Raw genomic sequence first — 125,647 nt, forward strand, 5'->3', positions numbered from 1 at the left:
TGCTTCAACGCCTCGTCAGGGGTAGTAAGCGCTATATAAATGTAATTTCAATATAGACTAATACACAAGAGTTCTGTATCAGTACATAAAGCAATAGCAACAGAATTCATTTAAAGTAATGAGCCTAACAAACCTTTGTATGGGTTCAGGGCACTACCTCTCAATTTAAAGCCTGAACTAGCTTCCTCTCTCCTGTTGAACTGTGGAGTCCGACGTGAGCTTGATGGCGACAGATTTACAGTGCTAAGGAGATTAATGGTGTGCTGGTAGCAACAGTTCACTTCTGGGAAACACCTCGACGCATCACCAACGAAAGGACTGTCAAAACCTCTACGGGGAAAATGTGATCATGTGAACAAGAAAAAAAAATAACTGGCGACATAGCTCTTAATAAATATATATATTTGAGTAAAAAAGATATACTATTGAAACAGTAATTTTGAAAAGCAAGTAGCTAAATTATGAGCCTAGGAAGATTTAAAAACAGGTATTAAGAATCTCAGCTCGCGCATGGTTTGTAATGCTGCAGAGCAACCGAAGTGGTTTCAAAATTGTGAAGTTCCTAGCAGAATGCGTTTTTGATTTCTCGTTCTATTATGTCGTGCAGTGGCAAACGTCCTTTCAGTGTTTGTAAAAGTCTTCCTCTTGGATGAGCCAACCTTGTGCAGACTGAGCATGGGAGGAGACTGCTCCAGTGCTCCTCACTTTCACAGCAGCTACAACGCCCAATCCAGTTCAGGAAAGATACCATTTTTTAAGGTTTACTTGTAATGTCAAATGAAGCTTCCAGCAGAACTGAAACACACTCTTATACCACTACACTTCTTGCCTCCAATTCCACATGTTCATAGTAAAGGTTTGATACAAAAAAATGGAAGCCGTGCCGCCATGACCCCCACAGTCGTCGGAAGAAAAAAAAAAAAGTGGTCAGTATAAATAATTTACATAACTATCTACGGGACTTAAAGCAAGTGTGCTGTGCTGCTCCTTCTAATGGGCATTTTAAAAGCTCCACTTGTGCAGCCCTGCTGGATGTTTGCACAGGACCTTCTCAGGACCACTGGCGCTCCTTTACTGAGATGTAGCTACCCACTCTCACAACTAATGGTCCCATCTGTGAACTCCATTATTGCAGATAACCACTGTGCTATCACGTCACAATGTCCTTAATGAGAAGAGGCATGGCAAAGGGGATGTACCCCTGTGGGCTGTTCATGGACTGGATCACGACAGCATCACGAAGACAGCGATCCACAGCATTTTCAGCTGTTTTAACGAATATGAGAGACATAGATGTGACGGAATAATGATTTTAAAACACAAATTGTAACGCAGTAATCACAGACCGTTGTCACTGTTAGGCTGTAACAGCTGCCACTACATGCAGATATTTGAGAAGCTATTTATATAGCATCTTTTGTTTTTTTCCTAGTTACTTGTAATTTTCATGGACACCTTTTGAGGCGGTTTCCAAGTGCACAGCAAGTCCAACGCGTCACCATCAGTTGTGTCCCTCATTATTGCAAATTAGGTGAATGAAAAGTCAAAGACACACAAATTCCTGAAATTATTCGAAATGCCGATTCCTTGACACACGTCTTCCTGGGAGCCACACTTTGTGAACTACTCCCTCCAAGAAACTGAATAGAAGGGAGGTCAATTTGTGGGATGAAAGGTATCCCTCAAAGATGGAAGACCCCTCAGTTGGGTTGAAGACGAGCTGCTCTTCCACGACCATCACCAGCTTGAGACACCTTCACAAGGGCTTCTTCTTCAGTCCAAACACTGCGATGAAGAGGATAATCTCGATGAAGGCAGGAAGGACACTGAAGGAGAGATCAGAATGCAACATTAGCCTCATGTAGAATCTTGCCTGTAGCCCATATATTTTCACATGAACACCCATCATACAAGCAAAGGTGGCAGCACTAACTTCATATTTATATAACAGAATAGCAGGCCCAAACGCTGATAGACGAAGAGGGCAGGTAATAGGCAAAGCTGCACCTGTCCAAAAAGTTCATCCTATTTTCCAAACCAACATTTTATAACTCTTCACAAAGTCTTAACCACTCCCCCCGCCAACCAACCCCTGGGTCTCAAACGATCTAACCTCTATTTTTTAAATTACCCTTCAGGGGTTCCAAAACAGAAATCCTACATGCACGTTTTTACGGCCATTAAACACCAGACAAATCAACCTGTGGAATTAGCCTTCAGAATGTTGTAGTTCAACAACTGTGCCCTAAACATATATCACATCACTTGATGGGTGATAACTCCTGATTCTACGCACTCAAGAATGAACTAAAACAATGAAAACGAGCATTACGACGATGACACTTGTGAGATGGTTACAAAGATTATCTATAATACCGAAACAGGATTGGATCCATTCTATTGTTACGCATTGATCTTACTAATACTAAGCCAAAGACCTATTATCAGAATACAAGTGCCTATTATGCGCTGACAAACATACTTGTACATATTGCTAAGTATTGACCTTACACCCCCTAGACCAAATACCAGAATATATGCAGCTAAATGGTGCTCACAAAAGAACTTCCTTATTAGTACAACAATCCTATATTTAAATCCAGAGTAAAACATAGGCAATATGTCACGTCACAACTTTTCACACTTGACAAGAAAAGGAAGCCCTGAGGAAGTAAAAGTGAGATAATGCGTGACGAAACACGTTAGCTAAAGTTGGATAGAATGATATGATTGAACAGTTTATGCTTTAAGAATTAAATAAAGATGATCACACTACTAAACTAACTAATTACACTTGGTTTTCGGTATCTGGTGTCTTTCCCACATTAATTTGCTTGTGCTGACACTCCTTGTGACTCTGGCACCCCTTGAAATGATTTGCGAATGCTCTACGACTAAAACACTTGTCCTGTCCTCAAGCGCATTCATATAATTACTACGGAACAGTCTTACTGCAGCGTCCTGTGAATTCCGCTTTTAGTCACGACCCTCAAGTAAGTATTGCTGTGACGCTCCAAGCTCTTCGCTGCCCAAACATGCGGGGAAATTCGGATGCGTGCTTTCCTCCTCACAGTTCAGATGAAGTGCGCCACAGAGCGGGCTCAACACCTGAACGATAACGATTGCCAAATAAGCTAGAGCGCGCACAGAGTCTTTTCTCCTGCAGGCCCTCTTAAACCGCCATCTTGGAAATGACGGGGGGGACGCGTTAATTTCCTTTGCCTAGACTTTTGTTTAAGAGCAATTATGCTCACTGAAAATCTCGTTTTCCCCGGATCTTTGGTAATCCTGACAGCCCCTCCTAAGAAAGGAGCAGGAAGTGTCTCCAATATACGGGTTCCCCAGGCCCACATAAAGCTGGACGTGGCATCATACAAAGTGACTGAGGTGATTTTACCCCTTTTTGGAACACCAGGGTAGATATAAAATGAGATTTAGAATAAAGTCACATTCAAATCACAGGTTTTGCCTCAAGAATCTGAATTTTTTCACAGCTATGCAGAGGTGCAGGTACTACGCCAGAAGGAACATGCCTCATTGTGGTGTGAAAAGCATTGATAACTATTACAGCAGGCCAAAACCCTCAGCCTCTCCCTAATGGAAAAGGACTCTCAGCAGCGGATTTATAATGTGAGGTACATTGCCTCGGGATTTGCAGACTAACACTGCCAGAGGTCATCAAACAGGCCTGTATGATTCCCTCCACCTCTCAGAGTGGGACAGTCATTTAGAACTCCAGCAGCATCTTGGAAATGTCTGGGAACAGGGTTGCTCCAATGATGGCTTCAGTTAATCAGTGCTGCCAAGAATGTAATCTGCTACAGATGTGCCACTCTGCACAACTAAAGGGGGTTTCCCTTTGGCCTCCTTCAGATCACAAATGGGGATACATTTGGCCATCCATCAAAAACAAACAAAACATGATGCTTTGAAACTCGCGTGACCTTCTTTGAATGATATAATCGTCAGCACTAACCTGCCATTGATAATTCACAGTATAGTGGCATGTGGGTCAACTACTGTGGTACAGTACTTTGTAGCTCCCAACTTTAAATCTTCATAATTAAAATATACTATGTCCAGAAGATCAAACAGAAAGCAAATCATTGAAAGCAGGCCCCTCACTGATTTTAACCTGGCACATTTAGAGCACGTACCTAAGCCAGCTTGAATATATTTTGAATTCATTATGAGGAGGAGTGAAAAGGTGCGCCTAGTGCGCAAGTATGTTTTTCTGGATTGTGTGTGCAAGACTCAAAGAATATTATCTCCTAGGTGGGGTTTTCTCTTTCCTCTTTCTAATTTCACATCTTGAGATACGTTGCCTCATGAAAACAAATGTAACTTTCTATTCTTTAGCTTTGCAAATCAATGCACAAAATGATATCCTCAAGCTGGATACTGATGCTTTTACCTATCCAGTCCTTCATACTCAACACGTTAGCGCAGTCTTGGTGCACGTGGGCGAACATGTATAATTTGATTGGCTGGCAAGCAATCATTTGACCCTGGTCACTGTGAGAAAGTGGCTCTGTATATACTGTTCCCAAATAGGTACAGTGTGTACAGAGTCCACAGTCCCCAGAGGTTTGGCAGAGGCTAAAGTTAGATTTTACCTTACTCTCTAAAGTGGTAGCTTGGTCGAGCAGTAAGGCAGTGTCAGAGGACAGTATAAAGCATTTGTTGCACACTCTCAGTCAGCAAATGGTCTCACACACTCAATAACTGAAGTCTAGGCCAATGGTTTATATAAAAAATAAATGTTTGTTTTATTTTAGAACCAACAATAGGTATTAAAATATACTTTCTCAGAATGAGATGCTTTAGTTAAATACTTTGCAATAGGCCATTGACTTGTGCAGGTAATGGTTACAGTTTGTTGCAATAGGCAATACAATTTTAAACACAATAATACATTGGGCTCAATGGGAATTTTAAGTTATATGGAACTGATTACTTTCAAGATTACTTTTCTAACTCCAGGACTGGATCCTAGATTCAGTCCAGGGACAGTTCTTGGAAACAAGTGAGTAAATTTGTTTTAGTTACTGTTGTGATTTTTAAGCAATATTTTGCTATTTTAAAAGTTGACAGAAGCTTTTTCTGATCAAATTACCAATGTTATCCTATGGAAGGAAATTCACTTAGCAGGTAAGTGGGGTTATGGTTACTTTTTCTAGGTCAGTGTTGGATACCAGATCCAGCACTAGTGTACCACCTGTAAGCAGTTGAGAAACTGCGTTTAAGTTATACAGGCGATTTTTAAGGAATATTTATAAATTTGCAAAATCGACACTTTGAAGAAATTTCATAGAAAAACAGTCAATGGTTCCCTATGGAAGAAAATTCAAGTTACAGGTAAAGTATGTTCTCGTTACTTTTGTAATCCAGTGCTGGGCTCCTAGGCTCAGTACTGGAACATCTATCTAAAACAGGTAAGTAATTGCGTTTTCACAGTTGATACAATTTTTAAAGAATATTTGAAGTTTGCAAAAATCGACACTTAGAAGAAATTTCACAGAAAAACAGTCAATGATTTCCTATGGAAGAAAATTGGGTTACTGGTAAGTACGGTTATGAATATTTTTCAGGGTCAGTGCTGGGCACCAAGATCCAGCACTGGGATCTCTCCTAATAGCAGGTGAGTATTTTCGTTTTCGTTACCAGTCAATGTTAGCCTATGGAGGAAAATTGGGTTATCGGCTTTTGGGTAAGTACTCGACTGGCAGAGTTAAGGTTCTGGGCACAGACTCAGGGGTCTCCCAGTGTCAGGTAGGTACAGTTGTTACACCCTCAGCGGCACAGGGACAGCCGGTTGCAGAGTGAGTTAGGCCCAATGTTATCCTATGGGAGGCAGAGGGGCCTTGGTTGGTGGCTGCTGACTAGCAGGCCACGCGGCTGTGGGAGCTGGGCTCCTGGTCACTTGCTCAGGGCAAATGGGGAAGTAGATAGGTGTAGAGGTTACACTGCCAGGGCCACTCGGGCGGCTGGGTGCAGGGTGCTTTTGAGCCTTCGGGCGCTCAATGGGTTTCAATGGGAAAGCTCCGGGTCGAACAAAGGCTGCAAGCTCGGGGACGAAGATTCTTCAGGTGTCACCACCACTTCGAGAGGTAAGTTGGGTAGTTGGAGGATAGGTAAGTACCCAGGAGTTGGCACAGGGGGCCGCAGGGCACCGGGGTGCCTTTTGATGTGGGGAAATCTTACCCTTTGTTGATCGCGGTTGGGGGGGGCACCTGGTTCTGAGGCTGCAGGCGTCGTCTGGAGCGTCGAGGTGAGTCCTCGGGGCTGGATTCGGGGTCACAGTCGCCGGGGGGACGTCCTCGGGGTCTTTGTTCACTCCGGCACAGGCCAGGCTTGGCGGGTGCAGAGTGCGCAGGGTACGCGGTTGCGGGCTGATGCCAGGGGTTAGCAATTTGCTTTGAGCAGAGCCACTGCTCGTGGGAGTCCCAGTCTTGGTAGACTCTCAAGGTGGTCAGGTCCTCCGGGGTTTTTGAAGTTGCTGACCACTGAAGGCACCGGAGTTCCACAAGAGCAGGTTCAAGGATCAACAGGCTGGTAGGGCTGGGGCCAAGTCAGTTGATGTTGTCCTTTTGTTAGCAGCTGCGCGGCGGGTCTTCTGGTTTCTTGATCTTCTTGCTTGTTGTTGAATCGGCATCTGAGGAAGGAAGGTTCAGGGTGCCCCGAAATACTAAATTTAGGGGCGTTACAGGTAGGTAAGGAGCAGGGACCACTTGGTCCCTGCCCTGGGGTGGGTACACCCCCTATCCTGCCACTCTCCTGTGGGAGGGGGCAGTGGCCTAGTCCTGATTGGGCAGGGCTTCCCACCTTCAATATGGCGAGAGCCCGGGGACATGCTTCGCTTCACCTCACCTCACCTCCCCCACCTGAGGGGTTGGGTTGGCAGAGGCTGGCACACCCCCTGTCCTTCCTTGGGGTTTCCGGCCAGTCTTCCCGCCAGGGAGGGGGTTGAGAACCGGTAGGGGCCAGTTGCTGGGTACAGCAAGTGGCCTGGAGAAGCTCACAAAGGCGGAATGCCTTTGAAGCTTCCCCTGCCCATCCTGGGGGAGGAGACTCTGCATCTCACCCAGGATGTGCATTGTTGCAGGCCCAGGATAGCAGATGGCTCTCTACCCAGGGGTCCAGCAACCTGTCTGCTGTGTGGCAGCCTAGGCAGCCCCTCAGACAAGACATGGATTGTAGGTTAGGTTCAGGGGGCATCTCTAAGATGCCCTCTGTCATGCATCTTACAATAAATCCCACACTGGCATCAGTGTGGGTTTACTGTGCTGGGAAGTTTGATACCAAACTTCTGTCTTCAGTGCAGCCATCATGGTGCTGTGGAGTTCGTGTTGACGACCTCCCAGCACCATATACTCTTAATGACAGCACTGCACTTACAGTTCCCAGGAATGGACCTGGGTACTGTAGGGGCACAGGGCTCATGCACCCGTGTCCACACCTCTGGCATAGGGCACCCAGCTAGAGGGGTGACTGAGGTATGCCAGGGCAGTGTGTTGTGGGCATGGCACACAGGGATGTGTGCCATGTCGACTCTTTGTTTTGTTCTGCACCCAGACACTCAGCCTGCAAAGGCAGTGTGTGTGTGTAAGGGTACAGGGCCTCTAAGGGTGGCACAATAAGTGCTGCTACCCTTAGGGGTCTTCTTTGGTCACCAGGCCCTGGGCACCTAGGGTACCATTTACCAGGGGCTGGCAGGTGACCAGAGATGCCAATTGGGTTTTGGCTGTTAGGAAGTTTTTAGGGAAAGAACACAGGCCCTGGGCACCTGATTGGCAGGAGCCCAGGGCACAACAAGGAAAAGTGCATCAGTTATCAGGCAAAAAAAGGGGGGGGGGGGTTACTGCAACAGAAACCCACTTTCTTACAGTCACTCACATGATTGCAATTTAAACTATTTGCTTTAAAAAAACACCAATGGAAATTCAGAAAAATCATCAAAAAGTTTCAATCTATTAGTTGGTTTAGTTGCCTAACAATTGGTTAAGAAACTTGTATTCTGGGGTATAAAATACCAGCATTTTTTTGATTGGGATAACTAGGTTTGCTCCAATTGTTTGGAAAGCGATCACGTGGCCGGTGTCATCAGCCTCAGATCAGTACAACTGCATGCACCCTAGGCATCCAATTAGAAGTATCAATTGAAGGGCGACTTTGGTTTGGTCTTGTAAGGCTCTATCACAGCTAGAACCACTACATGTCAAACCGTAAATAAGTTACCAACATTTGCCTTTGTCTAACTCTCATCTACACAACTCAGTCCCTTTCAATTGTGCATCTCAAATACATAATCTCCGACATTCACAGCTAGCACTGCAACTCACTCTTATGAAGGGCCACTCTTTAGTACATCTAGCCATAGACAAAACGGATGGAATAACCTCAACAGATATCCACATCTCTTCTGCCAACAAGACCCTCTGAATGATAGTGTCTTGGTTTTGAAGACCTGCAGAGCCTCACTGTTTGCACTCTTTATGAACAGTGAGAAATGACAATGCTCATTATGCATACAACTGCCTGGCATCTGTTTCAAGGAGGTACTTCAAACCATGAACGGTGGCTGATCCATAACCAGGCATTGTGACAGTCCGAAACAGAAAAAAGTCCCATACATGTTGGACATTTGTGTTGAACAACGTAGAAAAAATAAACTGCAGATTGTAGCCCAACATGAAGGCAGTCAGAAAGGAATGTGTGATGTTATTTAGGACAGAGGAAAGGTGTGTTCCTGGAAAATGCAATTAGACCTTACAAGCACATTCTCCTAAGGCGAGGTTAAAAAAATGTCCCTTTCTAGTGTGTGAAAGAAAAATCTCTCTGAGACCACTTACATATAAAACATGTTTATTAGGTCAAAATAAAGTGACATCGCTTTTCACTGAGACACAGCTTTGTCTCACCAAGAAATTGAGAATTTAATGCTAGCTCCTCTCCAAGTTTCCCCAGTATTTATACACTGTCTTCACAGAGGCTGTCTGAATAGCATAAATGTGATAGAAACTTTGGGTAATGCTGCAGCAGAGATCTCAAACCCTGAGCTGGCTTTATTGCAACTCCTCGATTATAAGTGCCAGGCACTGAAAATACGTGACTGCTCAGAGGATACGTTGTACAGGTATTTTGCATGGGAGAGATCCAAGGGTTACTGCAGACACAAAGATACGGATCACGGACATGAATCCACAACTCTGAAAGAGTCAGTGTGCAGCCTTGCCAGCAAGAGCAGGCTTGCAGGCATGTGAAGCACATTCCCCCATATGCAACCCTCCCAATCTAGGTTTTCCAGCGCTAGCAATGCTCTCTGGTTCAGAGCTAGAACTGTAGCCCTGCCACACAGAAAATGAGTGTGGTCATGGCAGTCGGGTGGATGGCTGGGAGTAGGTTAAGTGGAACCAGGCTCTAATTTGGACACTCTGCCTTTCTAGACAATGCATTGCCACATTTCCAGGCTCCATCAGATGACGTTCTGTCACCTTCTCTAAACACTAATTTGAAACGTTTACAAGAGGTACCCCCAAGACTGGGTGTTTGCCCCTAACTTGCAAGCCAGTATCACCCAGTATTTGTGAACGTGCTGACTCTCTCCGCTTATAAGCAATCCTTGATAAGTAATGAGGCAAATTGCGGCTTGGATTCCATTACACCTCTTCCACCAGAAGAGGATGTATAATTTTGCAAGTGTCATTCATATACAGAACGTTGCTCTGAGGCTGGGTTCCACAAAGAGCTCCTGCTTTCGGGGGGACAGAATGAGAGCAGGGTCTTTACCCAGTAAGATGAGGACAATGAGTCCAATAGTCTGTCAGCTGCTTCATGCAGAAGCGATCCCTTCATGGAGGGCACAGCTCACCCACCAATTCCAAGAAGTGAATTAAGCAACCACATATAACAAAACCCTGCACTCACAGGTAGATATTAGTGTTATACTACAAATATATGTTAGCATATGCCTGTAATTAAGGAAATCTCATCCTGTTTTTAACTCCCCATGCTGTCTTTCTGCTCAGCATTTGCCTGGAATTCGTGAAAGACAGCATGGGGAGCCTCTCACAAGAAGCACCATTTTCAGTATTTTCTGCATTTAACCCCTTCCCTGCTCATGACGGAACCACTCCGTCATGAGCCACGGTCGCGCTGTGCTCATGACGGAGTGGTTCCGTCATGCCACGGGCGTTGGCTGCCGCTCCGCCCACGCGGGGCGTTTTCCCCGCCTGTGCGGGCGTCCAACGTAAGTGGGCGGCGCCGTGACGGAACCACTCCGTCATGAGCACAGCTCGCCCGTGACTCATGACGGCGTGGTTCCGTCATGAGCATGGCGGCGCCGCGCTCACCCCAAAACCCCCCAGCGCCGCGGTGGAATTCGCGCCGCGGCGAAGGGGTTAAAAATAAATACAGACAGGAAACACATTGTTTTCTGTTTGTATTTATCTGTAAAAATCAGTAAGCACTGAAAACTGGGAGCCTCAGTCATGACTAATTTCTATTAATTTACAACAACTTTTGTGTATGCACTCTCGTTCATTTCGTACCAACTAACTTATCTACCTAGAAGCAACAGTCAACCTATGCTCTCAGAACCCAGCTTCCCTTCTAATCACCCACCGTCTGACGGTATCCTTGCCTTTAAACGTCTACAGTGCTCCATAGCCTTTTGGCTAGGTTTATGCAAACAACTAAAGCCTGGCTGAAGGACAATGCATGGATTGCGTATCAGCCATTTTGGCGTTTAAACAGAGCGGAAATCCGGGTTGTTCGTACTTGACTGGAAAAGCTTTAATTGGATCAGGACCGAACCATTTTGGTTGCAGCTCTGGAAAATGGACTGGGTTTGCCTCATGACCTACATTAGGCATTTCCACTTTAAACTAGTGAATATTTGATTAGCATCCCTTAACTTTTATCAATTCTAATTTTAAATATTTATCCAGGAATTACAAATGTCCAAATGTTTCCAGCTTTAAAACATGTTGCTTTACTTCTGGTACAGGAATATTAAATTGAGGACACCATTTTATGTAGACCCGTCTGTTTGCAATAACATTTCGGAATTTGTTTTTATATCCATTGAAATCACTACTAGAGCCATACGATTAGTGCACATTTACATGCATCTTAAAAGAACAGCCATCTTGTTATTTTGTGTTGCATATTGCACATTTAGCCTGGCTCTCCAAGGAAGCATAGCCTCAGTCTGAAGTTGGCACAACGAAGCGAGAACTTCAGATTTTGTGCAGTCAGCCTTTTACCATAGCTTGTTGTAACTTTATTTCAAGGTCTTCTCACATTCCTCCCAAAAGAAGAGCAGGACACCTGCTCATTAGTGTCTGTCTGGCGTTTCTGTTTTATCACATGTCCCGTCCTCCATTTATTGCATTGGGACACATTTTACAAAGTGTGAAAATGTATGGAATTTAGCATTACATGCTCCAACAGGTCAGATGGCTGAGCGCCGATCCGCTGAAATAGCGAATTACACGTAGAATATTTTTATGCTTGCCAGCTATTTTTGCATTACCCATTTGTTAAGGTTTCCACAGGTTTTTCAGAGTATCCGTTTTCTTTTACAAAAACAACTGACCAGCTCGTCTATTTTCTGCTCTGAAAAGCTAGGCTGTTGCTCAGATGCACCCCTCAGCATGAAGCCCAATCTACCGAAATTGTACATTATCTATTATAACCTATGGGTACAGAGGGTGTGAGCCTTGAAAGCATCAACGTTACTATAATCACTGGTGACTGGTCGTTTGAGAGACAACTGGACATAGGGCAGGGGTTTTCTATGTAGTTGGTGCCCAGGAAGTAGTCAAAATAGGAAAAATTCAATGTAACAGTAGATTAGTATGAATAGTGAGAACCCCATCATGTTTGTTGAAAGGTTATGATAGGCCAGAAGTGCTGTTGGTGGCACAGTGTGTTGGAAGATACTATAGTTACACTACGCAGACAAAACCCCAAAAAATATTCTATAGCTAGCGTACTGCCTTTGTCGTATTGATTTGCTAGAGAAGAAAACTGAACAAATGGGTGGGGTTGTGGTGCTAAACTTCTTATACAGTGTCTAATTTTTCATCATATTGTTTCTATTTTATGAGTGAGTACATTGGCCAGTGCAGATGTCTGGGAATTGCCTGAAAGGTGCCCAGGCCTTGATGAAGTACAGCATGTTAGTTTGGGTCATATCATTAACAATCCCCTGGGTCTGAACAGTGCTAGTGATGCACTCTACCTGCAGAAGCCAAAGATGTACCAGTAGGTGAAGCACTCCCACTTCTCGAAGACGAAGAATGATAGACAGACTGAGGCACTGGAGTGAGCCACCAGAGCTGGTCAGTACAATTAGGGAAAAACAGCAAATAATGCATGAAGTCGCAAAGACCGCACAACAGTCATCAATAGGCTTCAAAAGTATTTAAATAAAAATAATAAAAAAGGCATCTGATGCTGTAAATACACCAATAGGTGTCATACAGCCACTCACATTCACAACAATACGGAATCACAGAAAAAGTTCTAGCCAAAATCCTCAGTACTCTGCTACAAGCTGGGCTATGTCTTGCTGCAACTGCTGTTTGCTAAAACGTCGGCTGGCTGTCTGCGGCTGCGCTGCCATTGCCTGCATGCTGCCATTGCCTGCACACTGCCACTGCACGCGTGTCACTGCATTGACTGACTGCTGCAGCTGACCAGGAGTAGCTGCAACGTGACTACCTGGTGGATACTCTGTGACCCCCGTGTTTGTTCCTTACTGGACAGCTTGCATAGACTCCTCAGGGACCTATTCCCACTCTCTTCATGAATCCGGAGCACTGCAACATAGATATGCTGTTCATATATTATAAACAAGCAGTTGCAATGTAATAGGGCTCACATTTGCGAGAGTTTAAGCTATTGTATTGTAAATGACAGTGCCTTTTATTTATCTGTTTTGATAATTAACACAAAAATAAAAGCCATTGTCATTTAACCCCTTCAGTGCCCCGCCCTTTCCCCGCCCTGTGCCGGGCGTTACATTAGCGGGCGGGGTTCATGACGAGATAGTCTCGTCATGGGCACAGCGCAACCGTGCTCCATGACGAGACTATCTCGTCATGGGCACTGAAGAGGTTAAATGCCAATAGCTCTAACTCTTATACATGCAAAACCTATTGCATTTCAAAGAAGTGGCAGCCATTGTACCGGGCTGCTTGGAATGTGGGAGTGCACATGGCGTGCTGAGTGTTGCAGGAAAGCATGTCGTAGTAGGTGAAACTCATTAAAGAACTAAATGACAGACTAAATAAGACGTACCGTGTAACAAACAAAGTAAAAGGGCTAGTCCTCATGGGAGATTACAAATGAAGACAAGGCGGTAGAAAATAGGGACTAACAAGCCTATTAACAAATCAGAAGCCAGCATTTAGTAAGGACAATGACACAAGCCAATGACAAATATGGGCGGAGAGTGGGCGGGGCTTCAAGGATTTTCTCGAATACAGCATGCCTCGCAACGCAGCGCATGAGCTGCCCATGCTCAACCTAAAAAGCATTTGAGGAATATTTGTTCATAGGAGGAAAACAGCACCCTGAATTAGTCAATCAAAAATTGATTATTTTCTGAAAAACAAACAGGTTTATCAAGAATACATTTTAAACTACATTTCATTATTTTAGGTACAAAGGCAGGTTGAAATGTGCAAGGTCTTAGAAAGAAAATGTAACTTGATAGACTTCCAATGTAAGACAGTCCAGTACCTCCAGAAGCGTACTCTACCCATAATGCCTTGTGCTGGCACTTTGCCTCACTCATTAAGTTCTGTTTGAAAAGTCAAGAATATCTATCTTTTCATTGTCCAGTGCTAAAGAGCTGGGGAAGTGGGTGGACTGTTTATGACTTCAATGAAGATTCCTATGATGCAGAACTAGTACAACAAGTAAGTAATCATTTTTTCTGCATTGTGGGATTTGAATAGAGTAGCAATCTTTAATGATCCACCAGCTGCTGTTGAGCAAAAGGAAAGAACAACATTTTGTAATAAATAATCCTTAGGATTGCTTTTCCATAGACAAGGTGTTTTTTTGGTTTACTATTACCTTTGATGCCGTTTGACAAAATAAAGATTTTAAGAAATCAACTTCACCTCAGCTCCTTCCTGGAAAGTTTCAGGGTGATCCGTCAAACGGGGGATGAGAGAAAAACAAAAAAAGATGAGGAGTGCCAAAAGCAAAATTCCCCATGAAATTTCCATAGAATTTTTGTCAGGTGAGCTTTAACAAAACCTGTTCAACTCGTTCCGTGCTCATGACGGAACCACGCCGTCATGAGCCACGGTTGCCGTGTGCTCATGACGGAGTGGTTCAGTCACGCTGCGGCCGTTGGCGGCCGTGCCGCCCACGCGGCGCTAATTCCCCGCCTGTGCGGGCGATTAGCGCCATGGGCGGAGTCATGACGGAACCACTCCGTCATGAGCACAGCCCAACCGTGGCTCATGACGGAGTGGCTCCGTCATGAGCACCGCGCCACCGCGCTGCCCCCCCGCACCCTCCAGCGCTGTGGCGGAATTTCCGCCGCAGCGAAGGGGTTAACAGAACTTCACCACATTTGGCAGGAAGTAAGTTCTTGGTCCATATTGCTTTTTGTGATTTGGTGTAAATTTGCGCTTTTGAGAAATTAAGGCAGAATTTTTTTTCTATTTATATATTTTTTAATATTTATATATGTGGACCACTCGCAAGAGTCCTTCAAACACAATTTTAAAAAACAGAGCATTCGGATTGGCCCAGGGAGATTTTTTCCCACTTGGGGCAGTTCACTCCTGTGGGTGTCAGACTCCAGCGGGCGAGGGAAAAAGAAAAATGAGAAAAATGTTGCTAGCAGCCATTACAGGACTTGGGGGAACTAGTACCCTGTCCTGAAGTTTGAAAATAAAAATAATATAAGGGGTCAAGCTAGGGATACCCTGCCACACTAGGCCCTGCTGCGGGGGGGAGGAGGGAAGGGGGCGAGGTAAAGGGAGGTCCAGAGGAACACCCACCGAGGCCAAAATAATGATAATAAAAATAAATAGCAAAAGACACAGGTGATGGACGGAATGCAGAGCAAATCAAACATTCTCCTCCAATCAAGAGATCTGGGTTAAATCCATTGTTCTTTTACTCACCATGCCACCCCAATTTAGACCCAGCCATATGCAAATCAGTCTTGACCCTGTGCCTCATGGGAACAGTGCAGCCTGAACTGCCAAGCCAGGTCTTCCCTGGACTGGAAACAAGCTGGGTCCAAACTGGGGTGGCATGGTGAGCAAAAAAACTATGGATGTAACCCAGATCTATTGACTGGGGTTGAATGTTTGACTTGCTCTGTATTCCGTCCATGCCTGAAGATGCGTTGCCACTGGGTCAAAGACTCAGGTTGCTCCCGCTCTGAGATTTTCCAAAGCAGCAATTCCATTTCCGCAGGACGTCGCAGAGAAGGTGCCTGGCCTCGTGGAGCCAGATTTGGCTACAGCCGGTCACCTTACCCTGCTGGAGGAATTCGAGCTCTGAAAAAGTGACTAAGTAAGAACGTAGAGATCTTTACTGGGCAAAGGGGCAAAAAGTATCTGGGTGGCAAGAAACCTATGGGTGCAAATTTAGAATTTCTCGTGGTCGGAGCTTTTGCTACCAAAAGTCATCAGATTCACCGGGAACTCGTCTGATGGCTATTCAGACTCAGTCAGGAAGTAAAACATCTTACAGAGTTGAACCTGATTTCTGTATCAGACCTGCACTCCATCGTGGTCAGACTTAAATCGCCTCTAGGTCAAAGTCAAGTTCAACTAGATGGCTGCGGTTGGTGCTTAACGCTATTTTGCATTATTTTTACTAAAACGTAAAAAAATGATATGCCTGGTTCTCCTCATTTGATGTTTTGTTGTCATCTTATTAAATACATTATTCTCTATTTTTATAAACTGGAGTGGCATTTCTATTGTGTTGTGTTAGCAAACGTTTAACTGTTTTGGTACTCGAAATGCTTTACACATTTTCCCTAAGTTAAGCCTGCCTGCTCTGTGCCATTGCTACCTGGGAATAAGCTCAGGTTTAAACTAGTGAAACCTTTACTGGACCTAACCAGAAAGTGACATTATTACTTGTGGTGGGCTCCCATCCACCCCAACTAATAATCCACTTTCTCACTGTATGCATATAAGGTAAACAGTCTTTTACGCGATCTCCTTGCTACGTGAAGAGGTTTTTAGAGTTCCCTGACCTATACCAGATTCTGCTTGAGTATCAAGAGCAATGCAATAATGTTTAGTCAAGGTGTTAATCAATTTCCAAGCTGCTACTCTACAAATTTCTGCAAATGTTTTTGGATGGGATCTCAAATGTTTTTTTTCCATCCTATATAAAGTTGGCGATGGTGATCAGCTTACATTAGGAGTGCCTACACAGGAGGGAGTTGGTGAAAACAAAAACACACACCACTGATAGGGAGCATGATGGGGTGTGTGAAGCAGAGTAGTGGGAACCTACTGCAACTCACAGTGATTCCTCACAACATCGTTTCCTCAACATCAAAGTTGATTTCAAAGACCAAAGTAAATGTTTGAGGGTGTCGCTGGCACGGTCGACGTCAAGAGTTGATGGAACTGAGACAGGGATCAACAATGTTTAGAGGTAAACAAAAACAGCTTCACAGCAGTGGGATTCATAACCAAACCATTGAAGTGACAGGAGCCCAAGATCAGTGTATTTGATCTCAATGTTCTTAACAATAAAAAGACCTGTTTTGAAGCAAAAACATGAGGTATAAAACCTCACACGTGCTCTCAGTTACTTCTTATAGGAGCCAGAAAACCCAAAACCATAAAAACAAGGAGATAATTAAATCTAATCAGCTTTTCATTAACTATGATCATATTAGACAAGAATACCTCTAAAAAACCTGAAGCTAGGTGGTTAGTCTTACGTATCGCTATTTAAAAAGGTTTAAGATTAGGAAAATATAATTTATTATTTCTATACAGAACCAACTTAAACTACACAAACCATATACATTTAAAGGTTATACTTATAACTATATATATATATATATATATATATATATATATATCCACGAAGTTACTCCTTCTGAAGTTCGAGCCCCCGTTGGAGGGGTGGCGCGGACCGGCGGAGACAACCGGCATTACTATCGACAAGAATGGAGTCACATATAGGAGGGGCCGCACTTTTAAAGACTTGCTGATTCATAGTGACTTAACAACAGGTACAGTCCCGAGAGGCATTAACATTCAAGGCTTCTTCCCCTGCGGACACTGTAAGGCTTGTGCCAATAGTCGCATGGTGAAGGAATTCTGGAACACCAGTACCAGCACAATGATTAGCATTAACCAATTTTTAACATGCAACAGTACTTTTGTCATTTATGTTCTAGAATGCCCATGTAAGTTAAGGTACGTGGGAAGTACAACACATATGGTGAAAAAACGAATTCTGGAACATATGAGAGCGATCACTAACAAAGATAAACAATATCCTATCGCTCGACATTTTGAAAGTTTCCATTTCTCAGATTGCAAAAAACTATCCTATTATGGGATAGAACAAATCTTACCTAACAAACGAGGCGGGAATCGTACCCTACGTCTCAGGCAAAGGGAATCAAGACACATCATTGGGATGTGTACCAGATTTCCAAATGGACACAATATAGATGAAGAAATAGCGATCCATTTACAATCTGAATGAATGATGTGCCGAAAGTATCAAACTATGTACTATTCTTCTTTTTCTTTTTCCTTTAGAGCGCCCTACATGTTTAACTATGTGTTTTACTTGGCATATCTACATAACCGTACTTACGATGCATATACTATAATGATAACCTTTTTGGATATTACTACAGGTTATTCCAGAGAAATGCACTATGCAATATGTTGACATGTTTCTCGTTGCTGAACTTATGTGTACATAACCTTGTAATTTTAATGAAAAACGGAAGCTAAGTGTTAATATGTTACTCAGCTTTCCGTCTGCCTTCTCTCACTTCGCTTCTTTTCTCTTTTTTCTTGTTCTTCTCCCTGCAGGAGGAAAGGAAGGGACCATCATGCTTATGGGCCCAAGGGGGTCCCTACCCTTTTCTTCGTTTCTACTTCCAGGCACTGGGCCTTTGACAACTATCAAGTATTTTACTAGAAGTTGAGGTTCCGAGTACATAACAATGAACTTTTTGTATGAGGTACCAATTAGACATGATAGAGATTTAACCTCCAATATAACCTCTTGCCACTTAGAAAACCAAGATGCACTCTTTTCTCTCTCTCTGATATGATTCCGTTTTCCTATATTATTAAATTTTGGTTTACACGGATGGGTGTTTATAGGAAGATAGATTGAACAGGGGAACTCAACATGCCACTTACATACTCCTGACAACATGTGTTTGAGGTACCTTAGATAGGTGTCATGACCCCTGCCACCACAAGGCGATTCTTTTAGATGGACTAAACCGTACATTATACCAAGGAGCAACAGGTGCTGTCACATTTATGCCACTATAGGGCGAGTTTCTGTTTTTTACTGTCGGTATTATCTGACGAGGAAAACCCTAATTGCATGCACTAAGCCTTTTATATCTTTTTTAGTATACACATATACTTACGTTTATGACTAAGCGGGGTATAGTCTGTGGTATGCCACTATTAGGCGAACAAAGCATTTCTCAGTGTCTATAGGATATATTTGTATCGGTACAAATGTTTGTGATTGGACGGCTCCCCTATTTACTAGGGTTGTTTTTTTACTTTACACGTCCTAGGGAAATGCTTGCACAGGCTGTGATAACCAGGTTTAGTTGCAGGCAGTCTCTGGCCACTATTAGGCGAACATGACGTGGTGTAAATGTCCACGAGGCGGCATAAAGTTTTATTTTTACAAAACGAAAGAAACCATGTCAAAAAAACGGCTCCCTAGTACCGTAATGGATTTTACCCAGCACCTAGAAATCCCGCTATCAAGAAGACACATAGCGTAGAGAAAACTGACACACAGCTATATGAGGAATACGGTATATTCGACAACGAATTAAACAGGTTTTTGTTTTCGGATTCCAAAAAAAGATATATAAAGAATATAAATTTGAGGCGGATTAGAATTACCAAGTTACGTAATTTTATTACCATTAAGGATGACCGTTTCCACTGTGTAAGTCACGATATGTTAGTACTACAATGTATTCAATGTTTATTATCCATACTTACCAGCACTACAAACATAGTACAACATGGCGCTGTGTGTAACGTACTTTTGTTGATACTTGTGGTGATGAGTGAGGATTACGAAGTCCTCTTTCCATGACAACTGAATCTTTACGAAATATTATGTATTGTGGCATTTGTGTTGAGCACGCTGTGTGAACAAGCCCGTTCGCGGGTGAAACGCGTTGCAGCAGGTTTATGACGTGAATAAACCTACCTGTGTCCAAGTGACCGTCCGTTTCCCTGGTGATTATTTATTGACTCCGAGAGCGCGTTTGGGACTCCATTCTTGTCGATATATGAGTTTTAGTAAGTTTAGGGGGGCATAAAGAACAAGTTACTTACCTTCGGTAACGATGTATCTGTAAGAAACATTAGTTAGTTAGATTCCTCACCCTAGAATATCCCCAGGCGTCAGGCTGGATCCGGAAAGATTTTTGTAGCAATACCCCTTGTGCGTCGCTAGGCGTCATCTGCGGCACCGCGTCCGTCGTCAGCGCCGTGCGCCGGAATGACGTCGGAGTACTTAGACGCCGCCCTCGCGCGCTGACGTCAGTTCTTATACATAGCTTTCCACGCCAGGGACGCTGAGCCATGCAAGAGACCGACACTGGTGCCAAAAAATCTAGGGCCCTTAAAGGGAGAACCTTAACCCTAGATGTCGGTTCGCAGAACGGGGAGGCTGGGTGGGTCGGTGAGGAATCTAACTAACCAATGTTTCTTACAGATACATCGTTACCAAAGGTAAGTAACTTGTTCATCTGAAAGAAACACGTTAGTTAGATTCCTCACCTTAGAATAGATACCCCAGCAATACCAACCCCGGAGGTGGGCCTGCGAACCAAGATCACACCAGAAAGTCCTGGAGAACAGAACGGCCAAAGTGGCCATCTCTCCGGACTTGGCTGTTCAGGCAATAGTGCTTGGCGAACGTGTGCAGTGAAGCCCACGTCGCCGCCTGACAGATGTCCTGCAAGGGAACTCCTCGTCCCAGGGCAGTTGTCGCCGCTGTGGCCCGGGTGGAATGGGCTTGCAGCCCAAGAGGAGGGACCGTTTTCGCCAAAGAATAGCAGAGTTTAATACACAACACGACCCATCGCGAGATGGTCCGCTTGTGCACAGCTTTACCCTTCTTTGCACCTACATATCCAACAAAAAGTTGGTCGTCCACGCGGAACTGTTTTGTGCGGTCCAAATAAAATAACAGCGCACGTTTTCGGTCCAGATGGTGGAGCCTCTTCATCTTTGGAAGGATGCGGAGGCAGAAAGAAGGTGGGCAGCGTGACAGATTGCCCGATGTGAAAGGGAGTCACGACTTTAGGAAGGAAAGAAGGACGGGTCCGAAGGACAACCTTATCCGGATGAACCGAAAGGAAGGGAGGCTTAGCTGACAGAGCCTGGAGCTCACTCACCCGCCTAGCGGAGGTGATAGCCACCAGGAAGGCAGTTTTCAGAGTCAGTAGACGAAGTGGACAGTTGTGAAGGGGCTCAAAGGGAGCGCACATCAGAAAAGTAAGAGCAAGGTTCAAGTCCCACTGAGGCATTACGAATGGAACAGGAGGGAACATATGAGTAATGCCCTTGAGAAAACGGGAGACAACAGGGGACTTGAAAAGAGAAGGCTGATCAGGAAGCCTTAAGAAAGCAGAGATTGCAGCAAGATAACCTTTCAAGGTGCCCAGAGCAGAGCCCTGCTGGGCCAGAGAAAGAAGAAAGAGGAGAACCTCAGAAAGAGGGGTAGAAAGGGGATCCACAGCCTTTGCTGTGCACCATACCACAAATTTGTTCCACCGGCAGGCATATACCGTCTTTGTGGAGGGACGCCTGGCTGCCAGAATGACATCACAGACTTCAGGAGGCAAGTCAAATGGCATCAACTGCCGCCGCTCAATCTCCACGCATGGAGGTGGAGGCTGGACAGGTTCGGGTGGAGGACCGTCCCCTGCTGCTGCGACAGAAGGTCCTCCTGAAGAGGCAGTCGTATCGGGGGAATCGATGGACATACTGAGTAGCTCGGGATACCAGTACCTTCGTGCCCAATCCGGAGCCACCAAGATGACTTGGGCCCGGTCGCGCCTGATCTTCTTCAGCACTCTGGGCAGAAGTGGTATAGGCGGAAAGGCATACAACAGACCGCAACTCCACTCGCGACGAAAAGCGTCTCCGAACGAGTGCCGCCTTGGAAATTCCAACGCGCAGAACTGCTGACATTGCGCGTTCTCTTCTGTGGAGAATAGATCTAACCAAGGCTCTCCCCACTGCAGAAAGAGACCTTGCGCCACGTCCGAGTTCAGACGCCATTCGTGATCCATCATGCACCGGCGGCTGAGTTCGTCTGCTCTGGCGTTCAGAGAGCCCGCCAGATGTTGAACCACCAGGGTGATGCCCTGATGTTCCAGCCATGTCCAGAGACGCAGAGCCCTGACAAAGGGTCAACGACCCCACCCCGCCCTGTTTGTTGCAATACCACATGGCGGTGGTGTTGTCCGTGAACACCTGCACGACACTTCCCCGGACAGAGGGAAGGAAGGCTTTCAGTGCAAGGCGGATCGCCCTCAGCTCCAATAGGTTGATATGGAGCCGAGTCTCCGCCGGAGACCAGAGTCCTCTGATCTCCACCTCTCCCATTATGGCCCCCCCCCATCCCAGGAGGGACGCATCCGTCACTACGACATGCTCCGGTTGGGGTAGGGAGAGGGATCTGCCGCTGACCCAATCGAGATTCGTGAGCCACCACTGCTGGTTCGCAGTGCCCTCCGAGATCATAACATGGTCGGACAGGTTGCCTCGATGCTGGGCCCACAAACTTCAGGTCCCACTGCAGAGCCCGCATCCGCCACCTGGCGTGAGGTACCAACAGGATGCAGGAGGCCATCAGCCCCAGAACCAACCTGACCGAAACCCAGGACAGAGGCCGGAAGATGGAAATCAGGGCCTGAATGTCCCGGACCCGCTGTTCCGGCGGATAAACCCGGACCTGCGCCGAATCGAGAACCGCTCCAATGAAAAGGAGCTTCTGGGAGGGACTCAGGTGCAACTTCGACACATTGATGGAGAACCCCAGCGAGTGCAGGAGGTCGGCCGTAGTCTGGAGGTGGGAGACGACTTGCTGGGGCGAGCCCGCCTTCAACAGCCAGTCGTCGAGATAGAGGAACACTGGAACCCCTGATCTGCGCAGATGAGCTGCGACCACCGGCATCACTTTCGTGAACACCCGAGAGGCACTGGTGAGGCCGAAGGAGAGCGCGGTGAACTGAAAGTGCTCCTGACCCACCGTGAACCGCAGGTAACGCCGGTGGGCCGGCAGGACGGGGATATGGAAATAAGCGTCCTGCAAGTCCAACGCTACCATCCAGTCTCCAGGGTCTGGGGCAGCCAGAACCTGAGCTAAAGTGAGCATCTTGAAACGGTCCTTCCGGAGGAAGGCGTTGACGCTCCTGAGGTCCAAGATCGGGCGTAGGCCCCCTTTGCCCTTCTTGGGAACCAGAAAGTAGTGGGAATAACAACCACGACCTACTTCTGGACCAGGAACGCGCTCGACGGCCTCTTGGGCCAAGAGGGCCGAAACTTCCTCTCGTAGAAGATGCAAATGATCCCCCGACATACAGTGGTTCAGCGGTGGCATGGCTGGAGGGGTTGTCTCGAAGGGGAGGGAGTAGCCCCTTCGGACGATTTGCAGCACCCACCTGTCCGACGTGATGGAACGCCAGTGGAGCAGGTGATGGTGAACTCTGCCGCCCACTGGCGTTGAATGGGCCTGAAATCTTGGACTAGGAGGGCTTTGAGGCGGATGCTGCCGGGGTAGATGTGGACTGACCGGCACGTTGACCTCCAGTACCGCCTCGGTGGAATCCACGTCCGCGAGTCGAGTCGATAGACCAAAAAGAGTCAAAAAAGTTAGTCAAAAAATTACTAGGGGTAAGCTCTTCCCGGATCGGCGCTTACTGGCGCGGAAAAAAGAAGAACTGACGTCAGCGCGCGATGGTGTCGTCTAAGTACTCCGACGACGTCATTCCGTAGCACGACGCAGACGCTGGACGCGGAGCCGCAGACGACGCCTAGCGACGCGCAAGGGGTATTGCTACAAAAATCTTTCCGGATCCAGCCTGACGCCTGGGGATATTCTAAGGTGAGGAGAATCTAACTAACGTGTTTCTTTCAGATTTATAACTACAACACACACACATATATATATTTTTCAATTCATAAATTCATTTAAGTTGCTAATATATATTTTATTTAATGAAAGGATTATTTATTACAATATTTTATTAATATCAACCTAACTACAAAGCTTCCAGCCTTCTTCCCTCGGCTCTACAGTTAGCTACTCTATTCAAGTGTTTAGGAAGAGCAATGAAGATCCTACGATGGAAAAGAAAAGGTGCTTGCTAGTAAGTAATCCAAGTACTGCATTGTAGCAATCATCATTGAAGTCAAACAAAAACTTCCACTCTTGACAGACTGATCCACAGTGCTGTTTTCAACCTATGGACAAATGGATTCTTCACACTGTGTGTTATATTATACAAACAAAATATCCATGGTACAGTGTTCCAGATCCATGCAAACAGCAGGAGATGATTCAAGCGTTTATGACTATCAATGAAGATTATATGATGCAGAAGCAACAAGTTACTTACCTGTAAGCATCTCTTTCAAAGCGTGTTTTGCTGTAGATTCACATGCTCTGCATACTGCTGCCATCTAGTGTTGGGCTTGAACGCTTGCAAGTTTGTTATTCTTCAAGGAAAGGCTTTCAAGTTGCAGGATGCGCTGCAAGTCCATCCTTAAGAGTCAATGCCTACGGGCACCGGCATGATAATTTTACGCACAGCAGGCAGGAGTAAGTATGGACTGGCAAGTGAATGTATTATGGTGCACACGCGCATTATGAAAAGAAGTTAATTAATAAGGAAGAGATATGCATTTTCAGTTTGTACAATGTGTTGCTATACATATACATGCCCTGCTTAGACTGTAAAGCAGTACTCCTTACTAATGGTGGCTAGCATGTAGATGATGCGGACAAAGCCCTTAGGGCTGTTTGGCCATCACCTGTTGGTGGGCTAAGATATCCACACAGTAAGGCTTAGTGAAAGTGCGTGGAGTTAACCAAGTGGCTGCTTTACATATGTCAGCTAGTGGGGCATTGCCAAGGAGGGCCACTGGTGCTGCTTTCTTGTGTGTATAGTGCGCCCTGGGGTAAAATGGAGGGCTCTTGGTGAGATTTGGTGGAACTGATTGTGAACCCTGGGCTATTGAGCAGGAAGATGGTAGCCGGGGTATGTGTTAGGCACTGGTGCTTGCCTGTGTTCTTGATCAGCCAATCATTGAGGTCCGTCACCAAAGCGAGGCACTCTGTGAAAAAATCTTCCTCGAGAGGGTTGTGATGTTCTTTGCAGAGGGTGTTAGTGGGAGCAGGAGTGTGGTGGGATGTTGGGAGGGGTTGGAAAAATATCTAGGCAGTAGCCATGGCAAACCACTGCCAGTATCCACTGGTTTCATGAGATTTCCTCTCAATGAGACAGGAAATGCTGGAGTTTACCCCAATAGGTGATGTATGATTGGGGGTTGGGTGGGGAGGAAGGGTTAAATCAGGTCAATGCTTGGAGGTGGGGTCCCCTTTGCGGGAGCTGCCTTTACCTCTGTATTTATTTGCCCCTGTAGGCACCTCTTGCGTACTCCCTTCCTGCAGGTGGAAAGGCGGTCTCTAACATGATGGGGTTGGATCTGGGGAGGCAGCCTTGGAGCATCATCTAGGCTGCTGCCTCCGAAAGGAGCCTCTGCTAAGTCGATGGGTGCCTTCCAGGCCCCAGGTGCCAATGTCTGTGTGTTTCTTTATTTTTTCCAGCATCTCATCAAGCTGGTTTCCAAATAGATGTTCTATATCAAAGGGTAAATCGAGGAGATGCTGTTGAACCACCAGTCTGAAGCCTGAAATACAGAGACAAGTGTGGTGCCTAATGAGGGGAGTAGTGTTCACTCTTTGGGAGGCAGTGTCCACAGCATCAAGGGCACAATGGACGGTGGCACTGGATTAGGCTTGCCCACTTAGACTATTTCCACCACTCTCTTCCTAAATTATTCTGAAAGATGCTCGACTATCTTCTGCATATCCCTCCACTGTGCCCTGAAACAGCGGGAGAGGAGCCCTATGAAGTTAGCTATCCCTCCAATGGGTAATGGCCACTACCTTTTTGCCTGCAACATCAAGCTTTGTTCTCTCTTTATTGGTCATGTGAGCACTGTCTGTGGCCTGAGTGGAAGCCCGCTTTTGCACAGTGTAGATGAGCAAGGGGTCAGATGGGTCATCACACCTAGTGTAGTGAGGTTAATTGGGAGAGGGTTTACTTTTGTTTAGACCCTTTGCATTATCACTCCTGCTTTCAGTGATGCTTTGAATGTGCCAGGGGCCCGTTTTATAATGCCTTTTAGCAAGGGCAAGAACTGGACTGCCTGCTCATGCTTGGACAACATCTCCACAAGTAAAAAGTCTTCTACATGAAGGACGTGCATTCCCACCTTGTGAAAGGTGGGCACCCTTTGCCTCACATCCTGGCATGCGGTGGTGTCGTCTGGGTAAGATGCCCTAACAAGGTAGTGACCCAGCTCTGTGTCTCCTGGGGGACAGGCTATATAATTGCCGGTAGGACCTGGCTCAAAAAGTGCCACATAAGGATCGGTAGGGCAAATGGGGACGCTTGGGCTATACAAGTAATGTGGGGATCCTTCTGGTGATGGTGGAGGCGGCAGTGGGGGTAGTGAAATTGGTTTTGGAGGTGGTGGACGAGATGGCGGTGGTTGAGGAGGTGGTAGAGGGAGAAGAGGCAGAGATGGACCATGGGGGAGGGCTGGTGCCTTGATCTCTGTTTCTTGAGCCTGGAAGCATGAACAGATCTGCTGCAGGCTCCTCTCAAAGGTAAGCAGTCTCAATGGATTTCGGCAGAGGTGGCCTTGCCAACATCTTCTCAGTCAGGGGATGAATGAGTCTTTCTGCCTTGCGTCAAGCTCCTACTTCAACCGTTGGAGGATTGGCTCCTCAAAGTCATAGTTAACGGAGCTAGTCGTTGATAGAGCCTTCAACATCGATAGTGCCCTGTGAGTCGAACATGGCTTGGATGCGGACATTAATTGAGCCTTTGGATTTGAGGCATGCACAGGATCTTGGGGCACGACTGCCACGGAGGGGTGATGCCCTTGGGCAAGCACTTTGTTGCCTCCGAGGCCTTTGTTTGGTGCCGAGTGGAGCCCAAAAGTGGCGGAGGCCCTAGAGGCTGTGATACTTTAGGCACAGGGGCCTGCCACCCCCAGGAGCTGCGCCCTACCTCTGTGAGGCCTTTTAAGCGATGCAGACCATACATGTGACCCTTTGTGGCGGTTTGTGTGCATTTCACAAGCAATGCCTTTGCGTATAAGGTCCGGCTACCTGTGTGACTATTTTGTTACTGCCCAAGTGAATAATCTGTGACTAGAGTTTTATGACCTCAAACATACATGTCAATGGTGTGCAATTTTCCAACAAGCCGCACTGACTCCCCACCATCAAACCAGACAATCTCATGTGCCACTGACCTGCAAAAGGCAAAGATCCACCAGTAAATACTGCAATCCCATTGCTCAAACAGGAAGAAAAGCAGTGATACAGAAGCGCTGGCATGGGCTGCAATGGCTGCAGAATGGGAGGATGTGTTAGGGACAAACAACAAGAACAAGAGAACGGCCATGCTATCTGGGTTCCTATAAGCACCCCCTCATCTTCCAAGATATGTACTGCACACATACCATAGAAAAGCATGTGCCTGCAGCAAGAACATTTGAGCCAACCCAGCAACTGTACAAGGAAAAGGGCCCTGATTTGACATCTGCTAAGGCAGTAAAGGAACAAATACACCTGGTGGCAGCAACAACATAGTACTCTGCAGGCATATTAGGTTCTAAAAGCTTCAGAAAAATGGCTTTAATCTTAGTCCCCCATAGTGGAGAAATGAGACAGATGGCATCAACAGGCAAGTCCGCCTGGCATTAATGTTGGGGAAATTCAGTGCTACTGAAAAGTTCTCAGACGTCATAAAAGGACTATTGCATTGCATCTTCCCTTTAGTTAAATAATTACAGACAGATTAGATGTGTTTTTCAGTGATCAAGGATATTAAGGCAGGGGAATGAAGGTAATAATTCTGGAACTGTTCCGCAGAGGGGTACTGAAAGAGTTAGATTATCAACCAAGCATGGGAATCAGGCTGCTAAGGTAGAGGAGGGCCAAACAGGGGGGAACGAGTTGTGGTTAACTGAGCACAGAGTATGTTACCTTTGGTCCAGTTCTCCAAAATATAATCAAAATGGGTACAAGTATGAAATTAATACTCGCTTGTAGAGGGTACGGAGAGCCTCTATATGGTTCATGCAGGAGAGAAAGTGATAACAAAGAGACGTGCTTTATAAACACTGGATAATGAGCCAGTGGAGGTGCAGCTTAGCATTAACCTATGGTACATATGTCCAGAGCATTGGCGTAGTACAAGAGATGAAGACTTATAGTTTATTCAAGGGTAACAGGGTCTTGGGATTTTCATAATGAATGCTCTCAGATGTGTGAAGAATGTAAGTGAACTATAACTAGCAGAATAGGGATGAGGAAGCAATTAGGCCTCGGCAAACTTTTAATTACACTAGAGTAATTGAAACAATTTTGGTAATTTCGAGGTACTCGTGTTGCAAAATGATGCGATTACGCCCATTTGCATAATTTGGGGCAAAGAGAACAGAGCACTAGCAGTGGCTGCTATTCCATTTATCACTATTTTGTTAGTGCAAAATGCATCCTCTGGTTCATTTTGGACATGGAGTTGCATTTTGTGCTAAGAAAATAGAGCAAATGCAGGGTTATGCTCCTCAAGTAATCTTGCATTTTTTTTTGCTTTAATTCCACATACCTATGCTACAACAAATTAGACAAGTTACACCCACCCCTTGTACTAAAGTACACATCACTGGTCAGGCATTAAAGCCAGTGGTGTGCCCAGTAAAGGCCTTAAAGGGAAGTGTACCCAGTACAGTTTAGAAGACAAATCTACAGATGGATGCAGACAGATTAGTGACAATTCAGACACCAGCAAACGGTATCACAACTTCTATAAGAAGAGTCTCAATAAAACAAATATGTACATTGGAAGACACAGCTTATAAAGGTTCACAAGGAAGAGGTGTGGCGCCGCAACCAGGGCGACTGACGCCGGAATCTGGGGATTTGATTTTATGATTTGATTTTATGATTTTATATAGCGCTGAAATCACCCCGAGGGGTATCTCTGCGCTTGCAACAGAAGTCTAGCTAGACATTAGAAAAGATGTGTCTTCAACAGCTTCCTAAATTGGAGGAGGGACATTTCCATACGAAGATGTTGGGGAAGACTGTTCCAGAACATAGGAGCCAGATAGGAAAAGGCCCTCCCACCAGCACGGGCTTTATTTATTCTAGGAACAAGAAGAAACTTTTTTGATCCTGATCTAAGTGAGCAAGAGGGAATATATGCTTTCAATTTCTTGGCAAGATAGAGAGGGCTAAGCTCATTTAGAGCCTTAAAAATCATGCAGCCTGTTTTAAACTGCACTCTTTTTTTGATAGGCAGCCAATGCAGTTCATGCAGCAAAGGCAGAGAGGGGGTCCTAGCAGGTGAGTCTGTTACCAAACGGGCAGCCGCATTTTGAATAGCCTGCAATTTATCCAATGAAGCTACATGAGCAGAAAGGAGAAGAGCATTGCAATAGTCAATCTTGCTCATGAGCAGCGCCTGAATTAAAGTCTTTCTGGTGAAAAGAGGGAGCAACGGAAACACTCTTCTGAGTAGACTTAAAATGTGGTAACAGGAACCAACAATGGTGTTAACATGGGTCTGAAGAGTGAGTTTCTTATCGAGCTTGATGCCCAAGTTTTTAACTACCTCTTTAGGAGCAGGAGCTTTACCCAACTCCTCCGGCCACCAGCTAGGCGACCAACAGATGTCAGCACCCCCGAACAACAAGATCTCAGATTTCTCAGAGTTTAACTGGAGATAGTTAGTTTTCATCCAGGAGGCAATAGCCATCATGCCCTGAGAAAAGATGGTTTGAATGTCTGGTCTAGCTTTGTCGAAGGTGAGGAGGAGTTGGGTGTCATCTGCGTAAGAAATGGGATTAAACCCCAAGTCCCTCATCAGTTTAGCCAGAGGTGTCACATAGATGTTAAACAGAGTAGGGCTCAGACATGAGCCCTGAGGGACACCCCTGGTAACCTGTGAGGGAGCAGAGGTAAAAGAGCCCAATGATACTGCCTGAGTACGATTAGACAAGAAGTCTGACAGCCAGCTTAATACAGATCCATTAATGCCCAGCTCTTGCAATCTGTACAGAAGAACTTGGTGGGAGATGGTATCGAATGCTGCTGAAAGGTCAAGCAGCACCAAGAGTGCCGCCTGACCTTGATCCACAGCCATTCTAATATTGTCTGTTACCTCCACCAAGGCAGTCTCCGTACTATGTTTGGCACGAAAGCCTGACTGAGAAACAACAAGAGCACTAGAAGACTCAAGATAGGCAGATAAGTGCTTATTAATATGTTTCTCAGCGATCTTACTCTGTAATGGGAGCAACGATATAGGACGGTAATTCGACAGTTCCTCAGGAGAGATGTTAGGGTTTTTACGAATGGGGATAATTTGGGCGTGTTCCATCTTTGCCGAAGTCTGGCAGATTGTAAAGAATTATTAATAATGGAACATAATGGTGGCGCCAACTGAGCCGCAAATTTAGAAGAAATTTTAGCTGGAATGATATCCAGGGGGGACCCAGATCTGGTACATTCCAGAAGTGTTTGTACTTCAGTGATGGTAATAACAGGGAATGTAGTCAAATGAGGTCCTACACTAGTGGGGTGGAGTATAGTAACAGCAGAGACAGGAACAGAGGTATTGAGGAGGGTGATATTTTGATAAATCTTTTCAACTTTTTGTACAAAGAAAGAAGAGATATTATCGCATAATGTCTGAGAAGAACTGTCACTAGTTTGACAAGATTTGGGGTTCGTGAAATCGCGCACAATTTGAAACAGCAATCTAGAATTGTTACCTGCATGTTCCAAAGTCTCTGCAATATGCGTTTTGCGGGCCAATTTCACATTATTATGATAAATTATCATAGCTGCTTTATAAGTAGTTTTGGCTTGCTCACTATGTGAGCGTCGCCAAACACGCTCCAATTTTTTACAAGCACTCTTCTCCTCTCGTAAAGCAGACGTGTACCAGCCAGTGGCAGAGCTTTTGGGTGAAAATCTAAGAGGTTTGAACGGAACTACTTTGTTAAGTAAATTATTAACTCTCAAATCAAAAAAATCAAGTTGCTGATTTACATCCCCTAGCATACTATCCCAATCCCACCCGACAAAAAGCGGGGAGAGATGCTGAGATGTTAATTTGTGCCAGGGTCTGTACTGTCGGGTAGTAAAGTTATTATTTGCCGCCAGGGCATGGTCAGTAGGGCCCAACAATTGAAAGTTTACCATAACGTGGTCAGACCAAGTAAGCGGATAAGTCTCACCACATTTAATATCTGGGGAATTAGCGAGAATAAGGTCCAAAGTATGACCTGCAATATGAGTGGGGGCAGTGTTAATAATAACTAAGCCTCCTGCTGCTAGATCTTGCAAGCATAGCCTTGCATCTTGATTGGAAGCATCTTCGCTATGAATGTTAAAGTCTCCAAGCAGGAGAAATTTGCGCGAAGCGATTAGATAGGGAGAGATGAACTCGAGCAATTGACTTGTAAAATTAGATGTTACCCCAGGCGGCCTATAAACTAATGCGCCTTTCCAACTGCAACAAGCGGAGAGGTCCAATCTAAAAACAATACATTCAAATGCTTCAGTCCCTATCTGGTCAAGAATGGTAGCAGTCAATTCCTCTTTATAAATGAAGGCTATTCCCCCACCCATTTTACCTATTCTATCCCGCCTAAGAATCCGATAGCCCTCCGGTATCGCTAGGGTGATAGCCGGAGTGGAGCTAGGTTTGAGCCAGGTCTCAGTTATGAAGCCAATGTCCGGCTTCTGGTCGGATCCCGGTTCGATCCCCGGCGGCAGATTAGCTCAGCACCATGTGACTCTGGGCAATAGCTTACTTAATCTTTCCGACGGCCCCCAGCGCCTAGAGACCCTTGCGGGTGATTGTTCGCGCTTTACAAATGTGGATTATTATTAACAGATGGTAGTGCAAGAATCAGAATTTCAGTGCCTGGCCATTCCCAGAAAAATCACAGATGCATGGAGAGTCCCTGTGAGTGACGCAAGGATTTTCTTTGCTGTGGTGATGGAAGAGAATGCTTGGAACAGAATCCCAGCAGAAGGTTAAAGGTCGATACTATAGGCTGAGACTGCCAACAGTGAGCAAGAAATGTACGGAATGAATTGGTACAGCAAACTTTATAGGTATCTGTTTTAATGCATCTAAAAAAGGATACAGATGAGGCCTTGCGTGTTGTTAAACATGGATACACCCGACAGGAAGCCTATGAGCTCTACTACAAACAATCCCAGAGTGATGGAGAGGGCGACAACCAACCTGTGAAAGAAGTACATCAAGAATTACAAAACATATTCAGGCTTGATGGTAATGCCTACTGAAGGTAATATACACTAATGCACAGTTTCAGAGCACAAAACAAACAACTATGACTATTCACTACTTAACAGACAAAGCAAGCAGAAACTAATCCCAAATATTAATGCCTGTCAAAAAATAGAGTGATTCTCTGTTCATCTATGAAGAACCCACAGTGGCATCACCTGAGGTTTGACCAGGAATCTAAGGCATTCAACTGCCCCTTTTGTGTCTTCCAAAGAGTGAGAATTATGCCAATAAGCGTGTCTCCGCATTCAGCTTGTGTATCAATGAGTTAATTGCACGGATAGCCACTGAAAATGATCGATCAATATCAATTAGCAACATTCAGTGAGCCCTTTTGTGGGCTTGGAGTCCTTACGAAAACTAAGGTCATACCAACATAAATACTCATGTGGACAGACAATGCAGTAGTTTGGCAAAACAATAGTGAAGTGAGTAACAGTAAATCCATCACTCCTGTGGATAATTTATGGTATTTGGGAAGTACCTTATCTTAGTCCAAGCTTGGGGCTGCACTCCTGATGTGGAAGATGGTCCATTGTAGCGATTACATACACAGTTAGGACAGAGAAAGTTAGGTTTAGCCAGATGCTCATAACTCTCTCCTCTCACCTGGGGCATTGACCTGACTGGCTAAGGTTGGTATGGCACAACTTTGGCAGATTAGATTGGGTTTAGGCATGTCTTGGATGTTTACATCTACATTTAGGGGCTCGTTGAATATATAGGTTGCCTGCGATGCCCCATTGTCCCCAGTAATCTAGTCAAAGGCCACTAGGGCCTTATGCACACACAGAGTATGACTGATTCTCCACATAAGTGTTTATGTTGGTATGACCTTGATTGATCATTTTCAGTGGCGATCTACCAAGCATTATCTACTTCCACTTGGGGTGCTTGGCCTTTGACTACGAATCCACATTCTCTTCAGCCTTTGTTGCATGTTCTCTCTTCAGTGTAAGAAGGCATCAATTTGATGTCACTATCCGCCCATCTAAAAGGAGTGGGAGAAGAGGCTTAGGACCATAGAGATGCTCTACCGGTGTGTCCTGGCTAGAATAAGGAAAAGCCACCCTGATCTTGTGAGTAGGGACAAAGGCCTTCTGACTGTGATGCAAGTGAAGGACAATTTGAGGATTTGAGGAGAAAGACTGGCCAAGAGTTCCATCAATATGGAGCCCGACTGGCCTGGGCCAAATCTGCAAAGCAAGGTCTGAATCGGCCTCAAACAAGGGTTAAAGATATGTCAGAAATACAGGAGGACTGCCCCTGCTGCAGAGTGTGCAGTGCCCCCATGACCTGCCAACCTACACATGCAGTACAGTTGTGTAGAGAACATCTGGGAACAGGACCAAGTTCTGGCCAAGGTGTGTGGTCTGAGGAAAATCACAAAATACTTCTGCCCCTCTGACATTCAGAGAACATATATCACTCAGTTGCGAACCCAAGAGGAAATTTAGACCTCACCCTTATGTCCTAAATGCTTGTGGTGTTGTGTTGGTTAATGCTGGTTGTGTTGAGCTAGGAATCTTTTTAACTACAACTTATGGTCCCAGGGTTATTATCTTTAGAAGATCCAAGTTACACCCTAATGTACTATGACCATGTGTGTCTGGTGGGTGCGAACCAGCAAAGCAGATGCCCCTACCATCTGAAAACTGAGATCACAAATCTGGGCAAATAGCAGAGTAGCGAATGCACGGATTCCATTTCCTGGAAGCCCCAAGCACACTGAACCCTGCTAGATACCACTGAGTCACAACTGTTAACTGTTTCTGTGAACTGGGTTTGGTATCCCATTACCATGTCACATCACTAGAGTTCATGGGCAGATAACCTGGTCACCCCAGTGATTACAGGCTCTCCAGTTGCCCCTTGAGTTACAGCATTGGTTAAGACCCACTGACTTGCATTACACAAACCCTGAACTGCGGTTAAACTAGCAAAAATGGCAGACAGGTAATAGCATGCATTGTAACCCTATCTGGCACCAGTACTCTACAAACTAGAGCATAGTAAACATACTTTGTAGTAAATCTGGCAAACTCCAATGGAATCTGAAGTTAGTTTCCGATACCTAGGGTTGCATTACCTATAAACTCATTATCATCAAAGTATAGTGCCTTAACACGTATGCACTATAAACATATGTGGGGGTTTAACCATCCCTAGGAGGTGCAATTTTTCTTTAGTATGCCTTATTTTAACTGACCCATCCCTCATGTGGAACTTTTATTAAGAGACATCTGGGATTGTGAAACAATGATTTATTGTGTATGATTACTGTGTAACATTGTGCATGAGTTCCAAACTTGCTATCTATCACCTCCTAGAGTAATTACCTCCTGCACAACCACCTTCCTGTTGTGATTCAGGTATACAAAGGAAGCCCAGGCTAACCAATTAGAGATCACTAGTATTCTAAGCCTGAAGACATGTGGAAAACTACAATACTTAACATGAACATATGTCCCTGAGAAACCCCACACACTTACCGATGATCAGGCACCATGTGGGAATTTTGTGTTCCACATGAATTCATTTCTCCCCTGAGATCTTAAAACCAAACACAGGGCCACCCGTAGGGAGCTATAAGGGATATGTTTAGGTAGATGCTCTTCTTCTCTAGCTGTCTTATTCACAGGGTGCCAAGAAATAAAAGAGGACATTCTGAAGCTTACTCTGTGTCTCGGCTGCTAAACTCCTCCGGGGTGTAGCTCACAGGCAGACAGGCCAGGACATTGTTATTCTGAAAGACAATAGAGATGACTGAGAACAGTAGAGGGTAAGACAGTTGTACGCAGACAGAAAACGGTGCGTAGAAGGATGCACACACGAGGCACTCGGATTCACTTCAGATTTCATATAATCCGGTGTCAATCTATTTCAAGTCTTGGTTGTTTGTGGGATCTGCCATACTGTACATGACCCCATTTAGATTATCCCTTATACTGTATCAGTCTATTTTCTGTCCCAACTTTAGTTGTGCTCCCAGATGTCTCCCAATGAAGGTTACAGGGACTTCCTTCTTTTCCACATTCAGTACTTTTACTTTCATAACATAGAGCTGGAGAGAAGGGGACCTAGGGGACTGTCACTTCCCTATATGTTTGGGATTTGCATGGTGATAAAGACAAGAGGCTTTGATGGACAAAACGCTGCCCTTGGAGCAGGGGTACAGACCAGGGCACTCTTTATGATGGTGGCTTAACCATTCAAGGCTGAACCAAAGACTCCGGCTATGGAGTAAATGCAAACTGACAGTTTTAGTAGCAAGGGTTACCCCTTTCCTCCAAACACAAAACGTATCTGGCACTCTAAAGAAGACAAAATCTCCAACACCCAGGCTCAGAGGCCTGTGCACCTACAACAATATATTCTAGATCCGCTTTTAGGTTTACTGACCCTTCCTTAACACCTCTGCCTACTCAGTTGTTTCTTTCTGTACCCTTTGTTATTTTTATGTTCCTTCTCTAGACACTATAGCTATTTAGCTCTCCCATCGCTTGTCAGTAGCCCTCAGTATGCAATACTGCCCATCCCATTTTCTGTTTTGCAAGTCCAGACCAAGTCCTAGGCACTCCTATAATCTTCTCTAGGGTTCCACTCTCGGTCTTTCATCACACAAAGCGTTCTTCGAAGAAAGTTCCTCTGATGGTTTCGTCCCTCTTTACAGGACTCCTAATAGGAATCCAGCTTCCAAACTCAACTTTAATGAACTAATGAAATACTAATTCTAGTGTGTGACCAGATGCTTCAAAGCATCTTGGCGCTAACCAGTAGGGTAATTATTGACCAACAATGAACAATGTTTAAAAAGAAAAGTCTTCAGGTCCTTTTTGAACCGAGATTTGGACTACGATTTACTAAGCTCCAAGGGCAGGCTTTTCCATAGCTTAGCTACCAAATATGAGAAGGCGAGTCTTCCATTTCTGTCTCGCTTTAGTCTTGGAAAAGCCAGGAGCAGCTTTGGCCTATACTAACTGAATCTCTGCTGAAGAAGGAACAGGCGCATTTCTTGTGTTCAGCTCTAAAAGTGATCAGCAAAGATTTGAAAATGATCTCTTTTTCCATCGGCAGACAGTGCTTGAAACCCTGTTTAATAGAGGGTTTTTTTCAGGACACTTAAAATTAGCCTAGCAGCAGCATTTTGAATTATCTGGAGTTTGCAGTGAGATTTAGCGGATACGCCTAAAAAAAAAAAAGAGAGTTATAATCATCTAACCAGGAGGTCACCAAGGCTTGTTTGATTAGTTTCCTGGTGTTCACCGGTAACAAATTCTGAAACTTAAATACAGGTTACCATCCAACTTTAATCCTCCACCATCAGCCTCTAAGGCACCTGATCACACCTTACCCTAATTTATTTTGCCACTTTAGGACCCTTTCAATAAGTTTGTGTCCTTTCATTCCACCATGAGCACCCACTAAAGAGAATTCCCACACTTGAGTGCTCTCTTCCTTTCTGTACATCTCGCTGGCTTTTATTCCTGCTGACCAAACCGTATTGAAGGCACAGAGGTAAAGGGTAAGAAGAGAATCTGACCAGTTCAAAGAATAAGACTGAAGGAACACCCACTTAGCCTGTGTATGTCACACACAAAGGCTTACTCAGCTATATTCGTGCTCTCACTCTCAGACTCACCAGCAGCATTTGCTCGTATGAGCACCCTGCTCCTCACACACAGAGATCTTTAAGCATCTCTCTCTGTGCACTTCACACTCGCTCTTTAGTAGGCTCCTGGAACATTTGGCATCTGTCTTCTGCGTGTGCCAAAAAACTTCAGCAAAGTCTAGTGTTAGGCTGAGTTTCTTCCTCAGCACAGACCAAACTTCATCTTCAGAACAGCTTCCAGTACTAGAACTCTCTTTACTCACTCTACTTTGTGTACTATACTTACCAGTACTACAAACTGCCTTCCTGCTTCGCTGTCATGCACCCTCCACCGTCATGCCTTATCAATCTGCTAATTATTTTGAGACTGTGTGAGAAAGTGCATGGTTAGCCCCCTACTTTTGCCTGGAAATTGATATGGTTTTGATTGTAGTGCACAGAGTCCCTGTCAACCAGCTCCCCTGTGCAGTGCATCTTCCTTAAAACTGTTCCACAATTGGCCCTTCAGGCCCCCTGTAAGTCCTTAGTAAATGGTACGTGGGTATCTAGGGCACTGGGACTGAAGATGGCCCCCTAGAGACCCCTAACTTACGCCATGCAGACTGTCACTGCAGCATGCAAGCCCTCGTGCAGACAAAACGACAATGTCAACATGGGACACTGCCTGTATGCCATGCAAACTACCACTGCCCAAGGTATAGATAAGTCAACGCTCTAGCAGGCATTACAGTCCTAAGGCAGGGTGCACTATATAACAGGTGTAGGCATATCTACATGATCAGATATGTCCCTTCAATATTTAAGTCTATTCTTAGATATTGTAAGTGCCAGGAATGTCACAGAGAGTACATGGGCTAGAAACTCGAGTTACACAGCATCATGATGGCTTCTCTAAACACAGAATTGTTTAATACCAAACTACTCCTCTCAATAATCCCACACTGATGCCAGTGTGGGATATATTGAAACATGTACTCGGAGGGCACCTCAGAGGTGCCCCCTAAAAACTTACCAAACCAGGTGTGGTCACAGACTGGCTTCAGGCAGCCTGCCACCACCAGACATGTTTCTGCCACCTATGTAATGCGACCTCCAGCCTCGGCTGCTGGCAGCAGATGGCAGTCCCCGGTTTAGACCCCGACTTTGGGTGGGAAAACTGTCGGGAAAAGCTAGGAAGACTAGGTGGTGTGCCCACCTCTACCAACTCCACCTCAAAGGTGTAGGAGGTGAGGTGAAGCACATCTTTCAGTACCCGACATCTCGAAGATGGGGGTAACTCCTCCAATCAGGGCTAGGACTATGCCCCCCCACAGGAGGGTGGCATAATTGAGGGTGTAGACACCCCAGGTAAGGTTCCCATTGGCCCTGTAACTCTCTTAAAATGCCCCGAAATGTAGTATTTAGGTGGCTTCGCCAGACACTGAAAATAGTTCCTGCCCACCTAAGAAGAAGGACGAAGAAGACCTCACGTAGAGAGTACTGTCAACGCCCACTGACTTGGCCCCAGCCTTACCAGCCTGTCTGCAGCCCTCGAAGATCATGCAAAGAAACTATGCCTGTCCTGTAGTCAGTGACCTCCACAAACCCTGGAAGGACTGCCTGCCTTTGAAGAAGACCAGCACTTCGGAGGACAGCGGTTCTGTCCACAAGAAAGCACCTCAAAGAACTCTGGTGCCCTACGGATCCGCGATCTAGACCAGACGGCTCTGGCCTTGTGTCCAGGTGGCCCACTGATCCGGAAAAGGTTCCCCAGCGATGCAGAGTCCAAGTCCAGTATTGGCTAACCTCTCCTGGACTCCACGACGATGCCTGCAGTGTGAATCCGAAGGCTTCCCCAACCGGCTCCGGTAAGAGAAACCAGACGCCAAAGGACACCCCTGCACCCGAAGCCCCAGAACCTTGAGGAGCTCGACTGACTGTGTCCCTACGACCTACAGCATCACAACTTACCTCTGCTGTCACTGGTTTCCTTCACGCACTCTCCAGTTTGCTGCCTGCAGCTTGTTTTCCAAACTGAGTTTCTCTATTGAATTGCATTGGGGCCCTACAACGTGTTTGCACCCTGCACCCAGCCGTCCCTGTACTGCTGGTGGTATGTTTGGTGCTGCCTTGTGCCCCCCATGCTTGTTTTACCCTCCAAATCTGGATTCCTGCAACTGATCTACTTACCTGCAAGCAGTGTGTCTTCAAGCACCCCCAGTCGCCATTGGGTAACATTGGGCCTGATATTCAACTTTGACCTCTGCACCGGCCGCCCCTATGTCGCTAGTGGTGAGGTGTTTGTGCTTACCTGAACCTTGCCCTCTGCTAACCCTGCAACTCCAAGACTGGATTTGTAAGTTGGTTTCTTACCTGTAAAATTTCACTGTTGTTTTTCTCCATAGATCAACATCACAAAGACTGAAACGTGCACTGTGTCCACTTTTGAAACTGAAAAGAATTTCTATTTAGAAACGTACTTACCTTTTTGTGAAGATCTTGGTCTTAAAATAAATCTTGAGCAAAGTTTATTTTTATCAAATTGGTTTAGATCTCCTTTTTGAGTCTTGTTTTATTGTACAGAAATTATTTTTTTACAAGGATGCCATGAAATGTATTTGTACCCATGAAAATTAATTAGTCTGCTGTGCTGTTGCTGGTTATATCATCAGGGCTGTACATAGAAGGAAATCCCTTGCACATCTAGACCATCTAGTCTATGAAGTTGATTGAAGAATGCCCCTTGATTGAATAGAAAAAATTAATAAGTGGGACAACAAGGTGATTTGTACAAATGAAGTTTTAACAGCCATATTATGTATCATATAAAATTGATAGTAAGTTTTAATTGTATGTACTTTTATGGATAAAAAAATATTTGAATAAAGTTTTATGATGAGTCGTGTGTCATTTATTGGTCATTGTGTGCACAACAAATGTCTTACATTCCTCTGTGTTCGGCCTAAGGCGGCTCACCCACACTACAACAAATAGAGCACTTAGGGTTTGCATTGAGCCCTGTACACTTCTACGGGAATCTCTGTACTCTGTGCACGGTATAACCCCCTAGTGGTATACCATATTCAGAGCCAGCTTCCTACAGACTGTCATTCAATGTCTCCCTCCTGCCTCATCAACCCTCTACGCAGGGATGGATTTTTCACTTATAAAACTTGAAGAAAATTCTAACAATCCTCCACTATCTTCTACATATACAAAAATGCTCTTCAAGATTGCATTTGTTGAAAACAAAATCCTTCATACAGTAGACGTCATAACAAACCTCCCAAGTATTATATATCGTGTAATTAATACATACTATTTTAAAACCTTCACAGCCTCCATAAAAGTGCTTGGATGGAAGAATGTGTGTCTTTATTTCTACTACCCCTATTACTTGATCTTTTCCAACACCTGTATTTCATTCTACTTTTACCTCTGCAACCTATGTATAACATTGAAATGATCTTTACTTTTTCTCCTCTTAACGTAGTCCAGAATTTACATTGTCTAAACGTCCAAGTCTCACCATAATGTACCTTAAGATAATGATATTTAATTTGCTTAAAACTTACTGGTTTCTTAATCGTATCTTAAAGAAACGTATATTTAATTTTCATAAACCTCAACCATGCCCTAATGCACAACTGAATTATGGATAATTATTTACAAAGCTCAAATTATTCTAACCCATTCTTAAAATGAAATAGTTATAACAATAAAATATTAACTTTATAGATTAACCCATTTTTTATCTAATTACATTCAGAATGAATAGCTTTATTCAAATCCTTATGCTAACTACAAGTCATTTAAATCATTTAATTCAAATAGCATTAAATGACATTGTAATAATTTAACTTGTACGCTAATTGTACCCTAATTCTAAAATCTAAATTAAATTGATCAAACTTTAATTCTAACCACCATGGTCTATTTCATTAAAGTATTTATTTTAACATAATTCACATAAATTTTAATACCACAACTAAACCTGTCAAACGTATAGGTTTATTTGAAAGTAAATCTATTTGAACCACTAATCGTATTCCAATTCTTTCCCTCAACTATTTCAGTTAAATTATCTTTCAGCTAACTACAGTATTGAACCTAAGCCTCAATTAAACACATTATAGAAAATATAATCCTTTACTAATTAGACAATTGAAATTAAACGTACTTTAGAATTGTTTTCCTGATGCTTTTGGCACAGAGATGGCATAGATCAGTAGATGCAGACAAAGTAAATAAGGGTTGCGTTGAAGTAATTTCAGGGCATTGGGTGTCAGGAGAAATAAAGATGTCAGAGTAAAGCTATGAAATGCATGACTGCCTCCTAAAACAGTGTGAGTAGCTTGCCACAATCTATTCCACATGGACTATAAGCAGGGGCAAGACACGAAACATGAAGATAATTTCCAGTACACACATCTTAGTCCTCTGCAGAATGACAAATATTTATTATAATGTTTTATTTAATTCTTCCAAGCACAGCCCACAGAGTTCTAAGTTTATTGACGGCTTAGCAAGCTACGTCACAAACCACTTTCTATTCAATCACACATATTTAATAAAACCACAATATATGATGAAAGATAGGAGGATATCAAAATAGGGAAAATTAAAATGCTAAAGAATTTAGAACAAGCTATTTTCTTGTGCTCGATATAATCTTGAGTCATGAGCATTTTGTCAAACTTGGGCAATATTGCAGTCTTTATATAACAGAGACTCTTTCCATGACCTTCCCAACTGAAGTAAACAAGCATTGGCATAGCCAATATAAGGTCCCAAAGGCGAGACCTAAGTGTTCCACATGCAACACTTGATGTTGTTGCACCAAGGATATTGTGCTGGATAACTAAACCCTTATAAGGTCCCAAAGGCTAGACCTATTGGCTACGCCAATGCTTGATTTTCCTGTACGCTGCATGCAGTTCACTCACATTCATTCATTTGCTCATATTACCATAGAGCATGCAGTTCTATTTGGGGTGCAAAGTGGCCCCTTGGACCCTGGTGCTATTGCACCTGCTGCACTATTGACAGCTTTGCTCCAGGGCAGACAACCATTGAACCCCTCACTGTGAAGTCACCTTGGGAATGCTCCACTGCTGTCAGTCGGGACCGCGTGCCCTGCAGGTGCTCTCTGCAGCTCTCATTACCACAGAGGATGCTACCACGCTTGTCTGTAGTAAGGGGCTCGTGCAGGGAGGAGGGCATGCAGGACAGCCCACGCTTTGTTTGCTGGCTGTGCAGTTCGGACCTCCATGTCAAAGATAATGCAGCTATCAGAGCTGAGGGGGGGGGAAGGCTATGTGAGCAGAAACATTGCTGCTAATCTGCCGGAGAGAGACGAGGCAAACCAGCACCGCTCTCGAGCCACACGGAGAGGGGAGCTGAATGCAACTTGACCATGTGCCTGAAAGTCACCGCCGCGAGAACATCAGAGTGTGGATAAAGCGAGCATGTACCCTTAGGGTGGCTTGTGAGGCTGGACCTACGACAGTGCAGCAGTGTAAGTGTCTGCCCCTCCTTCCTAGCCCGTGCAGTCAGGAAGGCTTTGCCTATGTGCTGAGGGAAATTCAGTTTTCTACTAAGTTTCAACAGATATTTTGCATATATCGCAATGGATGGAAACTAGGGGTCTGTTTTAAGGGACGAGGAGCGCGAGGTGATGTGCAATCTGTTTTGGGGTGTCGTTTTTTTGTTCATGTAAATACAGGGACTCAGAGAAAGTGGCAAGGCGTGTATTTTAACATGAACTATACCGGGAGCAAGTCTGTGTGTAAGAATCCTTTACGTTTTGTTTTCAGTATGCTGCGAATGCTACAAGTGAGGTGGAGGGGTTTGCACTGCTCCGCCGTCTTCCTCAGTACACAACTCTCGACTCCTTTTGCAGAGGCTGAAAAACAAACAACAAGCAAAGATAGATAAAAATAAAACTAGCGGGAGCAGCGGCACGCGGCCCATGTGCGCGCGCTGTAATGTTGCCTGCGAGCGATGCGCTTAATGAGCCATGACGACGGAGCGTCCCGCGAGTGGCGCGAGCACCAGGCCATATGTTTTGACTTATCGGGCTCGTGTCTGGGCACGATAATTCAAAACATATGGCGCCCGTGTGGGTAACCGCAAGCAATAGACCACACACGCACGAGCATGTGGTGAGCTTTTGAAAGCCCCTTACTAAAAGTCTCGCCAGAGCAGCGCATGCAGGCTGCTACAGGCTCACCCTGAAAAGGGCTGAGGTTAGTTCAGAAAACAGTGCCTGTGGATTATCTAAACTCATCTGCAGCACTTTCAAAATACATAAGACACAAAGGTGAATTAAAGAATGTGGCCAAGCTATCCATGCGTAGTCAGCAACCCACTCTCACAAGTATGATTAAAATTCTAGAGTCACCTGAACACAATCACCTGTGCTCAGTCCACAACCTGTGGCGAAGCACCAGGTTGACTCCTTACCCGAGACCAGAAGATGGTAATAACGATTACCAAGTGGGCGATGAGTGTAAGGAAGCGGGAAGGCACCAGGCTGTTGATAGCAGGCATTGTCCTGTTAAGTGTTGATCCAATGGTCCCTCAAGATGGAAGTTGACAAACAGATATAATTGGTGGTGGCACATATAGTGAGTATTAGAGCAGGATGACACGTTGATGGTGAAACAGTGCCTACAGAGAGAAAGACAAAGGAAAGTGACATCAGCGCTCAAACTAAGATCTACTATAAGGAGACAGGTCAACAATAAGGCCTAGTCTTTGTGGCTACTCTACGCAACAACAATGTTTCTGCATTTTGCTCAAGCCTCTTGTGGACATGCCTTTCACACTAGGTTAGTGTTATTAGTCACAAATGCTGCTTATGTGCTCAACACTGCAACTTCATTGACAAGCTCAGCCCAAGTCTTTGCTGTTCCGTAAGGAGAATGTAACAGCTGCCTCTGGACAGCACATGACTTAAGGATTCTGTGCACTTCACCACTGCTAACCAGTGCTAAAGGGCATATGCTCTGTACTCTAAACATGGTAACATTAGCTTATCCACCATGGGCATATTTGATTTATATATAAGTACCTAGTAAAGTGCACTGTATGTGCCCATAGCCTGTAAATTAAATGCTACTAATGTATATAATGTTACTTGATCCACACAGTATGCTCAGATTCTTCTAGAATTAGGGGATAAGGCTGTGAAACATAAATGTGTGTTACTATGGGCTATTTATATTTGTGTTTATGCAGAAGAGCTGGAAGAGAGAAAACAAGAAGCACACAGCCATCTCAGGTACAACTGCAAATGACATATCAACTTTAAAGTTGCCCATTGCCTAACCATAATTCCAGAAGAACTTCTGCAGCAACCAGGAAAGGACCACCATTCAGCAAAACCAAGGGCTGAGGAGAGGATGCATTACCATTTCTGAATCTTCCTCGATAACAGAATCGAACAATAAATCCAGCCCCTCCAAGAATAATTTTGAACACTAAAAGCAGATGTGTTCCTTTTTCAGGAAAAGTGTCCTGGAGGAAAAAATGATGAAATAGGTAGGAAAAAAAGGTTCATGCGAAAGACATATTCAACAAAAAACCTACCAACTGGCCAGGCTGGCCCTCGATTCTCTCTCAATTTGTGCAGTGGACAAGGTTCCTTATACCTGTAGCAAATCGCTATGAAGCTCTAACTAGTTGTCCATATGTGGAATGACTGCCTGATGACACCAAGGTGCTTCCTCTCACTGACAATCTCATGGGCAACAGGGTGCCGACAAAGGGTTACATTTATATTCTACAGGATGATATTACACATTGTCACTTTTCTCTTCTAAGTTGGAACATTGGTAGACTTAAGGATAAGATTACTAACCGGGCTTGGATCAATTTAATTAAAAAATATGATTTTATTGCCCTACAGGAAACCTAGAACACAACCCTCCCTTCTTGTGTAGGCTTTGCTCGTTATTCCTATCCTGCTATTTCTTGCTTTCTTGGCAGGGCAAATGGCAGTCTCTGTGTATGGGTTCGAAGGAAACTGAACGTTCAAGTGTCAATATTAGACATTGAAAGTTCTGCCTTTCAAGCACTGCTCATCTGCACAATACCTGATGCACTTTATGTTTTATTGTAAATTCTTTACATACTTTTCCTACTTTTTTTTAAAGTCCATTCTAAAGTATTTAGGATGCCGAAAGTGCAGGGAGGCAGTACTTTACTTAAAACTCTTGGCAACTCTGATGTTTGTTTTAGACTAGATGTTCGCCGTGGGATATCCTGCGCAGGTATTTATTTGCAGACTAGATCTATTTCCGCACCATCTAACTTTGTAGAATTTACCATGTTGCCTGTATTACTGTTGGATTTACAGTATGTATTTCGTTCTTGAAAATGTGCTTGTGGATCGCAGTTTGTTGACCATAGACAGCAAGCACTTTATTTTATAAACTGTTTTTATGATATTACAGTTACTGTTTTTAAGTTGTTCGATGCATGTAATGCACTGTATTTCTCATATGATTTTTTCCCAAAAATTGAATAAAGATTAAATGATGATGACCTTCCAATCTTAGGTGAAGAGACCTTCTAATCCATAATCTGTTAGCCACTAAATAAACTGTTTCTGTCCATTTGAAAACAGAACTAATTCAATTTTTCAGAAAAATATTTCCTTAAAAACATTTTTTTAGGAAAAGAAGGGGGTGGTGGAGAACAGCTACACCCACTTAAGAAAACCATCACCATTTTGGTCACTAACACACTGAACACTTGTGGAGATAGCAATTTTCGAGGAAACAGTCATTTACAATCTGGAACAGAAATTCAGATACATACATCCCAATTTATCCAAGAAGGAATTACAAACAATAAATATGTTGAGAAATTTAAGAGATATCTTAATCAAGTCAGACAATAAATGAAGAGTCATCATACCCCATGGCACACTACTTTAAGTAGGAAATGCAACACCAGCTCAATAACTAACATCATTATTGTATGGTCCATTCTAATCCCACGAGGGAAGGTGTCAAAAATAAGGGAAAGAGTAAAAAAAAAAAAAGATAATTCCTGACTGAAGGAATTGAAGGAGGATAGCAGATCCAACGAGAGCTGCAGTAGTGGGGTAATCAAGAACCCCGAATACCAGTATTGTGCACACAACAAACATTTCAAAAAGATTCAGAGAATCCCATAGTGACCAGTATTAATTCCATACTGTAGTCCCTAGCAAACTTTGTTATGATATTTTTTTCTGGTCACCGCACCTGGGATCGACGCGTCAGATAGGGGGCGTAACCACTGGCAATAAATATGGCGCTGGGACGGCCGCGCAGCGGTCTGCAGAAAGAGCTTTTGCTTGGCCTCTGGGTCTAACTCGCACTCTCTCTCAGGGACTGTTTTAGCTTTCAACAAAAATATGCACTGAACTGTTGGGATTTTTTACGCTGCTGTTCTTAATAATTGCTTTAGCTGCTGTTCATTTTTAAACAAGTATTACCAATTTTGCACAGGTTATGTTATTGGCATTATTTTGCACATTGCTTGTGGCACGTTAGGAAATCTTACCGGGAAGGCGCCCTTGTGCACTTCTCCCTGCTTCAAATCACCGACCATCAACCCAGGCGGACCCGGCTGTAGGCAGGTTCGCACCGCACCTGGGATCGACGCGTCAGATAGGGGGCGTAACCACTGGCAATAAATATGGCGCTGGGACGGCCGCGCAGCGGGCGCGCCGCCGGCGTGCCAAAGGCAAGCCCGTCTGCGCCCGTCCGCGCTCGATCCGCGCCCAGCGCCAGGACCCCTGCCCTTCGCCATTTGATTCGATTTAGCAGAGAGGAATTATTAGACCTGAATAACTCCACATGCAGGCCCCATGATTGGGATGTAACCCAGAGGGTCTCTGGGATGACATCATGCCCCAAATGCGCTGTCCAGCCTTGGAACGATGTTTGGGAGGATGGACGGCAGCCTCCCGCCAACAGGCGGGAGGACGGAGAATATACGACTGAGAGCATAGTAGTCCCCCTACCTGTGACGAGGCTTCATTCTCCGCAGTCGCTCAGTTGTGTTCTGGTGAATGTTCGGTCACTCCATAAGCACAGCTACCAAATACACGATTTGATAGAAAGTGGCATATATGACCTAGTGTTTCTAACTGAAACGTGGACAGACGAAACGTCTGGGCCAGATTGGAACATTGCCCTACCAAGTGGGTATGCCGTCTCTTCCCAGGATAGACGGGATAAGAAAGGGGGGGGAATAGCGGTTGTACATGCATCACATCTTAAAATTCGGGTGGAAACCTACCTAGATCTTGCCGCCGAAGCTATGTATTTTACTATTTACCTGGCTAACATGTACAACTTCCATGGCATTCTAGTCTATCGTCCCCCAGGCCCCAAGTCCTCTTTTCCGGCTATGCTCATGCATTTTTTAGAGTCCCGGATGGACCATCACCCTTTTATGATCCTGGGCGATTTCAATTATCATTTAGAACGCACGAATCAACCAGAGGTGGACACACTACTCGAGAGCCTAGCAGCGCTGGACTTTAACCAAGTAGTAGCCAGCCCCACGCATAGTGGGGGACATACATTAGATGGCATATTCATTAATAATATAGCTCTGAAGGAGGTCAACATCATGGCACTACCCTGGTCCGACCACAAGGCAGTGAATTTCACTGTCATGACTGGGATATCAGTTATTCCTTCAGGCCATAGAGAAGTAAAACGCCTGATCCGACCATGGTCTCAGGTTACCGCGGAGAAACTACTCCCCATACTGGCCGGGTCACGCCCTGTCTACACCAATGATATCTCCGTGGCGTCAAAGCGCTTTAACGATTGGTTGGAAGCTGCGATAGACAGGGTAGTCCCTCAGAAGCTGCTTGGATCCAGGAGAACTAAACCAAGCTCACCTTGGTATAGCATTGAGCTCAAGACCTTGAAGGCAATTTGCAGAAGGGCGGAGCGGTCCTGGAGAAAGGATTATAGTGCGGAGGGAAAATCACAGTATAATGCTTCCCTCGCAGCCTATAAGCAGGCAATAGTGGCAGCCAAGAGCGCCCATTTCTCAGCCAAAATTATGGATGCTGGCAACTCGGCCAAGGAGCTGTCTAGGACCATAACAGTTCTGGCTAAACCGCCGCAGGAAAATAATTATCGTCCGGATCAAGAAACTTGCCAAAAGCTGGCAGCATATTTCCAAGAAAAAGTCCAGGTCATCTACGATGAGTTTAGTAGTAGGCCTTCCAGCACTGGGGGGAAAGAGCTAGCGCCAGAAGCAGATTCCTGGACAACACGGGTCTCAGGGAGTTTACCCCAATCACGGCGGATGAAACTAAGAGGTTGATTATCTCAACAAACTCCGGATCTCCCTTAGATCCCTGCCCTCCATCAGTTTTTCACCTGGCCGTTGATGTAATAGCAGAAGAGCTGACCCAGGTAATTAATACAGCACTGCAATCCGGATGCTATCCCTCTTGCTGGAAGAGGGCTATAATTAAACCTTTATTAAAAAAAGTCACGTTAGACCCCCTTGTTTTAAAAAATTATCGACCAATTGCCGCTCTGCCTATGGGGGCCAAGATTCTGGAGAAAATTTTGAACCGTGCCCTTACGACACATTTGGCGGCCCACGACTTACTGGACTCTTCTCAGCATGGCTTTCGTGCCCAGTACTCTACAGAGTCAGCACTCCTAATGGCAACTGAAAAAGTGCGGGCTATGGTAGACGGGGGAGGTCGTGCAGTCTTGGAGATGTTAGATCTCTCGGCTGCCTTCGACACCGTCAATCATAAGGTGTTGCTTCGAAGGCTTCAGGAGTTTGGCGTACAGGGGAGGGCATTGGCCCTACTAGCCTCCTTTTTGGAGGGTAGAGACCATAGCCTGTCCTGGGATGGTCTACAGTCGGACCCTTTCCACCTACCATGCGGGGTGCCACAGGGCTCCTCTTTATCACCAACACTCTTTAACATCTATGTAGCCCCTCTAGCCAAGCTCATCAAGGCACATGGCTTTACTATAATCTCCTACGCTGATGACTCACAGCTTATAGTCTCTGCTGGGCAAGAAACAAATGACTCAGCTACTAAGTTTCATAGCTGTATGTCAGAAATTATGAAATGGATGCGAGAGAATTTTCTCAAAATCAACACAGAGAAAACCGAGATAATTGAATTTGGCCCGGGAAAGCCCGCATGGAATAGCTCCTGGTGGCCGGCCGAGGCAGGCGAATGTCCCACCCCTGTACGCAAGGTTAGAAATCTGGGAGTGGTGTTCGATGACCAGCTCAATTTCTCGGCACATGTTAGCAATCTCGCCTCTTCCTGCTCGTATTTAATTAGGATACTGCGGAAGATTTTCCCTTTCATCAACCCTGACCTCCGCAAGAATGTGGTGGTGGCCTTAGTGCTGTCCAAAATGGACTACTGCAATGCACTTCTCCTGGGACTGAATAAGTCCCTGCTGAAGAGACTGCAGGTTCTGCAGAATGCAGCAGCCAGACTTCTGCTGGATGTACCTAGAGACCAGTCTGTTGCTGAGGGAATCAAGGCATTGCACTGGCTCCCTGTCCAGCAGCGGATAGAGTTCAAGGTGCTATGCCTAGTTCATAAGGCAGTGTTTGGGGGGGGAGCTAAGGAAGTGGAGAAGCTCTTTACTCCTTACCGCCCGGGTCGGACACTTAGATCTTCTACCCAAAGTCTGCTTAAACTTAACCGTGTGAAAAAAGCTAGATGGGGAGGTAGAGCATTTTCGTATCAGGCGGTTAGCTGATGGAATGATCTCCCAGGCTTTGTTAAACGTACTGACAGTCATCAAGTTTTTAGAAAATTGATAAAAAACATGCCTTTTTGAGGTGATCCACTCTTAGTGGAAGTAGTCTCTTTCTATGGACCAGCGCCAAGATGCCTCGGCATTTGTTCGCGCTATACAAGTGACTATCCTATCCTATCCTTTTCATTTTAAAGTCCTGTAATACATTAAGGATAGTAAGGACATGAGCAAGAGTATAGAGGGACACCCACACAACAACAGGGAGGAAATCTTGGTGATAATGAATGTGCAGACACTATACACTAATATTCAACTGATCTCTTTTTAAAATTGCCAAATCTTTGTTTCACTTTTGACAACGATTATTGTATTTGAGTAATGGGCCTTCACTTCAGAGATGGCTAGTTTATTTATGGCACAATATGTTGGGGGGGGAGGGGCAATACCGCAACAATCTCTTCAAGAACAGTATTGTGATCAAAAGATAAATATATATTTTTATATATGTGGGTATGGAAAGTAATACAAGAACATCTGTATGACTTTAACAACTGGCTGAACTCGTGGACCATAGATGTTCAATCAGTACTTAATTACGACAGAAATGAAATACGTTATATTGATCTCTACATTGTTCAGACGTGGGTCCCTCAGATATTATTATACACAAAGGAAACAGATATAAACCGTTATTTCTTAAGACTGAGGTTTTCACCTTTGGCGTATGAACAGTTTCAACACAGGAAAAATTGTAGGAGTAAAGAGGATTACTTTACAAACTCTTAGAACCTAATGGAAAAGCTACAGAAAATAGACTGCTACAGAGACCCCATAAATATAGATTGGCTTACACCATGGGAAATGTTTTCAAGATGTGAAAAATTAACCAATCTTTGCACTCCACACAAACCACAATCTGAAGGAAGACTTATTTCAATCAAAATTTAAGGAGAGACGCAGGGATAACACCATATTCATCACATGCAATCAGCCAGCAGTAAATGCTATTGTAGGTGTTGAAAGTGAGGGAGATGTGATCAAAGTATATCAGAAACAGAATTTGAGTATCAATGCATTAAAATTACATACAAAACGTTTTCAAACTTTAAACACAAAAGCTTTGTTTATGTGGTCCTCTGCCAATGCATCTTGGCATATCTAGTGCAGACTAATCAAGAAGTCGAGAAGCTCACAATGCAGCACAAATCTACCATACAAAGTAACAGCATGACAGCCACTCTAGACAGTCATTTTCTGTATAAGGCACACTCACAAGAAGAATTGAGATGGAGCGTGCTGGAAACTGCACGGGTAAATGAGAAGAGATTGAACGCTTCTCAGTCACCTTCTCTTAGATAGAATTCCTCCTAGTCTCATTGACTCAATCATCACTGCCAATACACTACTTGTTGGCTGCAATAGGCATCTTCATCTGCAACCCTACCATCCTCAACAGTGCCTAATCCCCAGGAGCTATACTGGACAAAAAATGCCCGTGACTGTGATTAATTCCAGCATTAAATCCATCATTCTTTTGTATACTTTAGTTGACTGCACGTAGGGTGCAGTTGTGCAGACAGAAGCTAATTCGAGGGACGTAGGTGAATAATTTCTTTCAGATCAAAAATACTGAGCAACAGATCAGAATGAGGGGAAATGTTAGATGGGCCTTCTCCTGTTTCCTTCTACAGTCTACTGAGTTTTGACGGTGGTCGCCATGGGGTTTGCAGGTTCCCTTTGGATGCATCAGACTTGCCCTCATCTAGGTCAGGCATCTCCTGCCTCGTCTGTGTAAGCCTAATCCTCCAATGTGTTACCAGGTAAAAAATCTAAATAATCCTGTTTAAGGCTTTATTAATGGGCCACCTTAGAAGGTTTCTTTGCCTTAGAATTAGAATGCCCCCCCCCCCAACCCCAAGGGAGGAGCCTTGGTGTTAGGAGGCAAAAGAGCAGGGGGTGTCAGACACTGGTAAAAGTGAGAAGGTGGTCTACTGTTAAGTCCCGTGCTGGACGCAACACAGGCTCCACGTAAATTCACACTGCTTGGGCAGGGGATGGACGTGCTGGGCGTGTGTTTTTCTAGGAGGTGTGCCCAGAGTGAATGTGTAATAGGCAGTGTGAGAGTACCTGGACTCACCACTTGTGTTGTGTCTGAGGTCATGGGCCACATCTCCTGGATTCCCAGTTGCGATTAGCCAGGCTAGTGTTCTCAATTTGCTGGCTCTTGGTGGTAGGAGCGCCGCAGCCACTCTGGATCGGCAGAGCTGTCACGACATGTGTGACGCATCATTCAGTGATGGAAGGTGGCGACTATTTGGGGGACGTCTTCTGTAACCATGAAACTTGGTTTCATTTCCTGTACCCAGACAGGCAAGGATTTCCTGCTGCCAACTTTGTTATTCTGGTTCCTGAATTTCTGTTTTGGTTCCAGTTTTCTTTCTCCTATCTTTGCTGTTTGTCAAAACGTATTCCTTCTCGGAGGGCTGGACAGGCCTATTACCCACCGGAATTCTGTTTTCCTGCATACCGCCTATGCTATGTTTCCATCTACAAGTTGCTGGTTCCGTTTTTCAATCCGCAGCAGACGCCAGGATCAGTGTGACTGTTTCTCTTGTACATTGTGTTCATATATACCCATTTTTTACTCCACCGTTTTTTTGGTTAGGATCTTGCCTCGCAGGACATATTTTGAGGATTCCTGACCACGACCTCCTTTGGTCATCGTTTTTCATCCTATGCTGGGTTGCCTTTTTTTCCCCCCATTGACTGCCTATTTATTTTACCCCAAAGGCGAGGCATACATTTCTTCTTCTCAATGTTTCCTATGAAAGTAATAGGTAGCATGGCAGGACCTACTCCTAAGGATTACTGAGAGCCTTTTTGCTGTTTGATGTTCTGTACCTATTGGATGCCTTTTTTAGTGGCTGCAAGCTAACGCATTGGGTGAGCAGTGTACATGTGTAATCGTTTCGTTTTTTAATGAATCAGACTATATTTGTTTTGTATGTCTTACGCTACTAGTCCCTATTCAAGTTATTTTTCTTTTTTCTTAAAGGAGACATTGTGGAAGCAACTTCCCTGAAATAAAGGATACCAGCCAGGGACAAATAGCTATCATGGGCACCTACCCTTCAGTGAGGTACTTTTCAGCTTACAGAATCCTTTCCTTGTTTCCCCATTTTCCCCCTTTTCCCCAGTGGTTTACCACCCATGACTATTCCCCAGTCAGCGCGGAGGGTTAACCACTCTGTGAGAGGGAGGACTATCTCCATTCCCACGTTACCTGGTCTTCAGGTGAGTCGGAACTACAACAGGAAACCCACAAAATGTATGGATCAAGCAGGGCTCCCGACAACACCAACATAGGGAGTGGAGGAGCTGGCCCTAAACTCCAAGACCACGCACTTGTGTTATCTGCTATTCAGGCTGAACTCCTAAATCTAAGACAGAAAAACCAGACACTGAAAGGTGAAATACATACAGATAAAATTAAAGGAGATCCCTGGGGGCGCCCACCAGGTGTTGGTCCAAAAACACATGTACCCGTCTTGCAACCGGCCACATTACAGTTTGATAAAACTCAGACTGGAAGTGGAAATCCGCCTGTTAATCTGACAGTGGTTATCCTGATACCCATCCCTCTAGCTGCCCCAGACGGTTTCAGGGGCGGCAGCAGCAAATATGCCATTTTTATTAATCAATGCCACCTTCATTTCCTCTGTAAACCCTTGGCCTTTACCGATGACGCTGTTAAAGTTGCCTTTATAATCTCATAGCTGGCCGCCACAGCTGCTAACTGGTCTATACCACTGATAGAGAACGACGACTCAATCATGTACAACTTAGTAGCATTCAAGGCTAGATGTGACGCCTGTTTGCCAACCACACAATTATGCAGGCTAGTGATACCGAACTCCTTAACTTAAGGCAGGGAAAACTGGATTTGCTGACATATATTCAATTTTAATCATATAGTGACCGAGATGCTTTGACCTCAGGAGAAAAGAATCTCCTTGTTTTATCAGGGTCTCAGTAAAGAACTATTGGATATCTTGTCTCAAGTGGTGGATCCCCCTGAAGACTGTGCTGACTTTAGCAACCTGGTGGTGAAGCTAGATTACCTGTTGAATGAGCGATTGGTGAAAAGAACAAAAATCGAGCTCTCCTTGTGTTTATATGTACAGTTGGGACAAGAGAGAGGAAGCCAAAGCCAGTTGGTCCCAAGAACCTATGCAAATAGGAGGTATAAGAGGCTCATTAACCAAGGAAGAAAAATACGTTTTTTTAACTTATGTTTATAGTGCAGCAAAGCAGCCCATTATGCCCGCGAATGTTACGCCAAACCCAAGGGTCTTCCTATGATGAAAACCGTGACTTTTGCAGAGTATGGAGGCCTTCCATTAAACAGGGTAAAGTAGAACCATGACAGAAAGACACCTACGATTCAGCAGATAGTGTTAAGGGTCCCCGTCACTTCACCATCACAGTGGCTATGGTTATCACCAACACCAATTGAACCGTTCTCTCCATTTTGTTAGACTCGGGGGCAACAGTAATTTCATGGATATTAAATAAGCCAGGGCACATGGTATTCCATGTTTACAAAAGAAAGAACCTGAATCTTTTCGGGCGATAGAAAGCACAGAGCTGTCATCAGGGTTGATTACTATGCAGACAGAGCACCTTACATTATCTGTGACAACGGTCATTCTGGATTAATCAGTTTTGATTTGATAAGACGCACCTACGTTTGGTGCTATCCTGGGGGTAAAATGGTTACAACTGCATAATTCTGGGATAGGTTGGGGTAAACGTACTCTCACTCTGGAATCTAAACACTGTTTGCAACAATGTTTTCAGGAAGAGCTAGAGTGGGCTTTACGGCTTGTTTGCGCCTCCTGCGTTGCATCTGAAAACATTAGGACTCCTTCTCCATATCTGCAGTATACTGATGTATTTGATAAAGCTAAGGCCACCGTGCTACTCCCTGACCGCAGTTTAGATTGCCGAATCGATCTCGTGTCAGGGGCCACGCTTCCGTGTAGCAGGATTTATGCCCTTTCAGAACTTGAAACCCAACACCTGAGGGAATATTTGGATGGAATGTTGCCTTATGGGTTCATCAGACATTCCTCTTCTCCTGTGTCACTGCCTCTTTTTTTTGTGCCAAAAAAAGAGGTGGATCTCTACACATGAATCAATTATAGGGCCTTAAAAAAAGTTAACTATCAAGAACAAATACCCATTTCCCTAGATACCCGTTTTGCAGGACCATTTATGGCATGCTACAGTATTTACCAAGTTGGATCTTTGCAGAACTTATCACCTTATCTGAGTCCGTGAACGGGATGAAGGGAAGACAACGTTCTGCACCAAGTTTGGATTATATGAATACTGTCATTCCATTTGGGCTGTGTAGCACACCTGCGGCATTTCAGTTTTTTATCAATGAAGTGCTCAGGGAGTTTCTAGACATCAGTGTTATCGTCGATATTGATGATATACTGATATTCTCTAAGACACCGCAGGAACATAAGCACCATGTCAGACAGGCACTACAAAAACGACGAGGCAATCACTTGTATGTAAAGATTCACAAGTGCATGTTCCAGGTTCTCCAGGTAGACTTTCTAGGATTTGTCATTCCTTCCACAGGAATCCATATGAACAAAAAGAAGACAAAGCCATAACCTTCTGACCTACTCCTACATAAGTGAAGGTTGTAAAGGCCCTATTGGGTTTTGCCAACTTGTATCAGCAGATTATTACCCACTTCTCAGATATCATAACCCCCATCACTAGACTCCTAAAGAAAGATGTTGCATTCCAATGGTCAACAGGTGCCCAGAAGGCCTTGGACTTATTGATTAACAAATTCACAACAACTCCAGTTCTGATGCACCTCGATCCTGCAGTAGAGGCAGAGGTTTCCCCAATATGTTGTGGGGGGTTGCTTTGTCCCAACGTGATGGCAAAACTGGTCTCATGCATCCAATCACTTTCTTCACAAAAAAGCTCTTACCTGCTGAGCAGAACTACGCCGTAACCGAAAGAGAGCTTTTAGCCATCAAGCTTGCATTCCAGGAATGAAGGCATTGTCTATGGGGAGCTAGGCATCCATTTACCATTCACTCAGACCGTAAAAATCTTGAAATCTTTTACTCAGTACGACAGAGGACGTGGGTGTTATTCGTCAACGAATACGATGTTATCACTTACTGGCCCGCCGCTCAGCAAGTAAAAGCTGATGCTATTTCCTGCATTCATGTCTCCCACTTGCACCATACCCCTACATTAGATGCTATACCCATTATTTCCAGAGATTGGGTTGTGGGTTGTAGTTCCAATGACGAGTTCCTACTTTTTTCAAGAGCTCGTATATCACCTTCCAAGTAGTTCCATAATCAACAAATAAGAGACCTCTTGAAAGGATATAAATTAAACAATATTTGTTGATATAGGGGCTCATCAAATTTTTTTATCCTTCAAACCCAATTTTGTATAATTATAGTGAGGGAAATATACAGATATGGTATATCAACGGACTGCACTATTTCAGCATCATATAGAGGCTCCAGCCTCAGCAGTAAAGTATATCTGAGGGGTAGCCTATAACCTACTTCTCAACTGAGTGAACCTAATAGAACCAGTTCAGGGAGCCCAATGTAATAATGATCCAGAAATATGTGGATTGGGACTGGTTCGGGGGGGGGGGTGGTTGGGGAGCAGAGGGGGGGGGGGTTGAAGTCCCTAAAGCCTTTGTCTATTAAATTACCTAATGCTCTTATCCCTACATTACTGGATTACTGGGGGGGGGGGGGGGGGGGGGAGGGGGGTGCATTTTCAAATTCGAGGAGCCTAATCAAGATGGATTGACCTCCTGGTGTCACCCCTGGGACCTTGTGTCCCCCCCCCAATTCTCTGCCATCCTCCAGGCTACCCGTCAATTCCCTCTCTGGGTAATCCCAAGCATCGAGGAGCTCCTTCCATAAACCCACAATGCGATGTCTTCTCAGTCCCCGAGACCCCTCTCTAAGCAGGGCCCTCCCCTCTACTCCAGCCCAATGCGTCACCTTTCACCCAGGTCCCTATCAAGGCTCCAGTGTTGGATGTCCGAACTCTTGCTATTTGTCACTTCGCTAGTGCCAGTCAGGTCAATGGATCTGGTTCCAACTTTTCATTTGGGTGGCTGTGGGTAAGGCCCTAACAGGCACTTCTCCATTGTTGTGGCAAAGGTGCTTCCCAATGTATTACACAGGGTGGTCATGATCCCGTCCCCATAGAGTCGTACACCATGCATTACCACGTCATATGTATGGAATCAGCATCCAGGTGGTGACACCTAGGGCAGTCGTGTGGGTGTCCGTCTTAAGCTATATGTATTATGTGGGGTGTTGTGTATGTAATGTGTAAATAATTAAATTATGTACATTTCAATCTCGTATTTCTGTAGACCTTTTTTGGATACACCAAGATTTTATTCCAGTCAGAGTCTGAGATGTCACTACTCCAAATTCCCTACCCACTTCAGACGCGGTTTCGTCAATGACTTCTGGGTCATCTCCAAAAGAAATCCGTAAAACCACTTCACCATATGTCTTGCCATGCCCAAGGAGAGCAGCATGTTTAATACTGTATGTGTTGTGAGTTGTTTCTGGTTTCCCCACCAAAGATCCTGGTAGGTATGGATCAAAGCTTTGTAGGTGAGGAACTGACTAGTCAATAGACATGTGCTGGATACCAGGTCTTCAAAGGAAATTAAGGCGTTTTGTAATTGGCAATCTCCAACAGTTAATAGTCCAGTCACTGTCCAGCCGAAAAAATTGTCATGGGGGTCACCATCTGGGAGGCCTACCAGTGGCAGCTCTGGAGCATACGGGGAGGTCCCCACCATCTTAGCTACACAGCGCCTTCAGCAGTATAACGCATTTGTCAGCAGTAACGGCGGATGTGGGATTCCAAAAGCTAGACACCGGTTAAGCAGTCTGCCCAGTAACACCCCCATGAGTGTGGATAATCCCACCGGGCCCAGTTCCTCCTGTCTCAACCTCTCCAGCTACTGCATAATCCACTGTAGCCGAGGAGCCAGGGAATATAGTTCGAAGTCCGGTGCTCCCAATCCACCCTCAGTCATCGGGTGCTGCAATGTTCCTAGGAACACCCTCTGCCTACCCCTATCAGCTATCGCAGCAACCAATCAAGCTTGCGGAACCAACTAGTCAGTACTGTCACCGGCAGATTAACAGAGAAATAAATCAGACGTGGCAGCATGACCATTTGGAAGAGTGAAATTCGGGCCTTGATGGGTAATCTTAAGTAGCACCAGAAGGGAACGCTGGAGCGGAGGGATCGGAGTGCCTTCCCCAGGTTAACGTCATGCAAGTCCTCCAAAGACTGAAATATCTGTATTCCCAGATACCGAAATTTAACTAGTGCTCAGTTAATTTCTGCAGCAGGGAGCTCCCGTGGTCAAGAAGTCCCCGGGGACACGAGAAACAAATACGTTTTGTTCTTATTGAATTTCAGTCCCGAAAGGTGCTCAAATTCCCGACAGGAGGTTAAATGCCCTGGATGATCCCACCGTGGCAACTGCCAAATAAAGCAGCAGACATCTGCATACAGGGAGATGATATGTTCTCGACTTCCAATGGTCAATACCACTCCCCTCTGTCGAAACAGCTCTGCTAAGGGGGCAATTGCCAGCGCGAGCAGGGACAGCGGGCATCCCTGCCGAGGGCCACGAAAGACCCAGTATCATGAAGCCACCGTCCTGCCAGCCCGAACCCACGCCGTGGGCATCTCATGCAAGTACCTCACCCACCCGCATCTTTTGCATGAGTTCAAACAGGAAGTCCCATCGAACCATGACAAAGGCCGTTTCCCGGCCCACCGACAATAAGGCTGCTTTCGAGATATTTTTTATCTCTGGTGATAAGGCACAGAATATAGTCTTCAGAGATTGAGGGACGCATTCAGAGCCAGAATTAACCCATTTTGGTCATCCTGTATAAGGTACGACATGTGCACAGTCAGCCTAAGAGCCAAGATTTTGCGAAGGAGTAAAAAATGCATGTTAAGCAAGGAGAGGGGGCGAAGGTCTTTGGTGAGGTCACCTTGCATTAGTAGCTTGGGAAAGGGAATCACCAATGCGTCTCTCGTAGACTCCGGCAGCCTCCCCAATCAAAAAGGACTCAGCGTAGAGAAGGTCCAAACGAGGAGCCAGTTTCAGGAATGCATTGAGTAAAACTCTACAGGAAGGCCATCTGGACCTGGAGTTTTTCCTGTGGCCATGCTCTGTATGCCCCTTATCTCTTGAATCGTCACTGGACTTCCTAGTGCCTCCCTAGCTTGTCTATCCAGTTCCAGCAGCCGCATTGTTCTTAAAAAAACAGTTTGTGTTCCGGCAGAGACAGGTGATTGGGGAAGAGTATAAGCCCCTGCAATAATCTTGGAATAAGTCAGTAATAGGCCCTAGCGCATATATGGGTTACCCTGCATGCGTTCTGATGTGCGTTAACTGGCCCCTAGTGTCTCACCCAAATTCCGTTTTTCTGTATACTGCCTACGTGGTGTTTCCCTCCACAAGTTGCTGGTTCTTTTTTTCAAACATCAGCAGACACCATGACGAGTAAGACTGTTCCTCTTGTACCTTGTGCTCATATATACCCATTTTTTGTTACACCGGTTCAGTTCACTGTGCCCCAGATTTCTGAGTATTTTGGATAGGGACTTGCCTCTCTGGACATATTTTGAGGATTCCCGACCACTCCCTCCTTTGGTCAGTAGTTTTTCATCCTACACTGGGCTGCTTCTTTCCCTATTGACTGCCTATTTATTTTACCCCCAAGGGTGGGGCATTAATTTCTGTTTCTCAACGTTTCCTATGAAAGTAATAGGAAACATGATTGGACCCGCTCCTAGGGATTACTGGGAGGCTTTTTGCTGTTAGATGTTCTGTAGCTATTGGGTGCTTTTTGAGTGGCTACAAGCTAACGCATTGGGTGGGTATTGAGCATGTGTATTAATTTAGTTATTGGATGTTGTATGCTACTAATCCCCATTTATCTTGTTTTCCTTTTGTCTTAAATGAGACAATGCAGAAGCACCTTCCCTGAATAACAGCTAGGGATGAAAATCCATCCTGGCAACTACCTGAGCTAGCGACTTCTCGGCTTACAGAATCCTTTCCTTGTTTTCCATTTTCACCAGCAGTTTACCATCCATAACTGTTCTACAGTCAGCATGAAGGGTTAACCAGTCAATGAGAGGACGGACTATCTCCATTTCCGTGGCACCTGGTCTTCAAGTGAGAGGGACCTATGACATCTTCACCTGCTGGACTTACAGGCCCAAGAAAAAGGATGCGGATTTACACTTTTTAAATTGATTGGTCACGAATTGACCTGTGCCTCTTGGACACCTATTGAGCTCCTTCTGGGGTGAGGTCAATGGTGCTGTTAGCCTTCATTTTTTTAACTCTTCACAACAGGGAAATGAATGCAGACTAAATTCACGTCCCAGTCGCATTTCAACACCCACAATATATACTCGGCATTCGCTAGTGCAAACCTGAAGGTGTGATGGGGGTGTGGGTGGAGGATTCTTAGTGAATGCAAAACAGGCTTGTGTGGAAACAATATTCATATAATTAATTATAGCCCCAGGTTCCAAGTAACCCAGTTCTAGCTATAGAGCTGGGAATCAATTGATGCAGCAAAGGGCGTAATTGGAGCAGTAAGAGGAGAAACCAGAGTGCCTGGTCAATCTGTGTGGGCAAATCCAGGAGGTCTGGGACAAACATGAAAAATCAAAGCAAGAGGTGTTTTAAGCTCGAGAGGCAATGGAGCAGCAAGTGGACTGACTGCTCAGAGCGTACGTCTCTGGGCGAAATGATGCTTGCAACCCGAGGTGATTGGGAGGTGGTGTAAATCAGAAAAATCATGAAGCACTTAAAGCCAACAAAGGCTGAGGGACAACAAATGTGGAAGAAGCAATATCAACAACATAAATCCGTGGATCGCCGATCCTCAAATATGCAAGCATGAACAATTAAAAACACTTTTAGAATTAATTATAACAGTAAAAGGGCTACTTATCATGGCTGCTCCGAGCAGCAAGAAAGAGGAGTGCTTAAGTTGTCAACATGGTTTAAGTTATACAAGACTGTTGTTAGTGGTTGAGCTACTATCTTGGGAGCTGGCGCTTTTTTCCCCTCTAAGGATTATGAGTTATAAAAGTTCTTTTGTGTTTAATATTCAAAATATGTCCACTAATTACATAAAACAAGAAGGAGAATGCATAATCTGGGTAGCAAGTGCTATATAAATGCAAACCTTTTTCCCTCCTCCCACGACTATCCTTCTATTGGAAACGGGTAGCGTGGTGCAGAGCGGGTGGGCCAAACTCCGGAGGATATGTGCAAAGCATCCACGCAGTACACACAGGCGACACACAAGGCACACTCCAAAAAGAGATGCTACACAAGATTGTTTAAGAATAACTTTTGTATTGTAGAAACACAAGATAGTAATCGCAGTAATCTCTACACTGCGCCAACTGGCGCCAAGTCAATATTTACAGGGGGGACTATATACATGGCAGGGCCAATCGGGCCGCTGCCAGAACCATTGTGACGTACAAGACAATAAAGATATGTCCATCAGCCTCACTCCTGCAATAAAACATTAGGGCGTAACATTAGGCCGGAACAGCTGCAATGGAAACACTCCCTTAGGCGTAAAAGCACATTATGCATTTCATCTGCATACATGAAACACGAGGCATTAGTCATCAAACTAGCACTGCAACCCTTCGGGAAAAACAGCAGGTAATGTTATGGGTCTAAAGACATTATCAGTCGGCAGAAATCTCTAGGCAGAACACCATCAGCATAGGTCCATGAGGCCTAAGTACATTATGCATAACCTTTGCCACCTTGCAAATAGAGTAAAAGCATTATACCGTGACAGGGCTCGAAGAATGTACTCGACCGCTCGCAAATGCGAGTGATTTTCTTGAAGGGCGAGACAGTTTTCAGGCCTACTTGACCGGCCTGGCGAGTGCTATCTGCCACTGCAGTAGCAGGTGAAGGCTCTAGGGGGCAGCACGCACCACCTAGCATAGTGGTGATGGTGTGGTGCACGGTGAAGGCTCTAGGGGGCAGCAGGGTATGACGGCAATCAAGTGCACGCACCACCTAACATAGTGGTGGTGGTGTGGTGCGTTGCCTATCGTTTTTGTGGGTCCCAGGGCCGTCAATCATGTAGCGCGCGAAAGCGCTACCAATGACGGCCCTAGACATCATTTTGGCCTGCCCCTGCGCTGTGCTGCTTAAAGTGCAGCAGTGACGCAGCACTTCACCACGCGCTCTCTTCAGTGGAGTCAGGAGTGCAGGGCGATTTGGCTTGCAGTCTAGGAGAGGTGAGTCGCAGTTTTTTCCATTATGTATATATTGTATGTCAGTTTTTGTTCTTGTTTGATGCTGGGACAGGCTCCACTCGCTCAGACTACTCAGCTGACAGACAGTGGAATCCATCCGTAAATTATAAAGTTGTGGGCAATATTGTGAGGCACCAGAGTTGGAACCAATAATTGTGCAGGCTAGGCTTACATTAAATATTCATCTCCCTCGACCCGATAATAACTTAAGAATAGACCAAGAACCCCCTTCTGTTTAACCCCCTTTCGGAACATCATGCTAAAGGGCTGCATTTTGACTGACTTTTTAATTATTATTTGTTCTTCTTGAAAGCGTCCGGTCCTTTTTTGTGGTTTCTCATTAGTGCTGCATTTGGCCCGTGCGTTTTTAGTATTTCCCTAATCTTTTCTCGATGCTTGGGCTGCACAGTAATTACGGCAAAGCACTTTCTCCAGCAGCAGGGGCCTGCAATTGTTTACAGTGAGTGCGCCCATATAGAAACTGTTTAAAAACAGGTTTGTGACGCTTTTCCAGGATGAAGAGAGCATGTAAGGAGAGTCTGATTTTGGTGTTTATGAGGTGTAGGGTTCCATGTATACTTGCACTTAAACGTCCATACTTCTGTCAGTGCAAGAGCCTTTACAAATAAAGTTAAGAGCTGTAAGTAAGGTTTGCAATAAGTAATGAAAGTTGCGTGAATGTATCCTTTCATGTGCCACCTAACACAGAATAACATTCATTCTGCGCCTATACCCCTCCGTCGTGCAATTTTGAAGCGGCCCAATTACTGGAGGCGTACTTTTTTACAACTTCAAGTGACAGCAAGGTAGAATTCATTACCACTCACTGGCCGTAGCTAATTCTGAGACCTTAAAGAGAGCACCTTTCACTTGAATCTGGACAGGAGAACGGGTTATCTGAAGATACAAAGGAAATTAAATTAAATGTCTTCCCAGAGCTTATAATAATCCTGCTTATACAAGTTGCATTAGAACATAGTGTCAGCATAGTACATTCGCCACACAGTTTCTCGTTGCTCAAGTGGGTGTAATTTGTGAATATTTGTATGTTTCCCTCACCTTCATTGCTTGATTTTGCTCGCAAGAAAGTGTCACTCATCACCTTTAAGGTGCGGATTGTGCAGATTGTGTGACCGCTAATTACGACACCCCAGTTTCCCCCCAAAAAGTATGTTTAGGCCCAGAGTTATGCTTTGGGAGGGGGAAGTGAGCTTCACTATCGTAGATGTTGCTTCCGTAAAAAGATGGCGCAATTGCAGGGAACAGCCTCAGCTGCGCTGCTAGAATCCACAGGGCAGACCCCAATGTCACATTAAAACTAGACTATTGATTTTGTCAGTGCCTATGCCAAGAGTACTTTTTGGAATGTTTAAGGTTGTTTCCAGATCAGAGAGACCTGGTAGCTTTTATTTTTGCTGCGTGCTGGTTATTAGGGAGCAGGATTTTCTAACATGTAACAGTAAGTGCGCCTGACCGGAGACGTTTTAACTGCTATTTGCGTGCCTGCCTGGCTTAAGCAGTGTTGCAGCTGGCCCGCTGGTGAGCCCATGTGTCTGTGGTGGGTAAGCTGACCATGCCTCCTTTTCTTTTGTTAGTCTTGTTGTTGTTGCATTGCTGTGATGTAAGTCCACCTTGATAGTAAGTTTATTTGTGGAGCGGAAATCCTGTCTTGGGAATTTGGAACAACTGGTGTGTCCTAGTAGTCCAGTGCCAAAATAAAAGCTGTCCCATATGAAAGCAAACTGTTAAAATGGCACAAGCGCACCTGCATCACTGAGGAGCAAATGCAGTATTTGCGCAAGTAAATTTGGCAGTCTGAGAGTGAGTTTCGTTGTGAGGGCTGGGAAATTTCCATAACACTACTAACTGAGAGGAGTGAGCTTGCATAAAGCAACTCTATTATGAGTAGCAGATGTTCAGAAATTAGTTTTTGATCGTTTTGCTGACATAAAGGGCTGCAAATGCACAATTTGGCCCCATTATTTTACTGTTTTTCTTGCAGAGACCCCCGGGTGGTTTGAGTTTGCTCACTTGCATTGCCCACTGGCCAACAAATATACTGTAACCTGCCCCCCTAAAGAAGCATAGTCTCGCCTCTGGGACCTTATAAGTATTTATGCAGCACAATATCCTTGGTGCAACATCATCAACTTTTGCATTGGTAAAACACTTATAAGGTCCCAAAGGCGAGACCTATTGCCTATGCCAATGCTTAGACCATCTTAAAATTGTACTGAGAAATTTTGCCTTGCTTAGGGTTTGCACACCCGCTTCGTATCTATTCATCAAGAAGGGTAGCAATATTTATTAGAAAAAATGTCAAGCGTCACTCCTGTCTCGGGGATCCTGACTGTAAGTTACTCATTCTCAGTGGGTAAGGGAGCCAGTGCTGTTGGTGTGTTTTTTGATGCGAGCGCTAAGACATAAGTTTAAGCTGAGTGGATTTCTTTTCAGTTCTGACTTTTGTTAAAGCGTTAGGCAAGACCTTTTAATTTTACTGAAATGACAGGTATAACCCTGCCCCCATCAGCAATACATATTAGAACCAGCACTTCTCAAGAGCAGACCAGTTAGTCCCGATAGTGAGTTATTTCAGTTGAAAGCACTGGTTGTGTTGCACATCGTTCAGTACCATTGACTATTATGGCTTAGAGCGCATTCCAAATTGGGGTGCTTTTACAGACCTGATCATGCAGTATTAAGTAATTGGAGCCATGATCTTTAATTAATTATGGAAAGCTTCATATTAAGCCTTTAGTAGTTTGTACACAGACTTCATGTTACTTTAAATTAGTTACAGTTATTGTTTTTGACTCTAGCTCAGAGCGGACAGAAGCAGTGCTGGCTATCTAGTGAGGACAAGGCAGACAACAGGCAGAGAGTGCAGCTGCAATGGCAGACATCAGGTTGTGGTTGGGAAAAACCACTGTAGCTAAAACGCCACTGAATAATGCAGAAGAGAGTTCAGCAGTTGGGAAAAGGAAGTCATTAGAAGAAATCCACCAAAAGCAAAGGGAGTATGATCAAACAAAAAGACAGAGTTGTACAACAGAAATGGCTTGAAGATTTCAAGTGGGCAGTGATTGAAGAAAAGGAAAGTAATGGAGCTGTCCTAGTCGAGACCAGTTTTAAAAAATCTCAAGTTTTGTATTGTGGAGTTTGCAGAAAATGTCCTCATCTCGCAGATACTAAGTCTTCCCTATATGTTGGTGTGAAAGAAAAATTCAAAAGGGAGACGTTGGAATGGCACAACAAGCGCAAATCACATGAAAAATGCATATTACATGAAGCTGCAATTCAAAACCCACAGGAGACCTGCATAGCCAAATTGATCACAAAAATGCATGAAAAAAATATCGGGCACTTGAACATTTTATTTAATACAGCCTATTATCTTGCAAAAGAAGGTGAGGCTTTTATTACGTTTCCAAAACTCTGCACACTGCAGAAAAAGAACAATCCTGACTGGAATTTCGAAAATTATACGAATGATCATGCATGCCGTAACTTTGTAATAGCAATTTCCGAGACCCTAAAAATGACAATTCGATCCCAGATAGAAAATGCTAGGTTCCTCAGTGTTCTGTCAAATGGGTCAACTGACAAAGGAATTCAAGAACAGGAACTGATTTATGTACGATTCGTTTGTGAAGGCACCCTTGTTACCCATCTGTGTGACATTGTCAGCATGAAAAACTCCACTGCATCCGGAGTGAAAAATGCTATAATAGTTGGCCTGGAAAGCATGGGCATATCTCTGGATATTCTGAGCCAGAAATGCATTGGTCTGAATACAGATGGAGCTGCAGTGAACCTCGGTAATAAATCTGGTGCTGTGAAGCAGCTACTGGACGAAGTCTCCAAACATCAAGGATGGGACAATTGCGATCACATTGCAGTTGTGCACTGTTTAGCTCACAATCTAGAGCTTGCTGTGTGTGATGTTAAAAGAAAAATTTCATACATATCCAAATTTGAAGGGGTGCACAAAGGATGTTTCAAACTATATTATTATTCACCTAAGCAGAGAAGGGACCTTAAAGAGATAGCTGATAATCTGGAAGAGCAGTTAAAACATTTAGGTGGCTTGCAGCAAATCAGATGGGTAGCAAGTCAGCACAGGGCAGTAACAGCGCTTAAGACAAACTGGGAATCTACAGTACTTCCTCTTGAGCACCTTGCTACTGGTAGTGATTAATATTCAAACAAAGCCAAAGGATTGCTTCATGACATGAAATCAGAGAAGTTTCTTTATTTCTTGCACTTCATGATAGACTGCACAAAGCTGCTTCAGCAAGTGTCTAAGGCATTTCAACAAGAAGACAGTCTTATTTCTGAAGTTGCAAGAAGGATTGAGGTGCTTCAACAGAAGCTAATACAGCTGAAAACAAAGCCAGTAAAAGCACCAACACAATTTCAATTGCTTTTTAAAGAAGGAAATTTTGCAGGGGTCCCGTTACTAACACAGGCAAAGCCTGATAGAAAAGGCAGCTCTAATGAAACTAGTGTCAAGGAAGACACTACTGAGTTAATAGAGAATGCGCTTTCTTTTATAAGTGACCGGTTTCTGAAGCACATCTCAGGCAAGCCGCATTCTTTGTTTAACATTTTTGATTTTACTTTGTGGCCAGACTCTGTTGAAAAGATTAGAGGTTTTGGGGATCAAGAATTTGAGGACCTTGTTACATGCTACAAAAAGGTACTTACGGATGAAGAAATTCAGTCTGCCCCTGGAGAGTGGCTAGATTTTAAACTGTACGTCTTTCATCGGATGACGTCGCATAAGCCTGTATCCCTCTTCACTCAGCTATTGAAAAAACGCCCAGAAGAAGTTAAACATGTCCTTCCAATTTTAGAAATCATGCTTTCCATCAGTCCAACATCAATATGTGAACGGGGGTTTAGCAGCATGAACCGAATAAAAAATGAGCTCCGTACGTTCCTTAAAAGTGACACCACGTCTGCTTTAATGCGAATCCAAGTAGATGGGCCGGAGTTAGACACTTTTGATCCAAACCCAGCCGTTTTGCATTGGCTTTCAGCAAATCCAGAAACAAGACATATTATGGGCCACAAACATCCTTGCCAAAACAAGACTGTTACTGAGTCAGAAGATAGCGACTGAGTTTATTGCTACTCTCTATGTTCAAATCAGCACCACTTTTCTTAAAAAGTTAGTAAATACTGGTGCGTTGTGTTGTTTTACAATTCACTGTTTGGTGTCTGTCAATGATACTTCTGACAATTTGCCATGGTGGAACAGCTGTTTGTCTACTTTGGAGACACTCACCCCCAGTCGCAGACCTGGGTTGAATCCATCATCGTTCTTTAGCTCACTGTTCGCCACCCCAGTTCAGGACTGGCTATATGCAAATCAGTCTTGACCATACTTCTTACAATTTGCCATGGTGGAGCAGCTGTTTGTCTACTTTGGAGACACTCACCCCCAGTCACAGACCTGGGTTGAATCCATCATCGTTCTTTACCTCACTGTTCGCCACGCCAGTTCAGGACTGGCTATATGGAAATCAGTCTTGACCCCTGTGCCTCATGAGAACAGTCCAGCCCGAACTGCCAAGCCAATGGACTCCTGACAAAGGCCCTGGCACTTTTTTTTAATACAAATTAAGCACTGCCACAGCTACAGCAATCTAAACTAAACTTTGAGGACTTGCCAGCACAAACTGATTACAAAATGAGCTACATTCTGCCTCAAAGCTGACGGAGCGCTAATGCAAATACAAGTGGACAGCTCGAAAGTTGACACTTTCATCCAACCCGAACAGTAGTGCTTTCACTGAGAGGAAACACAGGACAATCACATTGACACAGCCTTCCAGGTCCATGAATATGCAAAACTGTCCCTATATTTGAAAGAACAAGCACTTGATCTCTGGCCATAAATCAGTCTATTTCAACCTCGATTGATATAAGTACATTGGTCCTGTTGCACAAAGTTATTTCAAGACAGAATAGCAAGGACAGAAGGCAGCGTTGCATATGAAGAACGCAACCCTTAGCTCAGAGCATCAGGATCCTCACTAAGAAGTAAGTGCCTGGTATGTTGTCATGGATGTTATTTCAGTGACATGTTAAAGTTTATGGGGTATTTTTTGCCATGTATGTTCGCAGAAACGTTCACCACGGCACATTGATACACACATCTTAGGGAGGTACTGGGTGATAAATTAATAAAATTTGCTGTTAATTTGGTTGGCCAACGTTTTCTTGGGTTGTTGGCGCTGCAAATGTTTTGAAAAAATTCATATGCGATCAATTTGTGGGTCGAGTGCATTGATGTTAGTTCGAGTACAAAAGTCTACTCACTCGACCTGCAGGTCAAGTAAGATTTTTTAGATTTGTCGAGCCCTGCGTGACATGTGGGCATGGAGGCATTATCATGGGGTGGAGGCACAACTAGGCTTAAAAAAAAAAAAAAAAAACACGGTGGCAGATCAGCCTTTTGCCGCAACTGCTGCCACTGCCCACTGTCAGTCGGGGCAGTCGTGTAAAAGCCAGTCAGTACAGTCACGTGGGAGCCCCCCAAAACAACACTGGGACGTTGTAGTCCCTCTTCTGGACACGAGGCTCAAAAATGCCTCAATCATTGCAGCGACCCGCCACTGCTGCGTCGCTGTGTAGCCCCTGGAGACCTGTGGCCCTGTCCGTGGGGGAGCCCCACTGGGGCTTCCAGACAATTATGGCTGCTCATTGCAGCTGCCCACTGCCAGTCGGGGCAGCTGAAGAAACCAGGCCGGCACGGACTCTCCCTGTGTCTCCTGAATAGGACCCACGGGGCGGGCACCGACACTGTGCCCCATTGCCCCCCCCCCACCAACAGTCCCCCACTGAGGCCCTCACTCACCGGGACTCATTGCGGACGGTCTCCTCGGGTGGCGGCAGGGCTCCCTCACCACGCGGAGCCCTGCAGGCGGCGCACGGCTTCTTCCCGCCACTTCAGGCAGCAACTCCGCTCTTCACCCGGGTCCCTTGCCTGGGGCCCGGGACTTGACATGGAGCCGTCAGGGCTCCGGCAACACTCGGGGCTCTCCTCCGCTCACGGAGAGCCCCCACCTGTTACGGAGCGAAGTCTCCGTCAACCTGGGTGCTGGGTCAGCGCGGGGTAGGCTCCCGCCTGACTTCTCGGCCCGGTCTTCCTGGCGGCAGGCGCGGGGCTTCCCTCTCCAACACGGGAGCCCGCCAATGCCAGCACCTCGCCGCCCTTCACCCGGGCCCCCCTCCTGGGACCCGGGACTTCGTTGAAGGTAAGTTAGGCAGAGGTGCCTGGCTTCCGCGACGGCTCTGGGCCCGCGGCGGTGAAGTCGGTGAGTTTCTTCTTGTGGCAATGAGGGGTAGGCCCCCTCCTACGTAGAGACACAGCGCGGGGTGGGCACCCGCTGAAAACAATACAGTACCCAGGTGGCAGAAACACGGGGTAGGCTCCCGCTGTTTCAATTAAGCATCCACACCGCAGGGTAGGCACCCGCCTAGTTTTACAAGGCGCAGAGCGTCGCCATTACGCGGGGTTGGCTCCCGCGGCACTTTCAAATAAAACAGTTCTTCCTGGCCACACAGCGCAACTGGGTCAAGAAGTATAGCGCTTAACAGGCGCTAGGAAGCCCCCCCAACTTCAGGGGCAGAAGACAGTGCTCCTCTTCTCCTGGGCAATCAGTACATAGCGCCGCCCTCCCCAAGCGCTAGACAGCAGGCAGGATACAGTCCATCCAAGAGTAGCGGCCACTAAATATAGCGCTCACCTTACGCAGGGCATGCAGATAGGGTCCTACAAGGCGCTAGGGGGCAGGCAGGGAGCACAGGCCAGTCCAATATAGCGCTCTTCTTCCTCAGGCGCTAGTCAGCAGAGCTGCAGGCACTCTGGAGTTGGTGCCCTGGGTTTCCCCCTCACTGGGCAAGATCAGCAGGCTGGCAGAGTCCCTCATCTAACTTGGGTACAACAGGGCCTAAGCTCAGTCAGTCCCAGTAGTGTAGGATCCTCCCCTAGGCCCAACCACCTATGGTCCGGCAGAGGTTCCCCCAGGTCCAGTGGTGCCACAGCTATGGCTCTCCCTGGCCCTGTGGACAGCAGAGGGGTGAAGATAAGCTCAGGGGCCAGCACACAGGCCCATGTGGCAGTACCTCCTGGCAGCAGGTCTCCTCTCTTTCAAGTCCACCCTCTGACTGAGCACATGGCACCCCAGCTCTGCTTTTTATATGCCCCTTACCCCACCTACCAGACAGTGCCAGAAGCTTCTAGAAGCGTCTGGGGAAACTGGTTCTAACTGGCCTGGGGGGGGAGGGGTCCAGCACCCTGTCTGCCAGGTTTCCCTCCAAAAGCTGGGGTTACTGGGAAATAAACAACTAGACTGGCAACCCAGCTTCGGCAGACAGGCACAAGCACTCAGCAATGACATCCATTTTAAAAGTGACATGTTTAAATATTGAGAGTCAGTCTGCACACGCCATTGCACAGCACGTCTTATGGCATCTCACAACACACATGGCCTATACATTTCTCTACCATGGGGGAGATAAAGGTGCGTACACCATTGCACAGCATTTAACATTTGCGTTTAACATGCATTCACATAACATGTTGCTTCCCATGAAAGTGAAAAAATTCAGGGAAACGGGCCAAGTGCAACACCTTCTTAATCCAAAGAACTAAGGGGCATATTTACAAGGGCTTTATCTCCACTTTTTTGGCTTACAAAGCCAAAAAAGCGGAGATAAAACCAGCGCCGTATTTACAAGAGGGTGCTAACATGCATAATCGCATGTTTGTTAGCACCCTTTTTTCCAACGCCTCACTTTGCATCTCCAATGAGATGCAAAGTGGGCGTTACTGGGCGTACCCAAGATGGACTAGCTTTCAAATATCACTGATGTTTACATAGCGATATTTACAAGGCAGCCCACATGATTTTAGCACACATTAGATTTTGGCAAAAACGGCTGTTTTTGCCAAAACCTAACGTCTGCTAAAATCCTAACTTAGCCATCTCTAACATAGGGGGTGGATTATGCTGATACAAGCCTGTGGGTCGTATCAGCAAGGTTATCGCCCTTTTGCAATAGGGCGATAACCTCGCTATCTCTGGAATTTTTATCGCCCTGGAGTAGCGCGTTGTTAATAACGCGCTACCAAGGCGATAAATACTAGAGATAGCCTGCGATAATATAATTAATTATCGCTAAGCACGGCCAACGATAACTATCGCTGGCCGTTGTTAATATGCCCCTAAGTAACATATCCGCCACTCAAATTACTTTCATATTTTCACTATACTAAATCACCACTAATCCTTTATGGGTTCCGAGGTAGCTAGCGTGCTACTCGCCGAAAAAGCACTCAAACATCTTATCCGTGGTAGCAAGCGCTATATAAATGCAAACCTTTTCCCCCTCCACTATTCTTCTCAATCCAAATAACAGACTAACATTTCTACAACTCAAATTACTTTAATATTTCACTATTCAAATTAAACACTAATCCTCTATGCCGAAAAAGTGATTCGGGCCTGGGGGGGGGGGGGGGGGGGGGTAGTAAGCGCTATATAAATGCAATTACAATAAATTAATCTGAAGCGTCCTGTCCTGCCATAGACTATTAAACCGCTAGCTGCAACACTGGGTGAAGCATGGCAGCTTGTAAAAGCACCTACACAGCATTGCCCGAGTAAAATCTATGACTGACCAGGTCAAACTTTAGACGCACTATTATCGAAATTATTAGAGGAACACACGCGTTTAAACAAGGAGAATCCTAGGCTGATCAGTTCGACTCTCGATTGGTATGGTCTAGGAAATGGACACTAGAGACGCTTGCGTTGTAACCACGGCAACGGTACATAGTTAACGTTTTGGCGGTCTTCCTGGCCCAACTATAGCAGTCCCAATAAAATACTTCATTCTAAATACTATGGTGGACATAAATGCGTTAACTGACTTTCTAATGAGGTATAATAACATGTTGCATAAACAACGTAATGCTGCAGTTCTATTGTCATTTTAACTGCTATAAATAATAGTGCTGCCGGATACCTAAACATTAAACAACCACGGATTAATAATGGAGCTGCCACATTCAATAAGTGACGCCCGATGTAACGTGGTATTGGAATACAATAAGTGGCCTTAGTGCAACATAAGAACCTAAAATAACTGTTCTTGGAATAATTAACTCGTTTACAATGGGGGGGAAGGGGCGAGGTGCAAATCAACCAAACCTGGAACAATATGATAACTCAATTCAGTACGTAACCCCCTGGAAACAATAACACGTGTCCCCTTTGGATATCAAATGCACATTTAAAATATCTCACCAGGTTGAAAAAGGGTACCCTTATAAAATACAACCCAATATGAGTCCCCTTTACAATAACTGATTCATTTGCAATTCGATCTAAACTGCAGTTAGACCGAGAAGTAAAAATATGTGATCATAACTAAATTAATGCAATAACGTGTCTAACTGGAGGAGGGCAGCTACTTACGTGAGCGGTCCGTAAATTCACTCCACCATCCTTTGTCCGTTGTTGATTTTTCTTTTTTTTTTTTAAACAGGTGATCCCATGACAACCAATCCCATGACGGAACATATTTCATGCGTCATCTGCCAGCATGCGGGCCTCGTAATTTATAAAGCGGCCTAAGATAGGAGCATTGACTTCACCTCAACCAATCCTGCTCCGTTGCAAAGAACTCCGAGGTGCTCATTGGCTGATGAGTGGCACTTGCTCTTACTGTTTGTAGCCACTGCGTGCGTGTCAGTTGGCGGTCCCTGGACCTTATCAGACTTTTAAGGAGCCGGGTCAGGGTTGTTGACATAGTTGATTCAGTCATGAATTGGTAATGATATTTGAGTCGAAAGGTGACGGCAGGTCTCGGCCCGACCCTGCCAATATACAGTTAGCTTATTCTGGATGGGAGGGACTGAAGGTTAAAAGGTGACTATGGGGAGCGGTGTGGCGCTGCAGTTGGGAGTGGGACGAGATTCAATGATACTCGGTACCCGGTCACGCAGAGAAAACTCGATGAAGGCTTTTTATACAAGCATTGGAAATGCAATAGGTCTCGCATTTGTTGGAGTTGGAGCTATTGGCATTGCAAATGGCAATATAGGTCTTGTATTTGTTGGAGCTGATGGCATCGTAAATGGCAATGCTTTTCACTTATGTTACGTTTGGAGTCCTGTGATGCAGCGCTCTGCGATGCAGTATGTAGCGGTCTAGTGTTTAGCTATACCGGAATAGACCCCACACAATGTATCACTCTCTGGCCAGGTGTGGCCAGAGAGCATAAATAAAGGAGTAGGAGGTCGCACGGGGCTTCCGGCTCACACCAAGTAACAAGCTGTGTGGTGTGCGTTATTTCCAGTCCTTGGGTCCCAATGTGTGCGTTGACGACACCTTGTGAAACATAACACTGGCGACGTGAAGGGATTGTCGGCGCATGACCCACCTGCATGGCCCGCCACGCTCCCAATCTGGCCCCTGCCCGCATCGGAAAGACAGGGAGGCCGCCGCTGCCCGGGGAGAGCGCGGATTGAGCGCTGAGACGAGAGCGAACATCGCGCTGACTGCGAGGTGAGGCGCCAAGTGCTGATCGAAGCACGCGCGCTGCGCGAGTGGCGAGGTCTGTTACAAACGAGGCCTCGAGGGTTCCCCAGTCGAGCTTAAAGGCGGAGAAGAAACGGGTGCGAAGCCCCGCCCCCTTGCACCACGATCCGGCGCGAAGCCCGGGAGACTGCACTCAAGCAGTGAATGGGGAAAAGGGAAGCACAAAAAGGAAGAAGAAGAGCACACAATCAGCAAGCCTGCATGCCTGGTCTGCCCAGCAGAGCGTCCCAGTAGCTGCCCTCCACAGTCACCACGTGGCCCCAGACTACCGTATATCTTCACAGAAATCACAAAAGACAGCTGGCTGCACGGAAGAATAACTCGTTAAGTGGCACTATACCCTGCCAGGAGCATGTCCAACCCACCAGCATCTGGGTCACAGCAAGCAGCCCCGCAGGCAGTGGGCCCAGTAGGGCTGCCAACTCCTCAACACTCCCAGATAAGCGCACTGCCCCCGTTCAGTGAGCTGATTGACCCAGCCACTGCGTCCCCCAGATGAAACGTATGGATCTGCAGGTTGGATAATTACTTTATTGCCACCAGGGAGACGGATGGGGCGGTTAAGCATTCCCTGTTACTGCACTTTGCAGGGGAGGAGATATACAAACTTTTTGCGCATCTTCCGAATACAGGGGCCCCGACAGACTACGACGCAGCAGTGAGGGCCCTAAATGCTCATTTTGACCCCCAGCTAAACCCCGATTACGAATGTTTTAAACTCCGCCAAGCACGCCAAAGAGAAGAAGAATCAATGGACGCGTTCCACGCACGGCTAAGGGAACTAGCCAGCACAAGCACCGAAGATGACCCGATCAAGGAGGTACGGTCACAAGTGATCCAGGGGTGCCGCAACAAAACCGTACGGACCCTCATACTCCGACAGCCCCGCATCTCGTTGGAAGACATCCTGGTGCTAGCGCGATCGCACGAGTTATCGGAAGTCAGAGCGACAGCCATGGACGCCGCCCTAATACAGCCAGGAGAGCCGGCAATAACAGTAAAGACGGAGAAGGTAGACGCAATACGCACCCAGCAGAAAGCAGCCCGAGGCAGGTGGCAGCCCAGGAGTGCGCAAAAAACCGCAATGTGGATATTGTGGGAGAGAAGAGCATCCGCCGGAAGAATGCCCCGCACGGGGCAAGGTCTGCTCGAAGTGCAACATTCCCAACCACATCGCAAGTGTGTGTCGGGGAGGCATGAGGAATAGAGGAACCGCAAGCCGCCCTCCAGAACAGTCAAGGGTTTGACGTTGGATGAATCAGAGGTCGCGCAGGGAAGTAGGCCAGGAGGACAACGCCGACAGTACCTCGAGGACTCGTCGACAGATGAAGAAGAAGAATGCCACATGATCTCGTTCGCAAACAACCTCAAGCGGAGGCGACGGCCACAGCCAACTTGCACCATCGACATCGAGGGGTCCACCGTGACGGCACTTATCGACACGGGAGCGTCAGTAAATGTCATGGGATGCCAACAATACAAGCAATTAAACCCAATGCCGGCCCTATTACCGTCACGAGTGAAGATCTTCACGTATGGCAGTACAACGCCACTACCGCTGAAAGGCAAGATGACCGTTCAGTTGAAAGCCGAAGATCACGAAGTTATCACAACGTTTCACGTGGTCGACCGAGAGGCTGACATATTGGTAGGGAGCCACACCGCAGAGGATTTAGGCCTTGTAACGTTCTCCAATGCGGTGGGGACATTACAAACAGAAGGTGTCTTGGAGATGTTCCCTCAGCTATTCAAAGGTCTAGGGAGTATAAGAAGACCACCCGTGAAGCTTCACATCGATAAAGCGGTAGCGCCCGTGGCGCTGCGACACAGACGGATACCGTTCCACCTCCGGCCGCTGGTTGAACAAGAATTGGAAGAGCTGGAACGGCAAGGGGTCATAGAAAAAGTAACAGGACCCACCCCGTGGGTGTCACCAATGGTGATAGCAGAGAAACCGAAGCAGCCACGAAAGATCCGGCTGTGCATTGATATGCGCATGCTCAACCAAGCCATCAAAAGGGAAAGGCACATCACACCCACCATAGATGACATCCTTGTGGATCTCAACGGCTCCCGGTGATTCTCCAAGTTGGATCTTAACGCCGGATACCACCAACTGACGTTGGCCAAAGAAAGTCGGTACATTACGACTTTTTCGACCCACCTGGGCCTCCGGCGATACAAATGATTGAACTTTGGTATTTCATCGGCTGCAGAAATTTTCCAGAACACAATAAGAGAGATACTTTCGGGACTGCACGGAGTCCTAAATGTCAGTGATGACATCTTGATCCACTCAGCGACCAGTGAAGAACATCACCGCCACCTGAGAGCAACTCTCCAGCGCCTGGCGGAATATGGAGTAACCCTCCACAGGGACAAGTGTCAGTTTTTCAAGAAGTCCATTGGTTTCTTTGGGTACGTGTTCAGCCAGGATGGAGTGAAAGTGGATCCACAAAAGTCCCAGGCAATCCAACATGCTCCAGCCCCACAGAAAATGTCGGACGTGAGGAGTTTTCTTGGAATGGCAACATACTGCGGGTGTTTCATTCCTGACCTTGCCACGATATCCGAGCCTTTGCGAGCACTAACAAAGAAAGGCGCAGTATGGATGTGGGGTCAGAAGGAAGCTGAAGCGTTCCACAAAGTAAAAGCGGCGCTACAGGAAAAGACAACCATGGCGTACTTCGACACCGCCAAAGCAACTGAACTGATAGTTGACGCTAGCCCCGTCGGCCTAGGGGCGCTGTTGACCCAAGAAGCGGAGCCTGGAAGATGGGTCCCGCTAGCATTTGCGAGTAAAGCGCTTACGGCTACAGAAACCCGATACTCACAAATCGAACATGAAGCACTCGCTATTAAATGGGGGTGTAATCACTTTCATCTATACCTCAGCGGGCATCCCTTCCGGGTTGTGACGGACCACCAACCTCTGCTGGCAGTGTTCAAAGGCACCTCGCTGCATCCACCGCCAAGGATTGAACGCTGGGCCATACAACTGCAGCACTACCAAATGGATTTGGTCTACAGACCAGGGGCCAAAAACCCGTCGGATTTCCTTTCGCGACACCCGTCGAACCCGGCTGACGGCAGCCATTACCAGGAGCAGCAAACGGAAGACTACGTGAACATGATCTCACAGTGGGCATGTCCTAAGGCCATCACAATTGAAGAAATCAAGAGACACACGGAGAACGACGCAGTCCTCCAGAGAGTGGTCACTGCCATCAGGACCGGGTCGTGGGAACACTTCCTACACAATGTCAGCGGGTGGACTGAAGCCGACCGAAGTCGGCTGGGAAAATTATGGAAGGTCCGAGATGAACTGAGTGGAACGGACAACGGTATAATCCTGAGAGGCGCCAAGATTGTAGTACCAGCAGACCTGCAAGAGCAGACCACCTTACTAGCGCACGAAGGCCATCAAGGGGTCACCAGGATGAAGTCCAAGATGCGGGAGAAGGTGTGGTTCCCTGGGCTAGATGAAGCAGTCGAGAAGGTTGTCAGGAATTGCCGAGCCTGTCAGCTCACCAGCAGTCAGGAGTTTCCGGCACCCATCATAACAGAGGATCCAGCCCCGTCCCCATGGTCCTGGGTGAGCCTTGATTTCGGAAGCTTCCATGACGGGAGGATAAAAGCTGTCGTCATGGACAGCTACACCAAATACCGTGTCGTGGAGATAATCCCATCCACAGCATTCCACCACCTGAGGCCAGTGCTGGAAAGAACATTCGCACTATTCGGACTACCACAAGTTGTTAAAACGGACAATGGACCCCCGTTCCAAGGGGAGAGTTCCAAGAATTGTTGGCGTGGGATCAAGCACCGCCGCATAACCCCACAGTGGCCTCAAGCCAATGGGGAAGTGGAGCGTTTCATGCTAACAATAAACAAGGTATTTCGCATAGCCCTAGCAGATCAAACCGACCCTGAGGTGGCTCTACAGACATTCCTACGAGAATACAGGAGCACCCCGCATTGCACCACCCAGAGAGCGCCATGGTCACTGATGCTAGCCGGGCCTCGGAGAGACATTTTACCTATGGCAGACAACTGGGCGCCACCACCATATGACCCAGCGCGTACGCAAGATCACCGGTTGGCAACCAATGAGAAGGCCAGCAAGAAGAGGAGAGCGCGTTCTAGAACCATCATGCAAGGTCACACCGTGCTAGTGAGAAATCGACAAGGTGGAGGCAAGTTCCGCACCGTCTACGAGCCGGGTCTATGGATGGTGGTGGACGTCAAGGGAACCGCAGTCACGGCAGAGAAGGACGGGGAGACCATAACTCGCAATGTGTCGTGGTTCAAAAGAGTCCAAGCCCCGGAACCAGGCGAGCCGGCTGGCCGCCAACAACTCAGGGAGAGCAGATACCATGACGACTCAGAATACTGCCAGGCGGAAGGATCAGAGAGAGACGCAGCGCCGAAGAGTCGGGAGGCTGAAGAAGAACCAACAACCAGCTCAGGAGGCCCCGAGATAAGCAGCCAGACGGATGGCCAGCGCCTGCGATCTCAGGGATACGAGCTACGGCCCAACCCCAAGCCGAGCCAGAAGCTTGCGGACTCTGTATGTTAAATTATACCAAAAACTTGTGAAAATCTAATTTGGGAAGGGATGTAGCGGTCTAGTGTTTAGTTATACCGGAATAGACCCCACACAATGTATCACTCTCTGGCCAGGCGTGGCCAGAGAGCATAAATAAAGGAGTAGGAAGTCGCACGGGGCTTCCGGCTCACACCGAGTAACAAGCTGTGTGGTGTGCGTTATTTTCAGTCCTTGGGTCCCAATGTGTGCGGTGGCGACACCTTGTGAAACATAACACAGTACTCGCGTAAGCTGAGTACAACGCCTGCTGTGAGTCCACGCCTGTCAAGTCTGTCTCAGCCACTCATTCCCGCAGGCAGCCCGGTGGTGCCTCTCGCGGGGTGGAGAGTTCTGTGCTGCCGTTGTGCCTCACCAACACATATGATGACGGTCCCAGGAAGTGACACAGAAACAGTAAACACTTCACCATGCCACCACGTTCATTTGTCCTACTAGCTTTCTTTGCAGAGCAAAATCGTTTAATTAAAACGTTTCACTCTGACTTTCTGTGTGTGTGTGTATATATATATATATGTGTGTGTATATATACATTTTAAACATAAATGATACACTTACATATATATGTGTGCATATATATAAACGCACCTACCTATCTTTGTAGGTGGCCCCACAAGTTTTATCTGGGGCCCAATAGGCGTACATTCCTGTAGATTTCACTTCTAGTGACTCCATTGCAGGCAGCTGCTGACCTGACTCGTCCTGTGCATCTCTTGTATTACATCAAGTGCCCCATAAGTATTTGTGCTGCTGCGGCATTTGTGGGCAGGGCTTCCAGGCGCTTAATCTCCAAACAAGCATATTAGGTGGAGAGAGCAAGGGCTGCTCGGATTGCCCACCTGTATGGCCGCAGTGGACCTCATGAAAATGAAGATGGGAAAAGGTAGAATCCAGTGCATTGTGTTTACAAATAAGGACAATCTTTCCTAAGCAAGGACACGTATATTTGGGGCATGCTGTGGTGGTGGTTGTGTCGGGTGAGTGCACGGGTCACGAACCGGCACCAACACGAGTGTGGGGGTCAGGAGGGGATCTAGGGCACTTAATAATCACAGTAGATGGGAGTGAGGTTTACTGGGTATCGCACTCCATCGCCCAACTGGCGTACATTTGTGCGTACTCCTTTGATTAACTCTCTGGTCACCTGACCCTTACGCTATGTGCCTGTTGCGTCACAGGCACAACACAACATTCCTCCCCAACAAACATCAAACCAATAACAATAGCCAACCAGAGCGCCTAACCATATGTGGCATGTTCCACCAACTTCATGCGCACCATAAACAGTTTCTTATTCATGCAACTGAGAACAGTCATGTGAAATAGTCCCGCAGGCGGCGAGTGGGCTCTGGATTCTCCCACAGGCGGTGCTGGGACCTGCCACGCCCCAGGGTCTCTCTTGCTCCGGCACCAGATGTTACCTCGCCACGGTCATTCCCTGGGTGACCATGATCCTCCTCGGGCATTTCACTCACCGCTCCTTCTCCTTGAGTCGGGACACTGTCAGCGGTTTCAACGCGACCTTCTGCTGTGGATGTCTCAAGTGTTCGGTCCTGGCTGCCGTCAGTTGGTGCCAGAGTGCCCAGGTTTAGCCTCGCCCGGGCCGGCACAGACGCTGACACCGCCTGCTGGTACTTCTTGAAGTGCGACACATTTTGGGTCACTGTCTCTCTTCCTCGTGTCGCGATGATCCGAGTACCCTTGACGTTTACAACAGTCCACGGGTCCTTCTCATAAGGCAATCGGAATTTGCCACTGGTTATTCGATTTCTGAGCAGCACCAGATCCCACTTTTCAAGCAGCAGGGGTTGCTCCCGCTGCCTTTGACTGAATTGAGCATGAGCCCGCAGACGTCTCGCGTCAACTTGAGGGTCATCAGGCACCTCAGGGCGCCACTGGGGGTGATGTGGAATGGAGTCCGTGACTACTGTCCCCATGAGGAGATGTGCTGGGGCAGGGGTACTCACAAACTTTCTGTCGGGGGCCAAAATTACAGTGTGGTTAGTGACCGAGGGCCGCACTGGTAGGGGTGGAGTCAGTGGGGGCGGTATCAGTGGGGGGCGGAGCTAGAGTAGAAAAAAACCTTTCAAAACATCTGTCTCCCTCTCTCTCTGTCTACCTCCCTCTCTGTCCCTCTCCCCCTCTCTCCCTCCTCCGTCTCCCTCCCTCCTCCGTCTCCCTCCCTCCTCCGTCTCCCTCCCTCCTCCGTCTCCCTCCCTCCTCCATCTCCCTCCCTCTCTCTCCCTCTCCCTCCCTCCTTCTCCTTCCCTCTCCGTCTCTCTCCGTCTCCCTCTGTCCTCCGTCTCCCTCCGTCCTCCTCCCTCTCTGTCTCCCTCCCTCTCTGTCTCCCTCCCTCTCTGTCTCCCTCCCTCCCTGTCTCCCTCCCTCCCTGTCTCCCTCCCTCTCTCTCCTCCTCTCTCCCCCTCTCTCCCTCCTCCGTCTCCCTCCCTCCTCCATCTCCCTCTCTCCTCCGTCTCCCTCCCTCCCTCCTCCATCTCCCTCCCTCCCTCCTCCATCTCCCTCCCTCTCTCTCCCTCTCCCTCCCTCTCCTTCCCTCTCCGTCTCTCTACTTCTCCCTCCGTCCTCCGTCTCCCTCCGTCTCCCTCCCTCTCTGTCTCCCTCCCTCTCTGTCTCCCTCCCTCCCTGTCTCCCTCCCTCCCTGTCTCCCCCTCTCTCTCTCCCCCTCTCTCTCTCCTCCGTCTCCCTCCCTCCTCCGTCTCCCTCCCTCCTCCATCTCCCTCCCTCTCTCTCTCTCTCTCCCTCTCCTTCCCTCTCCGTCTCCATCCGTCCTCCCTCCGTCTCCCTCCCTCTCCCTCCCTCTCCCTCTGTCCTCCGTCTCCCTCCCTCCCTCCCTCTCTCCCTACCTCCCTCTCTGAAAAAAAATCGGGAGAATGGGGCCTTGAATCGGGTTACTGTCATGTATGGGCGTTGGAGGTGTGCTGCTGCAGAATCCGACATTTGAAACGCAAATTGCACGGTTTTTTTCCTTACCTTTCAGAAGCATTGAGCGCAGTGGCAGGCAGAGAGAGGGTGATGCAAGTGTTCTGCACTGGCCTGGCAGGTTGCTGGCAGTGCATACAACCCCCCCCCCCCGTATGGCAGCCCGGCGGGCTGAAACAGCTTCCAGGTACACACACAGCCGCCCGAGTACTTCACAGGTCTTTAAAAGACCATTCACTTGTTGATGAGGCTTTGTTTTGCTTTTTCACCCTTTCTAGAGCCCCTGCATCGCCACTCTGATTATTGCTGGAAGAATTAGCACTCTACACAATACAAGCCCTGTCAGCTGAAAACCCCTGAGGAATCGGGTTTTTGCTTGCAGGAATCGGGAGGCGGGAGACTAGCTTTGAAATCGGTAGTCTCCCGCCTGAATGGGGAGGGTTGGCATGTCTGGGTACGATGTCTGCAAGGTCCGCGGGCCGCCAAGAAAGGCTTGCCGGGCCGCTGGCGGCCCGCGGGCCGTACTATGGGTACCCCTGTGCTGGGGCTACCCCCCTGGTGGTATGGGGTGTCTGGCGGTAGCTTCGTAGAAAGGTGAAAATGGCTAACTCCACTGACTGACCCTTGTCGTGAGCAATGCGTATCACTTTATTTAAGGTCCGCATGAACCGTTCCACCTCCCCATTTGCTTGCGGCCATCTTGGGGTAATTCTCCGGTGTTGAATGCTGAATGTGCTTAGGTATGTGGCTAGCTCTTGCCCTTGGAAGGGGGGCCCATTGTCGGTCCTCAATTCCTGTATGAGGCCGTGAGTCGCCATGATCTTTTCAAGTTTTGGGATTACTTCAGTGGCACTGGGCGCTGCTATGATCTCGACCTCAGGGTATTTGGAGTGATCATCGATGGCCACAAACGTGTGGCGGCCGTCAGGGAGGCTGCCAAAATCTAGGCTGACACATGACCAGGGTGATCGCGGTCTCGGTTCTGCAATTATTGGGGCTGGACGAGGGACGTCTCCAGTCACTTGGCATGACGAGCAGGACCGAACCATGGCTTCCACGAGTTTATCCATGAGAGGGAACCATACCTTTGTTCGGAGCCTTGACTTCGTCTTGACCATACCTTGGTGCCCGATGTGGGCTAGCTGAACGACTCGGGCTGTTAGAGCCGTCGGAATTACCAGTCGATGTTCTCTCAGTAGACATCCCGTGGCGTCCTCGGTGAGCTCATCTCGGACGTGGTACAAGCTGTCCATTATGCGCTGGGCATTTGCCATTAGTATTCTCCATTAGTCTTTGGCCTTGTGCCAGTTACCACTCTTTAGAGCCGCTCGGGCCCGTTGCAGGCAGTCATCCTTGTTGGTCTCCTCTCTAAGGTCCTCCATGGAGAGTGGGAGGGGGCAAGACTGGGCAGTGACACACCTAACGTGCTCCTCAGTGTCAGCAGCATCTTCCATCTCCTGTGCCGTGGCTGCTCTTGGATGACGCGACAAGTAGTCTGCGGGATTTCTGGATCTTGGTTGATATTCAACCCGGCAGTTGTAATTCTGTAGCTGCAACATCCACTTTTCGATCCGAGGTGGCGGTTTGGTGGATGTTCCCGAGAAGAGAGCTACTAGGGGTTTGTGATGAGTCGCCACCACAAACGGCTTGCCATAGACATAGAGATGGAAGTGACGGCACCCCCAGTGGATGGCAATGGCCTCCTTCTCGATCTGGGAGTATCGCTGTTCCGTCTCGGTGAGGGATCTGCTGACAAAAGCTACTGGAGCCCAATCTTCCTCCCGGCGTCGTCGCTGCAATAAGATGGCACCTAATCCCATTGGACTGGTATCTACTGCTATCAGGGTCATCTTCCCAGGGTCAAAGAAGGCAAGTGTGGTCACCTCTGAGAGTGCATCCTTGATGTCTGCAAACGCCTTGGTTTGGGCTGGGCCCCACTTCCAGGGAGTGGAAACCTTCATGAGTTCCCGTAGCGGTTGAGGAAATGTGGTGAGGTCTCGGATGAACCTCCCGCAATAGTTCACCATGCCAAGGAAACTGCGGACTTCGGTGACATTGGTGGGGGCAGCGGCATCTTTTATGTCCTTGACCTTTTCGGAATCTGGGTTGACTCCTTCAGTGGAAAAGGTATAACCAAAGAACTGCAATTTCGTTTTTAGGAATTCGCACTTCTCCCGATGGAGAGTGAGTCCAGCATCCTGCAGTCGGCAAAGAACGTGTGTCGGGCATGAGTTGTGTTCCGGGATGGTCTTGTCGTGCGCCATGATGTCATCACTGACGTTGATGACTCCTGGTGTGTCCATGTTTAGTTTGTGTATCATGTTTTGAAATACTTCTGCCGCAATGAACACCCTGAAACTCAGGTGAGTATATCTTCGAAGACCGACGTGGGTTGAGAAGGTTGTAATGTTACGGGATGCCTCATCCAGCACTAGCTGATGGTATCCGGATCTTAGATCTAACTTGGAGAACCGGCATGCCCGGCCATCTCCGCTATCAGATCATCTATGGTCGGGGTGATATGGCGTTCCCTTTTAATGGCTGCGTTTGGTAGCCTCATGTCCACGCAGATTCTCACTGCGCCTGGTTGCTTGGGCTTCTGGGTGACGACAATTGGGGAGACCCACGGGGTTGGCCCTGTCACATTTTCGATTATGCCAGCCGCTTCTAACTTCTTTAGTTCTTCCTTCACCAGGGGACGCAAGTGAAAGGCTATTCGGCAGTGGCGTAGAGCCACAGGTTGTACCGTTGGGTCAATATGAAGATGAATCTTTTTGCCTTTAAACTTCCCGATTGCTTCAAATACCTCAGAGAATTCTGCCAGAAGGTGCTGAATCGATTCCTGGTGTACTCCAAATGCAAAGGTCACCCCTCCCAAGTCTTCCGCAGCATGGCATCCTAGTAGCATGCCTTGCCCATCCTCCGTAACGTACACGTTGGTGTTGATGGAGTGAGTGCCATGGGAGATGGAAGTTCTGAACCGGCCCCGTATACTCAGGGGTGTGTCTTGGCCATAGGCGAAGATGGTGATCGCGGATGGGTGTAAGGTGGGCGCCGGAGACATGGTCTCGTACAGGGCAGAGGCCATGATGTTGATTGTGGTGCCGGTGTCAACTACGACCATGACAACTTGGTGTCCCACTCGGATGTTGCACTGGGGCAGTTGTCGCGCTTTCTGGGTTGTCGTCCCAATCAAATGCACTTGATGTACTACCTGCTCTTCTTCCTCATCATCGTCCATGTCGCTAGGCTCTCTCTCGACTTCTGGTAGTGTGTTGACCACTTGTCGGGGTTTCTGATATCGCTTGGACCTGCAGACCTTTTTGAAGTGATTGAATCGCCCACATCCAGAGTATCTCTTGCCTTTGGCCGGGCATTCAGCCGCTTTGTGGGGTGGTCCTCCGCAGTAATCACAGGTTTTCACCTGCCCTGAGGGTGCAGCTCCTGCTTCCTTCTTGTTCCACCTGGTCGCGGCCTGGTTGTCACAGCATTCAACGGTTCTGTCTTAACTGGTGACTGGAGGGCCGCCTCCATGTGAGCTGCACGGGCCTTGGACAGTTCTTTGGTGCGTCCCAGGGTCAGTATGTCGGTCAATGACTTTCCAGCCTCTTCCAGTATTCGTTCGCGGAGCTTGGCAGACGCACAGCCCTGAATTATCTGTCCCCTAATCTCTTCCGTTTTGTCGCGGAATCTGCACGTGGATGCTAGATTCTTGAGTCGTGCATGGAAGGTGTCCAGCGATTCTTCTGGAAGTTGGCGCGCTTGCCTGAATATGAACCGTTCATAGTCTTGATTAGCCATCGGTTCCAAGTGTCCTTTGAGAGCATTTATCAATGTGTGGTAGGTTTTTGGCATGTGTGAGAAGTTGGCCTGGTATATGCTGTTCACTAGTTCTAGTGACCACCTTGTACCATGCCAAGCAACCCTTATGGTGTGGTTGTAAGTCAACCTTTTTGGACTAGCTGCCCTAGTGGTAGCGTAGGCTAAGCAGTCTTTGAGGCTAAACTCGTGAAGCGTGTTAAGCAAGCTGTTTTACCAATAGTAACCCCCTTTTATACCAATGAAAGGACACCACACAGATATATATTCAAAATATATATGTATTTATTTCTCAAAGTAACCCCTAGTCTCTTTATGAGCACAGGAGCACAAATCGTCAAACAAGATTACAGTAGAATACACAGAAGTTGCACTTTATATGGATAGGCCCTGGTGGCCACTCAAACCATATACTAAAATAGTGGTATAAGTACCACGAACAGAAAAGGGAAAAGGCCTAGGGCCTCTAGAATCGCTGGGCCTACAAGGAGCTAACGTCAGTTAGTGACCAGGAGGTCCACGGGTGGCGTGTGCAGAGCAAATAGTCACACGCGTGCTCCCATAGGTTTCAATGGGTGCGTAAAAAGTACAAAGTTACTGCAAAAGGAATCTTCCGGATGACCTAGGAACTTAAGATTTGGAACACAGGCACTAGAGATGTATTACTACACATGGGCACCGGAGTACCAGCTTTACCTCACCCACAGGAAGCGGGTGTATAGGCCTCGAAGTGCGTCGGGTTTCTTCTATCTGTTCCGTGGGGCCTGTAGACAAAAGTGCTGCAGGCGGTCGGTCGGGAAGAGATGCAGTGGATCCAAGAGTGGATCGGAGATGTTGAAGACCTGTAAGCAGAGGGGACAGTGTTCACAGTCACTAGCCAGTGACCAGCGTGGCACCAGGTGGGTACCAGGCGATGTCGGGTGCAAACAGGAAGGAAGGTGTAGCTTGACTCTGCAGCCACGTGGTCCCTGAAGGTCGACGACGTCCAGGAGTCGAGTCACGAGCTGTCCCACGCAGGCTCTCGCTGTCGGCGGTGTCGGCGACTTGATCGAAGCAAACAAGCCTTGGCAAAAGCAATTGTTGTAGGCAAGGAGTTTAAGCTGTTGGTTCTGACCAGCAAGGTCAGAGGGATTGCTCCTTTGGAGGGGAGCAAGGGCCAGTCTGGAGCAACCAGACCAGCGGTGTTTGTCGTAGATTTCGTCGCCAAGATGGCCACTAGCCAGCGGGCCAGCAACCGGTTAGGCGCGTCGAGTGGCAAAATGCAGAAGGGCCCCACGCAGATCGTGGAGATGCTGGAGGGCTCACCTTTGGTGCAGATGCTGCTCGAGGGTTGGGCTTCTCAGGACCCAAAGCACAACTTGGAGGGAGCCTCGGTTGTTGCACTGGTCAGCTTGTCGTAGTCGTTCCAAGATGGCTGGCTCCACGTGTCTCGGTGCCTCCACGGGTCTCCTCTTTTCAGGGACTGTGGATCGGGCGGTGAGAGGTCTGGAGGTCCAGGTCTTGTCAGTCTCTGGGCTCGGGCTCCGGCGGGAGGCGGCGGCAAAGCAGACGGTGATTCGCTGGATGGTGCTTGCGTTAGCAAGGTGGTCACTCCCTGACCACAGGGGAGATTTTCTTCAGTCTTCTGTGCAGCAGAATGTCGAAGTTCCCGTCTTCTTCTTAGTTTCAAGTTGATTCCAGGATGTCTGAAGTCTTAGGACACAGCTCCTACCTTTATTCGGATTCTAGGGGCCGGACTACCTGCTAGGTCCCTCCCTATGGGTGGGACCAGGAAGGGGGGTGGTTACACCCCCAATCCTTTGTCCAGCTCGCCCCAGGCCCGGGACTGGTGTGCCCCAGGACCGGTTTGAACTGGCATATGCACCGAGGCTCCTTGTGAGCCACAGGCATGTCTGGTTTCTTTCAAGCCCTACCTGACCAATACACAAAATCCTGTCTGGGGTGGTGCACGCACCTCCCCTGGCAGGAAACCCTTTGTCCACACCTCCCAAGCTGGAAGGACTCCCAGCAGCAGGAGGGCAGACTTGTGTCTGTGGTGGCAGCATCCATTTTGTGGAGCTGAGGCTATGTCTGATTTTACCCGGGTTTCAGGCACTGTACATGTCGTGTCCCTCTAGAAGGGTGGAATGCTAACCCCGTCGCCAGAATTGGCGAGGGGTTAGTATTCCAATTCGTATGACACCTTACTCGACATGTTTTGATAAAGCCAAACCAAAGATAGCATTTAACCGCGAGGTTCATAATGCACTTAAGAGTATATGGTATGACGATATCTGGAAACAGTAGAAGGAAGTTGTTCCGACCACTGCAGACAGGCTCAGCTCATGCCAGAGCACCATCTCACATGGAACCAAGCACTCTGCCTTCAGGATTGTTAAGGCCTGCCATAGGAGTGACTTATAGGTTACCAGGTGTCCCATTTAAGGTTAGGTATAGGTATACTACACCTAAGTAAGAGGTGATTACACCAACTTACCCCAGCTGAGTGATCAGCCAGTTGTGTCAGATTGTTAGGCCAAGCCTGGGGTGGCATAATACATGCTTCAGCCCTTGGCAGGCCTTGGGTACACCAATGCCCTGGGTACCTAGTGTACACTGGTACAGGGGCTGACAGGGTGATCCAACCAATTGGGTATGTACCTAGGGTACATGGAGTCCATTTTAAAGAGAGAACAGCCAGGCTGAGATCCTGAATAGCAGGATCTCAGGCCAACTAAGTCGAAAAACCAGCTAGACACTAGGCAAAAATTTGGGGGTAACCATAGTCAGGTATCCACCTTCCTACACAACCCCCCCCCAAACGAAGGGAGATAAGGCTGACCTTGACCAGGTAAGCCTATATTGCCCAAGTGGCCATATAAGGAGGAACCAGCACTGGCATGGTTACCCCCTGTCTCATGGTCCACTAAGCAATCCCTCACCCTAAGGGTATCAGAGGGTCTCCACCATAGGGAATCTCTACCTTTGGTGTGTCTTGGCAAAGTAAAAGGCTGGTGTTGAGATGGAGTACTGAAGTGAGTGTCCTCAAAGTGAGGCCTCAGCTTCCTCCAATCCCCCTCCACCATGGATGCCTTTCTTTCCTTAATTGAGTTGCACTGTGCTCTCAGGGTCAGCCTCTGGCTACCTAAAGCTGGAGGCTGGGTCCCTTTTGTGGGCTTACTGGAGGGACAGGTCAGGTTTGGGGCCCTAAGGTCCCAGGTTTGCCTGTGCCCAACAGAATCCCTCTGGGGGAGGTCCCTAACTACCTGTAAAGGAGATCCCTCAGGAATGTTTTTACCCATCACCTGACTAGGGCTACTAGCCAGGCAATCCTCATTCTTTTGATGGGGGGGTTCTTGTGGACAGGGGCCCTCTTGGGGTCCACTGGCCTCCCTGACCTCTGCAGCCCTGGGCTGACTGAGGCAGGGTAGAGAGAGGCAGGCTACCTGCACCAGACTGGGTCCCACCTTGGAAGGGGCCACTGACATCAGAGGCTCTGCCAGGCCAGGCCTGGCTACCTCTGGGGCAGTTCCTTCACAAGGGGTGAGGTCAGCTCCCTGAGGAGGCTGACTTTTTCCTAATGTCTGGGGAGAGGGAGACTTTTCTTCCTCCCCACTACTCTCTGTTTGTGTGGAGTGATCCATAGTTTCAGGCTTCACTACACCTATGTCAGTCTGAGTATAGGCTGAGACCATTACAGCCTTGCCAACCTTTTCAGGGGGGCACTCAGTTTGTGTTTGAGCTGTGACTGTCACAGCTCTGCCAGTCTCTACAGGGAAGTCTGTCTGTGCCTGGGCTGTGGCTACCACTGCCCTTCCAACCTTTCCAGGGAGGAAATCTATTTGGACAGGGGTTGTGAATGGCACAACCCCACTACCCTTTTGTGAAAGGCCTACCATTTTAGAATGGGTGTCTTGTTCAACTCCAGCCCAAGCTGAGAGTTCTAAGTCATTCCCCAGTAAGCAGTCTACAGGCAAGGTTGGGGACACTGCCACCCTTTTAGGGCCAGTGACACCTCCCCAGCTGAGACATACCTCTGCCATGGGATGACTGTTCTGTTTGCCATCAATGTTGGTCACCTGGTAGGAGAAACCAGGCAAAAGCTGCTCAGAGGGAACTAGCCAATGGGCCACCATTGTGATGCTAGCTCCAGTGTCTCTGTAGGCCTCAGCTTTTGTACCATTGATGTAGGGCTCCTGTCTGTACCTACCCAAAGTGTTGGGACAGGCAGTGAAGTTGGCAAACCCCATGCCACCATCACAGACAAGAGTGGTTGCTGTAGGGGAATTGGCTAAGCCAGGGTCCCCCTGTGTTCCCCAAGTAAACCCACCCAGATTTCTGGGGGCACTCCCACCACCTGGGGGATTACTGCTGACAGTAATAGGTGGTGTGACAGGAGTAATTGGAGGAACAGTTTTGTTTTTAGCCCTTGGGCAACCGCTGTCAGTTTTCCAATGCCCAGGAGTTTTACACTCATGGCAGTAGGGCTTTTTAGCTGTGGTAGAGGAGGGAGCTTGGGACCCACCACCCTGTGTGGAGTTTTGGGGCCCTGAGGACGGTTTCTCTTTTTCTTTATCCCCACCCTTCTCTTGAGGCTTGGTGGTATCTTTCTTTTGGTCACCACCCTGGTTTTTAGGCCTGATCCTGGTCCTGACCCATTTATCTGCCCTCTTTCCCAATTCTTGGGGAGAGGTCAAATCTGAGTCTACCAGGTGTTGATGGAGAAGCTGGTTTTGACAATTACTTAAAATCTGCTCTCTCATCATCAAATTGTACAATCCTGTATAATCAGACACCTTACTTCCCAGCAACCAACCCTCCAAAGCCTTAGTGGCATATTCCACATATTCAGACCAGTCCTGAGTCTGTGTCTTCTGGGTGTCTCTGAACATTAACCTGTACTGTTCAGTGGTTAAGCCTAACCCATCAACTAGGACACTCTTCAGGACTCTGTAATTTCTGACATCCTCTTCTCTAACAGTGAGGAGTCTATCTCTGCCTCTCCCCTCAAAGGAGAGCCATAAGATTGCTGCCCACTGGTCTTCAGGAACCTGCTGCACTTTGCAGGCTCTCTCAAGAGCAGTCATCCATTTGTGGATGTCATCCCCACTTTTGTAGGGGGGCACAATCTTGGACAGGTTCCTATTGTCAAAGACCCTATCTTTGTCCCTAGGGACATTGCTGCCACCAGTGGGTATAGACCCACTCTCTCTATGCTGCCTAGCCTTGCTCAGTTTTTCTTCCATCAGGGCTACTTCTAGCTCCTGCTTCCTGATCCTCAGCTGGGCTTCTTGCATCTTGGCCTCATGTTCCCTCCTCTGAGGGGTGGTCATCCTTCTCCTGGAGTGACCTTGAGAGCCTCTAGAGCCATGGGAAGCATTGGAGTCACCTGAGCGATTCCTTTGCCTTCCCAGCCCTGTGTTAAGTCCACTGGGGAGATCCAGTGGGTTGAACCCACTGTCAGTCCCCAATAGCCTTGGTTTAGCTGGGCCAAGTTTAACACTTGGCACTGGGCTAGTTCTCCCTTCATCCTCACTACTGTCAGTATCCTTTTCACTCTCATCCTCTGTGGTAGGCATCCCATCTAAGGGGTGACTATTGGGAAGGGGTACTTCAGTGGCATCTTCAGAAGGGGGGCCTCCTGTTCCTGTCCCTAAGGGGGCTAACTGGGAAGCTTTCTTGAGTGCTCTCTGATTCTCATCATTCTGTAAGAGCTCTCTGAGCTCAGCAGAGTTTGGGTTCTTGGGCTGTTTAAGGCCTCTAAGAGTTGCCAAATGCCTGAGCTCATTCTGATTAAGGGTAGCAAAGCTGGATGGTGCCCTCTGGGGGTCACTCTCAACAGAGATGGGTACAGTGGACCCCTCTGCCCCGGCCATTGCTCTTAAGTGTGGGTGGATGTGTTGCAATCTACCTACACTTGGGTTTACCTACTAAACCTATCTAGTAGTTGTAGTCAGGGTGTGCTACTCCCTTTGCTCTACAACAACTAAGTTCAGTAGAACTTAAGTATATCTAATCTTGTTTTATATGTACCTACAGGTACCTATGTGATCTTTCAATTGGTAACCAAGAGATTACAATGGTAAAACACAGCAAGCTCAAATCCAACCGCTGCTCACCAATGTGAGAAGTTGGCCTGGTATATGCTGTTCACTAGTTCTAGTGACCACCTTGTACCATGCCAAGCAACCCTTATGGTGTGGTTGTAAGTCAACCTTTTTGGACTAGCTGCCCTAGTGGTAGCGTAGGCTAAGCAGTCTTTGAGGCTAAACTCGTGAAGCGTGTTAAGCAAGCTGTTTTACCAATAGTAACCCCCTTTTATACCAATGAAAGGACACCACACAGATATATATTCAAAATATATATGTATTTATTTCTCAAAGTAACCCCTAGTCTCTTTATGAGCACAGGAGCACAAATCGTCAAACAAGATTACAGTAGAATACACAGAAGTTGCACTTTATATGGATAGGCCCTGGTGGCCACTCAAACCATATACTAAAATAGTGGTATAAGTACCACGAACAGAAAAGGGAAAAGGCCTAGGGCCTCTAGAATCGCTGGGCCTACAAGGAGCTAACGTCAGTTAGTGACCAGGAGGTCCACGGGTGGCGTGTGCAGAGCAAATAGTCACACGCGTGCTCCCATAGGTTTCAATGGGTGCGTAAAAAGTACAAAGTTACTGCAAAAGGAATCTTCCGGATGACCTAGGAACTTAAGATTTGGAACACAGGCACTAGAGATGTATTACTACACATGGGCACCGGAGTACCAGCTTTACCTCACCCACAGGAAGCGGGTGTATAGGCCTCGAAGTGCGTCGGGTTTCTTCTATCTGTTCCGTGGGGCCTGTAGACAAAAGTGCTGCAGGCGGTCGGTCGGGAAGAGATGCAGTGGATCCAAGAGTGGATCGGAGATGTTGAAGACCTGTAAGCAGAGGGGACAGTGTTCACAGTCACTAGCCAGTGACCAGCGTGGCACCAGGTGGGTACCAGGCGATGTCGGGTGCAAACAGGAAGGAAGGTGTAGCTTGACTCTGCAGCCACGTGGTCCCTGAAGGTCGACGACGTCCAGGAGTCGAGTCACGAGCTGTCCCACGCAGGCTCTCGCTGTCGGCGGTGTCGGCGACTTGATCGAAGCAAACAAGCCTTGGCAAAAGCAATTGTTGTAGGCAAGGAGTTTAAGCTGTTGGTTCTGACCAGCAAGGTCAGAGGGATTGCTCCTTTGGAGGGGAGCAAGGGCCAGTCTGGAGCAACCAGACCAGCGGTGTTTGTCGTAGATTTCGTCGCCAAGATGGCCACTAGCCAGCGGGCCAGCAACCGGTTAGGCGCGTCGAGTGGCAAAATGCAGAAGGGCCCCACGCAGATCGTGGAGATGCTGGAGGGCTCACCTTTGGTGCAGATGCTGCTCGAGGGTTGGGCTTCTCAGGACCCAAAGCACAACTTGGAGGGAGCCTCGGTTGTTGCACTGGTCAGCTTGTCGTAGTCGTTCCAAGATGGCTGGCTCCACGTGTCTCGGTGCCTCCACGGGTCTCCTCTTTTCAGGGACTGTGGATCGGGCGGTGAGAGGTCTGGAGGTCCAGGTCTTGTCAGTCTCTGGGCTCGGGCTCCGGCGGGAGGCGGCGGCAAAGCAGACGGTGATTCGCTGGATGGTGCTTGCGTTAGCAAGGTGGTCACTCCCTGACCACAGGGGAGATTTTCTTCAGTCTTCTGTGCAGCAGAATGTCGAAGTTCCCGTCTTCTTCTTAGTTTCAAGTTGATTCCAGGATGTCTGAAGTCTTAGGACACAGCTCCTACCTTTATTCGGATTCTAGGGGCCGGACTACCTGCTAGGTCCCTCCCTATGGGTGGGACCAGGAAGGGGGGTGGTTACACCCCCAATCCTTTGTCCAGCTCGCCCCAGGCCCGGGACTGGTGTGCCCCAGGACCGGTTTGAACTGGCATATGCACCGAGGCTCCTTGTGAGCCACAGGCATGTCTGGTTTCTTTCAAGCCCTACCTGACCAATACACAAAATCCTGTCTGGGGTGGTGCACGCACCTCCCCTGGCAGGAAACCCTTTGTCCACACCTCCCAAGCTGGAAGGACTCCCAGCAGCAGGAGGGCAGACTTGTGTCTGTGGTGGCAGCATCCATTTTGTGGAGCTGAGGCTATGTCTGATTTTACCCGGGTTTCAGGCACTGTACATGTCGTGTCCCTCTAGAAGGGTGGAATGCTAACCCCGTCGCCAGAATTGGCGAGGGGTTAGTATTCCAATTCGTATGACACCTTACTCGACATGTTTTGATAAAGCCAAACCAAAGATAGCATTTAACCGCGAGGTTCATAATGCACTTAAGAGTATATGGTATGACGATATCTGGAAACAGTAGAAGGAAGTTGTTCCGACCACTGCAGACAGGCTCAGCTCATGCCAGAGCACCATCTCACATGGAACCAAGCACTCTGCCTTCAGGATTGTTAAGGCCTGCCATAGGAGTGACTTATAGGTTACCAGGTGTCCCATTTAAGGTTAGGTATAGGTATACTACACCTAAGTAAGAGGTGATTACACCAACTTACCCCAGCTGAGTGATCAGCCAGTTGTGTCAGATTGTTAGGCCAAGCCTGGGGTGGCATAATACATGCTTCAGCCCTTGGCAGGCCTTGGGTACACCAATGCCCTGGGTACCTAGTGTACACTGGTACAGGGGCTGACAGGGTGATCCAACCAATTGGGTATGTACCTAGGGTACATGGAGTCCATTTTAAAGAGAGAACAGCCAGGCTGAGATCCTGAATAGCAGGATCTCAGGCCAACTAAGTCGAAAAACCAGCTAGACACTAGGCAAAAATTTGGGGGTAACCATAGTCAGGTATCCACCTTCCTACAGCATGGCTTCTACGAGTGTTTTGGTGATATTGGGAATGTCCTTGCCCCCCAGATGTAATAACATGGCTCTTTTCTGGACTTTAGAGGCCTCGAAGAAGATAATTAAGCGGTCCATCCAGTCTTTCCACTTTGGTGCAAGTGATGAGGAGGACCCTTCCACTATGAATGGCTCTATTGGGGGAATCGTCAACATGGTTATCCACTCTTATACTGTGTCTTTCTTGAAGCTTTTGTTTGTACCTCCACCCTGGTCCACCGGTCCTCCTGGTGCTCACTGCTCTGCCCTTCCTTTCCTCAGCACTTATGGAGTATGTGTGGACCTCCTCCACCTCTATTGCTTGGACTTCCTGCCCCAAGAATGGTGTATTGAGGCTTGCCTCCTGTAGCCCTTTATATTCCCTTTTATCGCTGCTTGTGATTGTTGTTTTTGTTTTTTGACCTCTCCCCCACATGCAGATCGTACCACAGCAGCGTCTTCCTTATCTCTGGGGCTATTCACCTCTTCCCTGTGCCTGCCGCTGCACGAGGGGTAGGACCGGCTGCATGGACTGCCGATCGCAGCCGCGGGCTTCTTGGGCACTCAGCTGCGAAGCGGATCTGTTTATGCATTTGTGCGCGCTCACCGGCGCGCGCCTCCACGTTGCTGCGTTCAGCCGCACACTTCCTCACACGCGGCGGGCAATAATGCCGAATGCAGCGGCTCACTTCGTCTGCCCTGGGACAGTCCGGATCTCTCCCCCGATGTGCTGCAGTACCACCCAGGAGTCGCTCTGACCGAGCCTGCCGATCACCAGGGCACAGCGCACCGCGCCTCGTGGCACGAGCACTGCGAGGTCGGTGGATGATGCTCGCGGCCACCAGAGGGTGCAAGGACAGGGCACGCCCACCCTCGTCGCCAGCTGTTGTGTCGGGTGAGTGCACGGGTCACGAGCCGGCACCGAGACGAGTGTGGGGGTCAGGAGGGGATCTAGGGCACTTAATAATCACAGTAGACGGGATTGAGGTTTACTGGGTATCGCCGTCGGTCGCCCAACTGGTGTACGTTCGTGCGTAATCCTTTCATTAACTCTGGGGTCACCTGACCCTTACGCTACGTCCCTGTTGCGTCACAGGCAAAACACAACATTGGTGTCTTGGAGAGCATCTGCTGCTGGCAAGGGTGCCACCACCTGCCCTGGCACCAGCAGAACTCCACTCCCCCATTAAACCTCACTGCTGCCACTTATCTGCATGCCCTGGTAAAGATCTGGAGGCCCTGTCAAGACCCCTTCACCTGACCTTTTCTGATGGTGGGGGAGAGAGAGAATGGGTGTGTGTGTATGCGCGTGCGTTGGGGAGCGGGGCTCACATGTTGAAAAAAATGTTCCTCAGAAAAAATGGCAGATGCTGACCCCCTCCAGCGAAGCGAGTGGCAAGAGAGCCAGCAGTTCCAATTAACTACAAACGGTTGATAGGCACCTTTAATATGTTGAAAAAATAATCAATCAAAGAAGAGGCACTGAGCAAAGTGAGTGGCACCTGCCACTGGCGACGAGTATTTTCTCTAAAACCCAATTTAATAAGACGTTCGTATAACCAATTGGAAACTGTGGATGACCGTGGTTTTAAACCCGATTGGAAGGAATTATCGTAGATGGCATAAAAATCATAAAATAGCTCAACTGTGTCCGTTAAAAAAACGCGGTTTTGCTTCCCAGAGGAGTTACCATGCATCACATTTACCGATTTCCTGGAAGAAACTCAGGGCGAACTTTTGGAAATGTTTCTAATGGACCCGGTTGCAAAACCTTCATTTTTGACTGTGGTATAAATGTTCCAGCAAAAAGAAACGTCCGGTTTATGACACCGGAAAACACAATACCAGCGAACAAACACCTGGCATTATACTGGCTATAGAAGAATAAAACGTGAGTCCAGTGTAGGGTAATTAATCGCAAATTAAAGTCAATGATAGCATCGGAAACCGGGTCTGGGACGTAACTGGAATTAACTTGATTTCTTGCATGGATATTCGGATGCTCTCTCTCTACCTGTCTTTCACCATCTGGGTCACTATTTTTCAACATCCTCCAAAGCATCCGGGGGCTTTGGAAATGGATGGCCGGAGGTGACCCTTCTCACCCTGGTAAGAAGGGATAGGTCCTCGGAATGCACCTTAACAACACACTCACCCCCCCCCCCCCCTTTTCCCCATGGAAGCGAAGTGAAAGGGTTTCATCTGGGTAAGGGGCACCTGCCACCCCTCCCGTGGACGGTGGACAGTGGACAGACAGGAGCTGAAGGGATCTCACACTGCATCAACACACACCACCACCACCAGCCCCCCGGGACCGAGGGGAGTTGAAAGGTTCTTACACATGCCGCCCCCTCCACACAGCAGCCCTGTGAGGATTCAAGCGAATGTAAAGGGTCTCACCTAGGGCCAGGGGGTATAGACTCCCACCCCTCCCAGCCACCAGCCCCCTGCTGACGGACTGCAGGGTCTCAACTGGGGTAAGTGCCTTCTGAGGGTGCAGGGGAGCTGCTGTTATGCCACCATGCTATGTGCACCCAGTACTCCTGGGCGCAGCCGCCTTCGCCGCGTGCTCTCAGGTGCTGGGGATGCCTCACTTTCTCCTACATATAGATTTGCTTATTTGAAAAAGTAGCCCCCCAGTCTCATGCCCCCCTCCCAGCACACACTCACGCAGCTTGGTCTGTTTGTTTTCCTCCCATCTGAGGTGAGGCAGAACACTGGCCATATGGTTGCAGGTAATAAATTGCTTCAATGTGTAAACACGGCTGCTCCTGCCAAACAGCCCTCTCGTCTGCTGGCTCTGCGGTGGGGGAGGTGGGTGCATACCTACTCACCTGGACCGCACACACACTATAAGGGGGAGACTTGGGGTTGCTTTGCACATTCAGATCGTGGTCTAGCGACCAGCTCACCCCGCCACAATCAAGGGGCATCTGAATGACGTCCTACAAATGGGGAGGAGGGGCAAGAGGCTAGCATCCCTTCCCACCTCAACACAACTCCCCCTGAGATGAATTGCTAGGGCTAATGGGGCAGCTCCCCTACTCAGGCACACCACACTCAAACTATTGAAGAGGCTGCTGGGATGTGTTCTGACAGAGGGGAGCATTCTTCCTTAGCATATGTGGAATTATTGGTCTTCTCAGCGCAACGCCGGCCCCGCTGCATGGCTGTGTCTCTCGGGCGCCGGCAGCTGAGGCTTCAGATGTGTCATGCTGCCGGTGTGCGAGGCCGGTGTAAATTAGATCTGTAGCTGATAGCGCAGGGGGGAGATTACAGACCCGCCTCCATAGGCGGGCAGCCTGTATTCACGCCAACACACCTTAAAAGAAGCATGGGCTGCAACGGCGCTATGCGTGAGCTGCAACTTGGTGTGCGCACGAGTGAAATTTAAAAAAAACACGTGGTCATGATTGTCCCGCAAGCTTCGAAAGTGAAAGCGTGCACAGCGCGCTGTATGTAAACAAAGCATGTCATTGTGGCTCAAGTAGGACTAACTCAATCAAGAGAATAGTGCTTACAACACTAAAATAACACGTACAGTGTAAAAAACGAAGTAAAGGGGGCCAGTAACCATGGGAGGATACAAATGACGACATCGTCGTACTAAGGAGGGACTAACAAGCCTGTTAAGGGATCAGACGCCAACATTTACGAAGGACAAAAACGCAAGCCAATGAAAAATATGGGTGGGTAGTGGGCGGGTCTTCTCCTCCGTACTCCACCTACAATAGATCGCTAGAGTAGCGCTTGCGCGCTGGCTCAGCCTCAACCCCTGGCTCAGGCTCAACCTAAAAAGTACATTAAATTATACCATGAAAATACTTTTATTAAAAGTAACTTTGTGAACTTGGAATCGTTCACGTATTCTTCTTGGCCTAACGTAGGGGAGAAGATGTAACCTTATAACTAGAGCTGCTGACTTTGGAGCTGGGGAACCAGGTTCGAATCTCGGCGTCTGCTCAGCATCCTGTGATTCTGGACAAATCACTTAATCTCCCTGTGCCTATCAAAAAAAATAAATTAATGTGTCCTTGTGTAACGTAACTGGTGCTCATGTAAAGCACTCCAATACCTTCGAGTCAAGTTTGCACTTTATAAAATCTGCACACAAAAAAAAATTGCTGTTAGTGAGTCAAGAGACTTTAATCTGTTACATGGTCATTATCTTTATAATTGTAAAGAAGTTCATTGTCAATTATACGGTATACCCAAGCCACTAGAATTATGCGGCAGGGGCGGGCTAGATTATGCGGCAATATTGAGTAAATTCTGCAGCAAGAAAAGGCAAATTATGCGGCACATTTTGTGAGAGTGTTACTTCATTGATTTGTCGTTTGGGCTATTGGTTGCACCTCAGTACCAGTTTAACACCAAAATGTAGCAAGAAGCAATAACAATGTAACCAGTCAACCTTTGCAAAGGTCCTTCCACTGTGCGGCAATGAGTTTCGTGGCATTTTTAGTAACTTTTGAACGTTTGAGCTAGAATTTTTTTTTTAAATCTGAAGATTTTGTGGCAGATGATGGATTATGCTGCAAATCTGTAATTATGCAAAAATTGTCACAGCCGTACAATCGCATTATTCCAGTGGCCCTGGGTATACCCAGGCTCGGCTCCAGGACTTTTGATCTAGGAAGGCAAAGAAGAGGTGTGCACGGGCCATCAGCGGTGGTTGGTGAAATTTGAAAACAGTGCGGCGTAAACGTTCTGGATGACTGCCCTGTGGGAAGTGAGTGTAGAGAGGTTTCTTCCCTCTATAATATTTTGAAAAAAGAGTGGGCAAATGGTGCATTTTGAAGCTAATTTGAGAAAGGTTTAAACCATTTGGCCAGGGCTAATATGGTTTCCAGTCTGTGCATATTTCAGTTCACCATTTGCAAATGTTTCCCCTGGACCGTGCTGATGGCATGCAGGACTGGGCCAAGTAAAAAAACTGCTATGTGGAAGAATCTATTTGCCTCTTGGAATTGGCTGTAGGTGCTTACTGGCTGCTGCAAGGATTTTTCCTTAACCTCTTGGACTGCCATTCTGGGTTTTTTCACATGAGATTTTCGTTCACTATTCAAAAGTCACACATCACAACTGGATCCAGTTAAAACCATTCAGAAGCCATTCTCCATGGATCTAAACTTAGTACATAGATTTTGCTGTCATTAGGGCCGGAGATGCTCCATGCAGTTGGTAGGAGAATCGCTACATGCGTCATCATCATGAAGACAAAAGGCCTCACAAATATGTTCCCTAAAGTATCATCTTTGATACGAGCAATGGAAAAGCTCAGTTGTAATGTGAGCTGCCTTAGTAGGGGACCTTGTCTCACCATCAGCAGGAAGCAGCGCGAGCCAGCGAGGCCAGGGTATAATGGAGCTGAGCCTGTACAGTGCTGCAACCTCGCCACCGGGATTCATGTGTCAGAGACACCCTCAGGGAGGAAGAGCAACCTCCACACACCAAGGCATTGCCATTTGTGCAATGCAGCGGACCTGCATTTGTGGCACATACGCAGCAATGTGCATTCGAACTAACAAGGCGTCGTATGCATGCAAGCACGTTTTTATGCCTCCTCAATAATGGCTGCATGTGTACGTGTATATCTGTGTTTAAGATGGCATGTTTGCAGCGTATAGACGACACTGCCCGCTTTGGGGTTGTGTTGTGGCAGCTGTTTCCGCTTATTTTACGCTTTTAAATTAAATAATTAATTGAAACTGGGGCAGACAAGAAAATAAAAACAAACAGCAGGTTTCTTAGGAGCTGTTTAAAACTGTCTAACAACTGACTGTTGTGAATTACTTGCCCATAACAATCACAATTATTTACAAAAACGCTTGCCTGTTTGCATTAGAACATACTTGCGTTCACTGTGAACAACAGGGCTTTCTTCACAAATTAATCCAAAAACGTTTCTTGGATTCATTATTAGAGGATTCTTTAAACTGGTGACAGGGCACTTTTGGACAAGTAAAACATAGATTGCCTGGAGTCATAACCAAGCATGGCCCCTACTTCGTTATAGTGTGTATAACGTGCCTGTATCCCCACGCCTGCTAAATGTTAGAAGTATATACAAGAACCCATGCTGTGACTCCACGTCTGTCTGCACTCTGCGCACTCCACCAATTCAAGAATGTGGAGAATTGCTGGGTCCTGCCGGGATTCCGGTTTCGGTTTACGAGTAAAAATGCCCAGACCAGCCTCTCGCCTTCATCTCCTTGTATAATCTCTCTTGCTATCCATCCATTCACTCTCCTTCACTCCTCTTCTGTTTGCTCCATGTCTATTTGTCACAGCCTCCTCTCTTTCTCACTTTTAAAGCCTCACAGTGTCTGCTGGCATTAACCTTTGGGAGCTGCTGGGAAAAGTGACAGAGGCACCAAGGGTGAGTCTAGGCTTTGAAACCCAACCTCCAAGGGCTCCAGCTACTCTGTGGACACCTTCATTGTGTGTATCCTCCCACATAATTGTTTGGAAGGGATTTCCTCTGACAATCACACCTCCATGTCCACTTTGGGGTGGTGTCGCTATTGGGGGTGTTTGGTAACTTTGCTGTGGCAGGATTTGTTTCACCTTAGGCTTTGCTTGTTACTGCACATTCTGTGGTGGTGTGCAGGGATTCTGCACATATACAGAACTACGGGCAGGAAACCAGGACCCCAGTGTTGTTAAATGGTAGCGGCAATTTCAGTCGATAACCCTTCAAGTATTGCCCGGCGGTAATCGCCTCTCATACCACTCGATAATTTACCAATGAAAGAGGCAGGCGCCGGAGACTGGAAGGCAGGAAACAAAGTTTTATTCCGTCGGAGCAGAACACATCAGATCAGACAGCAAGGTATCGTCACGAGGTGCTCTAACTGCATCTCTGAGGCCTGGCCTCTTATACACAGGTTTATTGCTTTATTACACATGGTACATTCTTATTGAGACTTTGATGTACGGAAAGACATTCCTTGGAACCCCCACTTCAAGCTCGTTCCCACACATATCTACAGTAGAAGTCCCCACCCCATCTACAGTAGGAGATGGCTATCGCGCAGCTGGACATTCCGCCAATTCCCGGGGGTGTGTGCAACCGGCCGGGTCTCAGGGGGTAGGGGCTTTGATCCACTGTAATCCCTTTGATGTGGGGTGTTTCCCTTACAGTAGGGGCAATAAACTGCATCCGCAGGGCTAGGTGATGGCCTGGGATCGGTTCGGACAATGGGGCGCAGAGGAAGGGGGTTTATCAAAGAGAGGCATGACCATGTATGGGATGTCGGTCAGGTGTGGGATGTGGTTCCATGGCAGGGTCGCGCAGAATGCGAGGGTTTATGGCCCGTGTATGAGAGAGCTGGGGTGGCCGGCGCGCGGGGGATGCTTGCAGCGCCAGGGGAACGTGCTGGCGATTGACAATGAGCGGGGGAGAGAGTGGGGTGCCTAAAATGGCTGTCGTGTACTCGCTGTGCGTGGCGCTGAGGAGAGGCAAGATGGCGCAGATAATGTTCAGTTTGCAAGCTAAATTTCCACAGTGTATAGTGGTGTACCAACTACCCACCTTAGTGCCCAAAATCCCAATCCAACTAGCTATAGTGTCTCATTCGTTCTCCGTACTGCAGCGCAGCTACCAATGATTAGACAACCCAGAACATGTCACTCCGACTCTAATAAGGAATTGCGGGAGCAAGAACACTCTTTCGCTCACTCACTCATACTTGTCCACGACATAAGTAATCAGAGACATGGTATAGTTTAAAATGTTTATTTTAACTAACGTGCTCTAAAATGCAGTACATGTGCTATTACTAACAGCAGAATGCATAAACACAATATAGTGAGCATTGTTACAATTCCATAGAATATGAACAGGGGTATCATTTATAAAGCTAGTGGAAAACGGCCTACTGTGCCTTGCCATCCTCCCCGTGCTAGGAACTAGTTTATTATAAAAATAGAAGACCTCCGGGCTATGTCAGGGGGACCCCATACCTTCAAGTCTAGATGCAAAGGTTTACATCTCCGGACAAGCACAGCTCTTCTCTATGGAAAGGGTTTGTCTCCAAGTGTCTCTAACATGCATGCATGCAATATTAAAAGCACTCGATTTTCAGCAGTGCAGCTGCGTGTCGTGTTATTTCTTAGTGCGGGGGACTGACCAGACCAGAATAACAAGGGGCATTGTTTTTCGACCTTGTACATCATGTGCAGACGAAAACCACTGAGAACAGCAAGGAACGCAAAAGGCAGACGGTTCTCATGTGAACAGGCACAAGCAGAGCGTAGTGAAAAAGTAATGTAGTAACGTGCGCAACAGCAGCAGCATGGCAGCCAAGCTTGTGCTAACTTAGCAATGTCGGCAAGCAATACACCAACCTCACTACAGAGGTACATATATTATGTGGCTGCACTACTGTATTCCCTGGCTGACTGTAAACCCCTGTTCTTCCATTTTGTTCATCCCATCTTAGTCCTGCAGTCTTCAATGAAATGTCCCTATCTATGACAATAATGAGATGTTTGATGCATCCTCTGGGGACCTATACTGCCCCTTCCTATTCTGCCTCGTCATCATCAGCTACTGCCTTGTGCGCTTGTACTATCCTGCTGTTGTGGGTACTCTTGGTTGGTTACTAGGAACGATCCCACAGACTTGGCAGTCATCTGAGTGGTGGCGGCTACTACAGCTCCTTCCACTGCTCCTTTCTTTGCTAACTTTTGCTGCACTATCTTACGCTGCTGCTTTCTCTGTCACCTCCTGCTTGTTTCTCTCCTTCTCTGGCTTCCTCATACAAATATTGATATGTGCCTGTATCTCTACCCAGAGTTTGGTTTTCAATGGCACTATATTGTCTAGTTTATCCTGTACATCAGAGGGTAAACCCTTTTTCACTACATTGTTAAACAGCTCAGCATCTCCTCTTTACTTCCCAACCCTGACCCTGTGTCCATTTTTCTTTCATCTTGCTAAGAAACCTACCGGGGTCCTCATGAGGCTGCATTTATTGAGCCATGAGGGACCCAATGTTGGGCCTGTCGGGATACATTGTCCTCAGTTGATCCCAAACTACAGTCCTAACTAGGTTGAACTGTGACCCATCATACCTAGTCTCAGTGAAGGTAACATTTCTCCCTCCAGCCTTATGGAATACAGTATCTGTCGCATCTCCTACAAGAGAGCTAAGTAAGCTCTTTATGTCCCCTACTGTTAAGGTAATGCCTGCAGTTTACTTTTCAAAAGCTAATTCATTTCCCTGATCTCTCTACAAGTAGCACTACTAACGTTTTGAGATTCTCCTTGTCCATATGTGGCCAAGGAACATAATGAGGTGGCCCACGTCCCTCGTGTATCAGGGACATCATATATATCAGAGTGACAGAATATTGAAAGTTGTGCTGTCTGGCATATTTTTTGCCACACACACAAACATTTCTGCATGTAGGGGTAATCCCAGTCTGGATTTCCCTCACCATAAATAATACAATCCTCAGCATTTGTCATGTCACGTGGTTCAAAGGACCCTTCCTGTGGCCATGGGCTCATCTGTTGGGCTAAACTTTCAGTCCATCCTGCTAAATTATGCATCTAGGGTACAACACATCACCCAACACCTGCGTAACCTCCACTGGCTCCCCATCGAGAAGAGAGTCACTTTCAAGATACTAACCCACGCCTGCAAATGCATCCACAACACTGGACCTCAATACCTCAACGAGATCATCTCCTTCCATGCACCCAAGAAAAACCTCAGAACTACCGACCCCATGCCTCCAAAGAGCCAGAACAGGTGGAAGAGCCTTCTCCTACATCGCAGCCAAAACCTGGAAGGAACTCCCGATCGACATCAGACGCGCCCCCTCCCTGAACATCTTCAAGAAGACACTCAAGACCTGGCTCTTCGACTGAGTGGAGATACCTACCCCCTCCTCCCCCAACGCCTTGAGACCCTCACGGGTGAGTAGTGCGCTTACAATTCCCTGATTGATTGATTGAACACTGTACCAACTGTTTTCTCTTTCAGCAACTGTCTCACTAAAGGTGAGATCGGTGTTGCATAAAACTGATTGAACACTCATCTGCCTCTTTGGTCTATCATGCAGTGTCAATGCTCCCATAGTTTTACAAGATCTCATCCTGAAGTCTGGCTGTCCATGTTTTCGCTCAAACTGCAACCGCTCTAACTCATTTGCTCAGGGTTTCCTTGTTTTAGAGAGCATGTCCTGTCCCTTCCTCTAGTGTTGGTGCGATTAGTCAATCCCATTGCTCCCTTTGTATGCTCAAAAATGCCTAGACTCTGGAGATTAGAGTATTTCACTCATTTTGTCCACATGCCTATGTATTGACTCTACTCTATTTGCCATCTTCCGAAACTTCGCTGAATTTGTCCTGAAAGATCCGAATAATATTCTGTCCTTGCTACCCTCGCATCCCTTCTGTTCTCACTTTGTGATACCCATTCCTGAATGCTTTCTGGTGGAACTATTACACTCCCCTTCTCCTTCTGCCAAAGTGTTAGATTATCTTCAGTTCTTCTAAAATCCTCATCTCTTCCTTGGGATATTAGCCATCGCACCATACTAAGAGCCCTGTCTACATAGTCATTCCATCTAGCGTCATCTGCATCTCTCATTGCAGGATAGATATTTGCTCCCTAACTACCCTTCCTTTTGCATCTTTCTTCTGTAATAGATGCATTGTTTCTGATGAAACATGTGACTGATCGTTACTGTCTCCTGGTTCCTGCTCTTTACCTCTACTCTCCTGGGGAGAAGCCGTATCTAAATACAGTGTAAACTGTGCTTCTAGCTGTCCTGAAAACTGAAAGTCACCCACCCCTAGTTGCTGTTTGGGAGTATTCATGTGTCTTGGCTTTGGCATCTGTGGGGCAACATTAGGAGGTCCCTTTGGGGATTGTGAAGGGGTCTCAACTTCAGGATTCTCAAATCCCAATGTGACTTCCTGTAGCTGTGTCAGTAGATGCATACCAGGTACCTTAAGGGAAGTAGTCATTGAGTCATAGGGAGGTGGTAAAGTAGATGGGTGGCTAGGGGTATCAACATTTGAGGAGTCCTTAGATTTCTCACAAAAAACTTGCTATAAAGCTAAGGTAGCTTCTCGCTTCTGTAATTTAGCTTCTGTATATATACTCTTAAGGTGTGTAATATTGTGCTCTAATATTTGATCATCAAATGCCCTATTGGCTAGAGATACGTAAGCTTCTGAGTCGCCTTAAACCACTCCTGAAAATATTTGTGTAATTTTTCTGGTCACCTGAAGAGTTCTTTTGCATGTGCTCTAAGAGAGTCTCCATAATCCCCCGTATTTTTAGCAACTTTTGCAATATAACTTTTATCGGTCTACTCAATATTTCTTTTTAGAAAACAAATTTACACTTGTCCTCATAAACAAGAAGTCCAGCAATTTGTCTTTTCAGTCATGTATTCAACATTATACGTTTACAATAACATTGTCAACAACTTTATACAACAACACTCTGTGGACATATTTCAATTTACATGCATTCACCATCAACATATTTAAAATAGGAACACTTCAATTTCTTCTACATATTAATCACCATTGTTTTGACTCCAAACTGTAAATAATGTCGGCAGCAACTGACCACTTCCCTCCACGCTCAAGAGACGATAAACCTCAAACCGTGAGTCTCATAGACCATGGGATGACTTCTGGACATTAGGTCCAGGACAGTAATTGAGTGTTCAGATCGAACTTGGAGGTAAAGTTTAGCGAAATTGGCCTTTCAGCTGTCCCTCTATGTCAATATATTGGAACACATATTTGGAAACCCAACTTCAAATCAACCACGTTGACCACTTCCAGTTTTATATTGGAAAAACACTCTTCCGACTCCACAGCGCTTTAACTTAATATTGTGCAACACAGGTACATGCAATAAACGTATATTTACTTTACATCCGCATTTACCATTGCCAAAGAGGCAAGTCATATAGGATACAAAACATGGAACAAAGTCCCTATTAGCGTCACCATAAAGACTGCAACCGCCCCATGAATAGGCAGTACTTTATGCAACACGGTGTCTGCTTACCTCATAAAAAATGAGCAATGATCTATGCTGCCAGGGTAGACAGCCGATCTCAATTTGCTGCTCCACAAGCAACCACTTATATAGCAACATGAACAATGCTTATTACAAAAGGTCAAATAATAATTTACTTAAGCTGTTTCCTGTAATCAATATGTAACTGCTGTCACTTGTGACATTAACTTCTTAAATCCCTTTTAGCCCTGTGGGCGTTGCATGGCTGGTTTGGAGAAATTGGAGGTCGAATTGCTCCGTGATGAAGGTCAAAATGCTCAATAAATAAGTGGAAGCCAGGAAACTGAAAAAAGGTGTAGAAGAAAAGAAGATCAGAGTGAAGTCTGATGCTTAAGGGGGTTTGTGCAAAGAGATGAAGGGTGGGACGAAGGGGTCTCAGCAGTTGCAGACTTGCCAGCTGTACTGAATGAATGTCTCCTTAGGTAAAGCATTCCATTGCCCTGCAATCGAGTATGTGCTATCCAAAAACAGCAACAAAAACAAAAGTCAAAGCTTTTCGCGTAGCAGGACAGGACAAAGGCCTCTGGATTATTTATTGTGTCCTGGATGGGAGGCCCACACAGCAATGTGACGGAGGTGCAACACAGAGGGAAGAAGCAAACAGATAGTCGGAGATATCAGATGGCAGAGCCAGCTACAAAACATGCTCTCTGTAGTGTGGCTCAAAAAAAGAAAAAATAGGCTGGAAAATCGCGAGCAGTGTAGGAACACACGTACTTGGGACATGCTCTAGGGGAGAGGCACATGTAAGAAGAGGAAAGTGCCGATGGTAGAGCTGACCAGCAGGAAGCAAGCAATTGAGAGTGACTTTAAAGCCCACCATCGATAAGTAATGGACGGCAGTTAAACCCACTAAGACTAAACAACACGTCTTGAAGACACAGCACAACAAAGAAAAGAGCTATACTGAGAACAACATGGCATGTGGCAAGAGTTGTGTGTTGTGTGCATTTTTTAACCATAAAAATGGCAAATAGCTGTGATTTTCTGCATCTAAGCCAGTGTCGTGTAGTTCTTATGTATCTATATAGGATCTGCACATTTAGATAACATAAACTGTAGGATTGGTGTACAGACTGATTCCAGACACCCCCACCGGATATGTTCGCCTGTATACCAGCTAGCTCACAGTGCCACTATGAACTCCTCTTACCAAGGAAAAATTAGTTTCTGGCAACTATCGAACATGACAACAGTGACCCCTCAGGGATCGTGGAAACAGTACAGTTCTTTTCGCCCAGTCACTCGTGCTCACTTTGTCTTAGAGAGATACACAGAATAAACGTTGGGGATGTTTTCAATAAGCATTTATTGAACCAGCGTCATTCTAGTGTAAAATATGTGTGCTGCAACAACCATAAGACAGAAATAGATATATACGATTATGAGCACCAGCAGAGTAAATTAATGCTAGAATTCTACCATAGTGCTAAAACAATGGGTTTATGCAGGTATATAGATACATGACAGTAATAATGCGTACTTCTACGATGCTAACCCTAACTAGGTGTACCTAAGTGTACCTAACATGTATTTATGTATATAGTCAAAAATCCCACTAGGACAGAGCCAACCCTATTACCTGAAGTGAGAGAATGAAGGACCCTGTCTTTGTCTCTAGTTGGACACCCTGCGTGGGATGTCAGACCACTGCATGCTGGAGTATCTGCGTGCAGGGACCTCAGCGTCTCCTGTCAGCATGAAAGTCTCCTCTGCCTGGCTCAGCGAAGATGTGGTGCTTCAGGGGTTCTACCTTGCTGTATCATATCGGCCGAGGATGACAGTGATGACCCTTATACAGTTATTATGCAGAAGATGGTAATCCTGCTGTGAGTCTGAGAATCCTCATGCATAATAAATGAGGCTAGTTTTCTGAGAAAACTACACAACATTTATGCAGCACCTAACTAGGTAAAAGGTCAGCACCAAAACCGTTATGTAGTACAATGGCAGGGTAAATTTAGGTGAAAGGTTAGGTGACTACCCAGGCCTTTATTGGGGTACTTTGAGAATCATAACACCAGAACCAAAAATCGTTTTTTAACTGTGTCTTTTTCATTGAATATTGAATGCATGGGGAATTCCACCTTCTTTTTGGCTAACCTTTTGAAATATTTTAATAAAGTTTATTCATGAGTGCGGAGGTGATCCACCAAAACTAGCAGGCAAGCAAATCTCCTGCCTTTTATTTGCAGACGATAAGCTGCTTATTTCTAAAACCCCTATGGAAATTCAGAAAGTATTAACCAAGTTTGCAACTGCTTGCAAAGAAAGGGGTTTAGAAATAAATTGCTCAAAGACTAAGTTCGTGGTTTTTAACCCGTATAAGTCAACAAGAACAAATAACCTGGTCTAGCCTTTGAGAGTCTAGCCTCTAAGGTCTTTGACTATTTGGGGGTTAGAGTTAGTGAGGATCTGTCATCGACTCCCCAAATACAGAAGAGCGTGCTCTCTCTGAAATATATAGACTGTGCTATTTTTAAGAAAGTTAAAAGTTCCCCTTTTCCTCCAATTTCACAAACTTTAGAAATACATCGAGCTAAGGGAAAGGGCGCATATTTATATGGGGCAGAACTGTGGGGACTGGAACAATTGTATCAATAAGAATAATCCGAAAACTAATTTTTACGGGCCATCTTTTTTTTTTTTTTTTTTTTTTTTTTTTTGAAAAACCTTTATTGATGTTTCAATCATTTACATGTATGGGCCTACAACCCCTCGGGGCCGGCCGCTAAATAATCAGGATAATAACAAGCGAATGTCAACACAGGCGGCACCTCGGAGAGCGAAGTCTTAAATTCAATATAGTCCGGCCAATAAGCCGCGCAGGTAGGGCACCAGGAAAGAGAAGGTTTTTCATTTTATGATGAAACAAAAGAATAGGATCAGGTGCCAGACAATTTACCAACAGTGAGAAGGGCCAGGATAAGAGACAAACAATTAGCAGCAATACAGTTAGGCGATGGTGCAGGCGCGAGAAAGTACGGATGGGGAAAGACATCAAAGAGAGTTGCGCCTACTGGTCCCCGTACCTAAAGCCCAGCGAACCCCCCAGAAACTGTGGCACACATGAAGAGCAAACGATTCACAAGCAGGGTGGTGTATCGCACTGATCCCAGAAAAAAAGGGCAAAAAGAGACAGTGGAGAAAAAGGAGGCCATGGAAAAAAAGATAAAGACGAAAGAGTCCCCTCCCCCATCCCCCCACCCTGCACCTCTGCAAATGAGTATGGCCCCACCCCCCAGCAGTGTGCCTGTCGCCCTGGAACTAGACCCGAAATATAGAAGAGACAGGGAAAAAGAGAGTGAGAAAGGGCCCACCCGGACGGGTGGGCGGAGAGAACATAATAAGTTGGAGGAGGGCCATCAAAACATATCCCCGGCTTCTCCCTCCCGCACGGTGAGGTCTCCCCCCAACAAACAAGCAGCGGCACCAAGCCGAGTATATCAACAAAAATAGGGGAGGGGGGGGGGGATGGGAGGCATTACACACCAACTGTTCGAATGACCCCGGGAGCGCACAACCATGAGTCCGCCGATCTATGAAGTGACCCCCCTCGGAGGATCAGCCTCAGCCTTGACCACTTTTTGCGATTCTGCCCATGCCTGCCCCTTGACCCAGCACCATGTCCAATGTCCCAAGGTATAGAAGTGTCCAAAAACAGTTGGGAAACGCCGCACACAGGTGGGGTGGAAGTCTCGTGGCATCCGAACAGACCGCTTCATGGAGGGGCATCTTTTCCAGTGTTGCCCGAGGATCTGCACTGCCCACAAGGACCTGAGAGGCCAGAGCAGCCAAATGAGATACACGGTGCTGAAAGTGTCCCTGGGCCGCCAGAGACCGCGCACGGGACAAGGCCACCATCTTCCGCGCAGGTCCAATACCTCCGGAGCCGATCAAGTTCACCGTTGGCCGATCACACGGTAGCATATGGTCCGAAGTGTCCGGCTGTACACTAAGCGCGGGGGGGGCCACAACATCTTTCTCTTGTGGGCAGTGTGGAAAGCCACTGCGTATCCGTGGACCAGCATGCCGCCACTGTCCCAACGCTGTTACCACACCATCTAGCTTCCCCCCCAGGACCTCGGCGCCATGAGCGAAGGAGTAATGGAGGGCACCCAGGGCCTCCAGGAGGTCGCCATATCCCAGAGCGGCTCCCTCCGATCGCTCCGCCACACTCCCGAAAGTCACACACCCCCAGTCCCGCTGCGTCCCAGCGGACAGGATGGCCGGCTGCATAATGACAAGATGGCCGCTGGGAAGGCCCGACTCATATAGGGGCCAGGACCCAGGGAACAACGCCTCGAGGGCCACGTCGCTGGAGACAGAGATCCCGGGACAGGCACAGATCCAGCCGTTGCGCGGTCACAGGCAACAGTCGCCTCCGCCACGGACCATCTCCCGCAAAAAGCCGGGAGCAGCCCGCGAGGATCAAGGCGGGCCAGGGACGGCGCCCAGGCAGCTCACCAACAAAGGCAGGGGCAAACGCCACAGAATCCGGAAATCGTACACCCGGGCATGTCCTCAGTCCGCAGCGCTCAGTAGAGGGGAGCGGCCACGGCAAAATGCAGGCCGAGGGGGGCTCCACTCCGGTGGACCGGCTCCACCCAGGCACAACAGGCCGCTGTTGTTCAACTGCCACCCGGTCGAGGTGCCCACTCGAGGTCCCGGCTTCGGGACCGCACGGGCCGCAAAGTTCGATCGCTGATTTCTCCGGGTGTGTGGCAGTCAGAGACCTCGGAGTCACGCGGTCGGTTGCCACGTTCACTTACGGACACATTCTCGTGGTGCAGAAGAAGGATCTCTTGCAGGATATCCGTGCGGGGTGCGGAGGCTCACGGAGCCGGGAATCTACGCTGCCGTCTCGGTCGCCATCTTGGCTCCTCCCTTTACGGGCCATCTTAACCCTACCATGGAGTATGCCATTAATACCTCTCCGTTTGGACCTTGGTCTAAGGTCTATTGTCAATTTTGCCATCCTGCAGGCGCTCATGTTCTGGGTCAGACTCTGGACCAGCAAGTCGCAGATTCTTGTTCAGGAGGCAACGGAGGAGTTTTTTACTTACCATAATCAAACTGGGCCCCTGGTATGGTTTAATAAAATAAAGGTTTGGCTCTATAAATTGGAACTGGGTTTTATGTGAGAGGTCCCGAAATCTATTCCCAAAAAAATGGGGTCTCATCTAAAAAAGAGATTTTGGGAGTTTATTGATTCCTCATGTACTGAAGCTAGGATTACCAGTCCCCTAACAACTTGTTTTTTAGATATTAAAAGTTGTTTTAAGCTTGAACCCTATATGGATGAAATTAAACCCCCCCCAAGCACGTGCACTTTATATACAATTCAGAACTGGTGTTCTTAAACTGAACGCACTGAAAGGTAATTGGAAGAATGCATCTGTAATCTCGTTATGCCCCCTATGTACCGCTAGCCCTGAAACACTAGAGCACTATATATTTTTTTGTCCGTTTTATGCAAAGCTAAGAAAAATCTGGATTATTCCGGCCTGTCGCGTGCTATCCTTCTCACGCCCCAAAGATGCACTGCGTGTCTTTATATCAGACACAACTAGGTAGCTTGTCTTTACACTAACCAGATATTTGCTCTATGCATGGTGGAGAAGGTCAAAATTTGGACTGAGCACTTGCAATGAAAATCGGACAATCACTGGGGAAGTAGAACTTAGGCCCCATTGTTGATCGGAAATGAATTTTGTGGCCCGTGACCAAACCCGACAGCATGGTGCTCCTTCCCTTTTTTATTGTATCAAATTTATATCATAGGTTTTAAAGAGTTGTTATATTTATATCATATTTCTATTTTTACTTCTGTCAGGGAATTGATTGACGTCCTCTTTTTAATTGTATGTTTTAAGCTTTAACTGAATTTGGTATACAAACAAGCAAGTAGATTATGTTTTTTATCTGTATTTGATGTGTTATCATGAATTTGTATGTTTAATGAGATGCTTTTTTTCCCTTTGTGTATGATCATGTTAATGATCGAAATAAACTACTACTACTAAGTTATGGGTTGAAAACCACCTGCTGCTTAATTCCTTGTGTGTCCAGCAGCTTTCAGGCAACAATACAAATATCAAGATAACTCTGGTGTTCCTGCTGGAGAGAGATTGGAGTTTTGTCTTGTGGCAGTTTTGACTCATCATAAAGTACCACAGAGGGTTAATATGCTTGTTGCAAAGAACGTGTACCATGCAGAACTGTTTCTATGTGGATAGCTCAGTGGGCTACTGCTTTTGTCTCAGAGATCCTTTTTGTTACTTGCTGTTCATAAATTACAAACCTATGACACATATGACGTGTCATTAAAGAGCTGCATGAAAACTACATGGTATAGCTAAGAACGTTATATTTTCCCCCCAGTCTTTCATTATGTACTGTTGCTAATTAGGGTTAGTTTCGAGAGAAATACATTCTTATTAGTAAAGCCAACTCCAATTACTGTGGTATGTTTTAATTCCTAAGTTTGTGTTTCTCCAGAAACTGCCTGCTACTGTGGATGACATGATTCCTACACCTTGTAATCTTCATTGTCTTCTGTAACATTTGCTATGATTCATTGTCTCTGTAATATGTATGTGTGATGTAAAGTGCTCTTGACACCCTTCACTGGGTATGAGTAGCCCTATAAAACAAATTAAATGGATTTGAGAAAGAAACTTTGGAGAGAAGAGGGATCCTATTGGAGGGTGGTAGTGGGGGAATCCATGGAGAATGAGATCACTGGGGGGACGACAAAAAAGAATGTAGCACTGGTTGCAACCAGGTCTAAAGCTGGCCCTGTGCAGCCCGGTGTAATATTAATGCAGTAATGCAAAGTCCTGCGCTCAACTGCAACTAGAAGGTAGGCCATGAAATTTATGATACTACCTCAACACTTACTAAAGAACAGGCAACAAGTTGCTACATAAGTTACAGCACTGTTTGCTAATGTATTGCTGCTGAAGCTGTCATGCACCGTACACAATAGACTCTTTCATGGTGCCTATAGATGTTGAATCAGCATGATATAAAATGTTAGTGTTACTATAGTATGATCTGCTCCTCCACCATGAGTGGGTGAACGATTTTTATATAAATGTGGTGCTGCTAATGATTAATGTAAAATGATCCTTTTACCTAAATCTTCTACACATGATATTATATTGTTTTATATATGTATTAAGGAAAATAAAATGAAACGAGGAAAAACAAAAAGGGTGTCTAAAGCTGCTAGAAGGGGCTGACTATACCAAATATTGAAGCAAAAAAAAAAGATAATCTCTTTGTCTGTAGTTCAGTCCATATCATGAGGTGGATAGACTACTCTATGCACTGTATCTTGTTCATGTTAAAGCAGATTTTAATAGACAGTGCTTTTTAAATTTAACAATGGAGGATTCCTAGGCAGACGATGGGGAATAATTCAAGCATGTGAATCCATGAAAGATCCAGTGCTGGTGAATCATTAAGTAACAGTATTCAGTGACCACCAGTATTCCATGCATGTCTGTGCAAAATGCCTATTTTTTTTTTGTTAAATAATTTTTTATTGAAGATAAGATAGCACAGAAATACAAATGTGAAGTAAGTCAATAAGAATAAGCATACAGGCAAATATAAAGTAGTAGTAAAACATTAAGCAAATAATACATAGAAAAAGGTAGTATACTCTATGAACAGAGATAATAATGTTAATAATACCTAGAGGCTATGACAAGAATTAATTGTAATATAATAGTACACAGAGAACCAGAGGACCTAATGAGAATGAGTAAAAAACTGTAAAAAAATAGGTTAACATTTTTTATCAAAAAAGGGAAAAAGAACAACAACAAAAAAAAAGAACAGAGAGAAGAGAGAAGGAGAGAGAAAGAGGAAAAGGAGAGATGAGGAAAAGGATTATGATGTTGGTGACAGAAAAGATGTAAAGGGAAGCCATAATAGATCAGATTTAATTTGTAGATGAATGGAGGATTGAGGAATAGAGGCGATTCTATGTTCATCACATATAAAGTTCCACCAATGTAAAAAGGATAGTTTAGAGTTGTCTTTCCAACAAGTTAATATAACTTTAAAGGCCACAGCAAGAAATAAATCCAGTAATGGTGAAATAGGATTCACAGTATCAAAAGCTGGTGACAAAGTGCCTAAAAATACATTTTGGAGATTAAGTTGTAATTTATAAGAAAAAATCACAGCACATTTTGACCAAATAGCATTCCAGAAAGCATAAACCTTAGGACAGTAAAACAATAGATGAAATAAAGAACCTTCAGCAGTAAGGCAAGACCAACAAGATGCTGAGACAGAATGATTGAATTTATGTAGCAAGAGAGGAGTAATAACAACTCTATTGTAAATAAAAAATAGGGATTGAGTGAGACTAGCAGCCTTAGATGTCTTAAAAATGTTCAGCCAGAACTTGTCCCATTGTGATATAGATAGAGTCAAAGAGAGATCCAGTTCCCAATCCAATTCAACCTTAGACTTATTCCGAGTGACAATAGGGGACGATAAAGATTTATAAATGAAAGAGGCAGTAGGAATAGTATCATTAGAAATTTGATAAAGAGAAGAGTCAGGAAGAAAAGAAGTAGGAGTTGGTAGAGAGAGGAAGGACTGTATGCATCCCTGGAGAATTGGAGCTAAAGTATCATATTGCTTAATACAAGAGTCAGGCAAATGGAAAGATTCTTGCAACTGATGGAAGGAGAGAATTACATTATTGGCAAACATTTGATGTACATAAAAAAGACCCTTCTCTTTCCATTGTTTGTAGTAAAATGATTTGTGGCGAAATTTGATGTATTTGTTAAACCAGAGTGATGACGCTAGAAAAGATTGGTAGTTATTGAATGACTTAAAGAAAAGTGTGTGTAACAAAACTTGAGAATGTTTCAAAATAGGATATTTAGAAATAAAAGTACAATTAGACATGTGAACAACATCACATATTGAAAAATCATTTAACAGTGAGCTTTCAACATTAACCCATGGAGGCTTAGGTAAATCTTGATAATCCTTAGACAGAGCAAAGAATTGACGAATCAAAAATGCATCATGGTATAAATTAAAATCAGGAAATCTCACCCCACCCTCATTCTTAGGACAAATCAGTTTAGATAAGGCAATACGTGCATGTTTGTTATTCCACAGAAACTTGGAGCATATTGAATTAATTTGAGAGAAATAATATCTAGGAATTTTAAATGGTATCATTGACAATATAAATAGAACCTGGGGGACAATCAACATTTTAATTGTATCAAGCCTGCCCCACCAAGAGAGAAACAAAGGGGACCAAAGATTTAACAAATTAGTAATCTTAAATTTTAGAGAAGAAAAATTATGGAGTAGTGTATCACGAATATTGGGGGAGAACCAAATGCCGAGATATTTAATTTTTTGAGGGCACCATATAAAACTAGATATCTCAAACATATATCTGTAACATGAGGGATTTAAGGGAAGAACTTCAGTCTTAGAGAAGTTTAATTTGTAACCTGAAACTTTAGCAAAAGACAAAATTTCCTGTAAAAAGGGGGGTAAGGAGGATTCAGGATTTGACATATAAACAAGAACATCATCAGCATATGCAGACAGCTTAATTTGTGTAGACTTAAAACAGAAACCGGTAATGAGAGGATTATTCCTAATACGCTCCAAAAATGGCTCTAAACACAACAGGAACAATAATGGGGACAGAGGGCAGCCCTGACGTGTACCTCTTTGCAGGGAGAAGTAGGGGGAAGAGAGACCATTAACCAAAATACAAGCTTTAGGATTAGTATATAACAATTTAACATAAGAAATAAATTTCGGGCCGAAACCAAACCATTGTAAGGTATGTATCAAGAATTCCCAATTAACACGGTCGAAGGCTTTTTCTGCATCCAAGGAGAGAGCAGCTAGCGGGGAAGGATATTTTTTGCTAAGGGCAAGAATATTGGAAAACATCCTGGCATTATCAGATGCCAATCGACCCTTAACAAAACCAACTTGGTCTGGGTTAATGAGGATAGGGATAATTTTCTCTAAACGAGACGCCAATATTTTTGCAAAAATTTTACAATCGTAATTAATTAGTGAAATGGGACGAACATTTTTGCAATAGGATGGATCTTTACCAGGTTTGGGGATTACAACAATAAGAGCTTCCAGAAAAGATCCACATGCCCGGGAATTGGAAATAAAGGAATTAAAAAGTTCAAGTAATTTGGGAGCAAAAATGGAGGAAAAAGCAGAAATTAATTCAATTGAAAAGCCATCGGGGCCAGGAGCTTTTGCTTTCTTCAAGGATTTAAGAGCATCATTCAATTCTTGTAGGGAAATATCTTCTTCCAGGGATTGGAAATCATCGTGGGAGGTTTTAGGCTTAGGGATATCATGGAAAAAAGAGACAAAATCTTCCTTAGAGGGATTGGTAGTTTCTGTATATAAGATCTTGTAAAACGATTGAAATGAGGCAATAATATCGGAATCAGATGAGAGGAGTGTATCATCCAACTCTGAATGAATGGGACCAATAACTTTTCGTTCTGATTTGATTTTTAGATAATTAGCAAGTAATTTCCCGGCTTTGTTTTGGCCACCATGATACTTCGATTTAATCTTAAGGAGAACATTACAGGCATCCTTAGTAACAATCTTATTTAAAGTGGGTTTAGCTTTTATTAACTCTTGCAATGAAGAAGAAGATTTGGAAGAAAAATAAGTATGTTCAAGCAATTTTATATGGGCTAAAGTTTCTTTATATTTAGTGTGCATTAACCGTTTCTTCTTTGAGGAATAAGCAGTAGTGAAGGCTCTAAAGGAAGCTTTAAAAGCATCCCAATTTTTATGCAAGGAAGTGTCCAGGGAATTATTGAAGGATAAGAATTCCTTGATAAAGGAAGTCGCTTCCAAAATAAAAGTACGATCTGATAACAGGAAATTATTGAAGCGCCATCTACCCGGTTTACAAGTGGTGAGGGATAAATCAATACAGGAGGAGACAGGAGCATGGTCAGATATAAAAATGGACCCAATGTCAGAAGACAGGAGACAGGGTAACAATGCTTTAGAGACAAGTATATAGTCAATGCGGGATCTAGTATGGTGTACGGGTGAAAAAAACGTAAACTCTGAGGTATCAGGGTTGCACGTTTTCCATGAATCAAATAGGGGACGGGAGGAGATGGCAGTTTGAAATGATTTGTGGGATTTGTCAGGTTTGAACTTGCATTTGGATTGTCTATCTGTGAACGGGTCTAACCAATTATTGAAGTCACCACCAACCACAATATTAGAATTGGAAATGGACAGAAGTTTCAACTTTATAGAATGCCAAAATTCCGGATCTGGTTTAACAGGCCCGTAAATATTGAAAAAAACAATCTGCTTCTTATCTATGATAACCTCAGTCAATACCCAACGACCATTTTGATCACATTCAGTCGACAAAATTTGAGCATTAATAGATTTGTGAAATAAAATAGCAACACCACCATGTTGATCCGTAGCAGGGGAGAAAACAATCTGATTAACCCATTGACGTTTAAGTTTAAGAGATTCTGTGTCATTGCAGTGGGTTTCCTGTAAAAAAGCAATCTGAGTGTTAAATTTAGCAAGATGAGACAATACCTTCTGACGTTTGACCGGGTGACCCAGACCACGAACATTCCACGAAACGACATTAACCATACTTCTGAGTGGAGGGGAACGTACGGACATAGGACCACAAAACTGCAAAAGTGACAAAAAAAGAGAAAGAAAGACAAGGTTCAATAGCAAAAACAAAGGACAAAATCCTGGAAAAAACACCAACGCAAAAAAGTAGAATAAAAAAAAAAGGGGAAAGAGGAAAAGAGAAATAGAAATAGATGAAAGAGAGAAAAGAATACAACAAGAGGAGCAAGTGGAGAAAAGTAGACAGATCAAGGAAGGACATCCAGATCTGTAAAACGAGAGAAGATCTAAGAACGGGGAGCATAGTGACACCGAAGAACACGGACCACCATGAGAACAGGTGGAGAAAACAATGAAATGTACTAGAACCTCACAAGTAGAAATATAACAGAAAAACAAGAAAGGAAGACATGCATATCAATAGAACAGTAAAGAGAAACAATCCAACAATAAGGAAGCAATCATGAGCCAATGTCCATGCCATGTGCAGAAAAATTCTGAAGAAAAAGTTTGAGTTTTTCCGGATCCTCGAAGGAGCGTGTGCGACCCTCATGTGTGATTTTGCACAGGCAGGGATGAAGAATTCCATATTGAATGTTAAGCTGGCGCAACTGAGGTCGAAGAGCAAGAAATTCTTTACGTCTGGCATTGGTAGCGTTGGAAATGTCTTGAGAAATAAAAATATTATGGCCAGACCAGGTAAGACGGCGCTTGACTCTGACAGCTTTCAAGACGTGCATGAGATCGGTGAACTCCAGGAAAAGCATTATAATACCACGCGGTCTGTTAGCAGATGGTATAAGCCGACCCAGTCGGTGAGCCCTTTGAATGTTAAGAGGATTTGATGAAGGTTGAAGATCTAGAAGCTCAGGAAGGAATTTCTTTAGGAATGATACTAGATCAGCCCCTTCAACATTTTCCGGCAGGCCAAAAAGGCGAAGGTTGTTTCTGCGATTGCGATTTTCAAGATCCTCTGTGTGGAGCTTTAATTTAAGGACTTCCTGTTCAAGAAAAGGGATCTTCGTGGAGATATCCTGCAAATCACTGACCCGTTGTTCGAGATCAAGTACCTTACTTTCCATAACAATCCATCTTTCCTCAATTTGTTTAAGCTTGTCATTGGTAGCGGACATGAATGGTTGGAGGCCACGTACCTCATCTAAGATGGAGTCCAGGACAGGGTTCTGTGAAGATAAAATTGGTGAAGGTGGGTCGTTTTTATGTCTTTTCGGTTTTGTACCTGAGCTCGAAGCTCTGGGCGCATGAGGCTCGTTTGACATCCTTGAGCAGTAGAGAGTCAGGGACACAGTGATCCAAAAGGAACAAAAGCTTAGCGACACTTTAACGCGGAATAGTAGTGAATTCAGCAGAATCAGGAACATGACTTGGAAGTCCGATATGCAAAAGACTATCCCGGAACAACTAATCCATTTGGACGCTGGAACACAGTTCAAAAAGACCCCACCATGACTGGACTTGGTACAACGATGTCGTAAGGAAAATGCCTCACAAAATCAACAGATAATTGAGGAGACCGCAACTGAGGAGGGAAATTCACATCATAGAGAAGCGAAGCAGGAAAAACTCACACATTGACTGGGAGGTAACGACCATGAAAAGCCAATGCAGCAGCAGAAGGTGAAAAAGAGGCAGCAGAAAATATAGCCAATGAATGCCCTTTAGGAGCTTCAGATCATGTGAGGAATATCGGAGACATAAAAAGTCACATTTCCATAGCTAGTTGGGTAAAAGCACAATTAGAAGAGGAAAAAAAAAAAAAAAAGGACCGAACACCGCAAAAGAGCCATACAAAATGGCGGCCGCACCCATCTCTGAAGTAAATAACAGCAACAGCGGTGAAGAACCAGTCAAACTGATGAAATTGAGGAGGAAAGGCGACATAAATAACTCACTGCATTGTTCTGAGCACAAAAATGCATAAAGGGCATGATGACGTTGATGGACAGCCAGGCATCGAATTCTGAAGAGGAGAAAGTCATAGAAATCGGAACGCGAGCACCGCGATTCAAAATGGCGGGCGCTCGCGTTTTAATGAGGGAATGATCACCGCCGCGGCTCCTAAGGCAATAAATAAAGCAGGAGATTCCAATTGCGGCATGCCGACTCACTGACCCATAACAGCTTTGGAGATGTCTTCCAGGCAAGAAAAAGTGGCATCCAAAGATGAAATATTGACAGGAAAGCTCCGCGTTCACACGGAGCTCACGTAAAAGCCGCCATGTAGCTACGGCGTCCAAGCCACGCCCCCTGCAAAATGCCTATTAATATACACTTTGTGAGGAATGTGTGCCTTGTCCCCCAAGTGACATTGTCTAAAAACCTATGTGAAGGTCGCAGTCAAAGAGAATATGTGCAACCTTGCAATAGAGCCCTCCACATTCCAATATATCTGACACAATCTATTCTTAAGGGTGGTGTACTGAATCGCATGAACTTCAACCTTCCTAGCCAGTCTTTGTCATCTCTCTGCAAGATATTGAGCATGAATTGGAATTTAAATTTCCATGACTGTGCAAAGTGGCTCTTCATTTGTCATAAACCTTTTTTTGTGAACTGTGTTGCTGTTTTACCTTTTGTGCATCCCAACATCTGTGTTGCTTTCCTGTAAATCTTGTTCTGTGTTTATGTTCTTCCTTCTAGTGAGGACGCCCTAGTCATGTTGGTACTAGACATGACTACTGTTTTGTTTTCTGTCAGGCCGGTTATTAACTTTTTGTTTCTGCCCCATCTCAGTTAGTTCTCTAATCGGATGACTGCCTTTTCATGTCTCCATTATAATTGTGAATATTTAGTATGTATATTGTATTACACTGGGGTGAAATGTAAAATTAAAATCTTGTAAACATTCTGTATTTTGCCACACCTATATCATATCTGCCCTTGCTTTGCCATTGCAGCTAGGGTTTGAGTTCGTGGAATTTCCATTTTTGCATTACAGCAAACAATTGCTTAAGGTGTGCCTTTTCTTGAGGAGATACTCTTGTATTTGTGCTAAGCAACATTTATTGTTTCATATTAGTGTAAAGTAGCGTCTCCACCAGAAAGAGTGTTTCCGAAAGTAAGTAACTTGCTCTTTTCTTCTCTGTGGGAATTATGATACCTTTTGCAGACTTTTCTACCTAAAACTAAAGACTCTATCAGGTTCTTAGTTTGCTAACTTTGTTACTAGAGTCATTCACTGTACGTCTCTAATGTTGAGTAGTTTTGCAAGCACTCAGGTTAATGTGCTGTGTCTCGTATTTGACCCTGGTCTGTTGTGGCATTTTCTCACAATCCTGATCCTACTACTTTATTTCCTTCTGCAGTTCTGTGTTTTACTGTCTTGGAGTTTTATGGCCTGATTTAGAGTTGGGTGGTAATGGAAAATCTGTCAATTCCCATGAAAGTGCTAAACATGTAGCAGGTTCCACTAGCTGAATTTCACCCATCATAGTGATAGAAAAGGAAAGCTAGTGAATTGCCATCAGATCTACCTTTTCCTTCAGAAATCAGAGGGTTTTCCATTAGCCTCCAAATGTAAATCTCGATGTTAATCCATGACCTATTCAGCTTTTGAATCCTGCATGCATGCTGCTCACTATTACCAATTGACCCTGCAGTGTGGTACTGTGGTACTTTTACCTCTGTGGTCTTGGGTAGGCTTCTGTTAAAGTAGTCACAATATACATGCCTAGGAGTACTCAATCCAAAAGTGTATAATAGAGGGGTGATTTAGCATCCAATATATCTGAAGGAAAAAACAGTTATCCCTAGTCATTAGCATCAAGACCCCTTTATGGTATAGGCCTTCCTGGGTCTTTGGTGGTCAAGAGCCTTGCCTCTTTTTTTTTAATTGTGCAGCACTTGTGTGTGGGGAGAGAGGGTGAGGATGCTTTGGGGAGCCTCTTGACTCCCCTTCACTTGCCATCTACAGGTCTCAAACAAGGATATTCTGTAGGCAAATGTGATAGTGGGTAGACTGAATACGTTTGTTGATTATAGAAAGCCTTCAGCTACAACGAAGAGGCACATTGCTTTTTGGCTGCCATGGCCCTCTTTTAAAGTGCTCTACAATGCACGCATGTGGTAAAGACTGTGGTTTTTAGATTACTGTATGGCAGAATCACAGAGTCTCATGGAGCTGAGAATTTAAGAAAGTAGAGTAAATCCACTGATGGGAAGAGATATATGGCCTCTCCTCTGTTTGTCTCCCATCAGAATAATCAATTCAATTACTAAGACCTAGGAAGGGATGGTTGGTGTCTGGGTACATCTTTCCATGAAATCAAAGTTATTATACTATTGTAGAACTCAATCAGTGTTCGGTTTTTAAGCATGCTTACTAAAGGGAGCTCTCAGGGGCAGTCAGTGGATACTGCCGAAATCACACCTGATTCCTTTACAGAGGTTTCTCTTCCTTAGAGCCATACTTGATACAGTAATACGAGCCTATTCATTGGACCCACCCTCTGCCTCAGTGAGTCAGGTTGGGCTATGATCCCAATATTTCAACTGCTGATCTCGGTGTCAGTGAGAATGGCTGCAATACTTCTTGAACTCCTGACACCCTGCTAGTGGGCCAAACCAGATGACACATGCGGTCTATGCAGAGGGATCTGAAGTCTCAGTGGGCTTAGAACGAAGAAAACGTGTTATATTCCATCCAGATGTGAGAGGAGACTGCCAAAGACCTGCCGTGGGGTTGCTGGACTGTAATTGGACGCCTCTTCTTACCCCATCCGGAGCTAACGGTCATGAGAGATGCATCGTTGCTGGGTTGGGTTGAGCATCTGTGAGAAGTGGAGATCAGAGGACTATGATCTTCTGTGGTGACCCGTCTCCACAACATTCTGTTTGAGTTGCAAACAATTTGTTTGGCATTAAAAGCCTTCCTCCCAACCATCTACGGGGAATGGGTGCAGGTCCTCAGAGACAACACTACTGCCATGTGATACTGTAACAAGCTGGATGAAGTAAGGTTGTGGGTCCTGTTCCAGGAGGTTTGTTTTATGCCTCTTGAACTTGCTGAGTCATCAGGGCATTTCCCTGATCTTACAACACATGGCATGATCTTTAAATGATAGAAAAAACAAAAAGGAATCCACGGGTCTTATCAAGCTTCAGCAAGCTAAGGAGCAAATACTGTGTTGGTTTCAAAGGTATGTCCTACATCTAGGAGGAGTCCTTTATAGAGGACAGAATACCATCACCCACCGAAGTGACATGCTTCATCATCTGGGACCTCCACATGGTTGCAAAACCTAGTGCAGCCAAGGGCTACAACCTCCTCCCTAGGAGGAGGGGAGCTCAGGGATGTTTTTATGTAGTCAATTCTAGGATCTACTAAATCCACTAGAAGCGAAGCGAAAAAGATGTTGTAAAGGGTGATGGTTGCAGTGCGTGTGGCGATAGAGTGAATTGTGTTTTGAAATTGGCTACCAGGAAGAAAAACAACTTTATTATGATCTACACTGGTGTCAAAATTAAAAACAATGCGTATGCAGCCTTGACCAAATAACTGCATTAGTCCGAAAATAGAGGTCTACATGTTTCAACAGTTATGATCAAGATTGATCTCGGCTTTCTTCAGGACCTAAATAAAGCGCTACTGCAATAAAAGTGAAAAAATATGAATAAACAGGTATCCACTTTATGTGGTTGGAAATAATACAACCTACATTGTCCTATATCTTCATAGTTAAATGGTATATCAAAGGACAGTCCTTTGATATACCATTTAACTATGAAGACATAGGACAATGTAGGTTGTATTATTTCCAACCACATAAAGTGGATATCTGTTTATTCATATTTTTTCACTTTTATTGCAGTAGCGCTTTGTTATCTAGGTCCTGAAGAAAGCCAAGATCAGTCTTGATCATAACGGCTGAAACATGTAGACCTCTATTTTCGGACTAATGCAGTTATTTGGTCAAAGCTGCTTACGCACTGTTTTTAGTTTTGACAGCAGTGTAGATCATAATAAGCCCTTGGCAGCACTAGGTTTTGCATCCAAGAGGAGGTCACAGATGATGAAGCATGCCACTTCGGTGGGTGATGGGATTCCATCCTCTATTAAGGACTCCTCCTAGATGTAGGAGATACCTTTGAAACCAATACTGTATTTGCTCCTTAGCTTGTTGAAGCTTGATCAGACCCGTGGATTCCTTTTTGTTTTTTCTATAGTGTGTTTGGGGACTGAATCCGTGCTGGTCTATAAATGTTTCCTTGGACCCCCTCTATGTAGTTTTGTTGTGGTGATCTTTAAATGGCTAGACTGACAAACTCAACTGACTTTGCCTTGTGGAACACTAATGACGGCTATACTTAGCGGTGGTACAGGATGTCTTCCCGTAATGGGCAGAACCCTAACTCAGTCTTTCGCCACCCCGAAAATGTGCATTTTGCACATTGGAGTTCTCATGGTGGTTTTGACTCAAATATGCACTTCAGCTTGAATGGAGCTTGGGAGCTCTGTACACCTTCCCACTTCCACCTATCCTGCCCAAACATCTAATGAAGATCAAGAACTGGGAGATATGGTATTCAGAATTTCTGGCCATGAACATATGTTCTCCGATTTCGCTGCCACTTTAGGAGGACATTGTCACATCAGAAGGGCAAGGTCCTGCATCAGAGCCTGCACAACTTACACCGCAATGCTTGAAGATTGAGCAGTGACATTTAATGGCCTTCTTACTTCCTCCAAAGATAGTGAATGTAACTTTAGCAGCCAGGTGGCCTTCCACCAAAATAATCTCTGTGGGACGCTGGGGGAAGTTCATTGCTTGGTGTTCTCAGCATATCCAACCCTTAAATGTCCAGTTGTCTGTTTTCCTTCTTTTCTCCTTATGCTTAGCCCACCAAGCTTCCTTAGCTACAGCTAAAGGTAATTTGTCTGATCAGGCAATCATGAAAAGGCTGATAGGGTAACCATCCTTGTTTAAATCACCTTCCTAAAAGGGCTTACCCACATGTTTCCATCAAAATCTTTTGTGACGCCTCAGTGGAATCTGAATTTGGTTCTCAAATGTCTAATGTAAATTCCATTTGAGCCAATGCATAGCTGCCATCTAAAGTTATTAACACTGATGACAGTGCTCATCATCACATCAGCTCGTCATGCGAGTGAGCTGCAAACGCTCTCTGTCCAGCAGTTGTAAACCACCTTTTTTTTCCAGACAAATTATTGGTAAGGAATAAGGGGGTGTACCTACCAAACGTTGTGATGCCCTTTCACATCAGACAATCTATCACCTTGCTGGCGTTCTTTGCCCCACTCCATCAATCCAAGGAGGAAGAAAGACTTCATCACTTTGATCCAAAGAGCTTTAAACTTCTATACTGATCATATCAAGGGCCACCGGGTGGACAATCAACAATCTGTGGGGTCTTCCAGGCCAAAGAAGAGAAAAACGTTGCAAAGCAGACCATCTATAGATGGATTGTGGTTTGCATAAAGATCTTCTATGGATTAGCCAAGAAACCATCTCCAGAAGGCCTGCAGGCTGATTCCACCAGTTCCAAGGCTGCTGCCACCGCAGTCGTGCATGGAGTCCTTGTTTGGACATCTGCCGGGCTGCTGCATGGGCGCCAGTACATATGTTCCCAAAGTCTACTACTCTCTGGGCATTCGAGACACTGCGGGAGGGACAGTTAGCCCATTCGGGCTTGTATGACTTCTTATTCTGAGCCATTCCACAGACCAACCACCTAGGGAGGTACTGCTATGGTATCTATTGACAATATGAGGAATCTGCGGTTAGGAAAATCCATCAAAAGAACAACTGACTTACCTTCTGTAGTGCTCTTTTTGATGGATTCCTCACCAACCCTTCTTCCACCCTGTGTGCAGTAGGATATTTTTCTCCATCTTAAAAAAAGTTCAAATTAGAGATCTGCACACTGTAAATTCTAATTACTAAAGACTATTTGTCTGGCAGCACGAACAAACATCAGAAAGAAACTGACATCGACGTGCAGATGTGGTGATTAGATGTGGCACCTATTTTACTTCCGTGGCGGGATGTACTGGAGTCGCACAATGGCACCCATCGGTGCTCAATGGAATTGTTGATAAAAAATTTCAGGCTCCAGTTTTATGCCTTCAGATATTCACAAGGTGAGGAATTTGCGTTTAGATAGAGTATCCCCAATGGAAGAGCATTATCAAAGGTAAGTAACTTGTTCTTCTGTGCCATTCTCCCGTACATCAGCTTCCATGAAAATATATCACTTTTAATTTCAGTTTCTTTTTACTTTGTTTTAGGATGCACTTTGGAGCACACCCACGTACCACTGGAGCCAAACATTTCTATGGACCTGGATGTGAAGAGTAAGTTCAAGAAACAAAATAACTTACAGGGCAAC

The 125,647-nt window shown here is 46.1% G+C and overlaps 1 protein-coding gene across 2 annotated transcripts; it reads right to left on the reverse strand.

Moving 5' to 3' along the window:
• Nucleotides 1–385: 385 nt before the first annotated feature.
• TMEM107 (transmembrane protein 107) lies at nucleotides 386–72,317 on the reverse strand. 2 transcript variants are annotated; one of them, XM_085638042.1, is made up of 6 exons: nucleotides 72,190–72,317; nucleotides 42,954–43,160; nucleotides 34,576–34,643; nucleotides 31,731–31,831; nucleotides 12,248–12,344; nucleotides 386–1,826 (listed from the first exon to the last, which is right to left on the reverse strand). In XM_085638042.1, exons 2-6 carry the CDS (start codon nucleotides 43,038–43,040, stop codon nucleotides 1,757–1,759), a joined length of 423 nt encoding a protein of 140 aa, XP_085494168.1. In that variant the 5' UTR covers nucleotides 43,041–43,160; nucleotides 72,190–72,317; the 3' UTR covers nucleotides 386–1,756. The 2 variants fall into 2 exon arrangements, with proteins under 2 accessions (XP_085494168.1, XP_085494167.1); XM_085638041.1 differs by lacking the exon at nucleotides 12,248–12,344 and adding an exon at nucleotides 26,814–26,910.
• Between the last annotated feature and the right edge of the window lie 53,330 nt (nucleotides 72,318–125,647).

Source organism: Triturus cristatus, chromosome 12 (genome assembly GCF_964204655.1).
Source record: "Triturus cristatus chromosome 12, aTriCri1.1, whole genome shotgun sequence".
NCBI classification, from domain to species: domain Eukaryota; kingdom Metazoa; phylum Chordata; class Amphibia; order Caudata; family Salamandridae; genus Triturus; species Triturus cristatus.

What these genes read in the sequence shown, in the direction of transcription:
- TMEM107 (XM_085638042.1), bottom strand. Translation starts at nt 43,040, where the DNA reads ATGCCTGCTATCAACAGCCTGGTGCCTTCCCGCTTCCTTACACTCATC. An exon ending in TTACCATCTTCTGGTCTCGG is followed by an intron (nt 34,644 to 42,953) that starts GTAAGGAGTCAA and finishes ATTGTCTTTCAG; the next exon opens with AATAACAATGTCCTGGCCTG. An exon ending in CAACACGCAAGGCCTCATCT is followed by an intron (nt 12,345 to 31,730) that starts GTATCCTTTTTT and finishes TGTACTGACCAG; the next exon opens with CTCTGGTGGCTCACTCCAGT.